Source organism: Staurois parvus, unplaced genomic scaffold, assembly GCF_062004578.1.
Source record: "Staurois parvus isolate SC_StPar_1 unplaced genomic scaffold, SC_StPar_1.0 ptg000177l, whole genome shotgun sequence".
Lineage (NCBI taxonomy): Eukaryota > Metazoa > Chordata > Amphibia > Anura > Ranidae > Staurois > Staurois parvus.
The window spans coordinates 6,254,515-6,398,693 of record NW_028317973.1 but is presented as its reverse complement, the minus strand read 5'-3'; positions in this window follow the sequence as shown (position 1 = coordinate 6,398,693).

Genomic DNA, 144,179 nt, shown 5'->3' with positions numbered 1-144,179 from the left:
CTGACCCCCTGTACCTACCTGCCCGATTGTTATTAACCCCGCCTGCCTGACGACACTTGCATTGTATGTACTGTTATCTGTGGGTGGTTTGGTTTGGTTCGTTTGCACTGTGTGATGTTTTAGTATTGCACTGCGTTTATGTTTGTATTGTTAGTCTTTAATAAATTATATTGTTTATAACTTACCTGAAGCCTGCGTTTCCCTGTGTCAGTCACATACCTCTGGTCACACCCTGGAGACCTGACATTACACCAAGGCCAATCCTGACCAGAAGTGGCTGCACAGGGAAGCCATCTTGGCTTGTTGCTGGGAAGGATGGATCTGGATGAGGTTGTGTATTTATCTCTGCTAGTGTTTGATGACAGAGAGTATGCTTATCAAACTCTGAAGGAGTATCCCCGGGATCAACTATTAGAGTGTATACAGATCGCTCATTGCCTAGTAGATCAGGGCACAGAGTTCTCTGAGGTGCAGCCATTGATTCAGGTTTGTGCTGAGTTGGTTTCATCTGGTACCCCCGAATGCAGGGATGAATTTTTGCCGCCATTTAGTGCCGACCAGGTAGAGTCCCTGGTATGGTTATTAGAGGATGATGTGGATTACTTTCTGGAGCATTATGCTGCATGTTCACAACAGATACTAAGAGATTGTATAAATGCAGTGCAGTCATTGACCAGACAGGCTTTGTGTAAACTGAGCTTTGTTCAACCCATACTGCAGACATGGTCAGACTTGTTGCACCCAGCCTCAGTCAGCTTACAACGTCATTCCTCCACTCAAGGCACTCTTCCTGCATCCCTGACAGCACCCCCAGTGACTGCCCAGTATACTCTAACTACCACATACCAGTCCTCTGCTCCCACTCGCTGCACCTATCCTTTCTTTAACCCTGTAAAGAAGTCCTCTGTAGCAACTGCTCCCTCCTCTGTTCCATCTTCCAGCTCTTTTCTGTCCTCAGCTGCTCCATTCGTTTGCAGACCTGCGTTTACTTGCAGTGCCCCAGTAGTTAAAACCAGAAAAAAGCGGAAATTCTTTCCAACCAGTACCATCCTGCCAGTATCCAAACCGGTGAGCCTGCCGTCTGAGAACCTGCCTTCCGTGGTTCAGCCTGGTGCCTCGGCACCCGCACTTCAGCCTGATGCCTGTACCCAGCCTGATGTCTGTACCCAGCCTGATGAACTGATCCAGCCTGATGATCCTATCACGCCTGATGACCCAGTGCCCGCTGTCGAGCCAGACGATCCGGTACCTGATGACCCGGTGCCCACTGTCATGCCTGGTGACCCGATGCTCGCTGTTGAGCCAGACGATCCAATGCCTGATGACCCAGTGCCCACGGTCATACCTGGTGACCCGATGCCCGCTGTCGAGCCAGACGATCCAATGCCTGATGAACCAGTGCCCGCTGTCATGCCAGGTGACCCGATGCCCGCTGTCGAGCCAGACGATCCAGCGCCAGATGGCCCGGTGCCCGCTGTCGTGCGAATTGACTCAGAGCCCACTGTTGTGCCTGGTGACTCGGTGCCCACTGCCTTGCCAGATGACGCAGTGCCCGCTGTCGAGCCAAATGACCTGATTCCTGGTGACCCGATGCCCGCTGTCGGGCCAGACGATCCAATGTCTGACCCAGTGCCCGCGGTCATGCCAGTTGACTCGGAGCCCACTGTCGTGCCTGGTGACTCGGTGCCCACTGCCTTGCCAGATGACGCGGTGCCCGCTGGCGAGCCAAATGACCTGATGCCTGGTGACCCAGTGCCCGCTGTCCTACCTGGTGACCCGATGCCCGCTGTCGAGCCAGACAATCCCATGCCTGATGACCCAGTGCCCGCTGTCATGCCTGGTGACCCGATGCCCGCTGTCGGGCCAGACGATCCAATGTCTGACCCAGTGCCCGCGGTCATGCCAGTTGACTCGGAGCCCACTGTCGTGCCTGGTGACTCGGTGCCCAATGTCTTGCCAGATGACGTGGTGCCCGCTGGTGAGCCAAATGACCTGATGCCTGGTGACCCAGTGCCCGCTGTCATGCCTGGTGACCCGATGCCCGCTGTCGAGCCAGACGATCCAACCCCAGATGACCCGGTGCCCGCTGTCGATCCAGACAATCCGGTACCTGATTACCCGGTGCCCGCTGTCGTGCCAATTGACTCAGAGCCCACTGTCTCGTCTGGTGACTCGGTGCCCACTGCCTTGCCAGATGACGCGGTGCCCGCTGTCGAGCCAAATGACCTGATGCCTGGTGACCCGATGCCCACTGTCGAACCAGACGATCCAATGTCTGACCCAGTGCCCGTGGTCATGCCAGTTGACTCAGAACCCACTGTCATGCCTGGTGACTCGGTGCCCACTGCCTTGCTAGATGACGCGGTGCCCGCTGGCGAGCCAAATGACCTGATGCCTGGTGACCCGATGCCCGCTGTCGAGCCAGATGATCCAATGTCTGACCCAGTGCCCGTGGTCATGCCAGTTGACTCGGAACCCACTGTCATGCCTGGTGACTCGGTGCCCACTGCCTTGCCAGATGACGCGGTGCCTGCTGGCGAGCCAAATGACCTGATGCCTGTTGACCCGATGCCCGTTGTCGTGCCTGATGACCCGGCGCCCGCCGCTCCGCCTGGGGGCCCGTCGCCCGCCGCTCCGCCTGGGGGCCTGGCGCCCGCCGCCCCGCCTGGGGGCCCGGCGCCTGTCGCTCCGCCTGGGGGCCCGATGCCTGTCTCTCCGCCTGGGGGCCCGATGCCTGTCTCTCCGCCTGGGGGCCCGATGCCTGTCTCTCCGCCTGGGGGCCCGATGCCTGTCTCTCCGCCTGGGGGCCCGATGTCTGTCGCTCCGCTGCTCCGCCTGGGGGCCCGATGCCTGTCACCCCTCCTGGGGGCCCGGCGCCCCACCTGGGGGCCCGATGCCTGTCGCCCCTCCTGGGGGCCCGATGCCTGTCGCCCCTCCTGGGGGCCCGATGCCTGTCGCCCCTCCTGGGGGCCCGGTGCCTGCTGCTCCGCCTGGTGGCCCGGTGCCCGCTGCTCCGCCTGGTGGCCCGGTGCCTGCTGCTCCGCCTGGTGATCTGGTGTCCTGCCCGATGTGCCGCTGCCCGGAGTCCTGCCCGATGTGCCGCTGCCCGGAGTCCTGCCCGATGTGCCGCTGCCCGGAGTCCTGCCCGATGTGCCGCTGCCCAGAGTCCTGCCCGAGGTGCCGCTGCCCGGAGTCCAGCTCGATGTGCCTCTGCCCGATGTGCCGCTGCCCGGAGTCCTGCCCGATGTGCCGCTGCCCGGAGTCCTGCCCGATGTGCCGCTGCCCGGAGTCCTGCCCGATGTGCCGCTGCCCGGAGTCCTGCCCGGTGTGCCGCTGCCCGGAGTCCTGCCCGGTGTGCCGCTGCCCGGAGTCCTGCTCGATGTGCCAGTCTTTGATATCCCGCCAGTTACCAGACCCGGGCGGTGGAACATTTTGCCCAGCTAGGACTGTTTGGAGCGTCCTGAGGCCGCTCCTTGAGGGGGGGGTACTGTCAGGAATGGACTTGCCAGTAATGGTGGGACTCACCTGCCTTGTGGGCTGCAGTACCAGGGCTGGCCAGCGGGTGCTCCCAGCAATCAGAGACTCAACCCTGCAGCCAGCCAAACACCTGAAGTTGATTATACAGGTGTATTTAAGGGATGGCCAGACCTGCAGTCTCTGCCTTGGTGTGTGTTTTTCCTGGGCCCTGTATCTTGTTCCTGCATCCCTGTTCCTGTTCCTGTCCCTGTCTCTGGCTGATTCGTTGCTGACCCTGCCTGATCCGGACCTCTGCTGACTTCTCCTGTTTCATCCCTGGCTTGTGACCCCGACCATTCTCCGCCTGACCCCCTGTACCTACCTGCCCGATTGTTATTGACCCGGCCTGCCTGACGACGCTTGCATTGTATGTACTGTTATCTGTGGGTGGTTTGGTTTGGTTCGTTTGCACTGTGTGATGTTTTAGTATTGCACTGCGTTTATGTTTGTATTGTTAGTCTTTAATAAATTATATTGTTTATAACTTATCTGAAGCCTGCGTTTCCCTGCGTCAGTCACATACCTCTGGTCACACCCCGGAGCCCTGACAGTGTCTGAATTCAGTCCTCTGTAGGTTGATAATTTTCATTTCCATCAAACGATGGGGCAAACTTACATTTCTAACACATTACCCAGCAGGGGTCGGACAGACCATTTGGAAACTCAGGCACTGCCCGAGGGCCTGGGGTCAGTAGGGGGCCCCATGAGATGCCCCTGGTACCTTTTTCATAGGCTTTTTTGAGTTTGGGCAAGGACACAGGGGCCCCATGATCCCCTATTGCCCGGGGGCCCCATGAGTTGTCAGTCTGCCCCTGTTACCCAGTCCATATCAGTACAGATATAAAGTATAATATTTTTCCTCATTGAGATCTGATGTGTCTTCAAAGTGTTCCTTTAATTTTTTTGAGCAGTGTATATGAAAATCTGCAACTCTCATTTAAGTAATCCTACGCTACCTGAAATCCTGACTACCCCTTGTACCAATCTACTAGCTATGCTCCTCTGTTTTTACCCTGTTACATATGCTTCTGATGAAGACTCTTAGGCTAGGTTCACACTGCTGCAATTTGGATTTGACCATTATGTTGCACAATTTGAATGCAACTTTTATAAGGTTTGTATATTCTACGGGGCCAAAATCACATTGGATTTGCATCAAAGTTGTACAGGAACCTTTTCCAAACTCGCTCCGTGCTGAGATACACTGACATGAATGGGCACCATTGAAAATTTCCCTTGTCAAGTGATTCTGTGCATCTCAAGGCGCATCTGAAATCTCACTAGTGTGAACTAGTACTAGGTTACCATTTCAGCACACATTATGCAGGCATTGTCTATGGTAGTCATCCTCTGGAAGGTCATGGAGCCGTCAGTGAAGGGCATATATACAGAAAGGAATTGGCTGCAAAAAGTCTGTAGGAGGCTGCAGTTCTGAGATGCAATATATTTATTTTTATTCATTACAGTAAACATAAACAAAGAGCCTTATTACACTTTCCAAACATATACTTATTGTAAATTAGACATACATACTGCACGTTATTTACTGATCACTGAAGATTCACTAGATTGCATCTTTCCTGATCCTGCTTAGTGCTTATAATCCCTATCCTTGTATTTGCATCATGATAAATTGCTGCAAAAATGTATATACCGTATATAAACAGATAACTGATTCAGCTCATGCATTTTGTGCTCCAGCTAATCTAAGGTTACTTTTTCGGGAAGAGCTTCCGTCAGCTCAGCAGGTGAAAAAATGAATGAATTTTAAAAAGTTAATTGTAAGTCGGGTCAGGGGATATGTTTGCATTCACACATTTTAGATATGCTGTCAAATTAACATGGGTGTTTACTGTAAAGTTAAAGTATAATAGATCATTATTTTCCTGCTCCTGTCCTCCAGGGCACCTGTAGTGTTAGAATATTTTTAGCCATGCACTATTTATAGTCACTGTACTCAGTGTGGGGCTAAAATGAAACTTATGCACTAGCTAAGTGCAGCATTCCCTTAGTTAAGGAACTTGCTTAGCATAAAAATAGGAAAAAATGGAATCAGCAATATAAATTGGATCATGAAAAAAGTTTGCATTCATTTTCTAAATGTTATGTGAGTATGAATGAATTCTATTTGAAGTTTAGAGCACACACATAACTAATATATCACTATAATTTACATTTTCTCCGAATAGGAGAAAAGTGTGCAGCACATTATTCATGGTGATCAGAGATGGACTATGTTTTCACCATTTTTTTTAAGCCGCTCCACTTGACAGTTATATTTAGTAATAACAGATAGCATCTCTCAAAGTGAATTCTGCCTCTGAATCAGTGGGGCTGAGGCCTTCTAAGGCAGCCGTCTGCATCAGGGAGCCTTACTTCTGTATTGCTAAGGTAACGGTATATAGTGCTCCCCCCTAAGGTGATGCTGAATTTTGGGTCCCCGTTTCCTGCACGGCCAAGTAACAACCATTTTTGGCAAACACACAAAGTCAAGAATCCAGTCCATGGGCTTGTTTTTTGTTGTTTTATTTAGAGGAAAACAACTGTGATAGGGTTAGGGGTTATGGGATGCCCAGTCTGACTAGAAGAACAGATTGATGACCAACGTTCTGCATTTATGTCCCTTTAAGGATCAATACCAAAGTGACTTCAGTAGCAATAAGACTTAAGGAGCTCTAGGTCCCCTTGGGTGAACTCCCACAAAGTCGCAATGGATGATGAGGAATGCCATTCCACCTGGCTGTTTTGCAAGAATCCCAGAGCAAGGGATTAGGTTAACTGTGACACTGTCCCTGTGAAAGCATGCTGGATATTGCAACTGGCAGCCTTCTTGCTTATAGGCCATGGGGTTGTAGAGGTACTCACTCTGTCCCTTTGTATCCTTCAGTTTGGCATAAGACTGCTTGTTCAGACCTTTTAGCTATGCTAGTCTTCCATGCTGTGCAGGGTACCCTCTGGATAGAACTTGTGGTACAGTTCCCTCTGTCTAAACTTCCTCTCCTTCCTCCTCCTCAGCTCCACCCTAGAGGCAGAAACCCTTTTCCCCCAGGGTCCCCTCTCAGGCCTCACGATCCCCAACACTCCATCTTCCACCCAATCACTAGACTCTCATGCTGGCTATCCTCTCTTATGTTTATGGGCCCTTCTGCCACACTTCCAGGTCTCCTGCGTGGGATTGGTCAAACTTCCATGAATACGCAGAGCCCTCCAGCCTACCTAAGGTAACCCAAACATACAGGCTAACTTCACTACTGTGAGCCAATTAAATGTAACTCTCTAGCACCCCTAGAGAGCGCAACAGGTATTCATTGCTTCTTGAGTCCAGTCCCAAGTCAGTTCCTCAGGAAATTTTCCTTTGTCAACTGTAAGAGTGACACAATCTGCTGCGGGGGGGTGTCTAGGGATGAGATAATGATTTGATCTATTTGGGTGTTCTGGCACACACCCGATCATTTAACCATCTGGCTAAAGTATTACTACTATGATTATATGTGGCAGCTTCCCACTGTCAATGGTTGTTAAGGATGGCAGTTGCTGCAGGCACCACCGAATCCTCAAAAACCAGTGACATCACTGGCCACATTCACTTACATGCTTAGGAATCCTCAGCCATGTAAGGAAAAGAGCTGGCAAGAGTTTAAAAAAAACATTGTGAGGATCTCTCCTAAACCATACCATGCCCTCCTGGTTTGGTATGAATTTTTAAAAAGCATGAGGTCCCTCCCAAAAATATATATTAGACCCTTATCCAAGTAATGCAGTCTGGTGGCATAGGATGGGGGAAGCGTGTTAACCCCCCAAAAACTATACAAGGTCACATGCCCTCAACATGAAGGGATCCCCTGGTATATCATCTTGCCTCCATGTTGATGAGGACAGAGGCCTCCTCCCCACAGTCCTAGTTCAGTGGTTGTGGGGATCTGCAGATGAGGGGCTTGTCAGAATTTGATAGCCTCCTTTAATAATAAGGGGGCCCCCAGATACTGTGCCCCAGTGTGAATGAGTAAAGAATACATAGTATTTCTACTCATTCACAAACAAAAATCTGAAGTGTAAATAAGTTCTTTTTACTGTAAATCTTTTACATACAAAACAATAGGTGCAAGTCCTTTATTAAAAAGCCCGGCAATGGGGTCGATTCACTAAAACTGGAGAGTGCAAAATCTGGTGCAGTTGTGCATGGTAGCCAATGAGCTTTTAACTTCAGCTTGTTTAATTAATCTTTGACAAAAAAAACCCTGGAAGCTGATTGGTTTCAAGGGTGGATAAAAATCAATGATTTTTTTTAAAAAAATCGGATTTTTTTTATTTAAATCAGATTTTTTTAAATAAAATGCTTTTTGAGGAAAATATATTACCTTCCAAAGGTTATTCCATCATGAAATAAAGATTAGTTTTTTAATTATGTAGAATAAGGCTGTATATGTTTAATTTTTTTGGTAAATAAATTCCATTAATCCATTCACAATGTCATGCTCTTCCAGAGGTTTTTGTAAGATTATTGGGCAGTTTCTCTGCCCACAAGATATTATCACAGATGCTTGGTTTACTTTTGCAGTTCTCAAAACTGAATTTGACTCAGCGGAGATCACATGCCTCTTCTTCACAGCAAAAATGTTATAACATGAACAGAGTTAAGAAAAAGACCTTAATCCTAACTTCTACAAACCTATGAATACAGAATCAACCCCTTCAGTGCAAAGTTTCAAGAAGTTCAGTGAATAGAATAGAAATAATATTTTCTGATCGTTTGGAGTGGAATAGATCTGCACAAGAAGAAAGTGAAACTAAGTGTGAGGAGGAAGGGGCTGACAGTCTAAGTTTCTTAAAATATATATAGTTTAGCCAAATTAGTTAACAAACATGGATGTTTGTTTAAGCGAATAACATATGCTGTTATGTTATTGTTTCAGTTGAATAAATCTATTTAAATTGTTATTATTAAGGTAATGATTATTTTTCTCCTTCCTAAGTACAACAGAAAAGTTGTCCAAACATGAATGATTAACCTATAAACTGGGGATAAAAAAAACTAATATGAAAAGTTGTTATTCTAAAAATCTTCATCTACTTGCATATTAAAGTTATACCAGCAAGAATTAGTCTATGTAGAAAACTATGATTTAAATCAAGCCTTACTGACTAGTGATTTAAATCGTGATTTAAATCAGTTTGATTTAAATCAAATCCACCCTGTTGGTTTCTATGCAGAGCTATACCAGATTTTACACTCTCCAGTTTTAGTAAATCAACCTCAAAGTACTGCGACAGAAATCATGATGCCCGATGCCTACCATCCCACTGAAAGAAAAAAACCTGCTGACCACTGACACAAGTCTCGTTGCTTCACTCCCATCCAATGACAGTTGATATAAAACAGGGGTGGAGTTCCCCTATTATGTAATTAACCATTAATGCACATGGGGATGGTCAACAATGTCATGGGGATTCACATGGAGGGGACCAGTATCTGGGGGCCCCCAATTATTAAAGGGGGCTTCCAGATTTCAATAAACATTCCACCTGAAAATCCCCAACCCCACCAGACAGGGTTGTGGGGAAGAGGCCTAGGTCATGTGGAAGAGGCCCTTGACAAGGTGCTTTGTTAGGGAGGTCCACCCTGTCATAGTTCCCTACCCTATGTTGAGGGCATGTGTCCTTGTTTGGTTCAGGAGGAGGGAGCACATTCTTACCCCCCCCCTTTCCTGGCCTGCCAGACTGCATGCTCCGATTAGGGCTAGGTATGGATATTTGGAGAGGACCTCAAGTTTTTGGTGGGACCTTGTAAGCCGTGTACCGGGGTGGGCTCCCACAACACCAACACCAGCTTTTGCAACAACAGAATTTTACTTAGATGTAGTAAATAAACACAACTACAAATGCTGGAAACATACAATACATTTACATACATCCAGCCCAAAGGCTGAGACCTTGTGCTGCACAGCACGGCGCCTTCTGATGGATGACGGTAGAAAGTGAAGTAATTTACCTACTGGCGGGCTTAACTAAGCTGCCACACCTTACCTGTTATTACCCTAAAAGAAGAAGAATCAGTGTATGTGTGTCTGGTATGGGCTAGCCTGCGATGCAGCACAACAGCTTACAATCTTACACAAATCTACAGTATTCCCCCTCCCATAACTGGTACTGTAGCATGTGTCTGAGTGTTCCTTCTGAGCAAAACGCCAGTCTGGCTTGAGTTTGTAGGACTTTATCAGCTCTCCAATGTGAAATGTCACTTTAAGTTGTGGAGTCCTTCCAATGATCAGTAACAACACTTGTAACCTGACACAAACAGAGACCCTAACTAACTAACTATAGGCCTGTCTCAGTCTCAAGGCACCAACACTGAAATGAGGTGCGTGCACAATCTTACCGAGATGGGTCTGCTTTTCATCTGCTGGTGACTCTGAACAGAACAAATGTCTCTCCAACAAGCAGCAATTTCATCAGCATTCCTGGCAGCAATCTTCCTTTTTCTGAACAGGATCAGCGTCTTGAACACCATCAGCTTCACTTAGCTGCATTTATGATTACGGAGGGATGTTCTCACACCTGGATGGCATCGGAATCTCAGCTCACACACAGCCCCATTCTCTAAAGCATGGCTGCTGTCTCCTCTTCCTGTTCACTCAACTCCTGTGTGAAAACCCCACCTCTTCATAAATCTAGAAGTATCTATGTAGTCTGAGGCTGTGTTAGAAAAACAGTGACATCTTGTGGCTAAATCGCAGAATGTCAGTCAAAACATTTGATTTACTCCAAACAGTGTTCAAACAATGAGAGCTGTTTCCCCAACTTACAACCTCACAGAAAGTAAGTCCAAAGAGCATTAATTCCAGCTCCAAATGATCCAAAATGTGTCCAAGGTTTGAATCCAGCCCAAATATATCCTCTTTGCAAACTACAATATATCAAGGTGAAATGTAAAATGTGCTGGTTCTTTAGGCTGCTCCTAAAAACATACTTGTTGTGAAACATGCTTGTTGTGCTAACCACCAGAAAAGTGCTCTCCCTGCAATGAATACCCTAACCATTAGAGACTTCACTAAGCACTAGAGATCATCACTTTTTATCCTCTACACTTCCACTTGTAGTTCCTCATAGTATGCAACCATGAACTGATTTATTAAAATAGATATATAAAAGACTCACACTTTAATTACTAAACAGCACTGTGTAATTGCCCACAGCTCAATAGCAGTATAGGTCTTAGTTTAGCGATATTTAGTGCACTTTATTCTACCAATGTTGACTTGGTGACTTGACAAAGGGTACTATAGCTCTGAAGTGTGGCAATAAACCAAAAACAGGTCACATACAGACAACTGTGAAGTTACATGGATAATATAATGACAATATGTAGGTAAAAAACAGGCGATTGTAAAAATATGTATGAGCTAGAAATTATAATATCGACAATAAATACAGTAGGCAACAAATGGGCAATTGTGATAAGTACATGTGCAACAGACAGGCAATAGTGGCAATACATGGACAATAGTTTTGTAATGGTGGCAATACATGTGCAACAAATGGGCAATGAGAGCATTTTTGTGTGTGTGAATAGCAAGGTGAGGAACTGCTTTGTGTAAAGTTACTATTTGGTCCACTTTATGACGTGAAACAGGAAAGTAGATGTATGTGTCAAAACGTGAGTGTCAAAATGTTTTGTGGAGTGAACTAGTGCTTATATAACAAAGTAGTTGTTGTATGTATATGTGTGTCTGTGTATATACCTCCATTTAGTCTTCATTGGTGTAATCAGGTCTTAGGGGACAGACACATCCACATTTCTTGCCCAATTGGATGTATCTTTGGTGGCATACCCTCTTTAGATTGCTGTTAGCATAAAACTGGGGCACCCAGCAGAACATTGTTCCTAGAGAGAACATTGTATGAACATTTTCTGAATACCAGCATATATGTAGCTTCAGGAATGATTATTAACATTATGCAATGATAAATCACTTCTGCCTTGCTGGTTTTAAAGGTGCATCTTGACATATATTGAAGCTGCAATAAAATGAAATCACTTTTCATGTAACGATATCTGTACCAATTTTAATGGGTATTTAATAATTCAGAAGATTTTAGATTAGAAACATCTAATTGTGGAAACAGCAAAATTGATATGTCTATATATACCTACATCCTATTTAATGTGTTTGGAGACAGGCAGAGACCTATATACGTACACAGGAATTTGGAACTTACATTTAATAAATTCTATATAAAAACTGGGTTGCAAAATCAGTATAGAGCAACTCCACCTACAAAGGATTACCTTGTTTAGGTTAGAATGGGGAAGGGCTTGATTTTCTGCTAGGGATGTGGGAGCCCTGGAGTGATTGTGATATGTGATAAGCCTGACCATTGGCATAGCATCAGAGGTTGCACCATGCGATCGTGCTCATGCTCCAGGGGGCTCGGGCAGCCGCTGCAGGTCCAGTATAGTGATTCTGCACTGAACTTGCAGCTGCTGTCTGTAACAGAAAGTTGGATCTCTACCAGATCTCTGGATCTCTACCTGATCTCTGGATCTCTACCGGATCTCTACATGATCGTGCTCATGCTCCAGGGGGCCCGGGCCGCTGCAGGTCCAGTATAGTGATTCTGCACTGAACCTGCAGCCGCTGTCTGTAACAGAAAGTTGGATCTCTACTGTTCTGGCTGCCCCAGGTAAGCAACAGACTTCTTTCCAGGAAGCCTCCAGTCCACACATTGCTACACTGTTGTCCTTGCTGTGTACTCTGGGAAGCTGGACAGGTCGGTAAGAATGTGAGCAGAGAGAACCCGACTCTGCTTCCTTTTGGATTGCAGAGATCTCCAGTGTGCAGCAGAGTAAGACAGCATCAGTAAGTGGTGCAACATCTCAGCAACTGATGCCTCATATTTTGGGGGATAGTGTGCAAGAAGGCAATGTGTATGCTGGAGGGGGATGGGGGCCAGTATGGAGGGGCAATGTGTGTGTGTGTGTGTGTGGGGGGTAATGTGTACAGGTGGGGAGAATTGTGTAAAGCGAGGGGGGTAATGTGTAAGGGGAGGGGGTCATGTGTACAGCAGGAGGCATTGTCTACAGGAGGGGGAATTGTGTACAGGGAGGGGGTCATGTGTACAGGAGGGGGCATTGTGTACAGGGAGGGGGGTATTATGTACAGGAGGGGGCATTGTGTACAGTAAGGGGTGAAGTGTACAAGGAGGGAGTAATATGTACAGGAGGAGCCATTGGTACGTGGTGGAAGCGGTGGGTAGTATTGGGGTGGGGTCCAGGTCAACTTCTGCATCGGGACCCACAAGTTTCAAGCTATGCCTCTGAGTCTGACTTTAAGGAACATTTATATCCGACAGCAAAATCGCATTAAAGGCATGGACTGCCTAAAATACTTTAACAATGTGAAAAGTCCTCTTAGCAACAAATGTGCAATATCATGTACATCGCCTGCAAATGTATAAATTTGATTTTTAAATCATTTAATTAAAAAAAATATTTTTTGCAAACTTTGTTATATTCTGTCCTAAACTAAACACATTGCAACACCAGTGAATGCATACAGCATCTCGTGGGGCTCATTCACACTAAGTTCATTGAAGAGAAAGGACACCAAAGGGTGCCCACCTATGTGCAGCATTAAAAAGACTTTAATGGTAAAAAGACAATAGATAACTTACAAAGGTAGCAGAATATGGTGTCTGTCATAACCACATCCTGGTACAGATTTCAAGTGGATGAATGGCAGATCACTCCATTCCAGAAAACAACCTCACCTCCACTGGCCAAGTGGAACAAACAGAAAAGTAGGCTCAGAACCAAGGACCAGGAAGCATGGGATCTTGGTGGAATTCAGGGCTGGCCCAGAAGTGATGCCAGACATTGCTGGAATTCAAAAGGGGCATATCTATGCAATTCAGAGCCACACAGGTTTCTTTCTCAAGCCTATAGGACCTAATGTGAGTGGGGCCATTTATATTGACCCAAAACTAAGTGACCTGGATTTTTTTGCAAGTCATAGCCTCATTTACACAACAACACACATTAATGCATAGAAATGCAAAAAATAAAATGAATGCAAATGCACATTACAGCACATGTATTTGCAGTGCATTTTTATGTGCAGTATGGTGTGAAAGGACCCCAACATTTTGTTTCAAAACAACAATGTCTAGTTACAAAAAAATGTGGCTGTTATGAATTGTAATTACCATGTTTAAAAAACTAAACAAAATAAAAACAATGCCACTGGGGGACCCTCACATGCTTTCGGTGGGAGGTGGGAGTGACAAAAAAGTTCCACAAGAGCACCAAATACATTAAAGTATAATATAAGTCAAAAATTTTTTTTAGTTTGGATAGAATGCAGAGGGATTAGAACACCTGTCAATTGTTATTGCAGTCTTTGCCCTCGTTAAGGAGAGTCACTTTTTCTATTTGTCCTGCTTACCATTATCAGTGAAAGTAAAAGAAAATCCCAAATTTTGGGTTGACCCCAGAAAAGCAATAAAGGGGAAATCTTCCAATGGAGACACTAGTTCTGGTGACCTGGGGGTTCCCCAAGTAATTTCCTTAATTTGCAGGAATTTCCTACCACTTCCTGTTTGGCTATGGGACAGTTAGTGAAGGGAAATCTCTGCAACAGGACACAGAAGGTGGAAAAAATCTGACAGGAGTTGTAATCCTCCTTTGCTCTATCCAAAATGGAAAAAAAAGTTTTATAGTTGTGATTTAAAGAATAACTACACTTTTAACTACACTTTTATATTTTAAATACCCCCCCCCTTAAATTCATTCACTTTCCTGTCATGCTGGGAGTGGGGACAGTGACATTAATTGGGGAGTAGAATCCCAACTAATTACTATGGAATTCATGGAGGACAGTGACTTAGGTTCCATAGAATGAGGGATTGATACAGCTCCCAGCAGGCTACATGGTGCAGATCTACAAAGACCATGGACAGTTTAGTGTACGATTTTGGGGGAAGTGGGGTTATTTAAATTATAAACATACAAAAAAAATAGCTATCTATGAAAAAATAAATCATATAATAGTAAAATAAATACTAAATACATTGTAGAGGAAAGTTACCAACTTTACGTGCACACCACACTGAACTGTTCACTGGCTTATCAAAAATACATATGGCTACTATAGAACATGGAGCTTTAAATACAAAGTAAACCCTACTGTTTAACAAAAATAGCAAACATGTCCCTGTTCATAAATGGGTTACTTTAGACTAACATTTTTTGACCTCTAAGGAATTAATAACATACTGGAATAGAATACTGTCCAATCACACAATATTTTATTTTATCACGGACAATGTGTCAATAAGTCATGAAGGTGGGAGGAGAGGGGGCACAAAGGAAACAGGTAAAACAGTGCTACCTCTTTCTCAATCCACAGCTCCAACCCATTGCTCAGACTGTGAGGCTTCCGATGCCTCTGCAATGCGTAATCCACTGGAGAAAAAGTCGACACCAGGGATAAATTCAAAAAGCGGTCTTCCTTTATTGAATTACATGTATACAGCTGTAAAAAACAGCCAACACTGAAACACTGGCCGAAACGCGTTGTTTTTTTTTTTACTGCTGTATACAGGTAAATCGATAAAGGAAGACCGCTATGTGACTTAATCCCAGGTGTTTCTCCTGCGAAGGTACAAAGGGATTTAATACCCAGCTCCAGGACATTAGAACCGCCCCCCAACAGCTGGTATGAAAAAATAAACCTATCCAAATACCCAAATACTTACCTGAAGCCGCGGTCACATGACAATCCTTCTCTCTTCTTCTGTTTACTTCCTGGGATCCTTCTTTGGGTGTCCACATCACTGCATTCATCATGTGGACACCTCCTATTGGTGGAGGTGACACTTCCAACAACTGGCTCTCATAGGCTCCTGAGTTAAGAGGTCTGATGGAAGCAGAGAGAGGACCTGTGCCCAAGAAGAGAATGAGTGGGGAGAAACATGCCTGATCCCTAGGGCAGGAAGTTGGCTTGGCTCATAGAAGAAACTGTGACTCTGACCCATTACATTGCAGGATGGCTTAGGAAGAGGAGTTTGGAATCAAGACTAGGAGGCAAGGTGATTGATGCACAGTGCACTATATAAATTTCATGTTTTCCTGGAGGTCTTTATTAATAGACCACTAGGAGAAGGGGCTGAGCAGAAGCAGACCATGGAACTTGAGGAGGAGCAGAATGGTTGACAATTGTGGACATGGGAGAGAGAAGGATCTCATGAGGCATGAAGGAAGTAGAGTGAAAGCTGATTGTGGACAAGGGTGAAAGGGAGAGAAAAGGGACAGTCAGGGCCAGAGCTTCTGCTAGGCAAACTAGGCAGCCGCCTAGGGTGTAGCCACAGCTGTTGGTTTCCCTAGGGCTTCTGCTCTGGTACCTTGCACAGTGTCAGTGGGATGCCAGCTGCTGGGACACTATCTCCATTCCCATGAAGAAGGAAGAGCAGTACTGTCAGACAGAGTTCCTCCTCACAGCACACACATTTACCTATTAGAAGCCTTAGTGAAGTGCAGAGATCGCTTATACATGGACGGAATGACTGTTTCCAGAAAGTAATACTGAGTGGTGCAGACAGGGAGAGCTGTACACTGCACACAGCAGTAACCTTTCTAGATCTCTATGCATAGATCTCCGGCCCACTGAGCCAGCTTATCTGCCTGCATTAAGGGGATCATGTCCCTGCACAGCATCACTGTGGTCCAGACTATCACCAACAGTAGCAGTGACCAGAGAGCAGCCTGGGACTGGTGGACAGAGAATACCCCAGCTCTGTCTCAGCCATACTGAAGCTGTGCCTGGGGGTGAGAATTCTGTCTCCTCTGCTGCATGTGTGTAATCCAGAAACTGTGTCATCAGGGTGCTGGAGATAACCAATAGTTGTGCTGATGTTTGTAGTGGAAGAACTCCCAGCCGCTTAAGTACAGGTTGCCTTTCCAAATATAAATCTGCTGTTGGAATTCTTTGTAAAATCTGCACCAAGCTGCAGTTGTTAGTGTTATTAACCTGTTATTGCCCATGTAACACATATGTGTGGTGGAAAAGAGGGTGTACTTTAATGCCCACACCCTGCCCATATGTGTCCATGGGCAGCAGAGCTTTCTGTACATAGAGTGTGTATAGCTCTCAGTCTCCACTAATGGTCAGATGCCAGCAGGACAAACTCCCAACCATGTGACCATTGTGACAGAAATCAGTAGTTGGACCTGGACTGCAAATCAAATGCTTTTTTAATATAATTCTGTTTTTAAGAATTTTAAGGGGTTTGTTTTTGGGGGGGTGGTAGAGGGGGAGTTTTAAAGTTGTGCAAGTAGTTGGTCTTGCCTAGGGTGCAAATTAGTCTAGCACCAGCCCTGGTGACAGCTAATCATGGAACATTGGGAGAATGGGTAGTGAGGAACTAAAATGGTAAGGGGGAATGTGGGAAAATGATTGCAGCTGGTGGAGGGATACAGAGTTGAAGCAGTCTGTGATTAGGGTAAAGAGAAGGCAGATCAAGAAATATGTGTTGCTCAGAGGTGAAGAGGGAGAGAAGCAGCTGTTGACAGTCTTTCACTGGGACAGGATAAAGAATGGTGGATCAACTAGTGAAGAGAGAGTAGACTGAGTGGGAGCTGATCATGGAAAACACAGTCTGTCTCTGAGGGGTGGAGGGGAGAAAGGAGCAGCAGATGATTATCTTTCACTTTGACAGGATGAAGAAGGGTGGATCAACCAGTGGAGAGAGTAGACAGAGCAGGAGCTGATCATGGAAGGACACTGAGGGTGAAGGGGGTAGAGGAGCAGCAGCTGATTGTTACCCTGGGGGTGTAGTGGAGGAAGTTCCCAAGGACTAGGGAGAGTGAAGTGATAACTGATCTGATTAAATAAATACACAGATGTTAAATAAGATTTATTAAGTGAAGGCAATCTGTTGGATACACCTGAGCTACAACTGGGCCCACAGGCACCAAATACAAAATGACTGATTCTAAATACCGAATACAGTGATATCAGAAAACAGCAACCTTTGAATGAGAAAATGTGGTCCAGTAGTTTAGAAACTTTATTGTAATATTGTTTTAACTAGCACCATAATGTAAATACTAATTATCATATATTGTAACTTTTTCTGTACTTTTTTCACTTGCTTTTTTGCATGATGAATTGCCTTGATGGCACAATTCCTATCTTGTCTACCGTGTCCTATCTCCATATACTTAGGTCATATTATCAAACTGTATGATATTACATGGGGACACAGCAAGCATCATATCCACTACTGTTGGTAAGCTGCTGTAAAAAGTGGAGGGACCTTGTTGAGTTTTGGATTGTACATAAAGTATTGTGGAAGAGGCCTAGCAAATACATGCACATTGATGTGAATAAATGTGGGGCTAAATTCCAGAATGTCATTACTTTTTTGCCTCTGGTGATCTGGCTTGAATGTCTATGAATCCCAGTTCGAATGAATTGACTTAAAAAATTATTGTCTTTGATAAACCCCTTTTGACAGGTATACTTGACCATGTAAATCCTTAAAAATATCTGATAAGTAGCAGAAAAAAATAATTGCATGAAATACATGTTGTTCTAAGCTAATCCTCAATTTAGTATGTTGCCACCTTTCAAAGCTGCCAATAAGAGATTAACACTTTAGAAGAATTGTCTACAATGTCAGAGTGGGTGAAATATTTGCATATGATAAATGTTATCCAATCTCACAGATGTGCCCTGTTCTTATCCTGATAATTTATGCATGTTTGAAAGAATACTCTTGATTACCCAATTTTGTATCCAAATTTGTAAGAATTTTCAAAGTTTTTCTTTCTTTCTGGAGGGAATTAGTAGCTGACCCACAATTTAAGAAGGACCTCTTATTTGTTGGAATGAGATGCCTGCTGACCTTTATTTCAGCTCCTTTTGTTGGGCTGATTGCATTGCTATTCATATAGCTTATTTCCGATATAAAATACAGCACACTGCTGATTGTAAAGGAATGAATATATTACAATAACATATAAGAGAACCTGCGAAAAACTACTGCTTAGCATACGTTGCAAAAATACATTTCTTGGAAATTATGATCTAGGTGACGTGCAATAATTTCATCTTTTCATTTATTTTTTAACTATTACCTAAAAGCTTACAGTATGGAATGTACCTGATTGCAATGTTGTGGAAATATTACCGTAGTTTCAGCAGTAGAATCTCCCTAAAAATTTCCCACACTGGATTTATGGCTCGCTGTTTTATGATGTGGGGAAAATAATTGTTATTTTGTATGAATTGCATCCTTCTATAGTCATTTTTAAGGCTACACATTTTGTGTGCAGTCCACATTCATGATCGTATTTTGGTTGGGCAGTCAAGTAAGTTGATTAATAAACTGCAAATCAAATATACTGAGGTTGAGCAGATTTCATCAAATAAATGCATTACATTGTTGATTATCACATAATTGATTTCTGTATAGACAGTGCCTTTGTGTCCATAGACAAGAATACAGAATCGGCAGGGACAAAGTGTAGCCAATCTCACACATCCACACCAACACCACTTTGTGAGAGATTCACCATGTTTGGCAAATTGTTTCCTTGTCTTCTGAATTTTGATTGCAGATTTTTCTAACTGGTATACAGTTGTGTTCAAAATAATAGCAGTCAGACATCACTAACCTGATCAATCACTGTTTTTGGTAGAAATTATATTTCTACATGGCAAATAATTTACTAGCAGGTGTAGTAGAGTAATAGAAATCCAACAGACCCAACAGTCATGACATGCATGCCGCTGATTCTGTGTAACTGAATCACTAATTGAAAGGGGCACGTTCAAAATAATAGCAGTGTGGAGTTCTATTAGTGAGGTCATTCATTCTTTGAAAAACAGCTGGCAATTATTGCCCTTATTTAAGGAAGGAAGGCAGCAAATGTTGTACATGTTGGTTACAGTGTATTTCTCTCTGAAATTCTGAGGAAAATGGGTCGTTCCAGACATTGTTCAGACGAACAGCGTACCTTGATCAATAAGTTGATTGGAGAGGGGAAAACATATAAAGAAGTGCAGAAAATGATAGGCTGCTCAGCTAAAATGATCGCAAATGCTTTAAAATGGCAACCAAAACCTGAAAGATGTGGAAGAAAACGAAAAACTACAATTCGAATGGGTAGAAGAATAGCCAAAATGGCAAGGACTCAGCCAACAATCAGCTCCAGGAAGATCAAAGAAGGTCTAAAGTTACCTGTGAGTACTGTTACAATTAGAAGATGCCTATGTGAAGCCAAGCTATCTGCAAGAAGCCCCCGCAAAGTCCCACTGTTGAACAAAAGACGTGCTGAAGAGGTTACAATTTGTCACATCGACTGGCCTAAAGAAAGATGGCGCAACATTTTGTAGACTGATGAAAGTAAGATTGTTCTTTTTGGGTCTAGTGGCCGGAGACAGTTTGTCAGATGACCCCCAAACACTGAATTCAAGCCACAGTACACTGTGAAGACAGTGAAGCATGGTTGCGCAAGCATCATGATATGGGGATGTTTCTCATACTACGGTGTTAGGCCTATTTATCGCATACCAGAGATCATGGATCAGTTTGAATACATCAGAATACTTGAAGAGGTCATGCTGCCTTATGCTGAAGAGGAAATGCCCTTGAAATGAGTGTTCCAACAAGACAACGACCCCAAACACACCAGGAAATGTGCAACATCTTGGTTCCAGACCAACAAGATTGACGTTATGGAGTGGACAGCCCAATCCTTGGATCTTAATCCAATAGAAAACTTGTGGGGTGACATCAAAAATGCAGTTTCTGAGGCAAAACCAAGAAATAGAGAAGAACTGTGGAATGTAGTTCAATCATCCTGGACTGGAATACCTGTTCATAGGTGACAGAAGTTGGTTGACTCCACACAACACAGATGTACAGCAGTTCTCAGAAACAGTGCCTATACAACTAAATATTAATTAAGTGATTCAAAGGAAAGCAAAATCTTCAAACATTTTTCAGTTTATATAGTGAATGTTTGAGTTTGTAAAGAAGAATACAAACACTGCTATTTTTTTGAACAGTCTAATATTCACTTTTCTTCAATGTTTTTAGAGGAACAACACAAATTTGATATATTTTTCTTCATGTTTTGATTTGGAATAGAATGTGTAGTGTTCCCAATGCATTTGTGTGTATGGAAATAAAAGCTATTAGAAGGATTATGAGCTTTATTCACTTTTTTCAACACACTGCTATTATTTTGAACACAACTGTATAAGCTACATTTTTATCTTAATAGTACAGCATATTCAACAGTGTTTCGAAGTCCTCATTGCGCTCTGATTCAGCGTCCTATAGGGCCAGCATATCAGGGTCAGACTCTGGTTGAGAAACAAGAGTTGGAGAAGAGACAAAACATTTCTGAGCCCTGGACAAAGATGGCAGAATTAAGACCATAATCTGACCTAAGAATTGTGACATGGATGCAGAGAATCCATTTTTTGCACTTTTTCCACTTGTTGCATGCCTGAAAAACAGATGGAATCAGATGCTGAGATCAGTGTTAAAACATGTTTCTGCTCCAGTGCAAGGGTTGCATCATCACACTGGGTTTAAATGTTTTGTGGGCCATCAAGAGGGCAAATGTTTGCTTGCCATTTAGAATTGTCTCCCTTTTGTCTGATTTCCACCGTAACTACAAGTGAGGGTACTGCCCTGTGGGGAGATAGGGTAAGTGTGTCTGGAGAGTGAATACAGTAAAACAGATGTAGATCATCCTGCAATAATTATTGTGGCAAAAGGGCAGGAGGAAGTACCTAAGTACCTTATAAGGGCTCTAAGTGGAAGTGGCGTTAGGTGGTGTAAAGCAACACTTTGAGTGGTTGAATTTTAACCCTGTTTTACAGAGTAATGGTTAAAGATACAGGGTAACCTTGTCTTATCTGTCCACAATGTTGGACTGTATATTCAATTAAAGTTTAGCCTATCATGGTGTATACCCCCAAAGGGGTCTTCAGGCATTGGGTTTGGGTTCCGTAGCAATACACCACAATCCTGGACCTGTATAGCACCTTGTGGCTACCTCAGCACATTGCACAAAGTGCAAAGGTAAGCACCCCATGCAGGATGCAGTGCCCATAGCAGAATTACAGGTCTTCCAGTGCACGGGAACTGGGTATGGCTCCCAAGGTTTTAAGGAGATGACACCAACCCAGATACACTGCTTTTGTGTGGATATTAGAAGACAGTCAGGTTGATCAGAAGTTAAAATAACAAAGAAAAATAATAAACTGGTGAAGCTGGTTTCCCAGGGAAGAAGAAAAGGTCCGTCACTCACAGACACTTGCAAAAACTGAAGACTCATGGAGCGGGGTAGGGTTATAGGGGAGGCACCTCAGGAAAAAGTGTCTTCAAAAGCTTTCCAATATCCAATCACCTGAAGCTATGAGCCTATAACCCATGGTGTATGAATAAGTTGCCTGTGTTCTGTACTTTACTTTAAGATATGCAGATTATTCTGGTCCTGTTTTCTTCTAGGGGCAACAAGAAGAAAGTCTCTATATCTGCTTGTATCAGCTTATTTTAACCAAATCTCTCCTTTATATCTTGCTATCCTCTCCTCCCTTAATGAAGATTCTTTGTTTAGTGGTTTATGGATTGTTCATTAATTAGTCAGGACACTGTAGTTATTAAAGGATTGCATTTATGAATTGTGGTGTTTGACTTTTGAATTAATTGGGATAGTGGCCATGTTATTTTTTTGGCTTCTATTGTGATAGGACAATGTGCTTATAAACCAACTGAAATATAGTTTATTATTTTATTATTCCAATACCAAACCAAAGTGAGAATGGGTTTAAATAGGACAATTAATGTCCAAGTGTGAATAAAGGATTGCATTTTGTTAATTGTATATGTTATGACATTTCTTTGAGAGATAATTCACAAAGTTCCATTTATACCTATTTCTCTCTTTGATTTGAGAGAGTATTGGTATCATATGCATAAATTAGGGATGTGGTGGTAATAACATTCTTATACCTCTAGCATTGTAGTATTATTTTATTATTGCTATGATCACTATGATTCACTGTACAAACATGATAATTAAAATCAGCATTATATTTTTTACCATACCTCATTTTTCAAGTAATGAATCTAAAACAACACTAAAGAGTAAAAAAAAGTAGCTAAACATAGTTGCCTCTGCTTATAGTACTCAAATGATCAGTGTATGCCTCCTGGTTGTGTTGCTGGAGTCCAGGATATGGGGAGAGAAGGCAATCTCTATTCTACTGCTGGAATCACCACAGTTGTTGCCCACACAGGGCTCTGGACTCCTCTTTAGCACCACTGATTGGTGCAACAATGTCACAGGAGGGGGTCACATGCTCCTGAAGTACTGGGTATTCCCTTTAGCACCAAAACTTTAGGGAGCAGTAGGGGAACAATTGAAAGGTACTGTAAATACATATTGTTGGGTCTGGGGTGTTGAATCAAAGCTATTGCTTTACCCAGAATGCGCACAATATAAGTTTCCCTTAAAAAAAACTAAATTGAAGAACAAAAATGTAATGTCTTGGAGCTGACAGTCCTTTGATGTGCTCTTGGCCTTAGTTTTTTTTTCAAGCTAAGAACATTTTCAGCAAGCACAGTAAATCTTTTTTGATCGTGCCGAAATGCAGTGTCCTTGTCACTTCCTGTAAGCTGCACTGAAGAATATCCTCCTTGCTAGCTATCTTCTGTAAACTAGAAATTGCCCTGCCCCCCCTCCCCCCCCCATTCATTTGGAAATGAAAAGATACAGGCATATTTGGTCCATATCAGGAGAGAATTCTACGGAGACAACTGGAAATGAGCTCAGGCATGCTTAGATCCTAGACCAATTCCCATCCTCCACCCTATCTATAGTGGGAGCAGGGGTGGACTGACAACTCATTGACCCCTGGGCAATAGCGGATCATGGGGCCCCTGTGTCCTTGCCCAAACTCAAAAAAGCCTATGGAAAAGGTACCAGGGGCATCTCCTGGGGCCCCCTACTGACCCCGGGCCCTCGGCAGTGCCCGAGTTTCCAAATGGTCAGTCCAACCCTGAGTGGGAGCCATGGTTGTCATTAGGGATGAGCTCAGGCATTTTTGGATTCTAATCCTAACCCACCTCAGCTATTCCACCACGAAGCTGCACAAAGCCAACCATAAATTACAGCTTCCTGGTTGGATAGCTCAGGTGGGTTAAGATTAGGATCTAATAATGCCTGAGCTCATCCCTGATGATAACCATGGCTCCTGCCATGGATACAGTAGAGGAATGACACAGCCACTCAGCAATAGGAAGAGTGCTATCTACAGGATTACCAGGTGAAAATAAAGCAACAGAAGCTTGAAATGAAAACTAATGCTTCCACCACACCAAGATCTAACACCTTATGGTGTATCTGCCTTTGTCAAGCAGCATTTGCTTTGATAAAATGATGGTTTACAAGTATTTAATGAACAATAGGTAACCACCTTGATGGGTGTAATGCCTATGAAATGTGTTGGCCTTGGACCCTTTGTTTCTTGGGTAATTTTTACAATTAAGCATTGTTGCCCAAATGCCAGGGGCATGAGAGGTGACAGATGTGTCATTTCTCTAGGTCAAAGGAACAATGCCACAAAATATTCTGCTGAGAGCAAGATACAAACTTGTTTATGGAATGAAACGTATTTATGACATCTAGTAACCTCACATTCGAAGAAAAAACCTGTTTAAAGATGTCTAAGTTAGAAATACTTAAGTCTGGGGGAGATGAGAAGAGGTTTTGGGGTAGACAAGAAGGAAAAGTGTGACTTTTCAAATAACGAAAAATGTGGTTGAACGTGACCCTGTTATCCTCGTGGAACCCTTGTGCTAGCTCCTTCTGTGGTGGGTGTGGTGCCGTCCACTATTGGACAGCTTCCAGAAAATTGGCTTATAAGGTGGAGGTCCAGGCGAGACCAGTAGTGGCCAGAGGACGCTCTGACGCTGGGATTTTTGCCAAGGCTATATGGACTCATTGACTGGTCATGCCTACGGCTTCCTCGTGACCCCCTGGGCAGTTTGGTTCCAATGGGATTTGTTCCTCCCAGCTTCTAACATAGCTTTGGTAATGTATTAATTCTATGCTGTGACGCTGTCAAATGATGTGTCTATTTCATACTGTAATGCTTACACTCTTACTGGTGTGTGTTATTATGCAGATTGTGATGACTATAAGATATATCCTCCTGTGTGTCATGTGATAATAAAAGTGGAGGTTTTGAAAGTGCAAGAATATTGCAGTTGGATTCTGTTATTTCTTGGAGTGCCAGGTGAATGCTATGATGAGCCAGGGCAGGAGTTCATTTGGTAGATGGCTTTCACATGTGTAGAATATGTAATGGTTTAAATGCTGATTAAAAGGTACCTGCATGACTACTTGTTGATTGTGTGCGTGTATATGACTTGTTTTTAGTTATTGCACCCAGCATCTCTATTACAATGGGGTATAGTATGAAATGTTTGGACCTTTAGTTCCATGTAAGCTGTAGTGCTACAGGTTATATTATGTTATATTAAACAGAGGAATTGTTGGCAGTGTCATCTGAGTAATGGCACATAGATATGGAGCGTAGCAGAATGCTAATAGGAACATATGATATACTGCAACCTTGTAAGTAAATTGAGTAAGCTGATGTACTTTATCGGACTAACAAAACTGATATTGGAACTCAGTGGGGGAGAAACTAATTGTGTCTGAATTGTTCCACTTTATGCTCACAACAGGGATCTCCATGAATGTGCATGTTCTCTTTCTGCTATTGCTGAATTATGATATTGATACATCTCAGTAATAAACATTTCAGAAGTTCTTGTCATTTAGTAAATGTTAATAGCTGTCCATTAAAGAGGCTCTTAACAATGTTTGTATGTCTATATTAGTTTTTGCTCTAAATTGGATACTCTAAAATGAGTGTCCTTATGTCTGCGCTATGAATTGTGAATGCAACTATTTCAGCATATAAAGTTTGTCATATACACTCACCGGCCACTTTATTAGGTACACCTTGCTAGTGCCAAGAAAATATCCCCCACACTATTACACGACCTAAATTACACCACCAGCCTGAACCTTTGATGCAAGGTAGGATGGATCCATGCTTTCATGTTGTTTACGCCAAATTCTGACCCTACCATCTGAATGTCGCAGCAACCAGTCTGCCCATTCTCCATTGACATCAACAAGGAAAGTTTATCCACACAACTACAGATCACTGGATATTTTTTTTTTTCGGACCATTCTCTGTAAACCCTAGAGATGGTTGTGTGTGAAAATCCCAGTAGATCTGCAGTTTTTGTAACAGTTAGACCAGCCTGTCTGGCACCAACAACCATGCCAGGATCAAAGTCACTTAAATCCCTTTTCTTCCCCATTCTGATGCTCGGTTAGAACGTTAGCAAGTCATCTTCACCACTTCTACACGCTCCCAACTGTCCCTGATTTCGAGGGACTGTCCCTCATGTGCAACAAAGTCTCTCTGTCCCTTTTACCTTATCATTTGTCCCTGATCTATATAGTTGTATATAAAATGCAATATTTATCTATCAAAAACTGTTTTACAGTGTTAAATCTTTCATCTAATTTCTAAATTGCTGCATTTGTAAATTTTCCAACCAATATGAAGGAATAGATGTGGTAAAAAAAACCACTTGTGGGTTTAACCAACAATTTTTTTGTATAATTCTTCTTGGGGAGGGGGGGGGGGGCTGACAGGGTGTGTGTCCTATGCCTACATACCTTTGCTAATAGGTGTCCCTCATTCCCATATACAAAAGTTGAGGGGTATGCTAAATGTATTGAGTTGCTGCCATATGACTGGCTTACTAGCAATTTGTGTTACCAAGCAATTGAACAGGTAAACTTAATAGAGTGGCCAGTGTCAATGTCAATGTGTGTCCAGCTTCCCTAAAAGAAACAGATGGAGACCAATGGGTCTTCCATGCTTCTTACAACCGCTCTGTAATCACTAAAATAAATTGGCTTAAAACTAAGCTATGTAGTAGCAGTCACCTGCTCTGACACAGCACATGTTAAGTTTGGCATCACCCGCATATATTTTCACTTTCTGGAATTTTATATGATTTAGCTATGAAATTGGAAGTTGATTTTCAACAAAAAGATAAGATAAAGTTTAAAGTGGCACCAAATGATATTCTTATTCTCCAAATATAAATCATACACATCCACTGCTTAAAGTGGTTGCAAGCCCTTACCCCTTACATATACCCGATGAAGTGACTGGCCTCAGGTGATACACAAAACAAATCCTCCTACATAAGTTATACCTGTTTATCTGCAGTCTTCTCTCCTCCACATCTGTTCAAAGTGTATCATTTATAAAGCTTCCCTGAGCTGTCAAAAAGAGGGGGCAGAGAAGTTACACTCTACAAAGCATAGGTGTCCTGTTATGACCGCTGCTCAGTTCTCCGGAATTCTCAGAGAAGACAGTTCTCCTCTGAATGCCTTTTTATGAAGCGGTGTAGATCGCTTCTCCAAATGGGGAGAGAAGCGATCTACAAATGCTTTGAACGCTAGAAAATGGCTGCTGTTACTAGTGATCAGTCAAACACCATTTACTAAGCAGCGGTAAATTACACCCCACCCCTCCCTTCCTTCCACCCACCACTTCCTTCCAACTACTCCTTCCTTCCTTCCTTCCACCCACCCTCTCTCCCTGCCTTCCACCCACCCCTCGCTTCCTTCCTTCCTTCCACCCAACCCTTCCTTCCTTCCACCCACCCTTCCCTCCCTTCCTTCCATCCACCCTCTTTCTTCCACCCACCCCTCCCTTTCTTCCTTCCATCCACCCCTTCCTTTCTTGCTTCCACCCTTCCTTCCACCCACCCCTTCCTTTCACCTGCCCCTCCCTTCCTTCCTTCCGTCCACCCACCCACCCCTCCCTTCCTTCCACCCACCGCTTCCTTCCACCCACCGCTTCCTTCCAACTACTCCTCCCTTCCAACTAGCCTTCCCTCCCTTTCTTCCATCCACCCTCTTTCTTCCACCCACCCCTCCCTTTCTTCCTTCCATCCACCCCTTTCTTCCTTGCTTCCACCCTCCTTTCCTTCCACCCACCCCTTCCTTCCACCTGCCAATCCCTTCCTTCCTGTCATCTACCCCTTCCTTCCTTCTTTCCTTCCACCCACCCCTTTCTTCCACCCGCCCCTCTCTTCCTACCTTCTATCCACCCCTTCCTTCCTTCTTTCCTTCCACCCACCCACCCTTCCTTCCACCCACCCTTACCTTGTACCCACTACATTCCTACATGCAGTGAGACCATGGAGAACAAATGTAGCCACCCTCTGAAAAGAAGTTGGACCACAGCAGCAAAAAATGGAGAAGAGTTTAACATTTTGTTAGGTTTCTACTTTTATTTGATGAGGTGATTTTTTTTTCTATCTTTCCTAGTGGCTTTGGTAACCAAGGCAGTAAGAGATGCAAAATCTAACATATGACCAGAGCAGGAAGTGGGGTCAAATCTTGCAATGTGGACACCAGTACCTGTGAGACCTGTGGATTTCCCACCGTGGGCATTTTCTCTCATTGCCTGTTAAGAAAGCAATACAAATCTGACTACTACATTTTTTTTGGTTGGCTTTCATCTTTAGTTGAAAGCTTTAACATTTTCATAGTTCAGCTTTATAGAATAGTAAAGAGATGTGGAATATTCTAGTTTGAATTGAGCAGCAAAGCCTTCTCATGTACAGTAATTTAATCAAAGTACAGGGGTATAGCTTCCAGCCCCTTTTCATCATGATCCAGCTGTAACAGAGAGATGTCAGACATAACCCGGGTAAAAGTTAAGTGGATATAATGTCAAAACTGTTTTTTTCTTGTAGATGGCATGGAGAGGTTAGACCCTCTATCAGGTTTTTATCATTGGGTCTCTGCTGGGGAGCTTCAACCTTCAGCTTTCCTGGAGAGCACTGTCACTATGACAGAAATTGAGGGAAAATTTAAAATGTTAAAGTTGTCATCAGTAAAAGAAGGTCATCTTCCAATGGAGAAATCATTCCAATGAAAGCTTTGGGGATTTTTTGTCTTGCTTCCTGCTGTGCTTCTGGTAAAATAAATGTAGGGAATTCTCTCTAGTGGGGCAAGGAAAACAAAAATGTAAAAATAAAATAACCTGATATAACTAAGGTAACCTTTCCCTACTATATCTAAAACTATAACCATGAAAAAATGGCTATACATACAGTACATTGTTTTTATGTTCCCTAGAATGTATGAACCACATATAAAGACTTGTTGAGGTTTTATTTTTAAAAAGAGTCTCAGAAATAAAAAAGCTGTCATTGCTGACCTCCTAATAGGTTAATAACCCAAAAACATGCATATCAGAAATTCTGATGTCTATACTTTTTCTAGATTGGTGACTCAAAAGTATTGAAACCAGTAGAGCCACACAACTGGCTATTTAAAAGATCAGATATGCAAACCTACAGTAGGTGTTTTACTCATGACAGGTAGACTTTAGTGACAGAAGGTTATCCAACTTCTTTACTGGTCAGTGTTAGATTACATTCACTTGGCCACAGAAATGGCCAGAAATTGTTCCGTTGTTTCTTGTCAATGTGTCCATCCACTGCTGAAGAGTGTCCTAGAGAAGGTAGAAGCTACTGCCAAAAAACATTGTAGGGAATTCTATATGTATTGGCAAGGGGTGTGTATAGGGCAAGGGGTGATGGGGTGTGTTGAAGGGTCTATTGATGCTTGCTGCTGGGGGATCTACTTTTGCTGTAGTGATCTATTATTGCTGGAGGGTCTAATTTTGCTGGTGGGGGATATATTGTGCCTGGGGGAAGTCTTATGTTGCTGGGGGGTCAATTGTTGCTAGGAGGGATCTAATGTTGAGGGAGGATCTATTGCTACTGGTGGGGGAATGCAGTTTCAGCACCTCAATCACTGAATGTATGTAATAGCAAGGGGTGATGGGGTGTGTTGGAGGGTCTATTGATGCTTGCTGCTGGGGGATCTATTTTTGCTGGTGGGGGATACATTGTGGCTGGGGGGTCAATTGTTGCTAGGAGGGAGCTAATGTTGAGTGATGGATCTATTCCTACTAGTTATTAGAGGGTCCATTGATGCTGGCTGGTGGGAGATCAATTGTTGCTGGTGGGGGTCTATAATTACTGGGGTAGATCTCTTGTTGCTGGGGGTCTATTGTTGCTAGGTTGAATCTCTTGTTGCTGGAGGGTATTTTGTTGCAGGGGGTCTATTGTTGTGGGGGGGGGAGTTATAGTAACAGACCTGAGGCACTTATCTTGGGTGCCAGAATGTAGCAATGCTCCTCGATATTTAGCGACATGCAACCTCAGAACAAAGGATGGTCCAGGATGACAGGTGCTTGCTGCACAGAGTGGGGTGGTTTTCATGTTAAAAAGCTCCAGAGGAAGAAAGGGTTGGACAGGAGTCTGAATTGCTCTACTTTAAAGAATAAGTTCACCTTTGGAACATGTTACATGTTGTACCCGTTTTTACAATGGAAATTGTAATATGTTCCAACATCTGCAGTCTCTCCTCCCTCCCTATGACGGCGGGTGGGGGATTTTCTCCCTGTACCCGCTTTCACTATTTGAAAATAGTGCGGCCATGCAGGGCTCCACCCACATGATCATTTATTCAGTTTCCTGTGAATGAATGCCTGCAAGTACTGTGAGCCATTGTGGCTGACAGCTTGTAGTTCTTAATGACTTCCTTGGGTACTGGTGAGCACTCCCGTAGTCCATTGATCTTCCTGCTCTCAACTAACTGCCTGCCCTTATGAGGTACAAGCAAGCCAGCTATGCTGAGAGTCTGCAGGAGCCTGAGATTGCATCTGCAATCTGCTGATCGTGGGTGCAGTGAGTGGTGGGAGAGTAGAGACTGCATCACCTCCTGCACTGCTCTTGGGTCTGTCTCCATACATTCCAAATTCTAGTAGGAATGGACCCCTGTTCTGAACTGCGCATTTTCCCTGTTACTATACTTGAATGACGGATTCCTAGGAAGGCCGTAGTGCTGGGGAGAGGCTGCAAGAGGCTTTAGTAAGTTAATTCACTGAACAAAACCCTCACAAAGTGGCACGTTGTATCTGGTGGCTGTGGTAGCAGTCCTGCATCTGGTGGCTGTGGTAGCAGTCTGTAGTGACATGCTGCATCTGGTGGCTGTGGTAGCAGTCTGTAGTGACATGCTGCATCTGGTGGCTGTGGTAGCAGTCTGTAGTGACATGCTGCATCTGGTGGCTGTGGTAGCAGTCTGTAGTGACATGCTGCATCTGGTGACTGTGGTGGCAAATAAAATAGTAGATATATAGCGAGCGCTCAGAGAAATCAGCAGCTGGAACACTTCAAGGAATCATCGGACCTCATAACAGAAATATGGTATATATATAGTGCAGCGCTGTGATGTGATTTAAAATAACATAGTTTAAAATAGTTCATCAAGTCTTTAGTCACAATAAAATCAAATATGTGCAGGCCTTCTCCTCATTAGGTGACTGGAATCAAATAGTAAAAATGCGCACTCACCGACCGCACATTTTAAATGCGCCTGTGTGTAATCTTATCCAGAAGACCAGCCAGGCATGCAGCTCCAGAACACATATGGATCCTCCCTCTTAAGCACTGACGTCAACCTTGGGTGTAGTAATACCTCCAGATCCAGAGACCCTCTCGCCCCAAATGATAGGTAGACAGGGATCCCCCTCCTGGTTCCAGGTACCCCAAAAATGGAAGGTGTAGATCTGCAACCCTCCAACAGGAGAGTCAAGGAAAAAAAGGGGAACGCCAATAGTGTGGTAGGTTCAGAACTTTATTGTAGCAACACTCATAAAGCCAGGGTCACATATACATACATACACTATTAGCCAATAAGCGGACAGGTAAGTATGAGAATAAATATGTACTAACCCGGCAGTGGTAAAGATTAGAGACCACTGGACCTCCTCGTGGTCTCAGTGGTCAGGAAGTCACACTTGCTAATGGCTCCTCTTTTTTTTGAAGCCTTTCGTGCTAAATGCACTTCATCAGAGGATGGACGCCACTAGCAGTGTGACAGCAAGACTTCCTTTTGAATGCGGTTCGCGCATGCGCGAAAATCCCGCTCTATCGTCCGGAGTCCGAAAGCGGTACTGCGCATGCGCGGATAGCCGCCATTTTGCCGTGGATCACGGCCGTGCAGTATCAAACTGCGCATGCGCCGCCCGATCGCCGCCATATTGCCCTGGATCATCAGCAAGCTATGCAGATGAACAGCTGCTGCCAAAGAAATAGGGAGAAGTAATGCAGATTAACAGCTGCTGCCGGAGAAATAGGGAGATAAGCCCATACTCAAACCCTATTACAGAGGTATATGAATATCCCCTCCACAAACAAAGAGACCTAACTTAGAGTCACTTGTTCCAATGCAAAATATGGGAATGCACCAATAAGGTGCTATAAAAGCCAGAACCCCTATTTATAATGATTATTATATCCATGGCATAAGGCAATAATCGGTTACCCATAGATGAAGATATAAAAGTGAATATCAACCATAAGAAATATACATTAAAAATTGTCATTAAAAATTGCATATAGACATCTTAAAAGGATGCACCCCTATTGAATTGGGGCATAATCTATTAACGTAATAGAATACCCAAATTGGGTCATACCATCCTGGTGCCCTATGATTGTATACTAAGGGCTGATGTGAAAAGGGTGTTAATTTATACGGAAAAAATACATATATATATCCCGTTACACCATTTATAGCTCTCTGTGTTAACCAAGACCAGAGAGGCCCATTTAGGTACTACGTAAAAACATACACTGGTAGGCCAAAGACAATAAGCCATAAAATTATCTAAACAATCTAAAACATCCGAAAATACCCTACACGAATAAAATCCGTACTGCACTATATCCTGGGATGATGGGAGAAGTATCTACGTCCTAGCTATTGACAATAAAGCAATTGATATCCACCTCCACATTGTGTCCATGAGGGAAAAGAGTGCGTAATTCATAGACCCAGCGGGTCTCAGCCTTCGAGACTGTCCTGGTCTTATGAAGTCCCCTCCAATGCGGTGACACCATCTCTATACCCACAAACTTTAAAGAGGTGGGGTCACTATTATGAAACAGTCTAAAGTGGTTGGATAGCGAGTGGTCCTTATAGCCTTTTCTGATGTTGGCTACGTGCTCCCGCAAACGGTCCCGCAGGCGCCTGGTTGTCCGCCCCACATACTGCTTGTTACAGGGACAACTGAGGAGGTAGACAACAAATTTGCTATTGCACGTTATACATTGCTTAATGCCATAGGACTTCCCGGTTGATGTTGAGACAAACTCGTCAATTTTCCTTTTACAAGTATTATCACACCTACATATAATACATTTGTTACACGGGTAAAATCCCTTTAGATCCCCGAAGAAAGAAGTTTTCGCAGGGGGATTCACAACATTTGGTGCAATACGGTTTCTCATAGCCGGAGCCCTCCTAAACATAATCTCAGGCTTGTTGGGTAATATTTGTAAAAGGACAGGGTCCATCTTCAAAATATCCCAGTTCTTCTTTATAAGTTTTCCTACCTGTTTATATTGCACTGAGAACGTTGTTACAAAGGGACATATTTTCTCATTTTTTCTTTGTAGTTTGTGTGAAAGCATCTCCTTTCTGTCCAGGCCCGCAACCTTCGCCAAGGACTCATCAAGCTCGAGTTCTTTATATCCTTTCTCAAGGAATCTGTTCTTAAGGATATTAGCTTGAGACCAATACGTCCCTAGATCCGTGCAATTTCGTCTAATCCGAGTGAATTGGCCCTTCGGTATGTTACTAAGCCAATTCGGATGGTGACAGCTACTCACAGGGATATAGCTGTTACGGTCGGATACCTTAAAGAAGGACACAGTAACTATCCTCCCATTATCCTTCTTAAGTGTAAGGTCCAAAAAATCGATCTGATGTCGACTATAGGTATAGGTCAGGTGAATATTTAAGGTGTTATTATTCAATGTCGTGAAAAAATTGTTAAGTGCACTTTCCTCTCCATTCCAGAGGAGGAGGATGTCATCAATATATCGCTTATACAAAACCAGTTCAGGCCAATCTCTGGCATAGATGACATCCTCCTCCCATCTGGACATGAAGAGGTTGGCGAGGCTGGGGGCAAACTTTGCCCCCATTGCAACACCCTTAATCTGCAGGTAGTAAGTCTGATTATACCAAAAATAATTATGGTACATGGCAAAGTGTAACAGGTCCAGGATAAAGTGCCTCTGTGTTCCCGACAAGTGGCTGCAATTTGTTAAATAGAAGTCAGTAGCCTCCATGCCATCTGTATGATTGATGCTGGTATATAAAGAACTGACGTCTGCTGTAACCAGAAACATATCAGATGATATGTTTATTGTGTCAACTTCATTCAGGACCTGCTTGGTGTCTCTAAGGTATGAAGGAGTCTCAGCAACCAATGGTTGCAGGTGGAAATCGATATATTCCCCAATCCTAGATAGTAATGACCCTATCCCACTAATTATGGGTTGGCCTGGAGGGTGTACCGGGTCTTTGTGTACCTTTGGAAGGATGTACAATATAGGAAGTTTTGGGGCCACCGGGCATAGAAAAGCCTTCTCCTTCTTATTTATAATTCCATTAACAAAACCTCTCTTAATGATGGCTAGGAGCAACTTTTTATAGCCTGTAAGGGGATCGCTAGGTAGAGGTCTATAAGTGGAATCATCCTCCAGCGGTCTGTAGTGACATGCTGCATCTGGTGGCTGTGGTGGCAGTCTGTAGTGACATACTGCATCTGGTGGCTGTGGTGGCGGTCTGTAGTGACATGCTACATCTGGTGGCTGTGGTGGCAGTCTGTAGTGACATGCTGCATCTGGTGGCTGTGGTGGCAGTCTGTACTGACATGCTGCATCTGGTGGCTGTGGTGGCAATCTGTAGTTACATGCTGCATCTGGTGGCTGTGGTAGCAGTCCTGCATCTGGTGGCTGTGGTAGCAGTCTGTAGTGACATGCTGCATTTGGTGGCTGTGGTGGCGGTCTGTAGTGACATGCTGCATCTGGTGGCTGTGGTGGCAGTCTGTAGTGACATACTGCATCTGGTGGCTGTGGTGGCGGTCTGTAGTGACATGCTGCATCTGGTGGCTGTGGTGGCGGTCTGTAGTGACATGCTGCATCTGGTGGCTGTGGTGGCAGTCTGTAGTGACATGCTGCATCTGGTGGCTGTGGTGGCAGTCTGTACTGACATGCTGCATCTGGTGGCTGTGGTGGCAATCTGTAGTTACATGCTGCATCTGGTGGCTGTGGTAGCAGTCCTGCATCTGGTGGCTGTGGTAGCAGTCTGTAGTGACATGCTGCATTTGGTGGCTGTGGTGGCGGTCTGTAGTGACATGCTGCATCTGGTGGCTGTGGTGGCAGTCTGTAGTGACATACTGCATCTGGTGGCTGTGGTGGCGGTCTGTAGTGACATGCTACATCTGGTGGCTGTGGTGGCGGTCTGTAGTGACATGCTGCATCTGGTGGCTGTGGTGGCAGTCTGTAGTGACATGCTGCATCTGGTGGCTGTGGTAGCAGTCTGTAGTGACATGCTGCATCTGGTGGCTGTGGTGGCAATCTGTAGTTACATGCTGCATCTGGTGGCTGTGGTAGCAGTCTGTAGTGACAAGCTGCATCTGGTGATTGTGGTAGCAGTCTGTAGTGACATGCTGCATCTGGTGACTGTGGTGGCGGTCTGTAGTGACATGCTGCATCTGGTGACTGTGGTGGCAGTCTGTAGTGACATGCTGCATCTGGTGGCTGTGGTGGCGGTCTGTAGTGACATGCTGCATCTGGTGGCTGTGGTGGCAGTCTGTAGTGACATGCTGCATCTGGTGGCTGTGGTGTCAGTCTGTAGTGACATGCTGCATCTGGTGACTGCGGTGGCAGTCTGTAGTGACATGCTGCATCTGGTGGCTGTGGTGGCAGTCTGTAGTGACATGCTGCATCTGGTGGCTGTGGTGTCAGTCTGTAGTGACATGCTGCATCTGGTGACTGCGGTGTCAGTCTGTAGTGACATGCTACATCTGGTGGCTGTGGTGGCGGTCTGTAGTGACATGCTGCATCTGGTGGCTATGGTGGCGGTCTGTAGTGACATGCTGCATCTGGTGGCTGTGGTGGCGGTCTGTAGTGACATGCTGCATCTGGTGACTGCGGTGTCAGTCTGTAGTGACATGCTACATCTGGTGGCTGTGGTGGCGGTCTGTAGTGACATGCTGCATCTGGTGGCTATGGTGGCGGTCTGTAGTGACATGCTGCATCTGGTGGCTGTGGTGGCGGTCTGTAGTGACATGCTGCATCTGGTGGCTGCGGTAGCAGTCTGTAGTGACAAGCTGCATCTAGTGACTGCAGTGGCAAGTGAAAAGCTGCATCCGGTGGCACGCTACAGTAACACACTGCATCTGGTGGATTGCTACGGTGACAAAAGAGAAAAGGGAAGTAGAGATTTTTTTAATCTGGCTCAGGCCATTTTATAGAGCCAGAAAACTGGCTTTACTTGAATTCTCCAAATGTTAGTTTCCCACACTGTGCTGGTCTACTCCAGGGTTTTGTATGCTTGAAGAAGCCACAGGTGACTTATTAGAATGGAGGTAGTTCCAATCTGAGAGAGTTAACAGGTGTCTGTGAGGTCATCATACTGGGGAGTGTGGGCATTCATAGGTCCATCTGTGCTGCCAACAGGCAGGGCTAGTTCGTTATGACATTTACTTTGCATAAGAAGAAGCTTGCAGCTTTTGAATTTATGAAAATGCAAAAGTAGATACTCTGTCCTAAAACAAATATTGGTGAGTAGACTGCCCTTAACTTACTTGCTCCCCAATATAACTATATATATATAGTACAGACCCACAACCTATGTCTTAGCTTTTAATAGATGCTGGAAAGTCAAACCACCTGGGAGCTTTAAATCTATAAAACTCTATTGGTAAAATCCCGCTGTTTGAATTCCTATGTCTGCATGACTACTATGGTCATTATGGGCAGAACCCACTCTTCCTCTTGGCTTTCCGAATTATTTTTTCTTTGGTCTCATTTACAATTGCAGTTAATTGAGTTGCATTTTTACCTCTCCCCCTTAAGCTGCAAAGGCATTGTAAAAGGGTGTACATATACAATGGCTACAAAAATTTGCGTTGCACAGCAGCAAAAAGTATTCCCCACCCACTGAATGCTACCAGTTCACCTGATTCAGGGCCACATCACATTCACATGCAATGCAAGTGGTTGTGGCATGGTGATATGGGTTTTAGGTGTTGAGTAGGTGACATAATGCTTCTTCACTGCCTGTCAAAAGCCCTCTGAAAAGCAATCCACCACTGTTCACTCTTTAGAAGCACTGCAGGTGCAAACATGCCCTTGTTAGAATACACAAGGAGGAGTGGGAACATGCAAAAATGTGCAGAAACGACCAGAACTCCCAGTTAGGCAGCAGCTGCTAGGGACTTGTTCAGCCCACCGTCTTTAACTTATAGCAAAATTATCACTTATGGGTTGGCTAACCCTTCAGTCCTCATGCACACTTGATGTTTTTACAGCGGATGTTTTTGGATTTTGAAGTCTTTTTCTACAGCTAGTAAACCCCCCCAGCATGTTATCCTATGTGTCCATGCACACACAGACTGTAATCAACGTTTTTTGGCTAGAAAAAACCCCAGGACTAGTGGGTTTTAGAGGAGTGTTTTAGCTGTAAAAACGCGGTAAAATGCTGCAAACTGGCGTTTTTGGAAGTTTTTTTGACCCCCCAATTTATTTTTTTGTTCATGAAAAAAAAATGTGGGAAACCGCCACTAATCGTGGCAAAAAGCTAATGAAAAAATGCTAAACAAAGCTGAAAAATTCACGTTTTAATGTGATTTTTACACAGCTAACGTTACCAGCGTTATCAAAACGCCCCGTGTGCATGGAGCCTTGTTGGCAACCACAAACACTCGTCCGTAGCAGCTGCCTCTTTAGAGCCAGTACTCATGATGGAACAAAACTTTTGCCATCACAAAAAAGGTACTTGTGGCAAACTTGCTCATCAGAATTGGAGCGGAGTTCCCCCTCAACCCTCGTTTTCGTGTTCTATCTGTTTATCTGAGGCATTTCTCAAATCACTCCTCACATCCCCCCCTGCATTCCTGTGAGGCAAAGGTTATCTCCTTGCAGATGGTGTGGGGGACAACCAGGAAGACATGAGAAGTGGAGCCATCCAGTCTGAATGAGGTGTCATTTTTATCACCCAAAACTATGTAAGCCCACTCATTATCAAACCAACCAGAATAAGTGCACAGTCCTCAGGTCAACTGTATGGTTCATATCACGGGATATGAGCTAGTAATTTAGTGTAGAGTTCCCCAATGACCACTCCCAAAATGGGTAGTCAGAGCCCCCCTTCCCCTGAGAGGGACCCTTGAAGACTTTTAAGCGAGTTAGAGAAACTCTGACACACACACACTCAGGGATCTCCCAGCAACATCGTAACAAGGGGAGATCAAAGAAGCTTTCTGCTCACAACTTGAATTTGCTAAAACCAGGCAAGGCAAGTAACTTACCCTGTATTTTCTCGCTATTCTATGTTTGCTGTGTCTTTGTATACATATATATATTTTTGTGATATCTCTTTGTACATATTTATTTTGCATCCAACGCTTTTAGTAATAAATCTTTCTTTCTGAAAGTGTTAAACTGTTTCTAAGCGCTTACTTGCAATTCACGAATCCCTGCCTTTGAAGAGACGCTACTGTTTGTATATCTCTGTATAGCAAGGTCCGCGGGCCGTGCTATATAGACCAATATTTCAATCATTATAGTGTATATTTAGTAACGGGAGTTTCCCAGTCTCCGACAAAAGTGGTGGTGGCAGTATAGGGTTAGTTGCGTAACTAACCTGACCCAGTAACAAGCGCATCCAGGCTGCAGGCACCGATTGTAGTCCATTAGCTGGGCAATCGCTGTGTAGGGTGCAGCTGGGTGGGGCCTTGTTACGCGTGTCACACCACGGTTTTGGATCGGCCGGCCCTTCGGTCACGAGTTTGGTGAGAAGGTCTGGGGTCTGACGCCGTGGGCGTGACGTATTACTGTTAGTCGCGGCTGTGCGATTGTCGCCTGTTGGTGGCGGCGACCGCGGGTCGTGACATATTGTTGGCAGCGTACGTGGGATAATTGCAGTAAGAGCTTCAGTGCAGTGTTAAAAGTTGGCTCTGCACTGAAGGATTGTAACCTTTGTGGAAACAGTCCTTAGAAAACAAGCGGTGCATATTTTATTTTATATATATGTGTGTATAGAGAGACACATAGCAACAGCTCCTTCTTTTCCTACGTTTTTCTTCTATCTTTGCTTGCAATTATGCCTGGTGAAGCAGATTACAAGAAAATGAGCAAAGCTGATTTGAAAGTTGAATGTGCCTCACGAGGATTGGACGTCGGTCGCAAAACTCGTGAAGATTTGATTAGTGATCTAGTGGAGTATGATATCCGAGCAAATCAGAACTCGGGGGAACTTGAACATGGAGAGGTTCCCATTACCCACATTGCCAGTGGTTCAGAGACAGCCTCACAGGATGGGCATACAGAGACTGACACTGGAGGATCACCAAAGGTTAACGTCACACCACCGCCTGAGTGCGCTAGCAACGTGGTGCCGGTAACCAGCAGAGACTCTTCTCAGATGCAGGAGGCCCTAAAACGCCTCTTGGAGACAGATTTGGAGGCATACCTGCGGTTCATGGAACGCCAAGCAGCGGCTGACAGAGAAACTGCAGAGTGCCAAGCAGCGGCTGACAGAGAAGCTGCGGAACGCCGGGCTGACAGAGAAACTGCAGAGCGCCAAGCAGCAGCTGACAGAGAAACTGCGGAACGCCAAGCTGAGAGAGAGGCGGTGCAGAGGGAAGCTGATCGTCGGCACGAGATGGAGATGGCAAGGCTCCAGCAGCGACCGGGTCAGAACCTCGGGTCCCTAGATCACAGGGACGGCACTCTTTCCATGGGCGCAGCCAAGTTTCCCGCAATGGAAAAGGACAGTGACATTGACACGTACTTACTGTCCTTTGAAAAAACGTGCCGTCAGTACCATGTGCCCCAAGCTCAATGGGTTTGGTACCTGACACCAGGGCTACAAGGCAAGGCCCTGGAAGCGTTTGTTGAATTGCCAGAGGGGCAAGATGATGACTATGAACGTTTAAAAAATGCCATTATCCGGAAGTACCAGATGACCCCGGAAGTGTACCGCAAGCGGTTCAGGTCCATGCAGAAAGGACCTGGGGACTCTTACACGGATGTGGCAAGTCGCTTACGTACCACATTCCGACAGTGGACTAAGGGACTGAAAGTTGATTCTTATGAATCTTTGGAGGATCTCATGATCAGAGATCAACTCTTGCACAGTTGTCCAGCAGACGTCAGACAGTTCGTCTTGGAGAGGGAGCCAGCATCTACTACAGCTGCAGCAGACCTGGCAGATACCTTCGTCCACACGCGAGTGCCTGAACCTCGCAAAGCTCCTCCGAACAGCTGGAAAGGGGGGAAGTCGTCCCTAGCAACCTCTCCTACTTCGGTGAGTCAAGCTTCACCTCCGCCCAACCCTGCAGCGCTTGGAGCCAAGCCATTCCTGCCTGACACCCGCAGATGTATCACCTGTGGGAAAGCCGGACATCTCAGGACGCAGTGTCCTGAGCAGAAGCAGATGACATCATCTGGCCAGCCGGCCAGCAACTCTTCTTCTGTGCTGTTCGTTCGCAGGAAGATGCGGGTAAACCCCGCCAACTTGCAGCCCGTTACCGTGGGCAACCGGTCTGCAACTGGTTTCCGGGACACCGGGGCAGACGTCACTTTGATCCGACCAGAGCTGATTGAGCCACAGAACCTCATCCCAGGAAAGTTCCTGACCCTCACAGGAGTTGGGGGGACCCGTTCACGCACACCCTGTGCAAAGGTATTCCTAGATTGGGGTGCGGGGAGGGGGATGAGGGAGGTGGGGGTCTCGGATAAACTGCCCACCCCTGTTTTGTTGGGTGCTGACCTAGGCACTCTTGTTTCATATTACGCCCCTGCCGAGAAGACCCGGAAGGGCCCCCTGGAACTCTCTGGACAAGCCAAGGAACTGTGGACAGATATTGGGGTAATGTCTGGGCCACCGGTGGATGGACAGAGGGTGGGGGCTGGGAATGGTGTGGGGCTGCAGGAGTCTCCATTAGCTGGAGAACCAGAAGAAATCCCCTGGCCTGGGGAGGTATTGGACTCATGTGTCCCTGATATTATGAACATGACTGTTGAGGATCGTTGTGGTGACACTGAGGGTGATCTTACTAATGTTAGCAACATTGGGAATACAGTCTGGAATGTCAGTAATAATATCAGTAGCATTGATAGGAATGTCATGGGTCATATCAGTAGCATTGATGGTAATGTCATTGATAATGTTTGTATTGTTGACGGCAATGTTGGTAATGCTAACAATGAGATTTGTGATGAAACAAAGGATGCGTTTTCAGTGTTGGGGGCTGAGGTACAGTCTCTGGAGGCTGAGCAAGGGGATTGTCTGGATAGGTCTGTCCCTTTCCCAGGCTCAGAAGATTGTGCCTTGATAAGTGCCCAGCCGTTGGCCTTCCATAGGACTAGGCAGCTGGCTGAGACTTATAGTTCCACGCCTCAGGCAGCACTGAAAAGCGATTCCCAAAGGAGCTTCAGAGGCCCGCTAACTGTGAGTTGCCCTACTAAGGAAGGCACACCACAGCTGGCTGGGACTTGCAGTTCCCCACTTCAGGCAGCCCTGAAAAGTGAGTCCCAACGGACCTTCAGAGGTAAGCTGGCTGGGACTTGCAGTTTCACACTTCAGGCAGCCCTGAAAAGTGAGTCTCAAAGGACCTTCAGAGATAAGCTAAATGAGCTTTGTAGTCCCACAGGGAAGACTGCTCTGGAAAGCCATTCAGATGGAAATTTTATTCCAGGGCTAGGTGTGAGCCCCCCTGCTGAGGAGAGTAAACAAACGAGCAAGGAGGCTAGAATGACTGGCCTAGTCAGTGGGGGCTGGGAGCCTGAAAGCCTGTCAGTTAATTTCACTTGTCAAGGTGTGTTCACAGGCAGACAGACAGAGGTCAGAGGTAGCAGGCCTGGATTACGAGTGGAAGGAAGGTTGATGCTTGGGTTACAGAGAGAGGGCCTCCGGGCCCAGACCCAATCACCCTTCCCTAGCACTCGGGGTCCGGAGCGGCTGCCCAGGCCTCCGATAGATGGTGTCTGGATTCAGAAGGTGCCGGCTGATTGGGCCACAGAGGCAAAGGGAATGGCACAGTCAGGAATCCAGGGATCAGCTAGAGTTTGGGCAGTCCTAATGGTCGCGGTCCTCCAGCAGGATACGATGACCAGGCTTTCTGAGAGCCTTGGGAAACTGAACACCAGCCCTGGGTTTGTGGCCTACCCCATGCCCAGGAGCCATGAGGCAATGGAGCATCCGGAAGGTGCCTACTGTTTTGCCATCATGGGCCTGAGCAAGGAGCCTGGGCCACCATCTCTAACCCAGCAAGCTCCAGACGAGCCAGCCTTCACTACCCCATGTGGCTTGCCTGAATCCTTGGGAAAGCTAGTTGGGGTTGAGAAGGCACTGACAGCCACTCCTGCGGTCAGGAGTGGCCCGCAATGCACAGTGGACCTGGGTGCCGTTGTCCACTGTAGGGGCCTCGCGGTGCTCAGCCCTGTCTGGGAAGAGCCACTTGCGCCCCTGTCACTAGGCTCGAACAAACCGCCTGTGCCCAGTCCGACAGCCAAGAAGGGTAACTGTCAGAGGGGCATGTCAGTGGTTCAGTTTAGGAACCCATCAGTAAGAAGAGACCCCCAGAGGTCTGGGCATGGGGAGACCGAGGCAGTTGAGGCCTGGTCTGCTCCCCAGGCCAAGAAGCAGGTTACGTCAGTCGCAGGTACAGCTGGCTACGGTAAGACGCCTGGATGCGATGATCATGGCTCAGCTGGGCCTGTGACTGACCTGGCAGACAGGAAACTGGAGGAACCGGTGTCCTGGATGCTAGCAGGTAACAAGGACTGTCCATCTTGGATGAAGGTACCTGTGGACACCACTGGGAGGCGAGGCCCAGAATTCGCCTGTCCGGTTCCGGTGCACACGGACGCTACTACCTTCAGGCCAGATGTAGTCCTAAGCCTGAGGAAGAAGGTAGGAGAGGGAAATCTTCTTCTCTACCTTGATAAGAAGCTACATATTAATATGTTAGCCAAGGACACCCCTGAGCCAAAGTGTTTTGTGGACAGGTGGGCACCCTGGCAGTTGCCACGGGATTCGGATGTCCACAGCCGACTGGTACCCACCCGTGACCACTCAATTGGTCGGCCCAGCAGTGCTGCTGGGGAGAACGGCTTCCGGTTCAGACGGACTTCGGTTCTCCCGCCGTACAGCAGTACCACGACGTCCCAAGAGGAACCTCTGGACAGATGTCGGTTGCGTCAGGAGAGAACTTGTAGCTCACTCCTTGGCAACCACTTAAGGGGGAGGTGTGGCAAACTTGCTCATCAGAATTGGAGCGGAGTTCCCCCTCAACCCTCGTTTTCGTGTTCTATCTGTTTATCTGAGGCATTTCTCAAATCACTCCTCACATCCCCCCCTGCATTCCTGTGAGGCAAAGGTTATCTCCTGGCAGATGGTGTGGGGGACAACCAGGAAGACATGAGAAGTGGAGCCATCCAGTCTGAATGAGGTGTCATTTTTATCACCCAAAACTATGTAAGCCCACTCATTATCAAACCAACCAGAATAAGTGCACAGTCCTCAGGTCAACTGTATGGTTCATATCACGGGATATGAGCTAGTAATTTAGTGTAGAGTTCCCCAATGACCACTCCCAAAATGGGTAGTCAGAGCCCCCCTTCCCCTGAGAGGGACCCTTGAAGACTTTTAAGCGAGTTAGAGAAACTCTGACACACACACACTCAGGGATCTCCCAGCAACATCGTAACAAGGGGAGATCAAAGAAGCTTTCTGCTCACAACTTGAATTTGCTAAAACCAGGCAAGGCAAGTAACTTACCCTGTATTTTCTCGCTATTCTATGTTTGCTGTGTCTTTGTATACATATATATATTTTTGTGATATCTCTTTGTACATATTTATTTTGCATCCAACGCTTTTAGTAATAAATCTTTCTTTCTGAAAGTGTTAAACTGTTTCTAAGCGCTTACTTGCAATTCACGAATCCCTGCCTTTGAAGAGACGCTACTGTTTGTATATCTCTGTATAGCAAGGTCCGCGGGCCGTGCTATATAGACCAATATTTCAATCATTATAGTGTATATTTAGTAACGGGAGTTTCTCAGTCTCCGACAAAAGTGGTGGTGGCAGTATAGGGTTAGTTGCGTAACTAACCTGACCCAGTAACAAGCGCATCCAGGCTGCAGGCACCGATTGTAGTCCATTAGCTGGGCAATCGCTGTGTAGGGTGCAGCTGGGTGGGGCCTTGTTACGCGTGTCACACCGCGGTTTTGGATCGGCCGGCCCTTCGGTCACGAGTTTGGTGAGAAGGTCTGGGGTCTGACGCCGTGGGCGTGACGTATTACTGTTAGTCGCGGCTGTGCGATTGTCGCCTGTTGGTGGCGGCGACCGCGGGTCGTGACAGTACTTAGGGGAGTTAAGGACTTTGTGTGGAAAATCATCATTCAAAATGCCTTTACCCAAACTTAGGTATTTAGATGATTTTAGTTTAACTCTTTTATGTATTATATTATGATGTATTCTAGTAACTGCTTTCATATATGGTATTGTATGAACCACTTCTGCTCTTTGCTGATACAGTTAACTACTGTGGAACATTCGTGTGGAATAGCTATTGTGTAACACTATGGAAATGGTTATTACTTTCAGAAATGGTATACTGTCAGTTGGAGGTATTTAGTGAACTACAGTACTTACTAAATTATATAAAACCATAAAGTGAACGTAGTTTGTGATGTAGAATTATATGAAAGGGTTACATGAACTCTGTTTATAGATTTACAGGCAATTTTGGAAAAAGATCTTGAATACAGGTGAAGTCCCAATTCAGATAGTGAAAGGGGTGTGAACATGTCAGAGAGTAGTAAAATGAAATAGGGTTTCTAACTGGTTGCTACATGATCGTGCGTTGCTACTTCCAGGCAAGATATCAAAGATAACATTTTTATTGGGTGCATTTAAAAAGAATCTCAGTAAAGTTAAAATCTATTTGAATCTTTGTAGCTTTTAGGTGCTCATTTTAGGAACTGGCACTTATTCACACATTAGTGTTGGGTTGTAGCATGTCAACATGTGTTATACTGTACCTTACATTGAAGTGCATGTATAGCCATTACATATTTTTTTTCAGTTGAGTAGAAGAGAGATGGGATCAGGGGCAGATTGGCAACTGATGGGGCCCCCGGGCAATAGGGGATCATGGGGCCCCTGTGTCCTCGACCACACCCAAAAAAGCCTATGAAAAAGCCAATGAAAGGTACCAAGGGCATCTCATGGGGCCCCCTACTTACCCCGGGCCCTCGGGCAGTGCCCGAGTGCTCGAATGGTCAGTCCACCTTATCCCTTTAAAACTGAAGACATATTAATTACACAGGTGCTGTGGCTGATTAAGGTGGTAAATAAACACAGTGCCTTACCTGCATTAAATTAGCCTTAGAACCCGTGTAATTAATGTGTTCGGTTTTTGAAGGGATGAGGTGGAAACCCTAAATAGAACCTCTTCCAGTTATTTTTTTGGTGTCCGTGTACTATTGAGGAAATTTCTGTTTATCCAGAGACACAACAGTACATTAGAGGAAATCTCAACCCACTTCCTGCCCAGCCTATTGTCAAATGACAGCTGGGCGTGGCATTCATTGTTCTGGGTGGATTTCATAAAATGTCCTCCCAAACTATGCCTTGCGTGAGGCTGCGCTGTGATGCAATTTGTCACCAGCTGTGTCCACTGGACACAGACTGTAATTGATCAGTGTATCAGCCCACTGCTGGTACCATGTGATTGCTGTGACCAATCACAGCAGATCACATGACAATTGTAAACAATGAATGGCTTTGATTCATGCCACAGTGTACAATTGTGTTGCGAGCTGTGATTGGTCACCGTGATCACATGGTACAGCCAGGGCCAATCTCAGTCCATCTGTACCATGTGATTAGTTGTGGCTAATCACAATAATACACACGGAATGAATCAATTTAATTCAGTAGAAATTCACTAGTATAAGCAGTCATAATGTGTGTGTTTTAAAAAAAAAAAAAAAAAAAAATGAAGAAATAATTTTGTTTCTACATACTGTCACCAGTCAGTGACTGATCACTACCACACCAGTTATCTGACGACGCTGTATTGCACTGGTGGCAGTATGTTTAAAAAAGTGACAAAAAATTTCAACGTCAAAAAACTTGCCATACCTCCTAGTAAATACCTTGGACTGTCTACTTTTCAAAAAGGGATAAGTTGGGGGATATCTGTACTGTCCCAGTATTTGCGAGCCTCAAGAAATCAGGCTGCCAGTAAATCAAGAATGATCAATTTTCATATATATGATTTGGGTTATTTTCACCACAGAAGTGTAGCAGAATACAGTTTGTCCTAAATTTATGAAGAAAGACTATTTATTTGCAAAATGATATAACAAACAAAGAAAATTTTTTTTTGTTTTGTAATTAACCACTTCAATACCGGGCACTTTCCCTTCCTTCCCAGGTACTTTTTCAGCTTTCAGCACTGTCACACTTTGAAAGACAATTGCTCAGTCATGAAACACTGTACACACAAATTTTTTTTTTTCACACAAATGAAGCTTTTTTAGGTGGTGTTTAGCTGATTTAGACACAGCTGATCACATGGTAAAGAGTCAATGTCATTGGCTCTTTACCCTGGTCGGTGATGTGCTGTGTCCGAGGGACGCAGCTCAATACCGATCACCACGCTGCTTGGCAAGGATGGGAGGACATCTTGCATCATTGTACAATAGGCTGGACAGAACCGCTTTCGTTTTGGGAGGACATCGTGGGACGTCCTCACATTCCTGGCAAGCAGCGCGGTGATCAGTGTTGAGCTGTGCCCGTCAGACACAGTGCATCACCGATCAAACAGCCAATGACGTTGGATCTTTACGGTGTGATCAACTGTGTCCAATCACAGCCGTTCACATATAAACAAAAGCCGGTTATTGACATTTCCTTTCCTCAGCGCTGTCACAAAGTAGAGGAAAGCAAAGCCCATAACCGGCTTTCCTGTGATGGGACATTTACACTGAATCAGGGCATTGATGATCAGTGCCCTATATGATCAGTGCAGCATATTAGTGTCCAGCAGTGCAGTCCTGGATTTTTTATTTTTTGCTTTTTAAACGAAAAAAGACCAAAATTTAAAAAAAAAAACCCTTTTTCTTTGTTATAAAATTTAGCACATAAGTAACTTTTTTTTTTCTTTTTCACTGATGTGCACTGATGGGGCTGCACTGATAATCAGTGCCCTGATTATTAGTGTAAATGTCCCCTGTCACAGGAAAGCCAGTTATCCGCTTTCCTTTCTTCAGTGCTGTGACAGATCAGTGCCTTAGTGTAACTGTTCCCTGTCACAGCTTATATTGAGAACTGGCATTTGTTTACATGTGATTGGACACATCTGATGACATGGTAAAGAGCCAACGCCATTTGCTCTTCACCCTGATCGGTGATGCGCTGTGTCCGAGGGACACAGTTCACCACACAGCACTAAGAATGGAAGAATGACCCATGATGTCCTCCCAGAACGAAAGCGGTCTTGCCAGGCTGTTGTTGTACAATAGGCCAAACGAGAACCAGTTAAATACCACCAAAAGAAAGCTCTATTTGTGTGGAAAAAAAAATATATGTATACAGTGTTGCATGACCACACAATTATCATTAAAACTATGATGGCGCTGAAAGTTGAAAATTGGCCTGGGTGGGAAGGGGGTGATAGGGCCGTGGATAAGGGGGTACCACCAGTCCCCCTGTACGGGCCCCAGGCCAGCAGGGGGGCCCAGGCAGCTATGTGAATTGGATGTGGGCAGGGAAGGTGATCAGCACAGTGGGGGGCAACTATTGGAACCGCTCCCCTGTATGGCTCTCTGCAGCAGCTGAAAGCTGGCTTCTTTTCCTCTCCCACCTGCTGGCTTTTAGCTGCTGTAGAAAGAGCCATACAGGGGATTGGATCCATTAATTTCCCCTTCCTTTCCTGAATAAACACAATGAGTGATTGGTACTGATCACTCACTGTGTTCATTCATAACTGTAGCATAGTAAACTGTGTTTTTTTTTTTTGGGGGGGGGGGTAGGGCCCTGTCAGGTTTGTGGTATGGGGCCTCATGGCTTCTGTCAGCAACCCTGGTGATAGTGCTCTGTATTGAAGTGATTAACCCTCTCAGAGAGTTGTCCCTGGAACAGGTGTCCCCATTGGAAGATGTTCCCTTCCTCTGCTACTGGGAACAACTCTAAAATGTTGGATATGCTCTTTTTTCCTTCTAGATAACAATGGTCACCAGTACAACCAAAGGGGTAAGCCATCCCCATGAGGACATGGTCAGCAATAAAATTGACACTGGGTCTAACCCTCTTGCACTATTAAAAATAAAAGGGGGAAAAAATGTGTCTAGAATTTACCGCATGTTCATTTTGAATAGCCAGCACAACATAGCTAAAAATGGACTTGCTACAGAATTGATGTACTGCAGTGTTGTAGGTTGACAAGAAAAATAAATGGCACTGCATCATGGTATGCATATTGCTGTGCATTGCAGTAACACGTGGTAAATTACATGTGAAAGGCCCTTACCGATAACCTAGTTTAATTCTGCAGTAAATTCCACCTTCGAAAAAACCCTTAGATTAGAGGACATTGCTACTAAAGGCTCTTTTATAAACCTTCACACCTCACCTAGAAGTGGCTACAAATGTCTTGGACAGCTTTCAGTGCCTTTGCTCTGCCTAAATTCTGGGCAGTTATGCTGGGGCAATGATTCAGCACTGTCTACCTTCTGCCTTCCACACATTCCTATTGGCCAATGAGGCAACCAGTATGATGATGATGTATCGATAGGAATGTATGGTGGGCACATTGGAGTGGGAAGGATCTGAAAGTACCAGGAAATGTCAAAAGTTCCTAGGATGCAGGATAACAGACAAACTCTATATATTTTAGGGGAATTTCCCTTTGTCAGATCACAAGGTGGACAAGGTTAAATGTATAACTGCAAACCTCAGGCTGTTCTTTATGTGCTTTAAACAAACAAATATATATAGAATTCCTTTATCTGAAAGCTTTTTTTGGGTCAGGGATTTAAACCATTGGAGGCATAGGATCAGCATGACAGCCAAGCAATTAAGATCTCATGCAGATTGGACTCCAGGTACATGAGACTGACATTAACCTAGGTTCACACTTGACTGCAGTCTGCGGGCCAGTTGTGGGTGCAGGAGGCGTATCTGTTCCCACACCTACAATCACCCTCAGCCAACTCGCGCTGCTCTTACAAGACGCGCTGGGCTGACATTCAGTCTGAATGGCACCCCCATGCATCTCAAACTGCAGTGCATTTGCGGGTGCAGGAAAATTTACATTGCTTTTTTCTGCCAGAAATAGGGGCACATCAACCCGTTCAAATGAATGGGCTGCCATGCCACAGGGCCCGTAATAGTGTGAACCAAGCCTCAGGTGTAGGTGGTAGGCACATGTGCACCACCCAGACCTGCTGCCGGCAGCTTGTAAAACTCTGAGATGCTATCAGCTACTGTGGCTGAGTATTGACTTGAGTAGTACGAACATTTAGGGCAGTATGCACCCAAGGATGAATTCTTGTCACAGTAGTCTGGTCATGTCTCATGTGGCCTATTCCTAATAAGCTACCAGAAAATATTATCAACCAACCCGTAAAGTGGAACTTCACCTAAAAGGGGAACTTCCGTTTCCCCACCACCACTGCCATCTTTGGCACTTTTTTGGGGGGGCTGGGAGTGGGTACCTGATTTTTGACAGGTACCAGCCCCCACTTCTGGTCAAATGTACTGCATCGAACTGAGCCTGAAGTTTGCCCCCTCCCCTCCTTCCCTTCTCCCCCCACAGCCATCTGGGACATTTCACAGGTCTCAGAAGATTGCAGGATCACTCACAGCACTTCTTGCATGTGCAGTAGGAAACCGGCTATGAAGCCTGCACGTGAAGCTGATTGCAAAATTGGCACAGGTGAGGACTTTGCTGGATCCCTGGACAGGCAAGTTCCCGTATAGTAAAAGTCAGAAACTCCGATTTTAAGACTGTACTTGCACTGTGAAAAGAGACTGTATTTGCACAGTTGTATACAGCACATTAAGCACCTTGTTTTAACTTTGGATTTTAGCACTTTAAAAGAAGTTTGTTTGCACTTTATTTTTTATTTATTTATATACACTCACCGGCCACTTTATTAGGTAAACCTGTTCAATTGCATGGTAACACAAATTGCTAATCAGCCAATCACATGGCAGCAACTCCATGCATTTAGGCATCTAGACATGGTGAAGACAACTTTCTGATGTTTAAACCGAGCATTAGAATGGGGATTTAAGTGATTTTGAGCATGGCATGGTTGTTGGTGTCAGGTGGGCTGGTCTGAAATTTCAGAAAGTGCTGATCTACTGGGATTTTCACACACAGCCATCTCTAGGGTTTATAGAGAATGGTCCGAAAAAGAGAAAATATCCAGTGAGTGGCAGTTGTGCGGATGAAAAATGCCTTGTTGATGTCAGAGAAGAATGGGCAGGCTGGTTTAAGATGATAGAAAGGCAAGAGTAACTCAAATAACCACACATTACAAACAAGGAATGCAGAATTCCACCTCTGAACGCACAATACGTCGCACCTTGAAGCAGATGGGCTACAGCAGTAGAAGACCACACCGTGTGCCACTCGGCTAAGAACAGGAAACCGAGGCTACAATTCGCACAGGCTCACCAAAATTGGACACTAGAAGATTGGAGAATTTTGCCTGGTTTGATGAGTCTCGATTTCCCTAGAGATGGTTGTGCATGAAAATCCCAGTAGATCAGCATTCTAATGCTCGGTTTGAACTTCAGTAAGTCGCCTTCACCACGTCTAGATGCCTAAATGCATTGAGTTGCTGCCATGTGATTGGCTAATTAACAATTTGTGTTACCAGGCAATTAAACAGGTGTATCTATTCAAGTGGCTGGTGAGTGTATGTCATGTATAATCTTATCACACTCTGTGCTAGGGTTGGTTTATATTACATATAGGGTTTTTTAGAGGGTTTTTTAGGGCTTTTCACACCGGCAGCCAGGGGGAAGGTGAAAACAGGCAGCTGGGCCTTCCAGGCACCCACCCAAATCCTAACAATACAGATCGACATGGCTGAACACATTCCATTACCACAATGCTTTGCCTGTTAAACTTGACCATTGAGTTCAGTGGGGCTGCTAAGCACCCTCAAGCCAAACACTTGGCCTGCAGTTGCGGCATGGTTGTAAAATTGCTATTTGTGAAAAAAAATTTGGGAGAAAAAATAGGTGCTGATATGCTGCTCTATGAAAAATGGTGATCTACCATGGATCGTTTTTCAGAGGGTGGTAAACATTACCAGGAATGTGAAAGAGACCTTACGTTCTTGGGTAAAAACTATAGATCCATATATATATATTCCTTTTTTTTCCAGGGGTTTCTACTTGTGCTGAGCCCCTAATGCAGTACAATTGGAAAGCACTAACTGAGAGTAGCGCTGTCTAGCTAAAGATCACAATCCTTGCAAAACCGAGGACTGAGGCATGTCCCAAGTGTATTCATGGCAGTTTCAAGAGCAAATAAAACGGTGAAAGGCATTAAACGGTGTGTATTTCTTTTCCATGATCCTGGCTGGGTTTCAGTGTCTTTCTCACCAGTTATGAAATCTAGGAGCCCCTTTAGGTTTAATAACAGTTGTTAACGTAACACCCCTGGGTCCTGCACAACACATGTCTGTAAAAACATGGCACCCAGCCAGTCTTGTGGTTTATTGATTTAATTAGTAGCTCTCTTGCAAATATGTTGTGCAGCTAGATATTTATTTCTGAGCAGGGGAATTAAATGTAATAAATTCAAAGTTTAGTGTATTTTTTTGTTTTTTTGTTTTGCTTTCTCTTTTTAATACTATGAAATTTGCTGCTGCCATACAGCCAAATTGTTAATGCCAAATATATTCACCACAAATTAGAGGGAAATTACAGAGTAGTTTTAGTGAGTTAGTATTTTGAGTCATTATTGGAACATCTGCATGGAAGTCATTTTTGGGATGATTTTCACATTTCATATGCTTGCAGTTTTATATTTTGATGATTGCACTTCATATACAGATTTGCAGATTCTCCTTGTGACCTTTACCAGCAACCCTGCTAAATAAATGAGATGGGATCAAATAAAAGCACAGCATGCTGGTTTTATAAAATCTGCACAGGCTGTTTTAAAAATGGTAAAGCACAATCACTGTGCAACACTATTAAGCAGGAAGCAGTACCCAACCATTGTTACATTTACAATGTATTTACATTAAGGAGATCCCATTCCCATACATATTTTAACCACTTCAGCTTTCAGACCTTTTATACCCCTTATGGATCAAAGCAATTGTTACATTTTCATTATGGACCTGTTTGTTCAATGATACATTTGTCATTACTTAGTGATTGTGAACCTTAATTTTTTATTTATTTATTTTATAAAATAAGAAACATGTTATACCTACCTGCTCTGTGCAATAGATTTTGCACAGAGCAGCCCCATTGCTCCTTTTCAGGTGTCCTCCACCTGCGCTCCTGGTTCCTCTACTTCTGTGTTTGCCACCAAAGGAAGCTGCATTCAATGGTGGCACGCGTGCAGGCACGATCCCCAGCTGCACTATCTCTGTCTATAGACACAGCCCTGCCTCCGGCTCCCTTGTCACAGGATTTAATTGACAGCAACAGGAGCCAATGGCTCCTTCTGCTATCAATCTGCTCTGCAAGGAGGGAGAGAGCAGACAGAGCCTCTGCTCGGGCACGACGTTGGACTGAGATTGGGCTTAGGCAAGTGTGGGCGGCTGGGGGGAACCTGTGGCACAAAAGGTTTTTTTAATGTGGAGAATGCATGGAGGAAAAAAAAAACCTTGAGCCTTTAGAACCACTTATGCAGGCCATAGATGGGGAGAAAAAACGGCAGATTTTTCTTTTAAAAAACAAAAATTCGGTCGTTCAAGCGGCCGACGTTACCATCAATGGTAAAAAAAATCGGCCGATTTTCATCCCTTCTACAGCTGGCAAAAAGTGTCCCTGCAGAGAGCTCCGCTATTTCTGACAGTTCTCTGACAGTTCCTTCACATTTACAGCGGTTGAAACATTGTATCTATTTGTTTCCATTTAGGATACAGATGTTTTTATTCGGAAACAAATAGATACAATGTTTCAACCGCTGTAAATGTCAAAGAACTGTCAGAGAACTGTCAGAAATAGCGGAGCTCTCTGCAGAGATACTTTTTGCTGGACTGGAATTCTTCTTATTTTCATCCTACTTCTTCTTCTTCTTCTTCTTCTTCTTCATCCTCATCCTCTTCTTCTTCATCATCCTCTTCTTCTTCATCCTCATCCTCTTCTTCTTCTTCTTCTTCTTCTTCATCCTCATCCTCTTCTTCTTCTTCTTCATCATCTTCTTCTTCATCCTCATCCTCTTCTTCTTCTTCATCTTCTTCTTCTTCATCCTCATCCTCTTCTTCTTCTTCATCCTCTGCTTCTTCTTCCTCTTCTTCATCCTCATCCTCTTCTTCTTCTTCTTCTTCTTCATCCTCATCCTCATCCTCTTCTTCTTCTTCATCATCCTCATCCTCTTCTTCTTCTTCATCCTCTTCTTCTTCTTCTTCTTCTTCTTCTTCTTCTTCTTCATCCTCTTCTTCTTCTTCTTCTTCATCCTCATCCTCATCCTCTTCTTCTTCATCTTCATCTTCTTCTTCATCCTCATCCTCTTCTTCTTCATCTTCTTCTTCTTCATCCTCATCCTCTTCTTCTTCTACTTCTTCTTCTTCTTCTTCATCCTCATCCTCTTCTTCTTCTTCTTCTTCATCATCATCCTCATCCTCTTCTTCTTCATCATCATCCTCATCCTCTTCTTCCTCTTCTTCTTCATCCTCATCTTCTTCTTCTTCATCCTCTTCTTCATCCTCATCCTCGTCTTCTTCTTCTTTATCCTCATCCTCTTCTTCTTCTTCATCCTCTTCTTCTTCTTCATCCTCTTCTTCATCCTCTTCCTCTTCTTCTTTTTCTTCTTTTTGTCTTCCTCTTGCAGGTCACTGCTCATGCGCAGATTTTTTATCGGTAAAAAATCGGCCGATTTGCCCACTAATTGCCGCGAAAATCGGCCGATCGGCAAAATCGGCCGATTTTTTCCAACTTTACCGAAAAACAAAAACGGCCAAAATACCGAAAAACGGCCGACCAAATCGCCCACTAACGATCCGAAAATCGGCCGATTTTATTTTCGGCCGACAAGTCGGCCGATTTTCGACCCATCTATGGCCTGCATTAGTGGTTACAAAGGCCAAAGGCTTTTTACCTTCATACATTCTGTGCATGAAGGTAAAAAAGCCTTCTGTGTGCGGCTTCCCCCGCAGCCCCCCTAATACTTATCCGAACCCCATCGCAATCCATCGATGTGCACAACAGCCTTGGCTGTCAAGGGTCTCTGCAATGGTGGTGGTAGAGGTGGGTAGTGATCTGTCAGGATATCTGATTGCTTTCCTGATTGCTCAAGCTGGCAAGTTTTACAAGGGCAAAGAGGGTTTGCACGTGTCCTCTCAAGGAACTGATGAGAATATTCTGGTATGTAGTCTAAAGTTTGTGGTGTGTACCAAATGCCTTCCAGGGGAAGAGTGTACAGGGAATTGCTGCTGTTATTATGTCTCATGGCTGTCAAGGACATCTGAACAACATGGTTGCCCATTTGGGATGCTCAGATGAGTACCCTGTAATGGTAAAAAGTACTGAGTGTGTACTGTACAATTGGTAATTTCTATATATTTTTTTTCATGAGGTTAATGTACAGTATACCTCTTGGATTATGTCAGACTTCCCACCATATGAATATTTTTATGGTAGATTGTACTGTATAATTGAGATCTCAAAGCAAAAAAAACACACACACGCACACGCAAAAAAGTATTAGTCAGCCACCAATTGTGCAAGTTCTCCCACTTAAAAAGATGAGAGAGGCCTGTAATTGGCATCATAGGTAGACCTCAACTATGAGAGACAAAATGAGAAAAAAAATCCAGAGAATCACATTGGCTGATTTGGAAATAATTTATTTGCAAATTATGGTGGACAATAAGTATTTGGTCACCTACAAACAAGCAAGATTTCTGGCTCTCACAGACCTGTACCTTCTTCTTTAAGAGGCTCCTCTGACGCACTCATTACCTGTATCAATGGCACCTGTTTGAACTTGTTATCAGTATAAAAGACACCTGTCCACAACCTCAAACAGTCACACTCCAAACTCCACTATGGTGAAGACCTAAGAGCTGTCGAAGGACACCAGAAACAAAATTGTAGACCTGCACCAGGCTGGGAAGACTGAATCTGCAATAGGCAAGCAGCTTGGTGTGAACAAATCAACTGTGGGAGCAATAATTAGAAAATGGAAGACATACAAGACCACTGATAATCTTCCTCGATCTGGGGCTCCACGCAAGATCTCACCCCGTGGGGTCAAAATGATAACAAGAACGGTGAGCAAAAATCCCAGGACCACACGGGGGGACCTAGTGAATGACCTGCAGAGAGCTGGGACCAACGTAACAAAGGCTACCATCAGTAACACACTACGCCGCCAGGGACTCAGATCCTGCAGTGCCAGACGTGTCCCCCTGGTTAAGCCAGTACATGTCCGGGCCCATCTGAAGTTTGCTAGAGAGCATTTGGATGATCCAGAAGAGGACTGGGAGAATGTCATATGGTCAGATGAAACCAAAATAGAACTGTTTGGTAGAAACACAACTCGTCGTGTTTTGGAGGAGAGAGAATGCTGAGTTGCATCCAAAGAACACCATACCTACTGTGAAGCATTGGGGTGGCAACATTATGCTTTGGGGCTGTTTCTCCGCAAAGGGACCAGGATGACTGATCCATGTACTGCACAGAATGAATGGGGCCATGTATCCTGAGATTTTGAGTGCAAAGCTCCTTCCATCAGTAAGGGCATTGAAGATGAAATGTGGCTGGGTCTTCCAACATGACAATGATCCCAAACATACCACCCGGGCAACGAAGGAGTGGCTTCGTAAGAAGCATTTCAAGGTCCTGGAGTGGCCTAGCCAGTCTCCAGATCTCAACCCCATAGAACACCTTTGGAGGCAGTTGAAAGTCCGCATTGCCCAGCGACAGCCCCAAAACATCACTGCTCTAGAGGAGATCTCCATGGAGGAATGGGCCAACATACCAGTAACAGTGTGTGCCAAACGTTTGACCTCTTTCATTGCCAACAAAGGATATATAACAAAGTATTGAGATGAACTTTTGATATTGACTAAATACTTATTTTCCACCATAATTTGCAAATAAATTCTTTCCAAATCAGCCAATCTGATTGTCTGGATTTTTTTTCTCATTTTGTCTCTCATAGTTGAGGTCTACCTATGATGCCAATTACAGGTCTCTCTCATCTTTTTAAGTGGGAGAACTTGCACAATTGGTGGCTGACTAAATACTAAATAAATTTTTTGCCCCACTGTGTGTATAATATATATAAAGTGGCCGGTGAGTGTGTGTATATATATATATATATATATATATATATAAAAATTGTATTTCCTTTAATTGAAAAACAACCAAAAAATGTCCCAGAATAAACATACACCATCAGTCATCTTGTCTAGCAGTGTAGATCCCCATCAATCAGGATGTCCAGCATCAGTTGACAAATGTCTGGTCTCATTGCGTCACTCAGACTGAATGACAGGTCTGGCGGATATTTACAGAGGTGGCAGGGTTTCCCTGGTGAAGTCATTAGACATGGCAATATGTAATCATAGACATTGTGAGATCCAAAAGAGTAATGCCCCATAGGTGTTAGGAAATGCCTTTCCTAATATCACTCCCCCAAGAACCCCTAAGGTCTCAAGGGGTCAATTCTCCTTACACTGATGGTCACTGGTAAATGTAAAGAATTCCCATTTTACAGTGGTGGCCAGAATGCTACCCTTGGGCTTCCTTCACGTGAGTGACAGTTCCTGCTGCCCTTCTGAAAAGCGATCCATGGTGGATCATTTTTCAGAGGAAGTTTGCAGGAGTTCACGAGGTAATACTGCTGCCTCCTAATTGTCAGGTTTTTTTTTTCTGTCAAAGGGGGATTTTGTTTTGAGATAATGTGCTCAACCTGTGGTAATAGCCACAAATACAAACAACAACATAATAATAATGTATAAAGTTTAAATTGACTGAATGGATAGTGGTTTTGTACTGCCTTTTTTTTTTTGAAGACTTTGTAGAAAAATATATTTACCCATGAAATAATTTTGAATATTATGGATGTCTATCCATGGCTGGTTTCATGTTTTTTTTTTACCACCTCTTTTAAAAAGACCATTGTTTACAGAGAACAATAGCTCAAATTGAAAAGTATTACTTCTATACAGTAGCTCATTCCAAAATTTCACTAAGTGATACTGTGCCTAATAGACTTTTTATGTGTTTATGCTGCCTCTTTATCTAACCCATTGTACTCTGGAAATCCTTGCCTTTCTTTTTTTTTTTTTCTTTGCAAATTGTCTTTATTCAGTTTAAAAGGGTTGAAGAGTACAAAAAAAGCCTATTGGGTATACCCAGGCTCGAAACACAACAAGCAATATATCAACAGCACTTCCGCCCTGGCAGTACTAGGGTCATTGATTCGAATCCCAACCATGGCACCATCTGCCTGGAGTTTACATGCTCTCCCTGTGCCTGCATGGGTTTCCTCCGGGTACTCCAGTTTTGTCCCACACTCCAAAGACATGCAGGTAGGTGAATTGGCTACTGTCTAAATTGTCCCTAGTATGTATATGTATGAATGTAAGTTAAGGACCTTAGATTGTACACCTCTTCAGGGTTAGGGACTGATATGAATGTCCATTATATATGTAAAGTGCTGCATAAATTGATGAAGCTATACAAGTACCTGAAATAAATAAAAAATAAACATTAAAACATAAAACAGTGGAAGGCAACCTGTACCTGCTGGTACCTTTTTATACCATGAGCATGGCAGATGCAGCCATAGACAATGGAGGGGATAGTAAACATAATTTTATAAATCAAATACAACTAAAAGAATTAGACGTTCTAGAACTATTTTTAATAATCAGTGGAGGCGACAGAGTTCCTAGACTCCATCCAAATATGTCAAACTTTGGTGAATTTTGATGGGCAACCTAGACTCTTAAGTGTATTTATAGATTGGGAGGACTGTATTGAGTAGGTGTTTCCAAAAATCAGAGGTGGGAGCCTAAGGAGATTTCCATTTTTTGAGTATGGCCTTGCATGCCTAAATTTGTGTAAAAAAAAAAAAAATACTGATCACTTCCCCAAAGTAGTACAATGTTAGTATGGTAACATTGTACTACTTTGGTCATAGTAGAATATGAAAAAAAATAAAAAATGTAATAAAAAATTAAAAATAATTAAAAAAAAAAAAAAAATATATATATATAATTTTTTTTTTTTTTCATACTGTCACCAGTCAGTGTCCCTGTTCACCACCATGCCAGTTATATGATGACGCTGTACTGCACTGGTGACAGTATGTAAAAAAAAAAATAGTGAAAATTTTTTTAATTTTTTAATTTTCCGAAAAATTATGACAAAAAAAATACAACTTCAAAAAACTCGCCATTCCTCTTATGAAGTACGTCGCACTGTCTACTCTGCAAAAAGGGGTCATTTGGGGATATCTGTACTATTCTGACATTCTTGGACCTCAAGAAATTAGATTGGCTGTCAGTACTTCAGGACTGATCAATATTCAGATCTATACCATAGTTTGTGAACTCTATAACTTTCCTACAAACTAAAAAATGCATCCTAATTTGGGTTATTTTCACCAAAGACATGTAGTAGAATACATCTCGGCCTAAATTTATGAAGAACAATTATTTATTTGTAAACTTTTATAACAGAAACAAAGAAAAACGTGGTTTTTTTTTTTCAAAATTTTTGGTATTTTTTTGTTAATTTAGTAAAAAATAAAAACCCCAGCGGTGATTAAATACCACCAAAAGAAAGCTCTAGTTGTGTGAAGAAAATGATAAAATTTTAGTTTGGGTACAATGTTGTATGATCGCGCAATTGTCATTCAAAGTGTGAGAGTGCTGAAACCTGAAAACTGGCCTGGGCAGGAAGGTGTAAAATTGCCCGGTATTGAAATGGTTAATGGCACAGAGATAGTAGTAATGGAGGATATACTGCTAACAACTTCTGCCCAAAAGGTCTGAATGGCAGGGCAACTCCAAGAAGACATGTAGAAATGTAGCAGGGTTCGAATCCTTGTCCTTTTAAATGTTTGTTTGTAGAAGAAACAATGCGGTAGATTTACAAAAACTGATGCACTAATTTTTAGACTGGTGCAGCTGTTCATGGTAGCCAATCAGCTTCTAACTTCAACTTGTTCATTTAAGCTTTGACAATAAAACCTAGAGGCTGATTGGTTTCTCTGCAGAGCTACACCAGATTTTGTGCCATGCAGTTTTGGTAAATTACTCCCATTTTGTGTGTGTGTAAAAAGTATAAATAATATAAAATTATACTTTCCCTTACATTTTCTGTAATTTTAATACAAATAACACACACAACTGTTTGCAGGAAGGGTTGGACTTATTACTTCTACTAGGCTTTGACTATAATGATGATTACTGAATTGCTATAGAAGAACCTACTTGGATCCCATGTTATATATTATTGTCAAAATAGAGGTATGTGCTTTCCCATAACAAATACCAAGCAGATGTGGATATGGGTCTTTATACAACATACATATCACTTTGCTAACATGATCATGACACCGAGCAGGTGAGCTCATTATGGCTAGGTTTGGTAGTCATTATTATTAAACCTCCACAAGGTTTGCACTCGGGTGTTTTTTTCACTTCTCATCTCTGTATCTGCCAGAGTGGCAGTTCAACATTCCATGACCATCCGAGCAGCATTCTCATTCAAGCAAATTGGGCTCTGCTAAGCTTGTTTGTCTCACTGGAATTTCCTGCGTGAATGTGCCCATTTTTATATAAATACAATATCTATCACACTGATTTGCATCTGGACGGTTTACATGGTCTGACCTTCTGTACTTTCTGCAACTCATGGAAATGCAAATGCAAGTTAATGTACTATTTTACAGTTTAATTTTGAAAGGGATGAGTGGTAACATGCCCAGAGCTTGTCATAAAAGTGATATATTTAAAGTAGGTCAGATTTATTTTTTATGTTATGGGAAATTATGCAATCATTGCTTTACAAATCAAAGACAACAATTCAACTGGGGGATGGGGTTGGTATTTTAGCTCCATTTATGTCTCATTTTGCCAGTATTTGGATTAGTGCTACTGGGCATGGTTCCCAAACTGACTAACCTATAGTTTTATCTTCTTAAATGTTTATGAAGACATAAAATTTTGAATGGCACAGTACTCGTGCCTCTTGATATTTGGTTGATTTATTTATTTACACATCACTTCTTAAATAGAACCAGTCACCATTTGTAATCATCCGAATCTCCACTCTTAAAGTGGGTTAATAGTACAGACTTGCCTACCAAGGACTACTTGATCTTTGATTATTTACTTGTAGCCGCCCCATCAGTAAAGTAATATCAGGTAGAATCTCTTTTTTTAAATGTTTGAGAATATGATGAATTGCCCTCACATATGGACTTCCTTTGCAATTTAAAATAGTTTAGTCTGCTTACTATTTATTTTTTTTGCTTTGCTCAGTACATACATTTTATTTTGAGATCTAGGTATCACAGGGAGTTATAGTCACAGTAATAGCTTATTGTTCTGAGTTCAGGATGATAATAATATCATCAGTAGATAGGAAAGTCTATCGTATTTACTTTTATTTATTTATTTTTTACATTGCTCCAGTTACTTCCTGGTTTCCATGCCTAGGCAAATGATGGCATACATCCCAACAGTCTTCAGAATGGGATGGAGGGTTCTCATCTCAGCCTATGCCTTAGCTAAAGGCAGCTGGATTCCAGGAAGTAAACGATACATAAATCATCTGCCCTTACTCAAGATGGCCACTGCCAAAAATGCTAGGGGGCTGTTTTTTTCAAAATTATTTCTCAGATAAATAAAGAATGAAGACATGGATGGATGGGTAAGTGTGTTTTTTTTTTTTCTTTTCTTTGAATATTAAAAATTAAACAGCGTTTTTGGTTTGTGGTGCTCAGATGCAGCACAGTTCCAGTTTAGGGAGGTAATAGCTGTATAGCTATTGTGGTGTTAATACTCCTGTAAATTTGGAATGCCTTTGCATGAGCTTTTCACATGTTTTGTGTATGTATCAAACTGGTTGAAAAGGGTTTTTTTTTTTTTTACATTAATGCTTTCTGGGCTTTAAGGTAAAAAATCTTCTGTGTGCAGCTCCCCACCCAGCCCCACCTTTTATACTTGCCTGAGCCCGATCCATCCAGTGATGTGCATGAGAGCAGTGGCTGTCTCCCTTCTCCCACTCAGAGCCTTTGAGGGGCAGGGAGTGAGCCGAACTGTGTGTGTCTATGGCTGTGTGAGTGGCCCCATAGCAAATGGCTTGATATGGGGGCGCTTGGCAGGGGGTAAGAGCCAGATGCATTGGGGACCCCAGAAGAGGAGGATATGGGTTGCTTAGTGCACAAACATAGCACAGAATAGGCAAGAATGTAATTTTTTGTTATTGAAAAAAAAAAAGAAAAAAATCTTAATAGCATTAGAAGTGGGAAACTGTGGCCCTCCAACTGTTGTAGAAGTACATGTTACATGAGGAATTACAAAACTGACAGTAACAATCATGACTCCCAGAGGCAGAGACATGAGGAGATTTGTAGTTCCACAACAGCTGGAGGGCCACAGTTTGCCCACCCCTGCATTATAGACATTCCTAGCTGTAGATGTTATCATGTAGTTTTTATGTTGTCTGTTACCCTGTATGCAGTCTGTAGTAAAGTAAATTTGCACATTCTGGTGTCAGAAGTTTCTGTTTGTGTTCAAACGTGAGGCATGGCACTGCACAGGTTAATGTGTGATCTCCTGTCTATAGTCTAAGAACTAACACTTCCTGTTAAGAAACTACATATCCCACAATTCCTTTTGTATCTCAGTCTAGTGATCTAAATAGTAATGAATTCTGGCACAGCCATGAACAGGCTTAGCAATTAACAGATGCAGTCTTTCATCCCATTTATTACTTCGACATTTGTGATGCAACACAGAGGAAATGGTGTGGCATGGACTGTGACCAGGACCAAGAGGGTGCCTGTACCCTTAGCGAATAGGGACACGTTGGTTGAATGAATACATGGATATGGGGGGGATCGATCAGCCATGACACTACAAACTTTAGCCATGACATGTGAGCCCATCATTACAAGGTAAGGCAAACAAACACAAGGAATGTAACTAACTACACTAATATTTACCTAAAACATTTGAAAGTGTATAACGCAATGTTAATGTTAGAAACATGGTTTAATTGGTTTCCCCTGCTGGCCAACAAGCTGCACTCCAAGGAATTTGCTTTTTACATTTCCGGTGAATTGCCCCTTCTGTGTTCACTTCATATTATATTATAAATTGATTAACTTGCCTACCATTTCCTTTTTATTAGGTACAATTGTTCTTTTTTTTCCAAGTTACATGCTCTGCCATAGTGCTGTGAAAAACACAGTGGTTTGATTTAATATTATATCAACCACTGCGATCGTTCTTCTCAGCATCAAAGACAGTCATTTTAAAATTTAATCAGCAACTTTATCATTGCCTGCAGGCAAAAGGTACCGGTGCAAAAGTGTATGCCACAGCCTGTGATAGAATTGTACCTTAGTCTCCTTTTTTCCTTTTCAGTCTTTTCATTTTATCTTGATTTTGAAGAAGAAAAAAAAAATGAATAAAAGTTAGCTGAAAACCATTTTCATTTTCTGGAGTTATAAATCTCCCAGGACGTTCCCCTGAAATGTTGAACTCTGCTGTCTTCTTCAACAAGTTTATGTCTTATTAAAAGTGAACCAACCAAAGGAGTGCTAGGTATGTGTCTGCTATAGAGTTATGATCTGTGTTCTAAGCAACGGCCACTGAAGTTCAAAGACATCTCTTTTTCTGAATATAACTTCATTTCCTGACATCTTGGCAAGCCTTGACCAAAAGCCCTGATTTTACTCTGAAATAGTTGTAGGTTCATTTTATAATCCTTCTAATCCCATTTAAAGTGGGTGAGATTGTTGGCAGCAAATTTCAATATTAATGCATATTAGCTTGTATTACTGGAACTACCTACACACTGGGGAAAGAACTAAGCTTCCCGGGCTGTTATAATGGCACAGGAAGATGTCAGAACTAAACAAACAGACTTGTTTCACGTCTCTCTGTGCTACCTGCACCAGTTTCCATTACGGAGTGAAATATAAATTAGCACAAGTCTGTATCTGATTCACGGAGGGAATGGGCAGTTTTCCATATAGAAAACTACCGCAGGTTCCAACCAGATGTGACCTTGTTGTACAGGATGGGAGCTGGCAGCAGATGGCTCACAACCATTTTTTTGCCCTTGCAGTGAATACACAGCATGAGCAGAGTCTGCACAAGGTTAAAATCCTCCTCCTCTCTCCACACTGAGCTGGGCAGAGGGTGGGGACAGATGTGAGATCGGAGCTTGCAGTACCAGCTCTCCTGTCTCTGTGATGTATGCTATGCCCACACAGCCACAGAGCAAAGAACTGATTACTCCTGTTTAACAAAGGGGCTTGCACCCATTTTGTTAGACGCTGCATCCGCTTCATTTTCTAAGTTTAGGAGAATCAAGCAAGCATCTTGCTTGCACATCTCTTTAATTCTCAAACTGTGTTCAGCTGGATGTACCTTCAGTCTGTTCAATCTCTATTAGTCAAGGAAATTATCAACCGGTATGAAACTCGCCCCCATTCTAGTGTTTTGCTTAGCAGCAAACTGTGCAACCCGGCTCCAAGTTGTGCATCCCCCTGCACTCCAAAGACATGTAGCGCTACCCCCACAGGAGCCACTATGTAATTTGGATTCTCTTTTCTGCGTCCCGCCTCCAGGAACACCCTCAACACCCCCCCCCGACACATCTGCTTTAATGAAAGTTACTGCAAGAACTTGTAAGAACAGGAGTATGGATACCTTTTTTAATTTTGCTGTTAATTGACACCAGGAATTAGACACACTACTTTTTGGTGATTAAATGAACTCCATGTATTGGCATTTGTTAGAATAAATGCTTGTTTGAGTATAAATGTATTGTATACACAGAAGGTAGGTTCAGACACTGTCCGATAGACAGTATAATCATTAGGCCAAGGTAACTTAGAATGGAGTTTTGTACCACTAGACTGGGATTAACGCATGAATTAGCAAAGTCAGCAATGAACAGTACATATAACCATTAATGGTAATGTGAAAAATAATACTATAACTAACCTACAGTGCACTCTAGGAGAATGGCTAGTGTCCTCTGAGAGGTAACCCTTAGCAAAAGCAATAGGTGAAAGTCTGTGTGTAGCAGCTGTAACGGGATAGTTTTTATTACTAACTCTTCAGCCCGCTAACGTTGGGACCCAGTTGTACCATTTGTGCCCATGAATCTAATCTCATGGGCACAAATGGTACAACTGGGTCCCAAAGTTAGCCATCAAGACTCTGAGCAGCAATAAGACTACTAAATGGCTGTATGGTAAGTTCCTAAAGGGCTCAGTCTCTCTAGCAGCAGATAGTAAATCCCTACAGCAGCAGCTCACCAGTCCCAATTGTGACGATTGTGCGCCATAGAGGCAAGGACGTTGTACATGACAGCCATTTTGTTAGGTCACAGCCATGTTGTCTCTCCTGTCTTCCCTTTTGAATGGAATGTGAGGCTGTAAGTGAACGGAGGTCAAAAGGGCCTTTTATCCTAAATAGATCAGCTTCAGGGCTGTAAACCACTAATTAGTCTGGATCCAGGGAGTCTGCATGAAAAACCACTTTCCTCTGCCCGATCGTAAAACAATAACTCAGTCAGCCATGACCTGTTAGGCCATTAGAGCTAGAGTGTGCCATAAAACATACATTCCACATGAGTCATTTTTCATACAAATTCATAAACTTCAGCAGGAACTGGGCACATTAATATGAAGTATATATTCGGACAGGTCATTTTAATATGAGTCACATGAGACCTTACATCACTATGTTAGCACCTACAAGAGAGTAGAAAGCAATTTCTTTTATCCGGAGTGACAAGAATATGCTATGTTTGATATCTTTGTGCTTGGAATATAATTCTAAATATTAATCTGCCAGTTGCTAGGATGCTACCTATACCTATTGAAGGTTATTGAAATTGTAAGGGATTTGGTCATAACCTTGGTTACCGCTTAACACCCATCCCCAAATGGGATGATTGGCCATTTGTTCTCAGGTCTCCTGAGAACAAATGGCCAATCATCCCATTTAGGGATGGGTGTTAAGCGGTAACCAGGGTTATGACCAAATCCCTTAAAGGGGTGTCTCACTCCTTTGAGATGATAGAAAAAGACTGACAGCCTGGAGAAAATTGAGCTCTCCTTTTACATTGATCAGGAACCATTTAAGAGCCTTGAGAGCCAAAGCAACCTTTTGTTCGGACAATTGGACTCTGTTCAAACCAAGGACTTTTGCAAGTATTCTGCCTTCTGAACTCCTTTCTTTTATTTCTCTGTTTTATTGTTCTCTTTATATCTTTGTTACATCTTTTTCTGTAAAGATAATAATTGCACCATTTTGACCTTTTTTAGTAATAAATCCTATTTTCTGAAAAGTGTTGAACTGTCTCTAAAGCTTTTAAATGCAAACTAAAGAATCCCTGTCTCTGAAGAGTGCTACTGTATGTAATAATCCTCTGAATACATCTGTCTGTGGTGACCGTGTGTATTACAGACACTTATACTAATTTCATAGTGTTACTGCTAAGATTTGTGAGTTTCCTCCTCTGTAAAAAGGTGGTGGTGGCGGCAGTGTGAAGAGTTAATTGCGTAATTAACCTGACCCAGTAACAATCGATCTCAGGCTGCTGGCACATAGATTGTGGCTGGAAAATATTTGTGCAGGGCACAGCTGAGAGTGGCATTGTTACGCAAGTGACAGCGTGGTGCGAGATCGACTGGTCCTTCGGTCACAAATTGGTGAGAAGGGCTGGGGTCTGATGCCGCGTACCGTCACACCAATGATATTGCAGATCATCATCCGGTCACACAAAGATTTTTCCACTCTCTCTTCTGCACCCGGATGATTCTGGCTGTTGGCACACCTGGACTCAGTAATCCTGCTCAGGCCGCCCATTTGCAGCAGTGGTGGTGCACACTGGACAGTGATGTGAACTCCCTGGGCTCTGTCATTGCAAGAAGAAGCTGTGTCCTGTACAACCTAAAAAGCTCTTTCCCCTCCTCTTGGCAATCTGTATGGGAAATTACAATTCAAGAGCTCTTGATTACAATAGAGTCGCTCCTCTGGACTACAGTTCCCACAGTACATTGACTGAATGACTCAGTTTATTGAACTCTTCTTGCTCAGCAGCTCCCTCCTCTTGCTGATATAGTTGTTAACCAGTTCAGCACCACCAGGCAGCAGCTACAGCCCGTGTCTCTCTCACTCCCCATTTTTAGCCAAGCATCTGGCTATAGGCCTATTGACCTATAGGTTCATTGGCTTTGTCTTGGCCCTAGTATGCGTGAATGTGAGATTGGGACCTTTTTTGTAAGTCCCATGAGGGCAGGGACTGATTGTAAACACATAGTATGTAAAGCACTGCAAAAATTAACAGCCCTACTGTATACCTGTAATAATAAAATTAATTGTACAGTATACTTGAGATTGGCAAGGTATTTCCTGCTTTTTAACAGGTTTTCAATCAAGTGTATCCCATGTGCTTAAAAGTTAACTTACAATATTGCTACCTGCCAAGATTGGACAGTAGCTATGTCTTGCTATGCAAGGCAAGTAATGAAAAAATAAATATCACAAAAAAAATGTTATTTCCTAATAAAATGAAATATTCAAAACCAGAACACTGTTAGCAAATACTATCCCTACTGACTGGGAAACACACATAGCAGAGAACATGTGTTGGCAGGCTGTAGTGTGTTAGAATAATTGTTGCAATATATATTGCGATAAGCCAGAGGACACAAAATATCTAAGAACTTCAGCTGCCCAGATGTAATAAACTACACCAATTCAAAAGTGAATGCATTTATAATGAACATGAATATTACTGCTATTACAACAAAGGAATTATCTATTTAACAAAGAAAGGTAAACATGGACTGAGAAGCTGTGAACTTCTTATGTCCCTGTTTCAGAATAGCTCCTAACAAGTGCAGGAATCTCACTTAATAGGGCAGTAAGGTTTATTCTGACTGGGATATAAATAATTTTGTATACACTGCAGGGGACAGATTGACTGCCTTTGCCAAGAGGTCAAGCTGGCAAAGCATTTAAATAAAGAACTTTTTCAGCATGTTCTGTAAACTGCCTCAGGGATTTTCCGGAGACTTTTGAATATTTAATATGAGGACTCTGGTGAAAGCAGACTTAAGGTTTCTGTTTAGGCCTTTTCACTTTTATAATGATTAAAGCATTTTACCCGCTGATCAGCTACAGAGACCTGCTGATCTTTGCATGTATGTGCTATTTCTTTCAGGCAGTGGGGGGAATGTAGGAGTGATTGTACAGAATAGACAGGCACTTAATTGCCAAAAATAAAAATGTTTAGCAAAAAGCAATGGAACCCTTCTGTGTAGTTTATGAATGCGTGAAACTTTTTGTTTTTTTTGTATATTATGTGATGGTATCATTGTGAAGGAGCATTGTAGCTGTTCTCTGGTAGGCCCCACATACATTCATGTACATGGGGAGACTTCACAAGACTCCACCTTTAGTGCTCAGTGAAGGCCTACAAAAACAGAGAAACTGTTTTTTTGTACAATTTGTGATGGTATCATTGTGAATGGGCATTGTGACACTGCCTTGGTAAGGCTTCCCTACATTCATGTGCATTGGAATATTTAAAAAAACAAATTGAAGGCTTCCAAAAGCATAGAAATAATGTGCAATAGTCCCCGATTCCCTACCATCCAATCTATAAGGCCTATATATGTGGTGGTTCTACTATTTCTTGAACAAATATTTATATACACGTGCTTCTTTTGTAACCTATACTGCCAGTAATTAAGAACCACAACTCCCCCTGATTGTTTTACACATTTGGTTTTGTTTTGCTATTTTTGATAAATTATTATAGCTTTGCTTTTTCTACTGGAGGATTAAGTGGTTGTGAAGGCTCAAGGTTTTTTTTACCTTCATGCATTCTATCTTCCTCTTGACAATACCCCACGGATTTTCTATGGGGTTTAGGTCAGGCTAATTTGCTGGCTAATCAAGCACAGTGATACTATGATCATTAAACCAGGTATTGGTACTTTTGGCAGTGTGGGCAGGTGCCAAGTCCTGCTGGAAAATGAAATCCACATCTAGAGGTAAAGGTAGAGGGCTGCGCTGACTTTGGACTTAATAAAACACAGTGGAGACCAACACCAGCAGATGACAAATCATCACTGACTGTGGAAACTTCACACAGGACCTCAAGCAACTTGTATTCTGTGCTTCTCAACTCTTCCTCCAGACTCTGGGATCTTGATTTCCAAATGAAATGCAAAATTTACTTTGGACCACTGAGCAACAGTCCAGTCCGTTTTTCTCTTTAGCCCAGGTAAGATACTTTTAATGTTGTTTCTGGTTCAGGAGTGGCTTGACACAAGGAATATCCATGTCCTGGATATGTCTGTGTGTGGTGGTTCTTGAAGCACTGACACCTGCTGTAGTCCACTCCTAAATCACCCCCAAATTCTTGAATGGCCTTTGCTTCACAATCCTTTCAAGGCTGCAAGTCACCTTTTGTGACTTACCTTCCTTGTAGAGAGTGCCAATGACTGTCTTTTGGACAACTGTCAAGTCAGCAGTCTTCCCCATGATTGTGTAATCTACTGAACCAGACTGAGAGAACACTAATGCAGGCCATAGACGGGACGTTTACCGGCTGAAAATAAATAAATGAAAAATCGTCCGTTGCTGCCACCAATGCTTACAAAAAACTGCAGTATTTTGTAGATTTTCCAGCATGACCAATAAAAATAAATGAGAAGAACCGTGAAAATCGTCCGACTTTGCCCCACTAACGGTGTGAATATCGGCCGATTTTTCGTTCGGACAAAAATTCGTCCGATAAACGACCCCTCTATGGCCTGCATTAAAGGCTCAGGAAACATTTACAGGTGTTTTGAGTTAGCTGATTAGAGTGTGACACCATGGCCCTGATTTACTAAAGTGCATAAATGGCGTCTAGGCGCACTTAGCCCAAAGAGCACTCACACACTCTTACTCTTTTTCTTTGGAATCTCAGCTCTTGGCTTGACAAACCCTTCCCAAAAGGGGCAGAGTACAAACCAGCAATATCAAATCAATCATTGGTCCAGGCCCTTATCTTGCTTCTTATCCTTTGTAATGATTTTCTGTGACGGTTTTACATAACATTTATTCATATTTCTGTATATTTCACTCGAAATGTGAATTTGATATCATATTTCGAATATCTAGATAATGTATATTATACCTTAAATATATGTCCTCATTTTACCTCTCCGATTGTAACTGTTGAAATTTGGCGACAAAAATAAATCTCGACAACGATAATCTCATAACTTGTATTTCCCATTATTAATCATTTGTAAGCAGCGTTCAGTGTTTCTAATACATTCATTTTCTTTGCGAAACATTTCATGAATGCTAGTACATTTTTGAAAGCATATATTCTCTCCAGTGTGTGTGTATATGTATATATATATATATATATATGTGTGTGTGTGTGTATGTATGTGTGTATATATATACATATATACTTCTGTCTGTACTGTCCTTTTGTATTGATCATGCACGGACTTCGACATGTCTGGGATATATCTTTTTACACTGAGCATGCCCAGCGACTTTGAATTTGGAGAGATACCAAAATGGTGGTCCCACAGCACTTTTTTTAGCAACGTCTAAAAACGAGCTTAAGCAAAAGGCCCTCGGCTGTCCACATGTAGCACACACCAAACCAGCACCACACACCAAACCAGCGCTGCTGGAAAACTCAAACTTACACTTAAAAGGAATACAAATGTTATACTGTGTTACTAAATGAGATGTGTTGGGTATTGTCGCAAACGTGCGCAACACACAGTGAAGGACACAGACTCCCATTTTGTTAAGAGTATCCATTTTCTCTCCTCACTCCCTCCCCCTCTGAGAGGAGACATTTGGCCAGCGTGTGCGTGTGTGCGTGTGCTGGTTGTGGGTCACTGGCAGGCCAAGGCATTTCTTACCTAGGTGCCTAGCTGTCAGGAATCCAACCGCAGTAGCCTCTAGCACTCCACAGACCAGAATCCCCCAAGGCGCGGAATCTAAGCTCCGACCTGTTTGTTCACCAGGGCCCCTGATGGTGGGGATGGACTTGGAGCAGGCCGAGACCAGGTCACGGCCCCTGGGTTCACCCAGCTGTGGTAGAGGCACCGTAGAAGGTGTATAGCGGGTAAGAGTCTGATATCAGGAGATAACTAGAGCAGCGTCGGGCAGGCCGGGTCGGTAACAGTGGTGGCGGTGTAGTACAGAATCAGCAGGCAGAGGGATAAACAGGTCACAAGCCGGGTTCGTCAACAGGAGGTCAGAACGTGTGGAGTTAAGCCGGAGAATGGTCAGACAAAGCCAGGGATCAGAACAGGAGACTGACAGCAAATCAGGGTCAGGCAGGGTTGGCAACAGACAATCTACTCTCAGGAACTCAGGAACACAGATAAGACCATACGGCACTTGAGCATTGCAAGAGCTGGGTTTAAATAGCCCGCCTGACTCCTGACAGGCATTTCTGGGTCCTAGTGCCCGCTTGCCTGTATATTTTGTCAGGATTCTACGCATGTGCAGATTCGATCGCTGCAGTGATCTTCTTATTCTCTGACACTAGCTGTCTCGGAAAGCTGTACCATTTCACACCTCAGAAGAGATAAGGCAAGCTTTCTTGAGAGAGATTCCAACCACATAAAACTTAACTCAGCATAGGTGACAGAATCAGATAACCTTGGTTAAAACCATTTTTCCCCTATGTCTCATATCTTGGAATATGAGAGACTTACATAAAACCGGACATATATAAAAATAGATCTCATGAACCGTTTAGTGTACACTTTCATAATTCATATCTAATCAATCCTCAGACGTATCTGCATAATAATTTACCCGTGGGTTGAATGTCACTTGTGCAGATGAAAAGTTATGAGCCAAATTTAAGTTACAGAAGATTTTTGCTCTAGTTGAGGCATCCACCCATCTCTCCATGCCCTAAGCGGAGATTGGTCCTTGACTGCAGCGCCACCCCCTGCTGGGGACTACAAAACAGGCTGTCAGGCCTAAGATTATGGAAGTTGAAGACGTCTCCCATTTTAACATCAATACCACCTGAGGGAAACCCGTGCCCCTTCTGCTCAGAAACTTGATCTGCTAACATCCAAGGCTTAATGGCAAGTACCTTAACCCTTTAACCTCTCTGTTATCGCTTTGCTGTGCTGTTATGCTCTGTGTGTGTGTATATATATATATATATATATATATACACACAATCTATCCTGGTTACATCTTTTTTCTGTAAATATTTTTATTGCACCCATTTGACCTTTTTAGTAATAAATCTTTCTTTCTGAAAGTGTTGAACCAGGGGCGGACTGACAACTCATGGGGCCCCCGGGCAATAGGGGATCATGGGGACCCTGTGTCCTTGCCCAAACTCAAAAGCCTATGAAAAAGGTACCAGGGGCATCTCATGGGGGCCCCTACTGACCCCGGTGCCTGAGTTTCCAAATGGTCAGTCCACCCCTGTGTTGAACTGTTTCTATAGCTCTGTATTGCAATTTACGAATCCCTGCCTCTAAAGAGAACGCTACTGTTTGTTTAAGCCTCTGTATAACAGACCTGTGTTATGACCTTGTTATGCAGTTGATTATTTCAATCATTATAGTGTTATAGCTGATATTGCCAAGTTTCCTCTTTCTCTGTACAAAAGGAGGTGGTGGCAGTGTGAAGGGTTATTGCGTAATTAACCTGACCCAGTAACAATCGCCCAGGCTGCCGGTACATCGATTGTGGTCCGTTAGCTGGAAAATCGTTGTGCAGGGTGCAGCTGGGTGTGGCATTGTTACGCACATCACATTGCGGTTTTACATCGGCTAGTCCTTTGGTCACGAGTTTGGTGAGAAGGTTTGGGGTCTGACGCCGCGATCGTGACAGGTATATGTATCACAATCCCAAATGTTCACAATATTATCCTCCAATATGTGTTCGCCCCTGTCAATGTTTTTGTTTCACTTTGCAATAGTGGTGCCACCCTCACCTTTTTTTTTTTTACAGCTTTTTTCACTCTGATTTTGGTACACAGCACATTTTGGAGGATAATAGGACAATATTAGTATTGCAGTCCTTTTATATTGGGATACATCGAACCAACACGCATCTGAATTGGCAACAGCACAACATTTGTGTCACATTTCAGATATCTGGCTTGTTACCCTGACCTTGCCCAGGGACCTAGGGTTGATTCACACCACAGAAATGCAGTCTGGATGTGTGTGACAGCACAATGGTTAAGGGGTTAGCACTGCTGCCTCAGAGCACTAGGGTCGTTCTCCCTGGGCAGCTGCCCTCACACAGACATGCTGACAGCATCTTTTGGCTTTTGTCTAAATGATCCCTAGAATGTGAATTAGAATGAGACTTTGTCTATGGTCCAGCTCCTTCAAGACTGGGCCTTATGTGAATGTCAAATGATGCTGTGAGAGAAGGGCCTGGACTAAGGATTTACTTGATATTGCTGGTTTGCACTCCACCCCTTTTGGGAAGGGTTTGTCAAGCCAAGAGCTGAGATTCTAAAGAAAAAGAGAGTATGGGGGAGGGAGTGGGGGGAGTGCCCTTTTGGGCTAAATCCCACAATTGGCGCAATTCACCAAGTGTTATCTTATGGCATCCAAATATGCGGTAGGATCCCACACATTATTTTTTTAAAAAAACATTTGCATTCTCTAAAAAAATGCTACTAAAATACAGCATGAGTTATTTTATCAAGTCATGTGGCTTTTTAGTAGTGAAAAGCATGCGTTCATGTTGCAGCTGTCAGCGGAGTTCCCCACTGACAGCTGAATGTAAAAGAATTGCCAGCAATCAAAAATGTAAAAAAAAAAACTGGCATGTGTTTCCCCCCTTCCATCCATACCAATCCCTTCTAAAAAAAAAATAAAAAATGGCATGGCCCCCCCCCCCCAATCCATACAAGACCCTCATCTGAGCATGCAGCCCAACAGGTCAGGAAAGGAGGGGATGAGCAAGAGCCCCCCCCCCCCGAACCATACCGGGTCACATGGGCGGATGCAGGGCCGCTGATAAGGGGGTACCCCTGGCCTCCCTGTAGGGGGCCCGGTCCCATCAGCTGCAGAGGGGGGCCCGGGGAGCTGACAATCCTATCTGCAGCTGCTAAATTCCATTGTTAGCCGCCTGTCATTCTATCACCCAGGGCTTCTGCTCTTTTCCACAAGTTTGACACTTTCAAGTTTCCTTCTGTTTATAGTTGATTGTAACTTTGTTTCTCTCCTCTTCCCCAGACTGCCCTTTCTGTTCACTGCTCAACTCTTTTTATTTAACTATTTACTGATCTAGTTAATGTCTCATTTCCTATCACCTACAGCACAGATCTCGCATTATTATAAGATTCCTAATTGTATCTCACTACTAGTCTGATATGGTTGTCAATGTCATAGTTCACATCAGTGCTTGCAGTTTCAGTGTGTTCCGGTTGCAGAGAAAAAAGTAGAACAGGCTGCACTCTTTCTGCACAGAAGTGTAACATGGTAAAATGCACCGAAATGTACATGTCCTTAATTAAATTGAAGAAAAAGAGAGGGGAAAAAATTAACTGGAATGCCGGGCGGGGTCACGCAAGTGATGTCACTGGGTGGCCCTGCCCCTATCATATTTAAGAACTGTCAAGCCAGCAGAGCAGTCAGATGGTTGGGAGCCAGTATCGGGAGTGGAGCCTTCTTCTTCTTTCTTTTTTTTTTTTTTCTTCTTTCTTTTCTCTGGTCACCGGCAGGCATTATGATTGACGTTGTATCTACTTTGGGGGACATTCTTTTATTTTCCTTCTTTTAATAAAGGACTTGTCAAACACTATCTCCTGTCTTTTTTTTTTTTTTCACACTACAGTGTTTTTTTTTTTTTTTTTGTGAATGGGTAGCGGTACTGTGTACCCATTTCATTCACATGGGGGGGGGGCAGGATCTGGGGAAGGGGCCCTTGTCCCCATCAACATGGGGACAAGGTGCTTTGGGGGGAGCCCCTCCTGCCTCAGAGCAACCCCCCATGTTGAGGGCATGTGCCCTATTATGGTTCAGGAGGGGGGGAGCTCACTTCCCCCCCCCCCCCTTTCCTAACCTGCCGGGCTTCATTCTCGGATAAGGGTTTGGTATGGATTTTGCCACTGTAATTAAGCCACTGTAACAGACAGAGTTTGAATTGGAATGTAGAATAGTAACATGATTAAAGAGAATGAAGATATATAATTAGATTTGGAAATTAGAACTAGACATTCAAATTATAAGTTTGAAAATGTTTGACATTCGAAAATAGAATGTATGACTTTGTAACATTCAATAGGAAATGCATTAGTTGACCGATCATTTTTGGAGAAAAAAAAGGCAAGAAAATTAATAGAGGCAACAATAATAGCAGCAAACACAGAGAAAAAACCCTAAAAAGCCATTAAAACAAGGAAAACCTGAGTTTTCTCATCAAAATAAACATGAGTGGGACAAAGCTTGTTCCCCACCTAGGGACCATATCCGGCATTGCTCCTACAATTGCGTCTGTTCTGGGCAGATATTTACGAAGAGAATTCCGTCTGCCTGCTAGACGTTTTTCAGTTTGCTTTCTAGACTTTTCTTGACCACTGAAAGATCTTAATTGATTTAATTGGGTCTGGCTGAATGTTCAGCGTCTGCTGTTGGACACTATTCTTAGTAAATCAGGGCTCATGAGTCTGAAATATTGAACTTTTTCACAATATTATTATTTTCTGAGATACTGAATTTTGGGTTTTTACTAGCTGTAAGCCATAATCCTCAGCATTAAAAGAAAGAAATGCTTGAAGTATATCACTCTATGTGTAATGAATCTATATATTGAGTTTCACTTTTTGAATTGAATTACCAAAATAAATTAACTTTTTGATGATATTCTAATTTATTGAGACGCACCTGTAGGCCTTCAAAAAGGTTGTTGTATTTTTTGTTACAAAAATGTATTAAGGGGAGCCCTTTCATTCATTAGAGAAAATATAATGGTGTGTAAACAGTATACTTTCTTTATTATTGTTAAAGTACACTTTTATATATTTTAAGGCCGTGTTTCTCAACCTTTTTTCAGTCAAGGCACCCTTTAAAATATTACACAATCTCAGGGCACACCATTCTAAAATGTAAAAACTAAACTAATAATTTTACATAATGCAGCAACATCAACACACAGAGGACACCCAACATTAGAGGTGATTTATTCTTCCAAAAACAAATACATCTTTGCACACTGGTACTGAGTAGTATTCCAGTGTTTCTTCTCTCCTTCACTCATCTAATGTGACTCCAGTGCTGATGGAGAGGGGCAAACAAGGATGCTGTACAAGGGCCTGACATCCTCCTTATCAAATGGACATCATTGGTTGTTAGGACACTGGCGGTTGGAAGGTTGTAATGGTGCACAATGAAAACCTGGGACTTTATGTAACTAAAAGACAGGCTTGGTCATTCGGGTGGCTTGCATAAAATTTTTGGCCAATTAGTAGGCATTCTGCCAAGGCACCACTGAAGAAATCTGAAGGAACTCGGGGTGCATGGACACACTGGTTGAAAAAGGCTGTTTTTAAGTTAAATATTAAATATTGCACATGAATATTTCACAATTTTGCTTTTCTGCCAGAGGGCGGAGTCTAGGCTTTGTATCTTATGTCTACTTCACTAAACTTACCTGCCAACCAAGTGTCACATTTCATTTTATAAAAAAATTAAACAAGAGTTTTTATTGGTGCCAGTGGGCAAAAGTTCCATCATGTGCTCCTTATTGTGCATGTGGGCCTTTTTTCCCCCACCTATCTACGTAGCGCCACAACCTTGAGTTAATAGCCACATTTTAAAGTGTACCTATCATACAACATACGCAGCCAAATTCAGCAGCAAATCTCCATGTTAGCCATTTGTTTGAGAACTTAGAATATGCCAGTGCCCAGTGGCTTTCTACACTGCATGTACTGTACCTGCTTTTGCTATCAAGTCTCACTCAAGACACAGTAACCATTGCAAAAGGGAAGTGAAGGGAAATCTCCCCAACGGGTCGGAGATGGCAAAAAAAGCCATATGCAGGCTAGCACTGACACTTAAGATACCAATCCAATTTGCATGGCAATTTCAACTCTTTCTAACCATCTTATTTGAAGGAAAAAATTGGCCAAATACATCAAAGTACAGGTGTACCTCGGTTTACGAATTTAATGCATTCTCCGGGACGTTTTGTATTGTGAAAAATTCATAAACCGAAATGCGGTTTCCCTTAGGAATGCATTGAAAACCAATTAATCCGTTCCAGAGGTCAGAAAAAGTAAAAAAAAAAAAGTCGCTGTCACTTCAGGTCAGTGCCGGTTTTTAAATGTAATTACCTGCTTTTTTTTTTTTTCCTCACTATAGCTCAGAGAGTCAGCTGTCACTTTCCCCCCAGCTAAAAGAAAGTTTCCTTTTAGTTTTATTTCCCCAAGTTAAAAGAAACAATGTTTCCTTTTTAGTTTGTTTCCCAAGATAAAAGAAACAAAGTATCCTTTAGCTCTGGGAAAAGTGACAGCTAATTCTGTGAATATATAGTGAAAAAAAAAAACCCGGCAATTGCATTTAAAAATTGGCACCAAAATACACTTCGTATTGCGAAAAAAATTTGTAAACCAAGGCATTATTTTCAATGGATTTTCATTCGTAAACCGAAAATTGTTAACTGAGGCGTCCGTAATCCGAGGTGCACCTGTAATTGACTAACCTCTCTGCCAATCAGATATAAATTCTGTATATAAGAATGTTGGTGATACGTGGGCTCGAGGTATTCAATGAATTCTGAGATCATTCATTGATGGTATTATGTTAAAAAAAATAAAACCGTAATCTTTGCTGTGATTTAATTGCAGATCAAGCAAGATAATGAATCCCCCTTGGCGACTGGTGGACCTGTATCTCTGTCATGTGACTCCTCATGTTTTTTCAGCTTAACATTTTTAGTAACGCAAATTTATTTGTAGGAAAATGGTCCACATTAAATCTCGGATGTTAAAATGCCATTTTAAATGTCATTGCTAAAATTGTTTTACAAATGATTTTAAAAAAATTATCTTAAGCTTTTTCTTAAAACCAGCATATCGAATATTTGTTCTCTTGTTCCCCTATAGGTTATGAAGTTATAATATGAACTCATGCATATTCATACATATATACAATACTGTTTCTCACTAATTCCTTTTTAAACCTGGAAACCACAGGGAATATTTTGCAGTCCTCTATGCGAAGTCATTGAAGGTTTCTCTATCCCATTTTGCAGACTGCCTAGGGCAATGGGACAAATAGCCATATGTCACTAGCTCTTTATTTCCTGTTTAACCCTGTGACATTTATAATATCACTGGAGGGTTGCCTTGCAATATCTTGCATTCCATGCGCAGAGAATTAGAACAAAGACTTATCACCTTCGGGTGGTCCATGTGTAAGGAGCTAGCTAGCAGGTATGTCTGACAGCTATAGCCACACATTTTTCACAAGCTACTGATGGCTGGTTCAGTCTAATGTAATCTTGCATTAAACCTTCTTTGCACTTGCTGTTCTTGTTTCAAAGCAGATGCTCTGGTTAGGCCTGTTTTTGCATTCATAAGCATCTTCTTGGTGACACGGCTTAGTGCCAGCTGTTTAACAACATCTGTCTGCCCTAAATTGTATTCATTTCTTGGTTTCCAACTTTGCTCCTTTTTTTCCCATAATCTAATTGCTGTAAAGGTTGCATATGACGGATGGTGTTGTCCTTGTGTGCAGGTGCTAAGTACGTATGTTCCTTTTCAAATCTCTGTCAGCGCAGCTGAATCGAGTTCTACCTTTTTTTTTTTTTCTCCTCCGATTTGCATGCAGTCCGTTTGCTAGCAGTGGATGTATAAGCTCATTCCTCTGATAGGTTCAGATTTACTATGCCAAACAGAACTTTATTACAGTCATTTCAAAGCTCCTTAAACTCTACAGATGCAGAGACAGTACAGCAAATTAGGTTCTAGTTTAAAGGGACTAGATTCAAAATAAGCTGGTGCCTGGGGAATTTATCTTCAGCTGTACATGCTTAGGATGACAGACGCAAAATAGCCGTAGTTGTGGCTGTGTCTAAATCAGGGCTTGAAAAAGCCGCTCGCCAAATGCGAGGGGAAATCCTTGTGTGGCGTCCCGTGGCAAGTGCAGGGGGTGCAGTCCACACACGGCCACCCCCAGTATGATGTGAATGGACAGTGGCCCTTCCTCACTGAGCTCGCCCGAGTGTCAGAGGGGAGAGGAGGGGAAGGTGCAGCTCACTGTCACCTCCAGGACAGCCCGCGTTTGCAGTGAAGCCCTTGGTGTCCCTTGCTAATCCAGAGCCCTCATCACCACACACAGCAACATGTCTGAGCTCCGGAGAAGAGGCCTGGGGGAGCCCAAGCACAACAGCAGTGACAGGGTCAGTGTCAGCGGACAGGGCATGGGATTGGGGGCAGGTCACCTGTCTGCATGGAGTGTCCTGGGCCTGACAGAGTGCAGGTGAGGGGAGCCCTGACAGGGGGCGCTGCCTTCATCTCTGTGGGGTAACTCTTGGCTTCTGTGGTTTGGCCTTAAAGTATACATTGATTTCCACACTGGATTTCAGTCATTCCCACTCTGCTCCTATTATTCTGAAGTTTGTAAACTGACTTTGCAAAGATCTCCACACATTTAGGGTATGTTCACACCAGGGGCGGATTGACCATTTGGAAACTCGGGCACTGCCCGAGGCCTGGGGTCAGTAGGGGGCCCCATGAGATGCCCCTGGTACCTTTTTCATAGGCTTTTTTGAGTTTGGGCAAGGACACGGGTCCCATGATCCCTTATTGCCTGGGGGGCCCCATGAGTTGTCAGTCCACCCCTGGTTCACACTCATCTCATTGCTCTGAAAAGTGATCCATTGTGGACTGCTTTTCAGAGTGTGGCTAAGCTGCCCCTGCCAGAGGTTCAAGTGATTTTTAATGGAAATTTTATTTTAAACAAGAAAAAATAACAAACATGTCTATATTTACCTGCTGTGTGCAGTGGTTTTGCACAGAGCAGCCCCGATCCTCCTCTTCTTGGGTCCCCCGCCTGCGCTCCTGGCCCCTCCCTCCTGCTGAGTGCCCCCAGAGCAAGCAGCTTGCTATGGGGCACCCGATCCGCTGATCTGCATATCAATTCACATGCAGAGCCACAGCTCATCCCCGCCCCTCTCTCTCCTTATTGGCTGTAATTGCACCCTATTGCTATTAAGCTATTGCTGTTATGTTTAAATTGACATAATAAAGCTATGTTATAATTGCAGTTTTTTATATTTTGGACTTTTTATTCTAAAGAAAAATGTAATTGCATAAGCTTTAAAGGGGCGGGGCTGGGGACGGGCCGGGGGTGGGGTGGAGGCGGACTTGGGCAAGGTTGGGTGGGGCAACTGGTGGAGAGTAAGGTTTGTACCTGCTAGTAGGTCTAGACTCGAAATTTTAAGCCCTGGTCTAAATGATATACAGTGAAGGAAAAAAGTATTTGATCCCCTGCTGATTTTGAATGTTGCCCACTCACAAAGAAATGATCAGTCTAAAAATCGAATGGTAGGTGTATTGTAACACTGAGAGACAGAATAGCAACAAAAAATTCAAAAGAAATGCATGTCTAACAAATTATACACTGATTTGCATGTTCTTGAGGGAAATAAGTATTTGATCCCCTTCACAAAACATGACTTAGTACTTAGTGGAAAATCCCTTGTTGGCAATCACAGAGGTCAGACGTTTCCTGGAGTTGGCCACCAGGTTTGCACAGATCTCAGGAGGGATTTTGGCCCACTCCTCTTGGCAGATCCTCTCCAAGTCAATAAGGTTTGGTGGCTGACGTTTGGCAACTTAAACTTTCAGCTCCCTCCACAGATTTTCAATCGGATTAAGGTCTGGAGTCTGGTTGGCCACTCCAGGACCTTTAATGTGCTTTTTCTTGAGCCACTACTTTGTTGCCTTGGCCGTGTGTTTTGGGTCATTGTCATGCTGGAACACCCATCCACGACCCATTTTCAATGCCCTGGCTGAGGGAAGAAGGTTCTCACCCAAGATTTAACGATACATTGCCCTGTCCATCGTCCCTTTGATGCCGTGCAGTTGTCCTGTCCCCTTAGCAGAAAAACACCCCCAAAGCAGAATGTTTCCACCACCTTGTTTGACAGTTTGGAGGAGGAGGAATGCTGCCTATGACCACAAGAACACCATCCCAACACATTGAGTTGAGCTAGATTTTGGCCTCATCTGACCACAACACTTTCAACCAGTCCTCCTCTGCATCATTCAGATGTTCATTGGCAGACTTCAGATGGGCCTGGACATGTGCTTTCTTGAGCAGTGGGACCTTTGGGCACTGCAGGATTTCAATCCTTGTCTGCGTAGTGTGTTACCAATTGTTTTCTTGGTGACTGTGGTCCCAGCTGCCTGGAGATCATTGACAAAATCCTGATGTGTAGTTCTGGGATGTTTCCTCACTGTTCTCATGATCATTGACCTTCTACGAGGTGAGATCTTGCATGGTGCACCAGACCTAGGGAGACTGACAGTTGTTTTTGTGTTTCTTCCATTTGCGAATGATTGCACCAACTGTTGTTACCTTCTCACCAAGCTGCTTGGCAATAGCTTGGTAGCCCAGTCCAGCCTTGTGTAGGTCTACAATCTTGTCCCTGACATCCTTGGACAGCTCTTTGGTCTTTGCCGTGGTGGAGAGTTTGGAATTTGATTGTTTGATTGGTCCTTTATACAGGTAACAAAATGAGATTATCAGCACTCCCTTTAAGAGACTGCTTCTAATCTCCGCTTATTACCTGTATGAAAGACACCTGGTAGACAGAAATCCTGCTGAATGATAGGTGATCAAATACTTACTGTATTTCCCTCATGAACATGCAAATCCGTGTATAATTTGTTAGACATGCATTTCTTTTGAATTTGTTGTTGCTATTCTGTCTCTCAGTGTTACAATACACCTACCATTCAATTTTTAGACTGATCATTTCTTTGTGAGTGGGCAAACATTCATAATCAGCAGGGGATCAAATCCTTATTTCCTTCACTGTATGTAACTACCATGGCAGGCCAGTGAACTGCTATCACTGTCCTTTAGGCTCAGTTCACACTAGTATCAAAAATGAGGGGGAAGTAGGAAGCGGGAAAGCTGGGGACTCCACATACAATCATGAAAATATATATATGAGGTGCCACCAGCGTATCTGGAAGAGTGCCACCTAGCCAACTAAGTTCACCCTAGCTTTGTAAGCAGGTGTTTTCAGGCATTGAGGGGCATTTTTAACGCTCCTCAAATGCCTATGGAAATGATACTATGGGCAGCACACAGTGCTGTTCACATTAGCAAAACATGAAATGTTAGTGCCGTGTTGCGTCAAAACTGAAGCCTCATGTCAAGTCAGGAGGAATTGAAGCCTTTAAATGCTTCCCATTCAAGTCTATGGTGACATTCCTTAAATCCCTGGCAGGCATTTGCAGGGCGTTAATACCATTAAGTTTATTATAGGTATTTGTAGTGTGGTTTTAACATTTGTAAAATGCCTCAAAACCGCGCATAGGGCGTTTGGGGAGCATTTATGCAGAACACCCATACTTTAAAGCTCATTAACACCTGTCTAATGCTATAGGGGCGTTTTGGAAGCATTAGAAATTGGTCAAGTGTGAACAAGCCTTTAATTTATTGTCTTTTGTAGCCATATGCATCAGGAATTTCAGTGTGCTTCTTGAAGGGGCATCAGCCAGTGTTGTATTTAGATCGTCTGCCCCCATGGACATGAACAAACACCACCTCCCCTTCCCCCTCCCGCGGAGAACCTAACATTGACCACCAACATCCCTGCCCCCCACCTGGGAGAGCCTTCCACTAAACCGCCCCTCCTTCCCCCAGTGATAGAGAGACACTCATCTTCACAGCTCTGGACATCCCCAAGAATGAGAGTCAGGCTCTACATACACCATCAAGCAGCCCGCAGCCTCTCTTGGATCCCACCTAGTTTCCATTGCGTGCGTGTCCCTTTTTCCATCCCTATTTATAAGGGGAGGTGCTGCCCCCCTGAAAAACGCTGCCCTAGGCAAGTGCCTCATTTGCCTTGTGGTAAATACGCCCCTGACTTCAGCCTCTTGCCATGTAGTTCTGTGCTGTGCAGTTTTTCTTAACACTCTTTATATGAGGCTGTTGAGGCAATGCAGGAATCAAGAAATGTGCTAGCTGCCTTTTTAAAGGTTTAAACTTCATATTTCAGAAGACAAAGATACAAGTTGTCCCACACATTTAACAAGAAGGACAAAACTACTCTGAAAATAGGTAGAGTGCAAAAATACAATGTTTGATTGGACCATAACTTTATGGTTTGCAAGGTAGGGCGTGTTATGCTGATTAGAAGCCTCAATACTTCCTTTCAAGAGTGTTTCTAGAGCTGCATCTTTTAAAGCAGAAATTAAGAAATGAATGAATGTGCACCAAGTCATTTCATTCTACAAGTTGGAGTTCACTTTTAAGGAGGTATCTTTTTAAAAGTTGAAAAAAAATTGATGTTAGCTGTAATTGTTTTTGTAGCGTTGGAAACATGGTCCCTGTACTTCTGCATCTGATTTCAGAGGTAAAGCTTTACACTCTGAAATCTGTAACTATGAATGACATAATTGGAAAATGGGTGTAGTGTCACTCAATAAGATTTTAATTGGTGTGTATGTAATGTTAAGGAATTTGGATCATCAATCATATAACATTGGCTAGGAAACTTTACATGCCTCAGGAGCAAAGGGAAGAACAAAGAAGGACACGCGAACATAGTGCATAACACAATACCTATGTATTTAACCACTTCAATTCCAGACACTTTCACCCCCTTCAAGTCCAGGCCAATTTTAAGCTTTCAGTGCTATCACACTTTGAATGACGGTTGCGTGGTCATGCAACACAGTACCCATATGAATTTTTTTAGCATTTTTTTGAGCCAGATACCACTTTATTTTGGTGGTATGTATTCACCACTAGGATTTTTATTTTTTTACTATATAAATGCAAAAGTCCAAACATTTTGAAGAAAAAAAGTATTTTTCTTATAAAATGTTTTGCAAATAAATAATCTTTCTTCATAAATCTTGGCCAAAATGTATTCAGCTATCTTTTTAGTAAAAAGAAAAATAACTCAAATTAGTTTATAACCAAAAATTTTTTTTTTCCAAATTTTTTTTAAATATTTTATTATTAATTTGTTTTTTTAACATACTGTCATCCTAGCAGTATAGCATCACCATAGTAACACTGTACTTTTTTTTATTTTTTTATACTAGTTGCTTTTACACCCATAAAGGCTTTAAAAGCAATCATTTCTCCTTCTCTCTGGCTGCATTCTTGCAGCCATTGAGAAATACTGTGAGGGCTGTGATTGGTCACAGCTTGTCACATGGTACAAGGCTGTTGTGAATAGCCTTGTACCATGTGATCTCTGTGATCATTCACAGATTTCACTAGTAGTAAGCAATGATGTCATAAAGTGTCATCTTACTACTATTCATGTGATCACTGAATGGCCAATCAGTGATCACATGACTGGGACCTCACACAGTGTCCCGTACAGTGATCGGTGTTCAGCTGTGTCCTCCAGATACAGCGGGCACTGAATCACAGTGTGCACACTCCCAAGGAGCACGCACAGGCAGGGAATGTGGGAGGACACTTATAAACGGCCACCCGCTCCTGCACTGCTCCCGGCCATTTATATACATGGGTCGGACGGGAAGTGGTTAACAGCAAGACTTTCTTTTGCCCCTTTAAGGGACACAATGGGGGAGATTTACTAAAATTTGGTGCACTCAGAATCTGATGAAGCTAAGCATGGTAGCCAATCCAGCTTCTAAATTCAGCTTATTCAATTAACCATTTGACAATAAAGTCCTGTTAGCTGATTCGTTTCTATACAGAACTGAACCCGTTTCAAAGCACTCCAGTTTGAGTAATCACCAGTCTGATAACTGTGCAACCTAAGGTTATACTGCCCCCTACAGGACAGGACAAATTGACACTAGACACACAGAAACTGAAGGTCAGCCCCTAGAAACTATAACCCTTTCCACCTCAAACTTTTCCAGTTACGCTCAGGAGAATGGATCTCTCCTTCCTCTTTGCTAGAATTTTTGCTTGATTTTGGAAGAATTTCTACTATTAACTGCTTGCTGCTGGTAGATTCATGTCAGATATTTAAAATCATAAGTCTTTCCAATCCGCCAACAAGCAATGGTAGGTTCATACTAGATATGATCAATCCTGTACGTTTCCCCAGTCCAATGTGTGCAGGTTTTCAGTTTTCCATAATGTTGTTCTCCCTGTGATGGTCCTCTACTCCCAGGACAACCCCCTCTGTGTTCCAGCTATTCGAAATCTCCATTCAAGGTCAGGGAAGTATTTGTCTGGAGGTTCCTTGTTGAGTTACAATGGCCATACTGGGAATTCATCATGTACTGCCACTGTTTTATGTGCAACATTACTGGAGAGGACAGCAGTGAAAACTCATCTGTGTTTCAGATAGCACAGGACTGAGAGATTTTGACCAGGATAGTGTATCTGGGGATTCCTTCCTAAGTATCAGGACAAGAGATGCAGCAGGTCTGCTGTCCGTGTCCCTCTGACTCATTGTTGTGCGTGAATGGCAGGCTAAGGGATACTGCTGTATCTAGTGGGCAATATTCCGCTCTCTCCTAGTCCGCTCTCTCCTGGCTCTCGTCCTACCTATCACAATGCTCCTTCAGCGTTACCTACAACGCTACCACATCCCCCTCACTCCCCCTCTCTGTCGGGGTCCCTCAAGGCTCGGTCCTCGGGCCCCTTCTCTTCTCCATCTACACCTCCTCCCTTGGCCAACTGATACACTCCCACGGCTTCAACTACCACCTCTATGCCGACTACACACAAATCTATCTCTCAACCCCTTACCTCACCCCCTCAGTCTCCGCCCGAATCACTAGCCTACTGAACGACATATCAGATTGGATGTCGTTCCACTTCTTAAAACTGAACCTCTCCAAAACCGAGCTCCTAGTCTTCCCCCCCAGCCCACGCACACACCCCCCCCCACTGACTTCTCCATCACGTCCAACAATGCCACCATCAGGCCCACCCCGCAAGCCAAAGTACTTGGTGTCATTCTTGACTCCAATCGCTAACGAACTCTTGCCGACTCCACCTCTGCAACATCACCAAAATACGCCCATTCCTATCCTCGGAAACCACTAAACAACTCATCCACTCCCTCATCATATCACGACTCGATTACTGCAACTCCCTCCTCACTGGTCTCCCTCACCGCAAGTTATCCCCGCTTCAGTCAATCCTGAATACGGCAGCCAGACTCATCCCATTTACCAACCGCTCCGTTTCCGCCACCCCCCTCTGTCAATCCCTCCACTGGCTCCCGATTGCCCAACGGATTAAATTCAAAATGCTAACACTGATGTACAAAGCTGTCCATAATATCGCCCCAAACTACATCTCCGACCTAATATCCAAATACCACCCAAAACGCACTCTCCTCTCCTCACAAGACCACCTTCTCTCTAGCTCCCTGGTCTCCTTCTCCCATGCCCGCCTCCAGGACTTCTCCAGGGCATCACCCATCCTCTGGAACTCCCTACCCCAATCCATCAGACTATCGCCTACACTCCTTTAGGCGCACCCTGAAAACGCACCTCTTCAGGGAAACCTACCCCACCCCCTGCTAACTGCCGATCTCCTCTCTTCCCACCACTCTATCCCCCACAGCTTTTCCTCCCGTATCACTATCCCCTCCCTTCTAGATTGTAAGCTCCAAGGAGCAGGGCCTTCGAACCCCTCGTGTATCACACTGTATTGTCATTGTAATGTCTCATGTATTGTCTCCCATTGTAATGTACAGCGCTGAGCGAACTATTGGCGCTATATAAATACTGTATAATAATAATAATAATAATAAGTCTGGCAATATGTCTATCTTTACTAGCCTAGCTATTTAATCAAATAGGATTGTATGCTGCCCTTTTATCTTTTTTTTCTCTATGGTAATCCGATGAATCCCTCTTCCTTTTTTTTTTCCTGTAGGTTCAACTGCCATTTGTTTCTGCTATGCAGGTACAGGCGTACCTCAGTTTACGAATTGAATGCGTTATTCGGGACATTTTGTATTACGACAAATTTTTAAACGGAAACATGGTTTTTCTATAGGGATGCATTGAATACCAATTAATCCATTCTGGAGGTCAGAAAAAAAGTAAAAAAAAGTATTTTAACTGTTCAAAACTCTTTATAAAGTGCACTTTAAAGGCATAAATACTGTACAGGGAATCATGGAACAGCGGGAAGAAGAGGACAACTTGCTTTCCTCTCGTTTATACAGATAGCATTCCTGCAGGACTGCAGAACACACAGGAAGAGGAGGAGGATTGGAGAAGTAGAGGATAACATATGGCAGTCCTCAAGGGATGGTTTTAAGTCCCCAGAAACCCAACCAGGACTAGTGCATGGCTGGGAGGAGGGTAGTTCCTGACAGTGTCATGCTCCAGTGACCCAGAGGACTCAGAATCTCATGCCTCCTTTTAAACTTATGCTACATGTGCTCCCTGATTCTGAAAAGCCTGTGAAATGACCCAAGGATTCATGGTATCAAGAAGAGAGATCATTATTGGTTGGCAACCCTTCTTAATCCACATTATAAGGGTAAAATTGCAGAGCTCATCCTGCCTTTGCAGAGCTCATCCTGCCTTTGCAGAAGGAGCAGAGGATGCAGAGGATGAAACATCCTGAGGGAGCCGTTAAAAAAATATGTGTAACACTTTTCCAGATATTGGGAGGTTACAGTTTCCTGGACAATGTGTTTCTGAGGCTTTGTTTGGTCAAAGGAAGAGCGGTGGAGAAGGCAGTCGGCTGACCAATGCCTTTAGTCAGCACCAAGGGCTGTTAGATTTAAGCACCTATTGGCAGCATTGGATTATCTAGGGGCAAGAGCAGACTTGGAGACCTTTCCAAATGAGCATCCACTGGGTTACTGGGTCTTGAGGATGGATCACTGGCCAGAATGTCCTCAATATGCAATCGGGCTACTGGCCTATTCTGTATCCAGCGTGCTTTTCAAACAGATATTCAGTGCTACTGGAGGTTTTGTGATGGATAAGAGCACGACTGTCCACAGACTCCGTTGACCAGCTGACATTTATCAAAATGAATCAGTCCCAAATCAAAAGCAGTTATCAAGCCCATGATGCTGATGTAACTGATTAAAATTTGTTAGGGATCTGGGATCCCTTGAAGATTGCCTATCATATTTCTGATTATGCTAGCTTCCAACAATGTTTTTGGTTTAGGGCACCATCAACACTCAAGGCTCAATTTTTCTGCACCTGTTCAACAAAAACTCTGAAGGGTTAAAGTGCGAAAGCACCACTAACTGTTCACCCGCCAAACACCCCACAATCCCCATCGGTTACTATATAAGGCTGCTTACACTGCAACCTTATGCAGTGTGTTGCTGGACACTGCTGGAGACAGAGGGGAGAATACTCTCCCTGAGAAAAAAAAAATTAAAAAAATATAAAAAAAAAAACAAATGAATGCTGATGGGGACAAGGGCCTCTTCCCCACAACCCTGGCTGCCCCGGTGGTTGTGGTGGTCTGCAGGCAGGGGGGCTCATTAGCATCAGGATACCCCTTTAAATAAGGGGGCACGCTGATGCTGCCCCCACTTTGTAAATGAGTAAGGGGTGTTTGTACCCCTACCCATTCATTAAAGGGTTAAATTCAGTATAAAATAGAGAACAGTCTTTTGAAAAATTCCTTTAATTGAACAAAAAACGTGAAGAAGTTTTGAAGAGGAATCCTGAAGAGGGAGCACGCATGCTCCGAACATGAACCACCCCCCTCAACCCACATGACCAGAAGTGACATTCCCTTCCTGGTGTGCAACCAGCACCGCCTAGACATCATCTTCACACCGGCACTGCCAGCATTCCAGACCATAGCGGATGAATGTTATAAGGACAAGTGCTCTTTCATTATCCATCTTGTGAGTTGCCAATTTGTTATGCTAACAAATGTTCCAAACTCGCTACACTTAGATGGCGCCACCTCTTTCTCCTCCTCTTTCCACAGAGTCTCTTCTAGCGTAATGCAAGCTGGCAGCTTCTAAGTAAAGTCCACCCTACATGAACTAATTATTTATGGATTAACAATTCTTCTAAGGACTAACCAATTGTATTATACAATAACCTTTCCTTCATCCACCAGGCTGCCCTACTTGGTTGGTCCCCAGCTAGTATATTGCAGCGGCCACTTCAGTCTATCTTGAGTGCGCCGTAACACTCTATCTTTGTCACCCTTAACCTCCCTGGCGGTCTGATTGTCAATATTTTTTAATGTCAAAGCGGTACATTGTTTTGCATGGAAATTTATTTTAGGCCTGTACTTCTTAGGAATAACTCACTTAAATCTGTCCAAACAACAGTCTAAATGTCTAGTAAACATTTCGGGTATGATAAAGTTTGAAACACAAAATCATAAATTATAATATAATAAATAATATAATTTTAATTTAATGTAATCAAATATAAAACACTGAAATTTGTCCCAACAAGGGTTCAATATTACTAGACACTACATATTGGTTTAGTTAACATCCTGAGTATGAAAAATCTTTAAACCTGGGACTGCACAAAGTCCGACGTCACAATCAGGACAATGGAACCTGGTTTCCTTTCTGATTTTCTTTCCACTGTCATCTCGCTTCGAATAACAAACCACGCACATCCTTGTAGGTGCTGACTTTTTGCTCAGTTAGTGGGATGTAGTCCATGAAGTGACGACCAGTCAGGCTTTCTGGGTTGACAATGCCAACAGCATGACGACCTCTATTTACAGCCATTGATGGTGTTTGGTGGTTCATAAAGATACGTTCGTCAATTTTCCAAATGAAGTCAGAATGAATCACAGGTTTGTCACTTTTTTTTTTTTAACAGAATGTTGGCATTCCACAAGCGTTGCTCAAGAAGATGCCTGGAAATCTTCTTGTAGTACTTCTTTTGCTGTTTCCTCATTGCTGGGTAGAATGGCATTGCTTGGCCAGCTCTGTCGACACCTCCCATGGTGTTATTGTAGTCTATCACTACTTGTGGCTTCAAGATTTCTTTCCCACCTTTTGTGCGCACCATTATGAAATATTATGAATTGTACTCATTAAGCACACATCTTTCTTGTCATGCCATCGCAGTGCCATCATTTTGCCTTTTTGCCAGGCAACCATTTCTCCAGTCTTCAGCTTCTTATTGCCAAACATTGGCGGTATGTTGCGCTGGTTAGCCCTAACGGTTCCATAGACATCTGTTTTTTGTTTTGCAGAAGAAACTCATAAAGTTCAGGACATGTATAAAAGTTGTCGGTTGTCACGCAATAGCACTGATTTAGCAATGGCTCAATGATTGAAAGAACGGAAGATGTTACCATTCCATAGTTGCTGTATTTTGGATTGAATTTTTTCCTTTTCCAGTGTATATGACTGAATTCCAAATGTAGCCAGTTGACGATTCGCATAGCATGTAGGATTTTAAGCCTTCCCTTGTAGGCCATTAGACTTTCATCTATGCTAATATCTCCTTCTGGCACATAGCTCTGTTGGAAATTCTTTAGAATTATTTGAGATACTTCCCAAATTTTCTTTAGTTTTGGTGCAGGATGAGTAGTTTCATCAAATTCTTTGTTGTTTTCTAAGTCTAAAATTTCCAGATCAGGGAAAATCTGTACTCTGACATGACCTTGCCAAAAAATGGAGTGGCAAGTAATGTATTAGTTGTCCAATACCACTTCTGCCGGGGTTTCTTCACCACTCCCTGAAGTATTATTAGGCCCAGAAATTTCCAAATGTCATCTTTGGTCACTGGTTCCCACTTTCTGCTTCTTCGAAACTTCTGATGCAGAGTAGCCAATTGTTGCTCTTGGTACCGGTTTGTCTCAGTAACTATTTTTTCAATAGCCTCATCAGTCAGAAATAATTGTAAGTATGGCAAGGGGTTGTCGTGTTCAACGTCTACTTTCATACCAAATGCTCCAGTAAATGGGAATCTTGGGGATGCTGCCTGATCTGTACCACAGTCAATAGAGCACCAAGTTCACACATCACTGAGCTCAGTGGCAGAATCCTCTCTGTCATCACTTTCAGTGTCTGATGATGAATTTCCCCACGAATCACTATCGCTCAATTCTGCAAGTGATTCTAATTCACCAGCTTTGTTTTCTAGCTGGTCTAAAATTGCTTTTGACCTAAAGGGACGCTTTTTGGACGCCATGGACGTTCTCAAGTTTCCAGGCAGATCGGTAAAAGGGCACTGGACAAAGCACTAGGGACAAAACCGAGGTGAAATGGTTTGATACAGTAATGTAATCCTAACTGATTACAATGTATTGTGTGTATGTCATGTTTTTACTTTTTTGAATCTCCCGCCAGTTCCACCCCCCTGTGTCGTGACACTCGCAGGGAAGGGAACCCTGAAGATGGATGCCGGCATCGGCCGGAGGACGCAGCGGCAGGGGTGTATTTACCACAAGGCAAACAAGGCATTTGCCTAGGGCAGCATTTTTTAGTGGGGGGCAGCACTTCCCCTTGGAAGAAGGGACTGAAGAAGGGACACACCCGGCATGGGTACCTGTTGGATTCCAAAAGAGGCTGTGGGTATTAGGACAGTGTGTGCACTACCCTATTCTTGTTCCCAGGGATATCTGGAGCTGTGAAAGTGAGTGTCTTTCTCTGTTGGTGGCTGGTGTTTGGGGGGCAGTGGTAGTGGAAGGCTCTGTCGGGAAGGGGGGGGCAGGGGTGTTGTTGGTCAATGTTAGGCTATCTCTGCGGGGGGGGCAATATTTGTGTTGCCTAGGGTGGCACAAAACGTAAATACACCACTGCACAGCGGGAGGACATTGGGGGATTGCAGGAGAAGGCAAGTTGCACAACAGTGTACCGCTTTTGGTACTGAAAATTAACCCCGAGCCACACTTGGGATTACTGCCAGGGAACCCAACACTTTTCAAATTATTTTTTTTTACTGCGAGGTCCCTCCTAATTTTAGGTCTGGTATGAATTAGGTGGGTGACCCCTTGCTGTGTTTTTTTTTTTCTTTTTTTTTTTCCGAATGGCAGTCCTGCTGCAGCAGGTTCTATACATTGTACAGATGTGCTACTTTGCAGGTAGTTTAGAGGGACCCCCAGGCGTAAAATTTAACGGAATTTTCTTTTTCTTTTTTTTTTTTTGTACTTTAAACTTTGAAAAATGATTGCACCTTTTAAAAATACTTTTTTTTTTTAATTTTTGTTTTCAGTGGTTCATGTCCTTCAGGGCAGTACCAGAGTCCCATAACCTTTTATGGCCAATAACTTAAATGCATATAAGCCTTCAAAATGGGCACTTTTGAATTTGCAAGTTTGAGTCCCATAGACTTGAATTGAGTACGAAGTTCGCGGTTGAATGTTCATTAGGTTCGAACGTTTGACCGCGAACCAAACACGGGCCTGTCCGGCCCATCACTATTGAAAATACCTAAACTTCTTACTAGCCATTGTTCTTTAAGAACCTACTGACCAGCTTTAGGAAGCCATTTTTGTTCCATTGTCTCTGCCCCATGCTATAGTAATCTCTGCACTCATTCCTGATCTTTGGTTGAATGGTCTATATCGCATATGCAGGGAACTGTTGACAGATGCTGTTAATACTTAATTGATTCCCAGATGCCCATTACTATGAACATTTTGTGAAATGCAGCCCTGGTTTTTTTCCAGGTTATCTCCAAGGTATCATTGTCCTCTGGTAAGATCTAAAGGATGATCTAGCTTCAGTACTGGTCAGTGGCAGGGGCAGACTGACCACTCATGGGGCCCCCGGGCAATAGGGGATCATGGGGCCCCTGTGTCCCTGCCCAAACTCAAAAAAACTGATGATAAAGGTACCAGGGGCATCTCATGGGGCCCCCTACTGACCCTGGGCCCTCAGGCAGTGCCCTAGTTTCCAAATGGTCAGTCCGCCCCTGGTCAGTGGATAGTTGATGTACAGTATATAGCATTAAAACTAACCTTCATGGGAAACCATCAATTCAGTTGTTTGATGGACAAACTCATTTGAAAGGTGGTGGGAGTAGAAGTACTCCTATGTCCCTGCTGAGCAAAAATATGGATCAGCAGCACAGGTTAATACCTTTTTCTATCTTGCAACAAAATGTTCCTTTAATTTATCAAAGTCATGGTCCATGTTCCCAAACTCATAATCTTTTACATTTCTTGGAATCACAAGGGGTGGCAGCCTGTGGATAAATCCACTTCTGCATGCAGATCTGTCCCCACTACCTCCATCAAAGATGGGTGGACACCTAATGGCTTTCATGGTAATTTGGGACAAATTCATGGATGGAGGTAGTATCCATAACTGAATTTGACCAAATATAATCAAGGCCCAAATCCCTGATTGGTTCATTTACGAACACTGGTCAGCCAGATATCTGTCATTTTGTGGTATTGATACCACTGCAAAGTAGCAGTGGGCAAATGGGAAGCCTAGCCAGTTGGATCAGCTGTTAACCAAACTGAAACCAGCCTGGGTTTGAGTCGAACCTGAAGCTCCTTCCTATTTAGTAATATTTTTCCTTTCTATTAAGGATAAAACAAATTAGACAATTCCATAACCAAGCACTTTAGCAAATGAGGTCAATATTTTATTAAGTGTTTTTGTGAGTTTGACACTGACAGCAACAGACTTGTAAATAACAAAAATTGAAAAGAAAAAACATTTGATCAATGCGATAGAAAAACAGCCTTCTTTTTCCATATCTGTTAAGTATCTGTTATAGCATTATCTGTTATAGCACTCTCATGTGTCTGAATACATTACAACATAAATATATGTTAACTAAGGGTGTCTTTGTGTTTGACAATAAAATAGAGCATTTTTTACTCTTTAAATTGGGTCAGAAATTTTGTCCAAGGCCCTCAACTATTTTCTGTGTTTTTCTTTTAATATTGCACAATGATATTGAAAGTGATTTTAACTTTTTTATTGGTTTTAATTTCAGTGTAATGCAGTAACTAATTTTGTCCTGGAGATGTCATTATTGTCGTTTAGAATATTTAGTGGCCTCTAACCGGGTCAGTTAATTTACAGCAGTGGAGAACTGAACTGCTACACGTATTAATATTCACTATTTTTCTTGAGACTTAATATTTAGTAGCAGCATTATTTGGTGTTTAGAAACTATATAAATGGGTATGTGACGGTCTACAAATTATTGTACTTTCGCTGCACTGTATTATCTTGAATTGTGTAGAGGAAAATTGGAGTCCTATGATAACATGCATGAGATGAATTACGGAGGTCTATTACTGATTAATGCGGATATAATAGTCGTAACTCAGGCTCGCGTCAGCTGGAGTTATAACTAAACTGACTACATTAACAAGAAGCTGATTCTGATGCATTGCCCTCTAAATGTTTCCTACATTAGTATTCTCTGTGTAGTATTCAGGGGGCTACTTTTTGCACAAAGTAAGATATACTTCATATTATATACTTCAAATTTTATATTTGAGCTATGTAAGACAGATAAAAGGACCCCCATTGTTATCAGTTCATTAAAATAACAAATTTTGTATTAAAATACAAAAAAACAAAGCATTTTGTAATTCTGTACTCCTCAGCATTCCAACTGGGAGAGGAAGAGGCAACACTGTAAGCCAGGCAGACATAACTGGGATTCTAAGAAATGGAGCTTGCTGATTTGGAGAAGAGACCACAGAATAGTTCATCGGTGAATTGTTGCTCCCTCACTATCCACACACAGACTTGACCAAGCTGTATTGGTGGAGAAAATGAAATTGGTTTGGATCTTGTCTATTAGCTAACGGAGGTCTGTATTAAAAGTTGCGAAATAAAATTACAGTTGTGTTTGGTAGTTGATAAATGGTATTTAAAGTGTAACTCCACTTTTGTTGGGAAGAAAACATTCTCCTCTGGGAGATCTATGTAAATTGCAAGAATTTTAACAAACTTTTTTGCAAATTCCTACTTTTTTGTTATTTAGAAGCAACAGAGGTTTGTCTGTGTCCATGTGTCAGGTGAATCTGTATGGGAGTTGTTTTACAATTCTCAATCAGCTGCTGCAGGGCTCTAATGAGGAAAATGGCAGGGTCTGCATCCTTTTTAGATGTGATTTCCTTTTGGGAGTAGCTCACCAAAAATGACATCTTTGTTGCAGGGGATGCCAAAAATCTGGCTTGTATCTTAGTGCAGACTTCTGGGAAAATCAGTGAGCCAATCACTCAAGCAGGAAATTACATTTTAGGAGGGCATAAAGAACACCTCCTGTTAGCCATATTGCATTTTACAGAAAATTATAGCATTACGGTGTTTACTGACGTCACGTGAGGTGCCAGTGACGTCAGCACGCACCAAAACATGGTGGCCATCTAGTTGGTTAGAAACTTACCTTTTATTATATGGTGACATGCTGTTTTATATTATATTATTATGCTTTGAGGCAATAAATTTAAATCCTCTTACTACACTATGAGGATTCTTTTTGCAATTTGAATGGGGTTGTCCTCTGAGGATAATTCATTTGTAGGTTCACCTTCTAGCCCACTTTATGTTGTGAAAATTTGGAACTAAAGAGTGTCCAGGTCTACGACTTGCCTTTTTGGAATTTTATACAGCGCTTTTTGACCCATCCATAACTGGGTGTCAACATGATCTGGTAAGAGGCAGAGTGTTTGGTGGTGATGGACTTTTTTCTATCTTCTCCTGGCCGTTTTGAGACCTCTATAGCAGTACTGAGATTCCAGTGACGAGGGGCTTATTCTATATATCTTCATTTTTGTGGATTGGACTTTTAAGTTAAAATTTTTTTGAAGCACCACACATCTGTATATTTTATGTGTATTGTTGCCTACAATATTGTGGTGGCTGCTCATGTAGATTGAATTATTTTATTCTTTCATCTTTTTATTTTAAATAATTTTATATACCATAGCACAGAATTGTAAAGATTTTTTGATATATAATCAGACTAAAGAACTAGTACATATGACATGTAACTCCAACCAAAACATTTATTTTGCTTTATTTAGATTTGGTAAGCACTGCAACCTCTGAAAGTTAAGTTTTTCCACTTCCTGTCCCAGAGACTCAACAGGAAATTAATAAAATATTCTCTCAGTTGTCATCAGGACATGTCCATGTCCACAAGAAATTTTTTCTGCACCTACACTGGTGACAATCATACAATTTTTTGGATTTTCTTGTGCTTTCTATCCTGTTGATAATGATGTTCAGACAAATAAGAAAAAGTGGATCTTTCCAGCAGGGATACAAATAACCATCATATTCTATCCAAACCTAGAAATAAAACATTTTACCTGGTGTTTTACTCCAAAAGCTAAAGTACAGTATTAGAATAAGGTAATGTACTTGGCACACAACTCATGTGCTTTGCAATGCTGGATTGTGATTAGCTTTTTTGAAGGAATACATGTGGTCTGTTGGAGTCTGAGCTATGTCATTGACAGTTGGTGATGTCCTAAGCCAACAATGTGTTCTGGAAATGTGTATGCTTGTTTTAGTAAAACCCCAAATTGTCACAGACAAGTCATCTGGTGACCCATTCCAAAACATGTGTCCAAGTGTGAAATCTGAGGATTATCAGCAAGCAATAGCACCCTGACTATGATTGCAGAGGCCATTACCCAGATTACCCAATAAAAGTGGTAAGCAAGCACTTTGGTGGACAAAAGAAACAGCTAGCACTAGAGAATAATCTGCTTGATTCCCCTCAGTGTATGCAAAGATATATGGGTGCAGTGCTAAACAAATTTAAACATCAAACATTCTATACCATTAATCAATGGAAAAAACCTCAGTGCAAATAAAATTATTATATAGAACTAAATTCACAAAAAAAGTAAATCTGAAAAAATTTAAAAATATGAGACCAAGAGTCCACATATAATAAGTGCACCAATTCCTGAATATGTGGTACATAAATTCCTCCTTAACTTCATTCAAGATGTGTGGATTACACTGTGAAAGTCCCCTGTGCCAAAACCACCACCAGAACTCCACACTCACTGGAACATGTGGCTGCCAAATGTTCTAAGCAGCAACAGCGCTCTATGTAATCACCCACATGACAACAGCTTTCTCATGGAAGCGGTCCCTTTTAAATGGATCCACTGACCAGATCTTCACGGTCCAGAATGCATGAATACAGAGTGTGGCTGTATGGGATAGATGCTCCTCAAACAGAGCCAAAAAATGACTTCCATAGTGTAGTATTTATTTAAAATCTCCACATGCAGTACAAAATAGGTTAAAAACAAAAAAAATTGCTAGTACTTACAAATTTGGCTGCCACACTAAGTCCACGTGGTGGCTTGATGTCAGCACACTAAACTCCACCCAACGCTTGTCACGTTCTAGTGCATCTTTAGGGATCAAAGCGTGTTGATTGCAACAGTTCCCATATATTTATTTATATCACATACACATCTCAATTAGATTGAATTGAATGGAGCTATTACAGGGCCACTTTCTTGCTTGTTACTCAGTTGAGATTGTGAGGTGAACAAACCCAGCGTTAGCTGGAAATGTTTACTACTAAAAGCTTTACTAAAGCTTAAAGAGATGGAGAAGACTGTCTGCAATGAGTTCTATGTGAGGGAGCTCTAAAATCTGGATAAGCTAAAATAATATAAAAATAAACCTAAAAAAAGTTTTCAATGGCAAGGCATAAAGCTTAAAAATACAATGTTTTGACAATTGTAGAATCGGTAGTTTCAGGCAGAATCGGCTTGCAAGACAGTAACTACTGTGTATAGCTATCTGGCAACATACCACAAACTTAAGCAATGTTCTAGTCATAAACAAAAGAGAATCAGCACCCTCAAAATGCAGTAATAAAAACAAGTCATTTTATTTCCACAAATTTGCCAACACACAATACTAGTCAAATGACCTCTTGTTAACATGGTGTCAACCGCTGTGTAACTCCAGTCTGGTCCTGCTGCAGGCAGGTCTCCAGTGCACTGTCCTTGGTGATGCTGGTGGCTCCAAGCACTTCTTGGTCGGCGTGGATGCGTAGGGCGGGGGTTATGTCAGTTCTGAGTAGAGCAGCAGCAGAGCATGCATGCTCCTTCATCATGCCATAGAGGGGGCATACATGGGAAAATAGTGACGGACCATAGCGCCCAGCCAACATCAAAAGTTAGTACAAAAAACATATCAAGTCTCCCTCTCTTAAATGAATTAAACTTAAATATGTCCAATAGGTGTATTTCATCACGAATGTATGACAGGAAACCCTGGGCCACTTTTGGACTTTAAGGACTTTACTTATGTGGTTTATTCACTAGCTATCATATAATACATCTAGACTTTTTCCTCTTAGTGCACCAAATATCTCTCCTGTTGCTATACAGGTCATGAATACCTGCTCATCCAGCAATATACCCTAGAAAATGGGCAATTTTAGTGACCATTAGATCAGTGTGCCAGTGGTCCACAGGGAGCTGATGAGTTTCTAAGTCTCTCCACCTTCAACCAGTGTTGCACTTTGACAATTATCTTTAATTGTATCTAAGCTGTAGAGACAATGCTATCACAGTGTTACTTACCCACCTGGTTTTATATTTAAAGCAATTGTAAAGGTAAAAATTGTATTTTCAAAAACATAACAAACATGTTTATACTTGCCTGCTCTGTGCAATGGAATTTCACAGAGTGGCCGCAAACCACATCTTCTTGGGTCCCCTGCTGGCATTCCTGGCCCCACCTCTCTGTCCAATGTCCCCATGGGAAGCCACAGACGTGCACAGCGCTGGATCAAATGAGGGCTCGGGTAAGTAAAAGTACCCCGAGAAAGTCACGAGGTTTAGTGATGTAACGCGTAGGTACGTCGTGACGCAGCTTCCGGTGCGTGGTGACGCAAATCCGGCATTGGAAGCCATCTTGGAACACCCAAATAAACCCCTAACCCATGCAGTACACCCAAGCATGAGGATGTAGGAGTGTTTTAACCAATTGAAAACGTGAGTGGGCATTTTTTGTATAATTAAAAGAGATTAATATTTAAAACTACTACACTGTGAATGATTTTTTTCTTTCTCACCATGGGCATTGGTGAGAATCATATCTAGCAGACATATCCATCCTGAGAGGCCTGGAGCATTACCTAATATACCTGGGGGAGGAACTACAGGTGAAATACTACTAGCCAGGATTAGCGTAGGATCCAAGAGTGATCCTGAAAGCGAAGTGGCCCATTGGGTTGCCTAAAGGAGGTGAGGAGGCAATTTAGCCAGTGTGGATAAAATGTGCTGACACTTTCATGGATATCGTCACAATTGGCACGTTGCATGGTTTTCAGTCGTTTGAAGCACTTATTTTTTGAATATTTATGGACTTTTTGAGATTATATGTGTGTATGTTTTATATGTGATTTGTTGTGTGGTCACTTTGGCACCAATCAATGTTGTCATATCCCCTGTTTATAGGGGTTCATGTTTTAGCATTTTAAGTTGCTGTAATATTTATAAGAGTGATTTAACAATTGTGCAGTCAGATTTCACTGAATATAGGTCACTTACGTGACCACAGGTCACATTGGTTTGGGCACTTTATGCACGTTTATTGATATATTATTCATTTATTGGGACACAGTGAATTATATTTATTTTCAGCACTATTGATTATATATGTTTTTTTTTTTTTTTTGTTAGCGCTGCACTATTTTTGAGAATTATTTTATATCACTGTTAAGGTATCAGTTTAGAGTGTCAGCTGCTGTAGTTTACAGGTATCACTTCCTTTTAAGCGCAGGAGGATTTCCTTCATATATTTAGCATCAGGGTGCCCCCTTTATTTAAAGGGGTTCTCTTATACTAATGATTTCCCCTGCCTGCATACCCCCACAACCACCGAGCCAGGGTTGTATGGAAGAGGCCCTTGTCCCCTTTGGCATGGGGACACCATCCCTATGCCAAGGGCATGTGGCCTGATAAGCCGTGGCCTGTGCTCAGATCAAGGGTCTGGTAGGAATTTTAGGTTGGAACCCATAATTTTTTTCCCCCTATTTTTGGGGGTTGGATTTCCCCTTAAAAGTCCTACCTATGCCTAATGGGCCTGATATGGCTTTTAGGGGCAACCCCACACAATTTTTTTTTTCTCAGTTTTTTTTATTGTGGGGTCCCTCCTAACCTTCCTACCAGACCTAAAGGGCTGACAGTAGGAAAAGCTACTAGACATGAGCTTCACACCGGAGGTCCCAGCCAGCATTCTGGACCATAGCAGATGAATGTTATAAGGACAAGTGCTCTTTCATTACCCATCTTGTGAGTATGCTAATAAATGTTCCAAGCTCACTGCACTTAGATGGCGCCACCTCTTTTTAGAGTCTTTTAGCGTGATGCAAGCTGACAGCTTCTAAATAAAGCCCACCCTACTTTTTATATGGACTAATTATATATGGATTAACAATTCTATATGGACTAACCAAATGTATTATACAATCATTTTTCCTTCCTCCAGGTTGGTCCCCAGCTAGTATATTGCAGTGGCCACTTCAGCCTATCTTGAGTGTGCCAAAACACTCCATTTTTGTCACCCTTAAAAGTCCCACAAGTCTAAAGGGCTTTTTTTTTATACTGTGCGGTCCCTCCTAACCTTCCTACCAGACCTAAAGGGTCTGGGATGGATTGGGATGGGGACCCTACGCTGTTGTGTTTTTTGTTTTGTTTTTTTAATAAAGATGTCATTTAAAAAAAAAAAGTCAGTCCTGCTACAACTGGTTCTATACATTGTGTAACTTTGCAGTTAGTTTAAGGGGACCTCCCAGGAATGATATTTAAAGGATTTTTTTCTCTTTAAGCAATGAAAAATGACTGCCCCTTTAAAAACTGTACTTTTTAAATTTTTTTTTATTGATTGATGTCCCTCAGGGCAATACCCGAGTCCCAATACCCCTTTTATAGCCAAAAACTTGCATATAAGCCTTCAAAATGGGCACTCCCATTAGACTTGCATTGAGTTTGCAGTTTGTGGTCAAACATTCATTAGGTTCCATTGTTCCACTGGGAACCGAACACTGGGGGGTGTTCATCCCATCACTGGTATTTGCTTTAGAATTGTGTATCTTGCTTTCATTATACTCTGTGCCAGTATTCTTTTATAACCAATTTGGTGAGCATTGTTTTTGTGTTTATGCATGTCTAAACCCAGAGGGTCATAAGGGTTGAGGAGCTTGCAAGGTGAGGACAACCTCAGCTAGCAGCCCCCATGGGGGTAGCACTACATGTGAAATGTGTAAGTTGAATAGACTCAGCATAAAAGAGCCCTTGATGTAGTAGTTGGGAATAATTTGTTCAGCACATGAAATAGAATTGATGCTTACAATTGAGGACAGAAATTCAACACATTCAACGTTGAAGCAATGTTTTAGACCTCCCCTATTTGCTGACAAATAGTATGAATGCAAAATTGGTCACAAAAAGTTCAAAAAACTGCCAGCAAGATTCCTGAGGGTGACACCAGAAGACCGTGCCTATGTACTGTGACTAAATGGTTAGCACGTCCGCCTGGCAGCACTAGGGTCGTTGGTTTGAATCCCAACCACAGCACCACCTGTCTGGAGTTTTCATGTTCTCCCTGTGCCTGTGTGGGTTTCCTCCCACTCTCCAAAGACATGCTGTTAGGTTAATTGGATCCTGTCTAAATTGTCCCTAGTATGTGTATGTATGAATGTGAGTTAGGGACCTTAGATTGTACACCCTTTGAGGGTTAGGGACTGATGTGAATGTACAATATATATGTAAAGCGCTGTGTAAATTGACGGCGCTATATAAGTACCTAAAATAAACAAATGTAATATGTGTTGAGCAGCCGCATCTAGTCTCCAAACGCCCGTGTGAAAGGATGACAATGGAGGTGCAAAATTAGGAGATAGGAAAGGGTATCTTCACCCTACTTCAGGTAGTACTGTTATTTTTTACAGGTACTTATATACGCCCTCAATTTATGTAGTGCTTTACATATATATTGTACATTCACATCAATCCCTAACTCTCAAGGGGCATACAATCTAAGGTCCCTAACTCACATTCATACATACACATACTAGGGCCAATTTAGACAGGATCCAATAAACCTAAGAGCATGTCTTTGGAGTATGGGAGGAAACTGGAGTACCTGGAGGAACCCCGTGCAGGCACAGGGAGAACATGCAAACTCCAGGCAGGTGGTGCCATATTTGGGATTCAAACTAATGACCCCAGTACTGCCAGGCAGATGTGCTAACCATTTAGCCACTGTACTGCCTCTAGACAAAGAACCTTCAAGGCAGGATTCACTAGATTTTTTTTTTTTTTTTTATTATTAATTGAGACTAGCATTCTCTCAATAATAGAATCTGTGGGTTTCTCATGATATAGTGCCCTTTAAGAAAAAAAAACAAAAAACAATTCTTATTATTACTAATGCTTTTCCTTTTATTTTTTTTTTAATCCACTCATCTGCCTACTAATCACGTAAACAGGTGTTTAATTTTGGCTTCTGTAGCTATCTTTTGGACCAGTTTCTGTCCTTTGAAAACAACAAAAACAGAGATAAAAGCAATAGACACAAGGAATTGTTTTCGTTTTTCATATCGCCATCTGTTGTATCTAAATAGAAATCTGTGTGTGTTCATTTTAAATAATCTATTAATCTAACCTTTCTGTGAAGAAATTTGCAAACTTTAGACACTGTTAATTTTAGCTAGCTGTTAGAAAATATTTTGTGTTACTGTGCATCAGGTTGGTACATGAATGTTAAAAAAAAATAAATTGTTCAATTTGTCTCTAAGAAGGTGCAGGACATGACCTTTTAATTGTAATTCCACCTCTGAAGGCATTTTCAATGCTAACTACAACCAAACGCTATAGTTTTTCTAATATATTTGCTTTGCTTATTTCTGTCCTTTTTATTTTGTAAGATTCATTTCCCTTGGGTTCCCTTTTTATGTGCTTTCTGCTTATTAAAAAGCTTTTGTTAGTTTAAAATTTTGTTATTGGTTTTTGAGTTAATCAGACATTTTTTTTTCTCTGAGGTCTGTGTAAAATACTATGGGGATATCTAGATAGTCCTCACTGTGCACGGTGGCAAACTGTTACAATATGTTGTTCAAGGTGTGGCTTCAAGTGACCTTGGGCTCAGAACCCATCACTATAATCTCATAAACACTTTAATATGTTCATAACATTTCAAGTCATTTTAAATCTATTTAAATTAGCAGTCTCATTTAATTAAAAGATATAGTGATCCTGCCTTGAAGGTTCTTCTTTTAGGGGTAGCACAGTGGCTAAATGGTTATCACTTCCACCTAGCAGTACTAGGGTCGTTGGTTTGAATCCCAACCATGGAACCACCTGCCTGGAGTCTGCATGTTCTCCCTGTGCCTCCAGGTACTCCAGTTTCCTCCCATACTCCAAAGACATGCTGGTAGGTTAATTGGATCCTGTCTAAATTGGCCTTAGCATGGATATGTATGAATGTGAGTTAGGGACCTTAGATTGTATGCCCCTTGAGGGTTAGGGGCTGATTTGAATGTCCAAAATATATGTAAAGTGCTGTGTAAATAGATGGCACTATATAAGTACCTGAAATAAATAATAGTACTACCTGAAGTAGGATGAAGATACCCTTTCCTATTTCTTAATTTTGCACCTGCATTGTCATCCTTTCACATGGGTGTTTAGAAACTAGATGGAAACTAGATGCGGCACAGTCTTTTGTTGTCACCCTCAGGAATCTTGTCTGCAGAATGCATGTAGGTGGGAAGTTAATATGAGCCGCTGCACCTGTCACAGGTACTTGCCAAAAGTGCGTGCTATGGCCACCCATTCTGCCCCCCTGCTCTATTCATAAAATATGTACTACATTGATCCTTGATTGTACTACATAAAAGCTGTACTACATTGATTCTTGCAGTAAAAAGCTCTCCGTGAATGGAGGAAGTGGACTTTTCATAAATCTGCCCATCCTCCATTCATAGATCATTTTTCAATGCAGAAAGCCTTAGTACAGCTTTTATGAATGGAGGAGGGAGGTGGGAAGGGTAGACATAACCAACACTTTTGATGCATGCCTGTAATAGGTCCAGTGGCTTGAATTAATGCCCCCAGCTGTGAGGATATCAAGGAGGAGGAATGAAGATTTTAGTGAACTTACCAGTACAAGGGATATTTTTCATTCAATGAACCACTGTTCATGGTGCAAATTTATATTAAAAAAAATGTAGTTTAAGATTTAAGTAAAGCGCAATAAGTTTTCAGGCAGGAAACATAATATACCGACCAATACCTTATTATTATTAACTTGCGGCCTACCTGGCACCCAAAGCCACGGCCTCGATTTTTGGCGCGGCCGACCAGGATCGCCGGGCATTAGCCCGGGCTGCTGCCGCTCCGTTCCCCGGTCCCCGCCAACCAGCCAGCCTCCCCAGGGTCCCCCTCACAGACCCTGGGTCCATCCCCGACCACCGGGTACCAGCTCGCCTGGAGCAGCCACCTGATTGCCAGCTCCGGCGCCCCTGCGCCCCATCCGCTGCCATCCGGGCCCCTGAGCCTGCTGCCGAGGTCCCCACCAACACCCACAGACACTCCGTCCCTCCAGCGGCGCTCCGGCGGTCCGAAGCCGCTTGAGGCCTACCACGACACCTGAAGCCGCGATGTTTCCTGCCGGCCGTGGCTGGAATCGCAGCAGGAATTGCGGCCGCGGCGGGACGCCTCCGCTCCTCCGGGGAAGCTACCACCACCACCAACGGTCCTTCTAACCTAGGAGGGATCCACCTCCACCCCGACGCTCCAGGACACCAGGTACTCCACCAGGGGCACCCACTACCCATCAGGGAGCCCAACCACCATCCCACCGCCAGCCACCAGGGACACACTCAGGGATCCCACCATCCACCAGAAACCCCTAACCACCAGGGACCCTAAACCACTATCCCTCCAGGGATCGCTACATCCCCACCAGGGATTGCACGGCCACCATCCCACCAGGGATCCCCTGCTCACCACCCCACCTGGGACTACCAGCCACCTCCCACGGCGTTTCGGACACTCTGCTTCACCATCCCTGACCAGCACCCCCTCACCCACCCCGACCTTTCCAGCACCCCGCTCACCCCAACATGCCGCCCGCGCTCCTCCTCCTTGTCCTCCTCTCCTCCATCCCTAAAACCACCTCCCTCTACCCACCCACCCCCGCTAAGCAGCTCTATATCGCCCCCTCACTTCTCTCCTCTCCCCACTACGGCACCCACCACCTCCTCCTGCTACTCCACTTCCCCGCTGACCCACTTGCCACCACTTTCAGACCCACGCGCTCCTACACCTCCCGTTCCCACGCCACCTTCCTCACCCTCCTCCTTCTCATATCAGCTGGAGACATCTCCCCGAACCCTGGCCCCTCACCACCTCACCCCCCCCCCTAGTGACCCCCCTGCTCACGCCAGCCGACGCAATCCCCTCAACCTCATACATGTACCCCTCCTCCCCATATCTATCCTCCCTCTCTCGGTTGCACTCCTGAATGCCCGCTCGGTTTGCAATAAGCTTACCGCCATCCATGACCTCTTCATCTCCCGCTCCCTCAACCTCCTAGCAGTCACCGAAACCTGGGTACAGGCCACTGACTCCACTTCCCCTGCGGCACCCACCCATGGAGGTCTCATCTGGACCCACTCACCAAGACTGAGCGATCGCTGAGGTGGTGGTGCCGGCTTGCTCCTATCACCGCTTAGCACCTTCCAGGTCCTCCCTAACCCACCCTCTCTTTCCTTCCCCTCCTTTGAGGCGCACTGCATCCGACTCTTCTCACCCACCCCCCTAAGGATCGCAGTGATCTACAGACCTCCTGGGTCCATACCCCAGTTCCTGGACAACTTCGCCGCCTGGCTCCCCTTCTTCCTCTCCTCTGAGCTACCGACCATCATCCTCAGGGACTTCAATATCCCCATCAATGACAACAACCCGGCTACTTCCCAATTCCTCCACCTAACCTCCTCCTTCGTGCTCACACAGCACACTCAATCCTCCACCCACTTCGGAGGGAACACCCTGGACTTCGTCTTCTCCCACCTCTGTACCCGCAACCAGTTCTCTAACACCCCCTTCCCTCTCTCTGACCACTACCTCATCACGTTCTCCATCTCCCCTTCCCCCAACCCCCCCCCCAAAAATGCCAAACCATCACCAGCCGCAACCTCCGCAACCTGAACCCGGCCCCCCTCCACTCTGCTGCCGACTGCCTACACGACAGCATCCTCTCACTGTCATGTCCTGACATAGCCACCACCTTGTACAATGACTCACTGTCAGCTGTCCTAGACTCTCTGGCACCCCTTACCACACGCATCATCAAACCCAGACCGCTTCAACCCTGGCAGACCGACAGCACTAAACGCCTCAAACGTCGCAGTCGCGCACTGGAGAGACTGTGGTGCAAAACCAGGTCCCCTCATACATTCTCCCTCTACAAATCTGCATTTCTCACCTACACCTCCTCCCTCCACGCCGCCAAGCAGGCCTACTTTGTTAACCTGATCAACACCCTCTCCTCCTGCCCCCGCCGACTCTTCTCCACCTTCAACTCCCTGCTCTCTCCCCCGCCTCCTCCACTCAGTACCTCTCTCACCGCCCACGAGATTGCCACCCATTTCCACAACAAGATTGACGCTATCCGTAAGGACATCGTCAACTTGCAATCTGCCTCCCCACCCCCGTCACCCCTTCATCTCCCCCCTCCTCTGCTCTCACAACCGCACTGACCCCCACCTTTCCCAAGGCCCCGCCCACCATAACCCCCCCTGCACTGCACTCCCTCAGCCCTGTCACTACTGAGGAAGTCGCCAAAGTCCTCTCAGAAGCCCGCCTCACTACCTGCTCCCTGGACCCTATCCCCTCTCAACTCCTCTGGTCACCCCCCGCCTCCCTCATCCGCTCCCTCACCCACATCTTCAATCTCTCCCTCTCTACTGGCGCATTCCCCTCCCCCCTAAAGCACGCGCATATCACCCCCATCCTCAAAAAGCCCTCCCTGGATCCTGCGGACCCCAACAACCTCAGACCCATCTCCCTGCTGCCACTCACCTCCAAGCTCCTTGAACGCATAGTCTACGATCGCCTAAGCTCCCACCTTACAGACAATAACCTTGACCCACTACAGTCCGGCTTCCGTCCCCTACACTCCACTGAAACTGCCCTCCTCAAAATCACTAACGACCTACTAAACGCCAAAGCCAAGGGCGACTACTCTGTCCTCCTTCTCCTGGACCTCTCTGCGGCCTTCGACACAGTTGACCACCCCCTCCTCCTTAATAAACTACTCTCCCTTGGCATCAGAGATACCGCTCTCTCTTGGTTCTCATCCTACCTATCCCGGCGCTCCTTCAGTGTCACCTACAATGGTGCCACCTCCCCCTCCCTCCCCCTCTCTGTTGGGGTCCCCCAAGGCTCTGTCCTTGGACCCCTTCTCTTCTCCATCTACACCTCCTCCCTGGGCAAACTCATACACTCCCACGGCTTCAACTATCACCTCTATGCTGACGACACCCAAATCTACCTCTCCACCCCTCTCCTCACCCCCACTATCTCCGCCCGCATCACTCACCTCCTAAATGACATCTCAGACTGGATGTCGCTACATTTCCTCAAGCTCAACCTCTCCAAAACCGAGCTCCTCGTCTTTCCCCCTGCCCACACCCCCCCCCCCCATCCTATCCATCATCACCAACAACTCCACTATCACTCCCGCCCCGCAAGCCAAAGTCCTTGGCGTCATTCTTGACTCGAACCTCTCCTTCCAACCGCATGTCAAATCACTCACAAACACATGCAGGCTCCATCTCCGCAACATTGCCAAGATACGTACCTTCCTCACCCTTGACACCACCAGACTTCTAGTACACTCCCTCATCATCTCACGCCTTGACTACTGTAATTCTCTTCTCACCAGCCTACCCAAGTGCAGGCTCTCCCTGCTCCAGACCATCCTGAACTCAGTGGCTAGACTCATCCACCTCACCACCCGCTCCACCTCTGCCACCCCCCTCTGCCTCTCCCTCCACTGGCTCCCGATTGCCCAACACATCAACTTTAAACTTCTAACCCTGACCTACAAAGCCGTTCACAACACTGCCCCTGACTACCTCACCAACCTGATCCCCAAGTACCGCCCTACCCCTACCCTTCGCTCCTCACTGGACCTCCTTCTATCCTGCTCCCTGGTCTCCTCCTCCCATGCACGACTGCAGGACTTCTCCAGGTCCTCCCCAATCCTCTGGAACTCACTGCCCCAATCCATCAGACTGTCGCCTTCCCTCTTCAAGCGCTCCCTCAAAACCCATCTCTTCAGGGAAGCCTACCCCACCCTCACCTAACGGCCATTCTCCCTCTTTCCTCCTACCCCTCATTTCCCTCAGCCACTTCCTACTGTACCTTTACCCCCTCCCTCCTAGATTGTAAGCTCGAAAGAGTAGGGCCCTCTTACCCCTTGTACGTTGTTTGTTATTGTTGTACTGTGCCATGTATTGTCCCCCCCTCTATTGTACAGCACTGAGCAAACCCTTTGGCACTATATAAACTTGATGTAATAATAATGTAATAATAATTAACAGTATACAGGATCAGGGGCGGACTGACCATTTGGAAACTCTGGCACTGCCTGAGGACCCGGGGTCAGTAGGGGGCCCCATGAGATGCCCCTGGTACCTTTTTCATAGGCTTTTTTGAGTTTGGGCAAGGACACGGGGTCCCCATGATCCCCTATTGCCCAGGGGCCCCATGAGTTGTCAGTCCGCCTCTGTACAGGATTTATATAGCCCCAACAGTTTGCACAGTACTTTACATAATAAAGGGGGACAGTCCAATTGCAACACTGTTAAATATGGAAGGAATAGGAGGGCCAAAGCAAATATTGACCAGCTCAAATGTCTCTTAAACTTGATTCAAGATAATGTTTGTCCTTATCCTAAATAGGGATATTCTTCTGAGTCCTATAAAAAAGGGTTAATTTTGTATGGAAAGTGGCACAAAAAACTTTAGTGTTCTGGATGTCCAGCCCAGATTGCTGGCAAAAACTAGGAGACCCACAACTACCATTTAGCTTTTAAATTGCACAGGAAGGAAAGTAGATGCAATATAAGCAGGAGTGAAAAGGGTAGTTTAATATAAGAAAATAAATATATATATAAAAAAATGTGTGTATGTAGCACTATCCCCTTGCACAGCCAGGCAACTTGCATCTTCACACAAACTTGCATCCAGAGTCAAAGATCAGTCCCTCAGCTTTGGTTTTATTTAGGGGATTTGAACTGGGATAGGGTTAGGGGTGTACAGGATGCCCAAGGAAACTGATGAACTGAGGACAACTTCCTGGAACTATTTACAAGCCTTTATTGCAACACAGGCCCTGTTGGAGAGCTAGTCAGAATCCAATTTACCACCCCAACCCTTGGATGAACTCTTCTTCACCCAGCCATTTTGGAGGTATCCCTTACCAGGGGATCTGATGCCTGTTACTTTAAAAGTGGACAGTCCCAAGTAGGTAGCAAATCTGGTTTCCCACCAGAGTGCTCTTTCCCCTATCCGCTCAGGGAGAGCAGGCGTACTCACTCAGATCCTCTCCTATACCGCTGATGGGTTAATGGCTGCTACCAGGCCTTTTAGCTGGGCTGCTCCTTCCCTGCTTTACAGGTGGTCCTCATTCTGGAGGTCAGTGAAGCTCTGAGCCATCTTCCTTTCCAGCTCTGTTGCCTGTAGGTGAGCCCCTTTCTCCACCCGGGGTCCCTCCCAGGCTCCTGCCTTGAGCTTCACATCTTCCTCCCAAACTCTCCTGCAGCTGAGCAGGCTCACTTACTTTTAAGGGTTGTCCTAGCCCTTTGCCAAGCCTCCTGTTAGGGGTTGGCTAGGATCCCTCAAGAGTGCAGGCCAGCATCTCTTCAGATCCACCCACTGCCTCTATGCCTTCCTCCAAAGCTATGGAGCAGGGGAAAATCCAGAGGGGCTTGCCTGCAGAGCCTCTCAGCTCCTGAACCAAATTTGAGCTCCTGGCTATTACACTTAGACTGCTACTCAGCCCTCCTTTCTAATAATCAGGATTCTAGCTCCCACCTAGCTAACTAGGAGGGCACTAAGTGGATTAATCACTGTCATTTTAAAACAATTGAACCTATAAGAACCAGTGTGAACGTTAGGGAAATTTTTAGAAAAGCAGTGAGCCTGATATTTACCAAACTATTTAGCAACACTGCTGACCAAGATGACTCCAAGTCACCCTTAATGTAATACAAAAGGTTCAGATGCGTTTTTTTTTCTTTTTAAATATGTCCTACTTACCTGCTCTGTTCAATGGTCTTACACAGAGCAGCCCCAAACCTCCTCTTTTTTGGGTCCTGTGCTGGCTCTCCTGGCTCCTCCCTCCTGCTGAGTGCCCCCAGAGCAAGTGATTCAGCAGTTGTATAGCCAGACACCAAACACCCCCTTCCCCTTGAGTGCATGTTTACCAGGCTCTTATACTAGGAACCCAGGGCCACATCCAGCCACTTCAGGATGGAAAAGTGGAGGTAACCGAGGAACATCTATCCCTTGAGTTCCTGTGCACTGAATTAACTCAGAAGCTATGATGATTTTGTCACTCCGGTTTCAGAGCTTCCATTTTCTGGCAAGTACAGACAGGGGAGCATCTAACCATGCAGATCTCTGCTCAGTTATATGCTTTGGAGGGCAGGGGAGACATTACAGTCTATTAGACCCCTGATGTCTCCATAAAGAGTACATGTAACCTGCCCAGTGCTTTCACATGAGGGTGACGGCATTGGATGAGCATTAATTAGCACTTGGCACAGGTGAATATACTTGGGTTTGGTTGGCAAACATTTCCAAGTTTGCAAACTTTGCCCCCTCTATGAACTTTAATTGGGCTTACCGCAAAGTACTGTCAAACAAAAGGCATGGGAAGCCAGGCGCTGCCAAGGGGGATATGTACCAATACAAAAATTACGAAAACAACATTTTAAAAACCGTATCTCTACCTACACAGAACTAAAATAGGTTCATAATTAATGAACATGGCTAAGCCTAGGAAATACACTGCACACCCATGGTAGCGGCATACCTAAACCTCTATCCGTAGTTGGCACATCTGATTCTTTCTGTTTGAGTGCAGAACCTAGATGTTTATGATGCTTGCATTTGTCTTAACTCCATTTGCAGTGGAAGCCAATGTGTGGTGCATTCAGGCAAATACAATTCTGAATTTGCATAGATCCTTAGCAAATGCAAAGAATGTCTTTTAAGATGCTCTATTTCATTATCACCATTAATCACCTGTTATTGCTCTGGCTACACTAGACTGCTGAAAGGTGCTCCAAAATTCCCATAGCTTCACAGTTCACTTGAAAGGAGGTCAAAAGGGAAATCTGATGGCAGGATAGCATGCTTAGGGGTTTAGAATGTTGACAATCATTTCTGTTAATGCACGTTAGGTTTTATGTATTTTGCTATAATGCTGGCTAAAGGCAGCTAATGTTACTGGCATAATGATTCATATTAGGCTGTAAGTTTTTTAAACAGGATTAGCTGTGCCTTTTATTGAGCATCCATTTCATTTCTGCTTTTGCATCCAGCTACTCCTCTTAAACCACATACTGTAAGCGTTGAAACTCCTATACATGCTAGGTATCGTGCTATGAATTCATTCATTTGCATAGTGACTTACTAAATTTTGGTTAAGATAGTTCACGTTTAATGTTTTGGTGGGACAGCCTTGCTGTGATATTATAAGTAGTTCTCCATATACTTTGCTTTGCTCATCTAGCAGTCATATTTGTATGGGACATAAATCAGAGGGTTAGGTTTAGTGGGGATTTATCTCTGTACGCAATGTGAAATCCATGTCATACTCTCTAGCATGAAGCTGCTATTTGAACAGTAGAATGCTATTCTCCATATGATTAATGTGCTCTTTAACATTCACCAGAGCACTATAAAAGGGAAGGACAGTCAAGTCATTAGATTTCACTTTTTTTCTTTTTTTTTTTTATGCATGCATAGAGAAGCTGCAGAGAGCACAAACTTTTATATTGAGAATAATGGGGAAACATCTATTCCAAGCAATGCAAAATCCTGTTACATAAAGTGCCCTATTAATGTATAAAAACTAGGACCAGAAGGTGGCTAGTTGTCAGTAAGACAAACTCTAAAATGTGTTCATATTATTACAATTAATGCTATTGTGCACATTTAATAACGTAAACCATAAACTGTTGAATTGCTTGTTCAATGATCTGACTTCAGGAACACAAAACTCTGATAAATCACTGAACCCTACACATTGTTATTGTTCCCGAGTGCCAATATGAAGGTTGAGCCGATTCTAAATGTTCAAATGTGATAGCTTGCAAATGTTTTTAACCCTATCGCTTTCACAGTAGTATTGTAGCAGAGGGCTTGTTCCTGGACTAGTGGGATCAGATAAAAGGGTACCTTTTACAGAAAGGTCAAGGTCACAATGCGGGAGCTGATCAGGAACAGATGTAAAAACAGAATGAACACTGAAGGTCCAAAAGACTAAGGGGTGAAAAAAGTGGACTGTATTTATATACTACAGTATGTGTATATGTGTGAAAAACATTCCCAACACATTTCATCACAATGATGTCATAAAGGGCACAAGATATGTTGGGCATGGTTTGCAGCAATCCTGGAGAGAGTTATCTGTGGGTTCGCTGGGCTCAAATGAGCATTTGGTTAGATATAACTGTTAATACATCAGCAGTGCCTGTATGGTTAAAAGTGATAACGTTTTATTCTTTCATCTATATGAGTGCAATTTATTTCTGTTTTCAATAAAAGCATTGCGGTGGGCACTATGTCTGTTCTGTCTTTCCTGAGGACTGGTTGACCCCATTCTACCATTTATGGTTACTGGATTGTGAATGGTGATATCTTTTGCAAGCAGTCCAGCTGGGTCTATATAGATCTTTGTTACTGTCAAGTTGGGAATGTGATTTATACGAAAGTTCAATATGATCTTTGCTGTGGGTGTCATATTTATAAGTGGAGAGTGTGCCTAAAAGGATCAAAGGTGGAGGTTTCTACTGCTGCACATTTCCTCACTAAGTATAGCTTTGTTTGTAGACTTTTATCAAGGACTTGGACTTTGTTTATATTCAATGATTGTTTCATATGCACAGTGGTTAACGTTGCACTGTTTGTTTGATTAATTGTATTACTTATTATGCTTACTTAGTCACAAATTATTCAATTTTCATTAAATTCATAGTAGGCGGAATGTTTTTTACTTTCTTCTGCATGCGGCTTCACCCACAGCCCCCCCCCCAAATACATGAGACAGATCTTGATACAGCGATGCGCACTAGAGCTGAGTATTTCAGCTCTCTCGTTCCTAATTGGCTCATATACAGCAACAGGAGCCATTGACTCCTGCTGCTGTCAATCAGAGCCAGTGATGAGGGAGCAGGGGGAGGGACATAACTTATGGACACACAGAGCATGGTTTGGGAACAAGCACACACATGAGTCCCCAAGTGGCTTGCTGTGGAGGCACTAGGTGGGAAGGGAGAGTCAGGATTGCCAGCAGGGAACCCGAGAAGAACAGGATTGGGGCTGCTCTGTGCAAACCTACTGCACAGAGCAGGTAAGTATAACTTGTTTATTTTAAGACAAAACAAAAAAGATGCTTTGATATTACTTGGCACAGAAAACATATACACAAATTTTGGGGTGAATATTTTCACTGTTTTGCTTGCAGCTTGATTCTGTAAACCTGAAAAAAATAAAAAGAAAGTGTAAAAGTGTGCAGAATTATTTTTACACTTTTATTTCTTGCAGTATGTGGTATACTTCTTTAACCACTTGCCCTCCAGAGGATTTACCCCCCCCCCCCTTCCTGACAAGGCTATGTTTTGCGTTACGGCGCTGCGTTACTTTAACTGAAAGTTGCGCAGTCATGCCACGTTGCACCCAAATGAAATTTACGTCCTTTTTTTTGCAACAAATAGAGCTTTCTTTCAGTGGTATTTGATTGCCTCTGCGTTTTTTTTTATTTTTTTGTGCTTAAAAAAAAAAAGTCTATAATTTTGAGAAAAAAACAATACTTTTGACTTTGCTATTAAACATGTCCAGTAAAAAAAAATCGAATTTCATCATAAATTTAGGCCAAAATGTATTCTGCTACATGTCTTTGCTAAAAAAAAAAAAAATCCCAATATGTGTAAATTATTTGATTTATGTGAAAGTTATAGCTCTTACAAATGGCAGTATACATACTGGGATATTTTTTTTTTCTTTACTAGTAATGGCGGCGATCAGCGACTTATAGCAGGACTGTGGTGGGCATTCTGACTCTGGGGATGCTCCCCAGTGACACCAATACAGCGATCAGTGCTAATGAAAAGTACTGACACTGTACTAATGGCACTGGGCAGGAAGAGGTTAACAAGTGGGACGATCAGAGGGTTAACTGTGTGCTGTGTGCCATTTTACATAATGTGCTGTGTTAGTGCTTCTCTGTAAGTACACTGCTTTGTATGGCTGGGGAGAACTGTATTGTTTACAAACAGATGCTCGGCAATCACCGGGCGCTGAAGTAATCACCGGCCAGGACACGGTAATTGACAGCCAAGGCCACGAATGGCGGCATGGGTAGGGAGCACGCGCGCCCCCTACTCAGTACTGCAAAATCACGTATATATAAATGTGATTTTGCGCACCCTTGTCACCCTGTAGCAATACTTCTGCTATAGGGCGGATGGGAAGCGGTTAAAGAAGGCATTTTCTAGAGCAGAATGAGGTGTAAAGTGTAAACTTGTTCTGCTATATATGAAAAGTGCATATTGATATCTGTTGAATTATTCTTAAGGGAGTCATAAGCTGATGAAATATTTTCTATTATGTGCAAATCAAGTAGAAGTAGGTCCAATGCATAGCAAATGGTGGAAGCCTTATCCAATATGATGATTATTGATCATGCTCCAGGAATCTGGATAAGGTGTACTAGATAAGCAGAAAAAGTTTTTCTAAGGGAGTGCAGGAAAATAGAGAAAGATAGTCCCATTCCAACAGTCAGGACTCCAGGGAAGTCTGTATTTGAAGGTAGACTTAGTTTGCAGGAGTAAATTTCTCATCCTTCTGTGCTAAAGTTTTATAGGTTTGTTCAACAAACAGTGTTCATTACCAATTGTCTATATTAGTGTGGTGATCAGGTTTGTAAATGTAGAGGGTGTCTCAAGTGCATCCCCCTATTGTGCCCAAAGGGCTGCACCATTGCATTTGTATTTGGTGTATTTCCATTTTTGCAGATAAATTAGGATAACACCTACTTTATATCTGTTAGAAAAATGCAGGTCTCTGCACTTGGTGTAAACAAGCCCAAAATATTCTATTCTAAGTCAGATCTGCACTTTTTTTCCCATCAGTTTTTATGAATATACTGTATGGTGTGAATAAGACCTAAATAGAAAAAAAAATTTGAAACCTTATTTTAGATATAATAAGTGAATAGGAAAACCTAAACATATCAGTGGAGTTTTCTCCAACGTAACTTCAAAACTGGTAATACACTTTAAATTACAGAATAACTCTAGTAGCTCAAAATAAAGGTTTGCGCTTAATCTCCGATAGACATGTACAGAATGGAAAAATTTGTTTAGTTTAGTTTTTGATAAATTAATTATATTACTAATTTAGTTTCCTGCACTTTTTGTTTCAATTTATTCATTTTCTAACGAGTTACAAATCTTCTGATCAATTCGAAACGGTTGAAAATTTATCGGCTGATCCAAATTCTGTATAAAGTATAGCTGGTTGTTAAGGGGTGGGCTGGGAAGCCGGCTGCCATGTGCTTAAAGTGTTACTAAACCCAAGACCCTGCATTCACTATACCTGGTCTCCTACAGTACACAGGACATGGAAGTACTATTATTTTAGTAAATATAAACTGCTAAATACCTTTACTCATCAGCAGTTAGAGCAGTCTTGTGATTTCAGCTGAGCACTGGTTAAAGCTTGTAGGAGGAGTTTTCATTCTGCTCTAGCCGGATGCAAAACCCCTGAGCTCTGTCTGGGTAGTGCTGATTGGCCCTGTGCTGATCACATGCACTCTTCCAAGCAAAAAAAAAAAACCTCTATAGCAATGCACACTAAACTGAGCATGTGAAGAAGGGCTATGGTTTCAGTCTGTCTTATTAGCGTGGACATTTTGAACAAGAGGGGGGCAAAGAAGTCAGGATCAAACAGCCTTTTACACAATGCAGAGGATTAACCCCTTAGGTTCCACAGTGAGTATAATTAGCATGCCTTACTGCAAATACAGACTGATTTTACTGTTGTAGGTTTAGTATCACTTTAGCATCCAATGACTCAGCTGTCATTGAGCTTCCCCACTGACTGCTGAATGTAAACAAAAGAATGCCAGTAATGAAAAATAAATAAAACAAACAGTGTGAGGTTCCCCCCCATCCATACTAGGTCCTTATCTGAGCAAGCAGCCCGGCAGGTCAGAAAAGGAGAGTGCGCGAGCAACCCTACTTCAAACCAGACCAAATGCCCTCAATATTTTGGGGTAAGCCCCCCCCAAAGCACCTTGGCCCTGTGTTAATAGGGACAAGGGCCTCTCCTCCACAACTTTGGGCTGTAGTTGTGGGGATCTGCTACATGGGGCTTATTGGAATCTGGAAGCCCCTTTTAACAAGGGGGGCCCCCATATCCCAGCCCCTCCCATGTGAATGTGGTATATAGTACCCCTACTCATTCACCAAAAAGTATAAATGTGAGTATAAACACAACAGTTTTTAAATGGTCCTATATTTAAAAAAACAGAAAATAAATGTCTCCCAAAGTAGATCCAATGTTGATCACTAGAGATGAGCGAATCGAACCAGGCGAACTGGAATTCGAGTCGAATTTCAGGAAATATTCGATTCGCGGCGAAACCGAAATTTTGCCTACTTCGGGTGCGCGAATCGAACATTTCCCGATCAGCCGGCAAAAGTGTCCCTGCAGTGAGCTCCGCTATTTCTGACAGTTCTCTGACAGAAGGAACACATGTTTAGCGGTTGAAACATTGTATCTATTAGTTTACATTTAGGATACAGATGTTTCAACCACTGTACATGTGAAGAAGCTGTGAGAGAACTGTCAGAAATAGAGGAACTCTGCACATACACTTTTTGCCGGCTTGGAATTATTCTTCTTTTCATCCTACTTCTTCTTCTTCTTCATCTTCATCCTCAGAAGAAGAGGATGAGGATGAGGATGAAGAAGAAGAAGAAGAAGTAGGATGAAAAGAAGAATAATTCCAAGCCGGCAAAAAGTGTATGTGCAGAGTTCCTCTATTTCTGACAGTTCTCTCACAGCTTCTTCACATGTACAGCGGTTGAAACATCTGTATCCTAAATGGAAACTAATAGATACAATTTGTATCTATTAGTTTCCATTTAGGATACAGATGTTTCAACCGCTGTACATGTGAAGAAGCTGTGAGAGAACTGTCAGAAATAGAGGAACTCTGCACATACACTTTTTGCCGGCTTGGAATTATTCTTCTTTTCATCCTACTTCTTCTTCTTCTTCATCCTCATCCTCATCCTCTTCTTCTGAGGATGAGGATGAAGAAGAAGAAGAAGAAGTAGGATGAAAATAAGAATAATTCCAAGCCGGCAAAAAGTGTATGTGCAGAGTTCCTCTATTCTGCAGATACACTTAGAGGAGCTCTGCAGATACACTTAGAGGAGCTCTGCACATACACTTTTTGCCTGTTTGGAATTAATCTTATTTTCATCCTACTTCTTCTTCTTCTTCTTCTTCTTCTTCTTCTTTATCCTCATCCTCAGAAGAAGAAGAAGAGGATGAAGAAGAAGAAGAAGAAGAAGAAGAAGTAGGATGAAAATAAGAATAATTGCAAGCCGGCAAAAAGTGTATGTGCAGAGTTCCTCTATTCTGCAGATACACTTAGAGGAGCTCTGCAGATACACTTAGAGGAGCTCTGCACATACACTTTTTGCCGGCTTGGAATTAATCTTATTTTCATCCTACTTCTTCTTCTTCTTCTTCATCCTCATCCTCATCCTCAGAAGAGGAAGAAGAGGATGAGGATGAGGATGAAGAAGAAGAAGAAGAAGAAGTAGGATGAAAATAAGAATAATTCCAAGCCGGCAAAAAGTGTATGTGCAGAGCTCCTCTAAGTGTATCTGCAGAGCTCCTCTAAGTGTATCTGCAGAATAGAGGAACTCTGCACATACACTTTTTGCCGGAAACCGCTGTATGGAGGGAATGTCCCAGAACTGTCATAAATAGTCTATTTCTGACAGTTCTGGGACATTCACTCCATACAGCTGTTTCAACCGCTGTATGGAGGGAATGTCATAGAACTGTCAGAAATAGACTATTAATGACAGTTCTGGGACTGTCCTTCCATACAGCGGTTGAAACATTGTATGTATTTGTTTCCATAAATGGATCCATTTATGGAAACAAATACATACAATGTTTCAACCACTGCATGGAAGGACAGTCCCAGAACTGTCATTAATAGTCTATTTGTGACAGTTCCATGACATTCCCTCCATACAGCGGTTGAAACAGCTGTATGGAGTGAATGTCCCAGAACTGTCAGAAATAGACAGAAACTGTCACAGAACTGTCCTTCTTCTCATCCTTCTCCTTCTTCTCATCCTTCTTCTCATCCTTCTTCTCATCCTTCTTCTCATCCTTCTCCTTCTTCTCATCCTTCTCATCCTTCTCCTTCTTCTCATCCTTCTCCTTCTTCTCATCCTTCTTCTCATCCTTCTCCTTCTTCTCATCCTTCTTCTCCTTCTTCTCATCCTTCTCCTTCTCCTTCTTCTCATCCTTCTCCTTCTCCTTCTTCTCATCCTTCTCCTTCTCCTTCTTCTCATCCTTCTCCTTCTCCATCTTCTCATCCTTCTCCTTCTCCTTCTCCTTCTCCTTCTTCTCATCCTTCTCCTTCTCCTTCTTCTCATCCTTCTCCTTCTCCATCTTCTCATCCTTCTCCTTTTCCTTCTTCTCATCCTTCTCCTTCTGCTTCTCCTTCTCCTTCTCCTTCTTCTCATCCTTCTCCTTCTTCTCATCCTTCTCCTTCTTCTCATCCTTCTCCTTCTCCTTCTTCTCATCCTTCTCCTTCTTCTCATCCTTCTCCTTCTTCTCATCCTTCTCCTTCTTATCATCCTTCTCCTTCTCCTCATCCTTCTCCTTCTTCTCATCCTTCTCCTTCTCCTTCTTCTCATCCTTCTCCTTCTCCTTCTTCTCATCCTTCTCCTTCTCCATCTTCTCATCCTTCTCCTTCTTCTCATCCTTCTCCTTCTTCTCATCCTTCTCCTTCTCCTTCTTCTCATCCTTCTCCTTCTTCTCATCCTTCTCCTTCTCCTCATCCTTCTCCTTCTCCTTCTTCTCATCCTTCTCCTTCTCCTTCTTCTCATCCTTCTCCTTCTTCTCATCCTTCTCCTTCTCCTCATCCTTCTCCTTCTTCTCATCCTTCTCCTTCTCCTTCTTCTCATCCTTCTCCTTCTCCTTCTTCTCATCCTTCTCCTTCTTCTCATCCTTCTCCTTCTTCTCATCCTTCTCCTTCTCCTTCTTCTCATCCTTCTCCTTCTTCTCATCCTTCTCCTTCTTCTCATCCTTCTCCTTCTTCTCATCCTTCTCCTTCTTCTTCTCATCCTTCTCCTTCTTCTCATCCTTCTCCTTCTTCTCATCCTTCTTCTCATCCTTCTCCTTCTTCTCATCCTTCTCCTTCTCCTTCTTCTCATCCTTCTCCTTCTCCTTCTTCTCATCCTTCTCCTTCTCCTTCTTCTCATCCTTCTCCTTCTCCATCTTCTCATCCTTCTCCTTTTCCTTCTTCTCATCCTTCTCCTTCTGCTTCTCCTTCTCCTTCTTCTCATCCTTCTCCTTCTCATCCTTCTCCTTCTTCTCATCCTTCTTCTCATCCTTCTCCTTCTTCTCATCCTTCTCCTTCTTCTCATCCTTCTCCTTCTCCTTCTTCTAATCCTTCTCCTTCTTCTCATCCTTCTTCTCATCCTTCTCCTTCTTCTCATCCTTCTCCTTCTCCTTCTTCTCATCCTTCTCCTTCTCCTTCTTCTCATCCTTCTCCTTCTTCTCATCCTTCTCCTTCTTCTCATCCTTCTTCTCCTCATCCTTCTCCTTCTTCTCATCCTTCTCCTTCTCCTTCTTCTCATCCTTCTCCTTCTCCTTCTTCTCATCCTTCTCCTTCTTCTCATCCTTCTTCTCATCCTTCTCCTTCTTCTCATCCTTCTTCTCATCCTTCTCCTTCTTCTCATCCTTCTCCTTCTTCTCATCCTTCTCCTTCTCTTTCTTCTCATCCTTCTCCTTCTTCTCATCCTTCTCCTTCTCCTTCTTCTCATCCTTCTCCTTCTCATCCTTCTCTTTCTTCTCATCCTTCTCCTTCTTCTCATCCTTCTCCTTCTCCTTCTTCTCATCCTTCTTCTCCTCATCCTTCTCCTTCTTCTCATCCTTCTCCTTCTCCTTCTTCTCATCCTTCTCCTTCTCATCCTTCTCCTTCTCCTTCTTCTCATCCTTCTCCTTCTCCTTCTTCTCATCCTTCTCCTTCTCCTTCTTCTCATCCTTCTCCTTCTTCTCATCCTTCTCCTTCTCCTTCTCTTTCCTCATCTCCAAGGGCATTTAAATTAAAGGTACAGTGTTCTGCACTAATTTAAAGGCTCTCTGAAGCCTAGAAACCCTTTTTATAAGTCATCTTCGTAGCGAAGAAATTCGCATCGAATCGAATTTCACACTGGAATTCGCCGAATCAGCCGAATCGAATTTTTGAGAAATTCGCTCATCTCTATTGATCACGATAATGGTGGCCACTGACCATAAAAACAAAAAAAAGCTCTTCACCTGATGAAGGCTCCAGTAGTCTAATAGCTCCACTGTCTGACAGTTTTTAAATAACTAAAGGGTGTGGCCACCCTATTATGTCACCAGGTTACCCCCCAGGTGACGTCATCAAGCGGGGCATACTGGGTAAATTACATTACAAGCAGGCATAATTGGGCAGGCCCGCCCCTTAGTACTGCTACCAGCAATAGATTAGTTTCCCCCATTAGTACCAGCATGTTTTTCATTTTGAAAAAATTGCGACAAAAATAAGATCCTCTTCGGGTGTCCACTTTCCAAAATGTGTTACTTTTTTTGAGGGGGGGGTGAGGGGTTGTACTGTTCCTGGCATTTTTATTTGATATGATGTGTATTAGAATGTAAGGGAAATATTTTTTTTTCTTTTTCATGTTATCTGTTATCTACCCTAATCTATAACTAGCCTTTGCATTAAGGTGCAGATGGAAGGGCTTTGCACCTGAAAAACAGGAATTGAAAAAACATATTTGTAAATAAATGTCAAAGCTGCAGTGCCTCACCAAGGCTCCTTTGTATACTGCAGTCCTAACGCTTCAAGATGGAACACATATAGCAGTGGATAAATTTAAGGGCAGGTTTTTCTGGAGGGAGCCCACTCCTCTTTATAGGCAAGGGGACACGTTGGACACCCAATAGGAGAACAATGGCAGCTGAAGGCATCCAGTGTGTGCCCAATCCAGCAGACAAGCTGTACAGATAGGTGGCAACCACCAAAATCTATAGCTAGCCTTTGCAGTAAGCTGCACATGGTCTTGCACATTGTATACAACAGAAACTTTCCCAATGCTTACCAACTAGCCTGCCAAAAACCAAATCAACCCTGTCCAACAATTCATGTTAAAATCAGAAACCCTCTGTTTTAACTTGAATGATTGGGCAAAAAGAAATAAAGTGAAAAAGAAATGTCCTGACATTACATAGGTTGAAAAAATCCATCTAGTTCAACCAATAGAAAAATATAAATAAATGGAAAAGCTCCATATCCAAAATCGGATATAGCTCACAGTTGATCCAGAAGAAGGCAAAATCCCCCTCGTATAAAGCATGGTCCAATTTGCTACAGCAGGGGGAAGAAACTCCTTCCTGATACCACCGAGGCAATCTTGTATTCCCCAGATAAACATTTTCTGGAGGTACTACATATAAATGTTAATATCCAGGTTTGTTTTATGCATTTACGAATATATTCAGCACTTTTTTTTTTAATCCATCTACTGAGCTGGCGAGAACTAGTTTATTCCATATGTGGAGCTTTTCCATACATAGAGGTAAATCTTTTATACCAGATTTAGAGTGCCTTTTAGTCCTCTTGTAATGCCCTTAAAGAGAAACTCTGAACCAACTTCGCAATATGGACCTTATGCATTTAACCATGGTGATCATACCCCCCTTCCCCAGTCGCTTCTTCTCAACAGAGAATAAATTCCGTTCCACTAATCTTTCTTCATAGCTGAGCTCCTCCATGCCTCTTACCAGTTTGGTTGCCCTCCTCTGCACTATCTTCAGTTCCCCAGTATACGTCTTGTGAACTGGTGGCCAAAACTGAACCGCATATTCCAGAAGAGGTCTTACTAATGTTTTGTAAAATGGGCAAAATGTCTCTCTGGAGTTTATGCCTCTTTTACTACAAGAAAGTATTTGACTACCTTTAGAAACGGCAGCTTGGCATTACATGCTATTAAGCCTATGATGGACCCACCATTGACTCCCCCAGCTGTTCTCCTCCTAGTATGTATGATTCATATATGTTTTTAGCCCACAAATGTGTAACTTTACATTTATGAACATTAAACCTCATTTACCACATAGTTGCTTAATTAAACAGAGGTTGGCTTGTAAGTGGAGAAATCCTGTAAGGACGTTATTCCACTGCACAGCTTGGTGTCATCTGCAAACACTGAAATGGTACTTTTAATCCCAAATGTTATGTAATTTATAAATGGGTTAAAAATAAGAATCCCAACACTAAACCTTGTTTTTTGTTTTTTTTTCATTAAAAACTGAATTTTCCATCCCCATAGACTTTGACACTTCTCCATATATGGCTAATGTGTAAGTTAAATGCTTTTGCAAAGTCTATATTATATCCACAGCCTCTCCTTTGTCTAAGTTTTTTCTTAATTCCTCATTAGAAAAGCAACATTTAAAATATGGCCAACATGTTGGCCTTGCACCAATCTAGTTGTACTGAGCTAGTCATTCAAGAATGTTTAAAAATTAGAAACAATAACTTCAAAATAACAGAACTAAACTCTGTGGGTGTAAGCCATCTTGGTTTTGTAAATGGATGCACTCTGAAAAAAAACGTAACAAATAATGGGGCAGTATGTTTAAAGCCATACTTTACATTGCACAAAACATTCAGTTATAAAGGATATGAGTTCTTGAATAAATATGAAATACTAATAACTTTTAAAGTTCACTTTAAATATCTAGAAAAGGGAGACAGGACATTAATAAAGGGGCTCTTCTACCGCCTGTTTAAAAGGTGGAATAAAATAAACAGAGTGTTATTAGCATGATTACCTAGTCATTTGAGCAGAGGGTGTCCTACAGGGTTTAATAATCTTGGTCTACAAAATCTTCAACTCTCAGGATGCAATTAAAATCTCTGTAAAGTGTTCTTCATTTCATTAAGAGATCATTTAAATACTGCAGCTTACACCAGAGCTAAATGAGTCTTGTTTGAAAGCAATAATGCAAATCATATGTGGTTCATTTTGTAGTTAATAGCAGGTATAAATTGTCATTTGTATGCAGTCATTTTAAAACATCAGTCCTTCTTAAACACTGCAAATGACACTGCTCACCTTTCAACATTTGCAGCCGCTATGATGCAAATTAAACAAGGCTAAAACAAGTACATAATCCTAAAATAAAACTTAGAGGCCTCAGTCTTTGTATAAAGACATTTTCTTAAACCTGTAGATAATTGGATGGGGTCCCTGCTTCTTTTTCTATTTTCCCTGAATGTTCATAGAAATGACAACCTAAAGTGGCCCCTCATCTTCCCACCCACATCTAGAACACAAATTGCCCTGCAGCATGCAACTCTATATGCTTGCAAAAAATAAATTTTATATATATATATATATATATATATATATATATAAAAAAAATATATATATATATATATATATATATATATATATATATATATATACACAGTTGTGTTCAAAATAATAGCAGTCAGACATCACTAACCTGATCAATCACTGTTTTTGGTAGAAATGATATTTCTACATGGCAAATAACTTACTAGCAGGTGTAGTAGAGTAATAGAAATCCAACAGACCTAACAGTCATGACATGCATGCTGCTGATTCTGTGTAATTGAATCACTAATTGAAAGGGGCATGTTCAAAATAATAGCAGTATGGAGTACTATTAGTGAGGTCATTCATTCTTTGAAAAACAGGTGGCAATTATTGCCCTTATTTAAGGAAGGAAGGAAGGCAGCAAATGTTGTACATGCTGGTTACAGTGCATTTCTCTCTGAAATTCTGAGGAAAATGGGTCGTTCCAGAGATTGTCCAGAAGAATAGCGTACCATGATTAAAAAGTTGATTGGAGAGGGGAAAACATATAAAGAAGTGCAGAAAATGATAGGCTGCTCAGCTAAAATGATGGAAAATACCTTAAAATGGCAACCAAAACCTGAAGGACGTGGAAGAAAGCGAAAAACTACCATTCGAATGGATAGAAGTATAGCCAAAATGGCAAGGACTCGGCCAACAATCAGCTCCAGGAAGATCAAAGAAGGTCTAAAGTTACCTGTGAGTACTGTTACAATTAGAAGACGCCTATGTGAAGCCAAGCTATCTGCAAGAAGCCCCCGCAAAGTCCCACTGTTGAAAAAAAGACGCACTGAAGAGGATACAATTTGCCAAAGAGCACATTGACTGGCCTAAAGAGAAATGGAGCAACATTTTGTGGACTGATGAAAGTAAGATTGTTCTTTATGGGTCCAGTGGCCGGAGACAGTTTCAGACGACCCCCAAACACTGAATTCAAGCCACAGTACACTGTGAAGACAGTGAAGCATGGTTGCGCAAGCATCATGATATGGGGATGTTTCTCATACTACGGTTTTGGGCCTATTTATCGCATACCAGGGATCATGGATCAGTTTGAATACATCAGAATACTTGAAGAGGTCATGCTGCCTTATGCTGAAGAGGAAATACCCTTGAAATGGGTGTTCCAACAAGACAACGACCCCAAACACACCAGTAAGCACGCAACATCTTGGTTCCAGACCAACAAGATTGACGTTATGGAGTGGCCAGCCCAATCCCCGGATCTAGTCCAATCATCCTGGGCTGAAATACCTGTTCACAGGTGCCAGAAGTTGGTTGACTCCATGCAACACAGATGTACAGCAGTTCTCAGAAACAGTGCTTATACAACTAAATATTAAGTGATTCAAAGGAAAGCAAAATCTTCAAACATTTTTCAGTTCATATAGTGAATGTTTGAGTTTGTAAAGAAGAATACAAACCCTGCTATTTTTTTGATCAGTCTAATATTCACTTTTCTTAAATTTTTTTAGAGGAATAACACAAATTTGATATATTTTTCTTCATGTTTTGATTTGGAATAGAATGTGTAGTGTTCCCAATGCATTTGTGTGTACGGAAATAAAAGCTATTAGAAGGATTTTGCGCTTTATTCACTTTTTTCAACAAACTGCTATTATTTTGAACACAACTGTATATATATAGGTAGATATCTTTCCCTTTTTTTCTCTTTCCTGGTTTCCCAAGGCTCTGATGACTTGGCCAGTGCATCACAGGTGCACCTTTTGGAAGCCTATGTCACAAGTGCCTTCCAGGGGGATATCGTATGTAATGGATGAGAGACTGAGGTCAGGTGTAAATTCACCAATGATGTCCTTTTTTTAAAATGGTAGTGAGGGAAAAAGAGCACAGGTAGGATGGATCAGTGGCTGTGTGCAAGAACATTAAAAGAAACTAATTACTATAGATACATTTATTTTACATTTTATTTGGGGTACTCGAAGCAGAGGGGGGGATCTGTTTTTAAAAGTGAGAAATGAACCACGTTTTGCCTCTAAATCTCCTTCTCCACCTTTGACTGTCCCAGCATTCATTATTTTCCATTACATTGTTCCTGTAGTGGCAAATAGCTTTAAATATTCTTTGTGATATTATTACTAGGCTTAAAAAATGATTGTAGGGGTATCTCCTGGGAGCAGGGATCAGTGGCATGTCCTATGTCAGTTTCTATTGATTTAGGTATGCCCCCCCAGAGCTACATCTGCACAGGCACTCATATTTACACCATGTGGCTGTGTCCTCCTTGAGCCAGAATCTCATTCCAGGAAATAAATGTTACTCGAGGATGATGTTCGAACAAAGTTGGTTCCATTCTTCTGGAGAGAAAATCAGATTAACCACTTGCCGCCCAGTTACATTTCCTGTGACCGAGTGGCAGCTGCAGGCTCCGGAACGTAAATAAACATTGGGAGCCTGCTTCTGGGTTTGGGGCGCCTGCGCTCCCTGCTGTCCCACGCTGCGGTTGCATACAGCGGGATTTTGTCAACAGGTCCTGGCCAATGATTTATGGCCAGGACCTGCTGATCGGCTGTGTCCAATGACAGCACAGAGTCCCGTGTTTGCCAAATTGCTGCTCTGTGTATAGAGCCCTGTGCTTTGTAGTTCCCTCTCTGCAAGGCAGGGAGAAAAGAAATATCCAGATCTCATAGTAAAAGCCGCACATATCACACACATTACACTTGTTAGGCACGCAGTTAACCCTTTGCCCCTTGATGATAACCCCTTTTCATCCAATGTCATTAGTAGAGATGAGCGAATCGAACATGACGAAGTGGAATTCGTTCCGAAGATTTGGAAAAATTCGATTCGCGACGAATCCGAAGATTAGCAAACTTCAGATGCACGAATCGAATTTTCCCAAAAATGGCGGCGACATGTGTGGCGACAGGAGAAAATGGACAGAGAAGATGGGGCGGGGATCTCTGGGAAGGCGCGCAGACAAGGCGCGCTCACCCATAATGCATTCATGAGTCATGAATCATGACATGTGATCGCATTAGCCAATCAGCAGCCAGCCAGCACTGTGTAATGGTGGAGCTATAAATCGCGGCCATCTTAGAATTCTCCATTAGCCTCCGGTCATTCAAGAGAGACAGACCTGTCTGTATTAAGGGACAGAGTTAGGGCCACAGAGACTTTAGGGCCACAGAATCGTTACTCAGGGACACAGAATCGTTACTCAGGGACACAGAATCGTTACTCAGGGACACAGAATCGTTACTCAGGGCCACAGCTATCAAAGAATCGAAAATTTAAAGTGACATACACCCTTTTTTTTTTTGGTGGCTGTCGTGCACAGTTGGTGCTGCAGTTTGCCGATTGTGCAAAATAAACTGACTTTCTGCTTCACAACCACTATTGTACGATCAAAGAGTTAATCCATTTACACGCCGGCTGGCGGTAATATTTTTTGGGTGATTAGTGCATTCCAGTGACACAAACGTACAGTTTCCAGCCAACGGCAAGCTGTAATTGACCGATTGTGTACAATAAACTGACTTTCTGCTTCACAACCACTATTGTACGTTCAAAGAGTTAGATCCATTTACACGCCGGGTGGCGGTAATATTTTTTGGGTGATTAGTGCATTCCAGTGACATAAACGTACAGTTTCCAGCAAACGGCAAGCTGCAATTGACCGATTGTGCTAAATAAACTGACTTTCTGCTTCACAACCACTATTGTACGTTCAAAGAGTTAGATCCATTTACACGCCGGGTGGCGGTAATATTTTTTGGGTGATTAGTGCATTCCAGTGACATAAATGTACAGTTTACAGCCAGCGGCAAGCTGCAATTGACCGATTGTGCTAAATAAACTGACTTTCTGCTTCACAACCACTATTGTACGTTCAAAGAGTTAGATCCATTTACACGCCGGGTGGCGGTAATATTTTTTGGGTGATTAGTGCATTCCAGTGACATAAACGTACAGTTTCCAGCCAACGGCAAGCTGCAATTGACCGATTGTGTACAATAAACTGACTTTCTGCTTCACAACCACCATTGTACGTTCAAAGCGGTTCAAAGCGTTAGATCCATTTACACGCCGGGTGGCGGTAATATTTTTTGGGTGATTAGTGCATTCCAGTGACATAAACGTACAGTTTCCAGCCAACGGCAAGCTGCAATTGACCGATTGTGCTAAATAAACTGACTTTCTGCTTCACAACCACTATTGTACGTTCAAAGAGTTAAATCCATTTACACTCCGGCTGGCGGTAATATTTTTTGGGTGATTAGTGCATTCCAGTGACAGAAACGTACAGTTTCCAGCCAACGGCAAGCTGCAATTGACCGATTGTGTACAATAAACTGACTTTCTGCTTCACAACCACCATTGTACGTTCAAAGAGTTAGATCCATTTACACGCCGGGTGGCGGTAATATTTTTTGGGTGATTAGTGCATTCCAGTGACATAAACGTAGTTTCCAGCCAACGGCAAGCTGCAATTGACCGATTGTGCTAAATAAACTGACTTTCTGCTTCACAACCACTATTGTACGTTCAAAGAGTTAAATCCATATACACGCCGGGTGGCGGTAATATTTTTTGGGTGATTAGTGCATTCCAGTGACATAAACGTACAGTTTCCAGCCAACGGCAAGCTGCAATTGACCGATTGTGTACAATAAACTGACTTTCTGCTTCACAACCACTATTGTACGTTCAAAGAGTTAAATCCATTTACACGCCGGCTGGCGGTAATATTTTTTGGGTGATTAGTGCATTCCAGTGACATAAACGTACAGTTTCCAGCCAACGGCAAGCTGCAATTGACCGATTGTGCTAAATAAACGGACTTTCTGCTTCACAACCACTATTGTACGTTCAAAGAGTTAGATCCATTTACACGCCGGGTGGCGGTAATATTTTTTGGGTGATTAGTGCATTCCAGTGACATAAACGTACAGTTTACAGCCAACGGCAAGCTGCAATTGACCGATTGTGCTAAATAAACTGACTTTCTGCTTCACAACCACTATTGTACGTTCAAAGAGTTAAATCCGGTTTTATTTTTGGGGTGCTTATTGAATTAAAGAGTATGTCAGACAACACGCAGAGGAGTGGCAGAGGAGGCAATGTTTCAGGAGCGAGCAGACGTGGCAGCAGAGGAAGGGGTCGAGGCAGCACTAGTCGCAGCCAGAGGCCAGTGCTCCCGGTGTCATCCAGCGGTCGTGTCTCCACCGACAACCCTGCTGTCATCGATTGGTTGACTCGGTCGTCTTCCTCTTCCCAGGTCACCTCTGACACCTACAGCCAACGGTCGGTGGGTACGTCAGACACAACCGTTAGTTGGCATGGCCCGGGAGCAAGCCCACTGAAATCACGTGTCCTCGACCTGCCCCTGTCCTTTGGTGTTCCCTCACCAAGCGAAGTATCACATGCTGTGGGCTCAGCCCCACTGTACAGTGAGGAAGAGCTAACAGAGGGTGGTCAGGAACGGGGGGAGACATCCGCCTCTTCAGCAGCCAGGCGAAGAAGTACTGGCGAGGAGAGTGGCTCAGTAGCCGGTCTAGAGACAGGTCTGTCTCCTGACCCACACGCAGCCGAGGGGGCTAGTAGTGACGCGGAGACCCTAATTGATGATGATGAGGCTGATCGCACTTGGCAGCCTCGTCGTCATCAGGCTATTGCTTCCGCATCATCAGGAGAAGAGGGTGCCAGCTTGCCAGCGAGCAAAACAGTCGGTGGGTTGCCCAGGAGGCAGCAGGGTCGCAGCAGTGTCAGTGGAGCCAAACGGCCACGGAGTAGAGCACCAGCTCCACTGCAGCCTACCACCACGGCCAGTAGTGGTGCCGGTGTGCACGGAGGAAGTATCAGTCAGCCAGTGAGGAGTAGTGGGGGCAAAGTTTCCTACTCGGCGGTGTGGCAATTTTTCGTCACGCCGCCCGAGGAAGTAAACGTAGCCGTATGTCGACTATGTGGCCAGAAAGTCAAGCGTGGCCAGGGGGCCAATGTTGGGACTACAGCGTTGCGTCAGCATATGCAACGTCGCCATTCGGTGGCCTGGGAAAACCGTGATAAAGATACGGCGGTTCTGCCTGCCCCAGCCCCCGCTCCATCACCCGCTCCGTTACTTGCTCCATCACCCGACGTCAATCGCCCTCTATCAGTCAGTCAAGGCTCCAACACCTCTGCTGAGGGGAGTTGTCGCTCGTTGGCATCTTCCGCTCGTTCAGATGCTCCTTCTCCTGCTACTCCTCTTCACGGATTCCGTCAGCAGTCTTTCTTGGAATCCGTTTCCAAGAGACAACAGTTTGCGAGCACGCACCCGACGGTGCAGAAGCTGAACGTCCTCCTGTCCAAGTTGCTGGTGCACCTTTCCGAGAAATGATGGCTTGTGCCGAGCCGCGGTGGAGAGTGCCAAGCCGGCATTTCTTCGCCAAAAAGGCAGTGCCAGCCCTGCATTCACATGTAGAAGAGATGGTGGGCCAATCTTTGAGCATGTCGGTCTCTGCCAAAGTGCACGGCAGCGCCGACGTGTGGAGCTGTAACTACGGTCAGGGACAGTACATGTCATTTACGGCCCACTGGGTGAACGTGGTGCCGGCACAGCCGCACCAGCAACTTGGACAGGTCACGCCGCTTTTGCCTCCACGTTTGCACGTCCTTGGTCCAGCAAAGATGTCCGCCTCTACCACCTCTTCTTCCGCCGTGTCCTCAGCCGCCACCCCCGTGCCAAGTCCCATTACCCGACCGGCATATCACATGTGCAGGGCGCAACGGTGTCACGCTGTGCTGCACCTGGTATGCCTTGGCGAACGTAGTCACACAGGGGAAGAACTTCTGAGTGTAATGAACAGAGAAATCGACAGATGGCTGTCTCCGCGCAAAACTGAAAATCGGAACCATGTTGACCGACAACGGAAAGAACATGGTGTCTGCTCTGCGTCAAGGAAGGTTGTGCCATGCGCCATGCATGGCTCACGTGTTCAATCTGGTTGTCAAGCGGTTCCTAAAATCCACCATCCCACTGCAAGACATCCTTAAAATGTCACGTAAACTTTGCATGCATTTCAGCCATTCCTACACCGCAAAGCACACCCTCCTTGTGCTGCAGCGGCAGAACGGAATTCCACAGCATCACCTGATCTGCGACGTTGCAACAAGGTGGAATTCAACCCTACATATGTTAGACCGCCTTTACGAACAGCGAAAGGCCATCACCGATTTCCTGATGTTACAAGCGGATAAAGGTACTCCCCTGTGTAACTTAGATGTCAGCCATTGGCAGCTCATGCGTGACACCTGCCGCTTGCTCAGGCCCTTTGAGGAGGCCACGCTATTCGTGAGTCGGCAGGACTATGGGATGAACGACGTCATTCCTCTGTTGCACGTCCTGGAACAAATGCTGTTAACAATGGCTGGTCAGGGTGCGGAAGACGTGGCGCACAGATCTCAACGCCACATGACCCCTGTGGCGGCAGGACAGGAAGAAGAGGAGGAGGTAGAGGAGGACATTGGTGCTCAGGAATTATTGAGTGTAATGGGTGGTTTTTCCACTCAGCGGACAGGAGTGGAGGAGCAGGAGCATCTGGTAGAGGAGGAGGAGGAGATAGAGGACCCAGACGCACCGTGGCAGTATGCTGTGGAGATGGAGGCAGGGAGTCCCTTGCATTCCTTGGCACAAATGGCCCATAGCATGCTCGGTTGCTTGCGTAGCGACAGCCGAATAATAACCATCAGACAGAGGGATGACTTTTGGCTGTCCACCTTGTTGGACCCTCGCTACCGTTCAAAAATGGTGGCCTTTTTCACACCTGCTGAGAGGGAGGCCAAAATAAAGTACTATAAAAACCACCTATGTAGTCATGCAGTATATAGCCCTATCGGCCACTTTCTGGCATCCAGTTGCTGTAGCCCCCATCACCACACTGTGCCACGGGCCCCTGTACCACCTTCTCATACTGCTGCCAGATCCATCCTCTGCCATGTGCGTCTTTGTCGTCTGCTCACGCTGCTGGGTTCCAGTTTTAAACCTAGGCCTGTGTATGGCTTCCGAATACTGCTGCCTCCACCGCCACCCTGCGCCATGTGCCTCTGTCGTCTGCTCACGCTGCTGACGGCTTCCGCTTTTTAACCTAGGCCTGTGTATGGCTTCCGAATACTGCTGCCTCCACCGCCACCCTGCGCCATGTGCCTCTGTCGTCTGCTCACGCTGCTGACGGCTTCCGCTTTTTAAACTAGTCCTGTGTATGTCTTCCGAATACTGCTGCCTCCACCACCACCCTGCGCCATGTGCCACTTTCAGGTCTCCTTACACTGTTGGTGGGTTCCATTTTGTGATAGGGTGCTGTATGGCCTTCCATTGCTGCTGCCTCCACCGCCACCCTGCGCCATGTGCCTCTGTCGTCTGCTCACGCTGCTGACGGCTTCCGCTTTTTAACCGAGGCCTGTGTTTGGCTTCCGAATACTGCTGCATCCACCGCCACCCTGCGCCATGTGTCTCTGTCGTCTGCTCACGCTGCTGACGGCTTCCGCTTTTTAACCGAGGCCTGTGTATGGCTTCCGAATACTGCTGCCTCCACCGCCACCCTGCGCCATGTGCCTCTGTCGTCTGCTCACGCTGCTGACGGCTTCCGCTTTTTAAACTAGTCCTGTGTATGTCTTCTGAATACTGCTGCCTCCACCGCCACCCTGCGCCATGTGCCACTTTCAGGTCTGCTTACACTGTTGGTGGGTTCCATTTTGTGATAGGGTGCTGTATGGCCTTCCATTGCTGCTGCCTCCACCGCCACCCTGCGCCATGTGCCTCTGTCGTCTGCTCACGCTGCTGACGGCTTCCGCTTTTTAACCGAGGCCTGTGTTTGGCTTCCGAATACTGCTGCATCCACCGCCACCCTGCGCCATGTGTCTCTGTCGTCTGCTCACGCTGCTGACGGCTTCCGCTTTTTAACCTAGGCCTGTGTATGGCCTTCAATTGAAGCTGCTTCTGCTCCGCCACTCTGCCATTGGACTCTTGATAGTCGTCTCCCCACGCTGCTGCTGGGGGGACTTTTTAACATAGGCCTCTGTATGGCCTTCAATTTTAGCTGCTTACGCTCCGCCACTCTGCCATGGGCCCTTGTACCGCCTCCTCATGCTGCTGCCAGGCCCGTAATCTGCCATGGGCCCCCGTACCGACTCCTCATGCTGCTGCCAGGCCCGTAATCTGTCATGGGCCCCTGTACCGCCTCCTCATGCTGCTGCCAGGTCCAGAGTGTGTCATGGGTCCCTGTACGGCCTCCCATTGCTGCTGTCTCCATCGCCACACTCTGCCATGTGCCACTTTCAGGTCTCCTCACACTGCTGGTGGGTTCCATTTTGTCATAGGGTGCTGTATGGCCTCCCATTGCTGCTGCCTCCACCGCCACACTGTGGCTCCACACTCTGGTTTTGGCCCCGTGACTGCCCAAATGAGTGAAGTGTGCGGTGATTCTAAGATCGACGGCACTCATCTGCATGTCATACTGACTGACAGTATTATTTCTCTTCCCCAGCAGACTCCAAGGGCATTTAAATTAAAGGTACAGTGTTCTGCACTAATATAAAGGCTCTCTGAAGCCTAGAAACACCCTTTTTATAAGTTAAATTCGCAGCGAATATATTCGGCATGAAGCGAATATAATCGGCGAATTCGGCGAATCAGCTGAACCGAATTTTTGAATAATTCGCTCATCTCTAGTCATTAGTACAGTGACAGTGTACAATATTGGCACTGATCACTCTATTTGTGTCACTATTTGTCAGTGTCGGCTAGCGCCAGATTATCCATCACACTATCACAGTCCCACTATAAGTCGCTGATCACTGCCATTACCAGTATATCACCATATCTGCATAAATTCTAGTATACAGTATATAGCATACTTTGCAGATGCTATAACTTTCTCACAAACAAATCAATATACACTTATTGGGATAGTGTTTTTTTTTTCAACCAAAGACGTAACAGAATACATTTTGACTTCAAATGTAGAAAACATTGTGGTTTTTTTCAGTCTTTTTTCATTTATATACTAAAAAATACTATAGCTGCTGACTTTTAATATAAGGTCACTTGCCTGTCCATGAATCCAGTGCTGTCCTCACCCAAACCAGTTCTTCACTGGCTTCACAGCCAGTTTCCTATTGTGTATGCATGAGCCACACTTTTCCACAGCTTGCGAACTTCCACTCAGATCGCCTAGGCAATCCGAGTGGAAGTGGGAGCAAGTACCTGTCAAAACCAGCACCTGCTCTTCCCAAAAAGTGAGTCCAAAAGTGTTAGATGATGGGGATGAGGCAGGAAAATGGAACTTCTCCTTTTGCGTGAAGTTCTGCTTTAAGTTTAGCTTTAGGTTAATTTGAATACACTTGATAATATATGTATTTGCAATGGTGAAACTAAATATTCATCTTTTCTGCTGCCTCAATTCTGTACGTTACTTCAATGAAGGAAAGTCAGCATATAAAGTTTCTTCAGAATCTGACACTTCTGGAACTCTCCATCTCCTCTCCCCTCCCATTGTGCTAAGTGGTTCATCCCTACAACCCCTACATCACTACAGGTCACCATAGTGGTGTATGGTAGCTGAGAAGAACCACAGAATACAATGTGGGAAACGTGACCAGAAGCTGTGTCATTGATGCCCTGGGTTGCTGGAGTCACCAGTCAAAGTAAAAGAAGGCCTTGCTGACACTAATATCCAGAGATGCAGAGTTGGATCAGGTTAAAGAACCTAACATGCTAGCATTAGGTTATATGACCTGAAAGCAATGTGGGACCTGTTGATATTGGTCTTTGCACCAAACTATTGCATTAGTGCACTTAACAATATCTTGATCTTAGCAGAACCAAAATGATTTAGTTCACAAATCCCCCTGTGTTTTATTCAGTCAGCCTCAAAGAATTAAACATTTTCCAGAAGTCTTTGTGAAAGCAAAAGTAGGGCAAAAGCTCTTTGACCTTACTTCTCCAGTGGGTCACAGGCATGCAGTTAGCTCTGCACTCCTGTGACCCATTTTCCTCCAACAGCAGGCTGAAGTCAAGACTCCTGAATCATCCTGACTCTGTCGATAACCAACCAGATTCCTGACCAGCACCTGACTCTCAGAGATCCATTAGAGCCTGAGCCAGCCACCCTGCCCCCTCCATAGCCCAGTGAGTGCTGGAGAGGTAGAACAGAGAACTGGCTCTCTGCTCACTGAAGATCGAGCACCGAGTGGTCTTGGATCACTCAACTCTTGGTTTTAAAGGCGGTGGGGACAAATGCAGCATCGAATCAATGCTGCGTCCACCTAGGTGAGTATGTTGTTTTTTTTTTTTTTTTTTTGTTCCCATACTTTTTAATATTCCAAAGTAACAGTTGGTAAGAGGAGATCACCTATTTGACCTATTCAAATAGGCTTTTAAAAACATGACCCATACTTTTCTTCTCCACAGCTTCCATTTGGTGTTGGTTGGTAGTTAATAGTGGTTTTATCTACAACTATCAAACGGGTAAGTTTAGCCACAAAAACCCATGTTGTGTTCACCAAAATTGTACATGGAAAATAACATAATTACATGACTAAAATATGCATATAATATAGTATTACATTTATCTATGAAAATGTTGTTTTACAGCTATTAGCAGTGTGCTACAATGTTTTCCTACATGAATAATATATCACTGTCTGGGCATCATGACAATGTGCACATCTGGCCCAATACACACACATCAAATTCAAATACAAATTACTAAATGTACAAGCCAGTCAAGACAGGAGGGTCTGACACCATAAATCACATCTAGCATGCTGGATGCATGAGCGGTTGCTGAATTTCTGCATCCATATATGCCTCAAGTGGGAGTTCTTGGTGTAGAGGTCAATGAGCCGAAACCTCGGTGTTCTGGCCTTTTTGACATCTCCTTATTTTTAGTTATAAAACTAAATTACACAACAATCACTTTTCCAGCTAGTTCTCACTGGCTGAACGTGAATGGCCTGACCACTGTTACTTTACTACATTATGTAATACTCATTATCATAAGGGCACAGTATTCCTGGGGTTCTGAATTTGTACATGAAATCAATCACACATGACAAAGGCATATCTGCACAAGTAAAAATGTAAACTAAGGCAACACGGAGGTCTAATTTACAGAGACCTTCTTTATCTGGGTAATAGTGGACAGTAATGGTCGAGTACAGATCTCCTAAACCAGAATAGACATGACACTTTTAAGGCAAGGTTAATGATTAAATCTTGTTTGCCCTGTAGGTTTACACATGCATTAGATAATTTGATTTCTGATCTCTTCCTCATACAATTCCCTGTAAACCAGACAAATTTCAAAAATTGGTAGAAATATAAAAAGCAGAATCAGTCATTTTAAAAGTACACTTTTCTGATTATGAAGTGCAGTCATCCATCTCCAACCACTGCAATATAACCAAACTAGGCCACCTATGTCCATATTTTCCAGGAAACCTGCTAGCTAAATGATCCTTAAAATAACGGCTCACTCATGGGATTCTGACAGCTGGAAAAGGTACGAGCTTATGATGGCTGAAGAATGCAGCAGAATTTGTCTTGCTTAGTAAAGGACAGAAAAATGTTTAGTTGTTTACTTAATAAAATGGCTTTAAGTATAAAGGTGAAGGTGGCTCTTGTTGTGAGCCAATATCCTAAGTAAAATATTGGCTCATATTGTGAGCTGAAATTCTACTGCTGAGCCGATATCCCAATCATAATTTTATAGATACTGGCAATAAAAAAAATGGAAAGATTAGAAAAAAATGGTACTTTCTGCAGTGTACATTAGTGTGAACAAAGACTGCCAAGCATGCTGAAGTACATGTGTGTTGCCATAGCACCAAAACATTTTTAAATAATTTACAATATAATTTGAAATGTATAATTATAATTTGTTTTCTATCTATATTTCCAGTTTTCTCCTCTTCTAATGCAGGGACTGTATTAAAGTTTTTTTTGTTTTTTAACACCTAAACAGTTGTTTTGGATGAGGATGAAAAAATAGGGAGAAATTTGTAAATTATTATTATTACTTTAATGTTCTAAAATTATTTATGTCACTACTATTACTATCACTACTACTGATAATTCTATTTATCTGCTGTGCTGTTACAAAAAAACAGAAAAAGAAACAAAACTGCCGACCCCAGCAACTTAGTGGGTATTAGAAATGTGCACAATAGAAAAAATTGTTTAATTTCAGTTTCATTCCTTAAGTAAGTAAATCAATTTATTTATCATAATGGTTATGTTAGAATTATTAATTTTTGGAACAACTTGGTTTTTTTGGGAAGAGTAGATATTCATTGTTCCGAATTGATTAGTATTTTGGGAAGTTTTTATTTTCTTTTTTCCGAAGATTGGCTATATCCCTGCTATTCAAATCCACAAAGAGAAATGGAATGAGATGGTGTTGTCTGGAGTCGCATGTATTGTAAAGTAACGAATAGAATGAAATTAATTTCAGACTAATTTGTTATGTTGTGATTCTGGGGTTCTGATGGATCTACCTCCATCCAACCAAAACACAATAAGTTGGAAGAATCTTCTCATTTCACTTTGATCAGTTAACACGTTCCTGCCCGGCCTATAGCAGGTTGACGGCCAGGTGGGACACTTGCCATTGTGACTGGGCGTCATATGACATCCTGTCAAAATGAGCAGCGGTGCGATCTGTCACCGGCTGTGTCCCATGGACATATAACTACACCGGCCTGTTTTCAGTGTCATGTGACTGCTGTGATCAATCACAGTAGATCACATGTTGATTGTATAGAGTGGATGGCTTCCTGTCATGGCATCCATTGTATACAATTATGTTGTAAGCTGTGACTGGTCAAGGCAGTCATATGATACAGAGAGGGCCAATCACAAAACATCTGTATCATGTGATCAGCTTTGCCCAATCACAGCTAATCACAACAAAAGTAACCATTGCTAAAAATATCAATGAAATACATTGGTATTAGCAATCATAAAAATCCTGATCACTTGCCCAGAGTAGTTCAATGTTACTATGGTAACAATGTATTGCTTTGGTCACAGTGTGATGAGAAATAAAATTGTAAAAAAAAAATCTAATTAAAAAAAATAGAAACATTTGAAAAAAAAATAAAAAATTAAATTATTATTATTTTCACCAAAGAAATGTAGCAGAATACATTTTGACCTAAATTTATGAAGAAATGTTATTTATCTGCAAAATTTTATAACCAAAATGAAGAAAGGTGTGGTTTTTTTTTTCAAATGTTTCAGATGTTTTGTTTTATTTAGCAAAAAATAAAAAACTCAGTGGTGATTAAATACAACTACAAGAAAGCTATATTTAAAAATGAAAAAATGATAAAAATTTTATATGGGTACAGTGTTGCATGATCGCGCAATTGTCATTCAAAGTGCAACAGCGCTGAAAGCTGAAAAATGGCCTGGGCAGGAAGAGGGTATATGTGCTTGGTATTGAAGTGGTTAATTATCCAAGAGTCAAAGGCTACAGCACCCCTTTCATTTGAATAAAATGAATAAATCTGAATTAATACATAATTCATTCATTATGTTTAGTTGAATTAATTTCCCCATTCCCAACTGACTTACTTTGTTGGGCCATGTGCATGCATAAAAGGAATGGTCTCTCAAGCTCAACCCCGATACAAAAAGAATCTTATTGGAATATTCATGCTACTCTCACTAGAATAAAAATGAATGGATCCAAATCAGTTCAGATCATTCATTATGTCATTATTTCGGATGCTTCAAACTAGTGCATCATGTCATCCGAATGAAACAAATGCATATAAATGAATTAGTTGTTTTAGTTTATTTTGGATTAGTTGAAATTTGTTACTGTTGTGATTTGGAAATTCAGATACATCCAAATCACATAAATTTAGTGCAAATTTAGATTCGTAACTAAACAATTCACACGTCTAGTGGCTAATATTACTGTTAATGCAAGCATTTTTCCACAATATATGTATATTACTGTGTTTTTTGTGTTTCATCTGAATGGTTCAATTCTTTCCTCAACCCAAAACAATTCAATTAAATGGCTTCTCACATACTTTATACGCATAATATGAGTATTGTATGGCAGTAGTAAGAGCATTAAACAGTAAATTCCTCAGTGGAAGGGAGTCAGTGTCTTTTATGTAACTATAGATTAACCACTTCCCGCCCGGCCCACATACATAAACGGCCGGACGGGAGCAGTGCCAAAGCCGGTCACCGTTTATAAACGCCCCCCGCAATCACTGCCTGTGCGCGCTCCCTGGGAGCGCGCGGCACCGCGATCCACAGCAGAACACCAATCACTGTACGGGACCTCTGTGTGAGGTCCCGATTCATGTGATCACTGATTGGCCAATTAGTGATCACATGAATAGTAGTAAACCACATCATTGCTTACTACTTGTGAAATCTGTGAATAATCAGAGGTCACATGGTACAAGGCTATTCACAGCAGCCTTGTACCATGTGACAAGCTGTGACCAATCACAGCTCACAAAGTATTGCAAAAATGCAGCCAGAGAGAAGGTGAAATGATTGTTTTTACAGCCTTTATGGGTATAAAAGCAATCCGTGTAAAAAAGAAAAACAAATCTTCATCACCTCCCACAAGTAGTACAGTGTCACTATGGTGACACTGTACTGCTAGGGTGACAGTATATAAACATAAATAATATAAATAATATAACATAAATAATATAAAAAAAATAAAAATGTAAAGAAATTTTTTTGAAAAATTATAATTTTTGGTTATAAACTAATTTGGGTTATTTTTTTGTTACTAAAAAGATAGCTGAATACATTTTGGCCAAGATTTGTGAAGAAATATTATTTGCAATTTTTTATAAGAAAAACTTTTTTTTTTCAATATGTTTGGATGTTTTCATTTATATAGCAAAAAAATAAAATTCCCAGTGGTGAATAAGTATCACCAAAATAAAGTTTTATGTGTCTGAAAAAAAACAAAAAATAATTTATGGGTACAGTGTTGCATGACCGTGCAATTGTCATTCAAAGTGTGATAGCACTGAAATCTGAAAATTGGCCTGGACAGGAAGGGGGTGAAAGTGTTCGGACTTGAAGTGGTTAACTTTGTAATGGTACATGGATAAATAATGTACCCTTGTAAACCAGAATTATACATTCTTTATGCTTGGACGACAATGTCATAGTGATGCACTGCTTACATGCTGAAGTTGATAAACCGTTATAAATTCACCAAAGACCAATGGCTTTGGTCTAGAACTCCTCTGCACAGTCTCTAATTATGACAAATGTCAGCTTACAAGTGTAGAAACATTTGTAATTGTGTATTTTAAAGTTGAATACAGGGCAGATATACAGTAAAACATCACTTAATACAAGTATGTGTTAAATAGAAAATAATTGCATTTAGTGTGAGTACCAGAATTGGTCATTTCATCCATAGCAGGTAGGGGAAGCTGGGAACCAATCAGATGTGTTACTGTGTACATGTGCTCACAAGGAACATGCTGAAGAGGAGAGTAAAGAGAGATGCTCTTATCAGTCTTCTACTTTCTGTCACTGTTGAAAATAGGCATGTGGCAGTAAGACAAATGATCTGTATTGATAACTATTGTAGAGAAAAGCCAGATCATTGGCCAGGCCAGCTCTAGCTGGGATATGTTACAAATCATTTGACAGTGAAAACTTTTCCCATATTTATTATTTGACCATTTATTTTGTTGCTGGCCTGGAGTACAGCTTCTTCATTGTCCATAGCAATGACATAGGGATATATTATACATTTAGCTCACAGGCCTTCTCCAAAGTTCTTTCTGAAGTGTCCACCTGCACAGTGTCCACAGAATCACATCATCTGACCCTGGTTATTAAGTGTTCTTGCATGGCAAGACCACTTACTGTTATCTCACATATATATTCTTATTATTATAGCCAAATTTACCACCCTAACTCCTCCCACAGTTTTTACACTACATAGACAGTAATATACTGAAAGGTGCAGATTGTTCCCGATTGGTGTGCTATTACTTTGTGGAACGTTTCGCCGAATGGTTCATGAAATATCGGCGTTTTTGTGGTGAAATTGGTCCCATAGGAATGAATGGCGGAATGTTCACAACCAGAGTGGGATCTGACAAAAGCTAGAGTGTGAGCTGAAAAATCAGGACATGATTTCTAAACTGCCATCACTCCCTCATTTTCAAGCCCACCTACTCAAATCTTATATCAAAATGTTCAGCTATCCCTGCTGCCACTAAAAAGTCCATGGCTAAGCCATAGTCCTGATAGTTTTCACAATATGACCATTTGTTTGCAACTCACGCCGCCCATTGACATTCATTGAAACTCCACTCTAGCCACCTAAAATTTGAAGGGCAATTTCTAAACTATAACTGTGCCTTCATTTTTAATATTTCAGAGACATACTATGCATCAAAATGTAGGTCTGGGTCTTGTGATTCTCACAATATAAAGCTCTTCGCTGTAGGATTTATAGTTTTTAAAACTATGACCATTTGAAGACACCAGTGAAGTGAGCAATTTGGAGCAGTTTGTTTTTAACCACTCTTCTCTGCCCTATTTGAAATCTAATTTTGAATTCGTGACAGTTTGGCCGGCTTCTGGTTAAAGGTTTGGAAATAAGTTTTCTATGTGCTATATAAATAAAAGTTGAAATGCATTTCTCACTCTATCAAGCTTGCCATGTGCACTTTTTAAATTTGATCAATCAATTGGTTAGTGTAATGTTTACTCTCTTTACTCACTCCAAACACTCCACACAGTTACTCTGCCCACTCCATAAAGTTACTCTGCCCAGTCCAACCTTTTCACAGTTACTCCAGCCACTTCAACCATGCAACAGTTACTCAAGCCACTCCACCCAGTTACTCCGCCCACTCCAGTTGTAGACTACTGGTGGAGGAAAGAACACTTCACACAATTTCCCCAGAAACTGTACCTTTTCTAATTACTTTTATGCTCCTTCTTGGGACCAGGGATAAATAAGGTTCCAAAGTCCTTCACTGAAAGCAATGTTTTCTAATACAGCCGGAGGGAGTGCTCCATTTACTTCCAAAAGAGAAATACATTACAGTGAGTTCTATCAATAAGGCTGTTTGCCCTGTATAGTTTGATCCTGTGTTCTGCAAATCCAATTTTTGAGAATGTTTTGTACAAGTTAAACATAAAGATAAAGAACAGTTTAGCCCATGGCAAAGTGATATAGGAAAAGTGTTTTTCTAATACTCATTTTGAAAGTGGTTTAACAAAAGCAGAATAGGGTTTGCAAAGATCGGAGTGTAAATAAATCACCAAACTGAAATCAATAGGGATGGAGAATTAAGGTGATTTTCAAGGAACAATGGTCTTTAAATGGCTCATGAGGGTTACAGAAATTTATTTCAACTATCCTGGTCTTGTGTTCTTGCCAGAGACAGAGAAGAAAGAAGGTAGGGAAAAAGGACTGAAAAAGGTGTGTGTGTGTGTGTATGTATATGTATGTATATATATATATATATATATATACACACACACAAGTAAACTCCAGTGGTGTCACTATGGGGGGTGCAGGTGACAACCACCAGAGGGATAACACAGGGGGCAGACTGACCACAGTGACTAAAGTGACTAAACAGGCTGAACTGCTGTAATACTGACACTCAGTGGCTGAATATCTCCTTGCCATGGGAACTCTGCCATACTGACTGAAGTTTCTATCTGCCAAACCCAGTTCTGATGAAGAAGGGAGCACCCTTCGAAACGCGTTAGCCTTCATTCCCCCCCCCTTTTTTTGATTTACCTGTAACCCTGTGTGGATTATGGTTACTTATGCCAGTTATACAGTCATTTTGTGAGTATATTTCCTTATTAATAATATTAGTCACTATTTATTGAGGTAATGCCCAAGGTTTGTGCGCTCTTTCTTTCATCTTCCTCTACAGTATGTAGGGCAGTGTATAGAGGTTAGTAGTATGTGGGGCAGTGTATAGAGGTTAGTAGCATGTAGGGCTATGTACAGGGGTCAGTAGCATGTAGGGCAGTGTGCAGAGGTCAGTAGTATGTAGGGCAGTGTATAAAGGTTAGTAGTATGTAGGGCAGTGTACAGGGGTCAGTAGCATGTAAGGCAGTGTGCAGAGATCATTAGTATGTAGGGCAGTGTGCAGGGGTCAGTAGTATGTGGGGCAGTGTATAGAGGTTAGTAACATGTAGGGCTGTGTACAGGGGTCAGTAGCATGTGGGGCAGTGTGCAGAAGTCAGTAGTATGTAGGGCAGTGTGCAGAGGTCAGTAGTATGCAGGGCAGTGTGCAGAGGTCTATAGTATGTAGGGCAGTGTATAGAAGTTAGTAGCATGTAGGGCTGTATACAGAGGTCAGTAGTATGTAGGGCAGTGTGAAGAGGTCAGTAGTATGTAGGGCAGTATATAAAGGTTAGTAGCATGTAGGGCTGTGTACAGGGGTCAGTAGTATGTGGGGCAGTGTACCAGTGGTGTATTTTGGTTTTGTGCTGACCTAGGCAAGACTAAAATTGTGTGCCCCCCATCTAAATTTGTCCCACCACTTCTTGTTTAGGATCCATCCCTTCATGTTCTGCCACTGCACCCCCTCCTGAGCACCTTTTCCACCTATGCAGCCCCCTCCTGTTTCACCTCTGCACCCCCTTCTGAGCACCTGGTCCACCGCAGCACCCCCTTCTGAGCACCTGTCATACCACTGCACCCCCTCCTGAGCACCTGTCATACCACTGCACCCCCTCCCACACTTCATACACACATACTGCATTCACATTTACTACATTCACTTATACATATACCACATACGTACACACATGCTACATACACACATACTACATATACTACATACGTCTCACCACCACAGCACTTACCTTCATTGCTCACGCTGCACTAGCTAAAAGAAGGAGGGGCTGGACGTGATTATGTGTGAAGCTGGCCACACCCCCTCACCCACTCACTCTGTAAAGCCACACAGGGAGTCCTCAATCAAAGCGCCTGGACAGAGCTGCTGGGGGAGGAGCGAGGAGGAGTGATCTGTCCTCATGTCTCTGTTCTCCCCACCCGTAAGCACAACAATGTGTTTCCCTGTGTGCCAACACCTGAGTGACAATGTAAAAAGCCTGTAGCGCACAGAGCAGAATTGGGGCTCCGACTGGGACAAAAAATAGGCCTGGGCATTTTGGACCGAGCAGCCCATTTTTTTTTTATTAAATCAAATGACAAATAATGACAACTACCGGTTTCTCAATGTCCTATTGTTAGCTGGAGATTTTTCTTCAGCGGAGCAATATTTTGGAGGCACAGGTGTCAGTAGAGATAAGTAGTCTCCTCTTTACAGGTACATGGTATAAAGGGAGAGAGCGCACAAAGTAGCAACCATTATCAACAAATCAGAGTTCAGTTCACTGGAACCACAGTTGGAACATTTTTCTAATTTTCTGCTGCAAGATTACTGTGCTCTGCTTATCCTATTTGCCCTTTGCACTGTGTTACTCAATGAATCAGCAAGTGTAGTAGACTGGAAAATTCCTAAAAATCCTCACGCCGAAAGGGTTAATTTTTGAGAGGCCTTCAATGCAATGCAAAGGCCCAAAGTTTCCAAGGTAATTAGCTGCCTAGTGACTCGCCTTACATTTGGAAGGGATGATAAATTGCCCTTTTTTTGCGCATATTAGAAATAGCACATCTTAAGTCCCCTTATACAGACTAAGATAAATGGGGCTATAGCCATATCGGGTAAATATTACATGCACATAGGCTGAAGTGAGGGGGGTAGGGACAACACAGAAGACCATGACTCACTGATCTGTTACTGGAAATGTGATGGAAAACTAAAATTTTTTTTCACTCTATAATAAAATG